We start from the raw sequence: 134,322 nt of genomic DNA, 5'->3' as shown, positions 1-134,322 counted from the left end.
TTCCATGTCTCCGTTGCGGATAGTGATGAAGAGGATATGTGGATAGAGTCCACTGATTTGAGCCGAACTAGGGACTCTGCTGCAAACTCACGCTCCGACAAGAGTAAGAATTTCAAACAATTGCTCCTGTCCTTTCTCCAGTGAGGTTTTTATCCTCTGGATCTCTTCATCCAGAGACTGCTCTGTGGTCATATCTAGATTGGGGTCCTGTGGCCTTATCTCAGCAGGATCTTCGGGTTCTGGAGCTTGACAACGAGCATACGTCTTTGGGTCAAACTTCGACGAGTCTAGCACATTGATCTCTAGACTGTTGTCATTCATGATATGCTCGCTTTCCTCATTGTTTGGTTGAGGTGTATTCCCATCAGATGGGATTCTGGATAGCAGATCCGCACAGGTATTTTCTGTACCTGCAATGTACTGTACTTGTTATATTCTGCTATTCCCAGGGCCCATAGTTGTACCTTTTCATTTTGCATTGGAGACTCCAACAGGTACCTTAATGGTTTGTGATCGGTTTTAATCACAAATTCCGCATTATGCAAGTAATGGTCCAGTTTCTGTAGGCCGAAGTGTATTGCATATGCCTCCTTCTCTATGGTTGCCCAGCGTGTCTGGGTGTCACTCAGCTTGTGTGACAGAAAAAGAATAGGTTTCTCAGTCCCGTCATCACTGCAGCTGTCACTTGCATCCTTATACAGGATGTAGGGTCTGTTTGGATCTGGATACGTCAGCAGCGGTATCACCGTCAGGCTCTGTTTCAGGAACTCGAAAGCTCGTTTGCATTCCTCTGTCAAGGAAAATCTGGCATATTTCTTTGTTAACCGGATGATAGGTTCGGCAATCTTCGAGAAATTGGGAATGAACGACGATAATAATTGCACATACCAATGAAGCTTCTGACCTCTTTGACAGTTGTCAGGGCTCCCATTGACCGTATGGCTTCTACTTTCTGTTCCTCAGGCTTGATCCCATCTTGGTTGATCACGAATCTCAAGTAGTTTGTCTCCGATTGAGCAAAGCTGCACTTGGAGAGTTTGAGTTTGAGGGAATGCTTTCTTATACGTTCAAAAACGGCTTGGATATGAGATATATGGTCATCTAGCGTTTTCGAGAAGATCAAGATATCATCTAGGTATGCTATAGCGAAAGCTTCCAGGTCCTGTAATACTTCATTCATGAGTTCCATGAAGATTGATGGAGCATTGCAGAGACCAAACGGCATGACCGAGAATTCAAACAGGCCTCGGTGGCATGCGAACGCTGTTTTTTCCTTATCCTTCTCGTCCATCAAAATCTTCCAGTACCCAGACTCCAAATCCAGGGTGGTGAAGTACTTAGAATCCCCCAATTGTGTCAATATGTCATCAATCAGCGGGAGAGGCGTAAGGGTTGGCCTTGTGATTTTGTTGAGAGACCGGAAGTCAGCACAGAAGCGTTTGCTTCCATCTTTCGTGTCAACTACAACAATTGGGAAACTCCATGGGGACCTTGATCTATTAATGATCTTAGCATCAAGCATTTCATTGATTGCTCTGTCAACCGCCTTTCTCTTGTTGAGTGGCGTCTGGTATGGCCTTAACTTGATAGGTGGGTGTTCACCTGTATCAATCTTCATCTGGACCATATTAGTATGGCCTAGGTCCAAGTCACTTGTGGCAAAAAGGTCTCTATGCCTATCCACTAAATCTCGTATCCTCCCTTTATGCTCAAGGAGAGTGTCAACATCCTGTGATGTGTCATCAAGAGGTGATGTGGGCGAGTTTCCTAGTTGGTCGGCGAGCGTCACAAGGTTTGCCTAAGGCACATTGTCTAACCTCCCCACTACACACCCTCTCCTTAACCAAAACGTTTTTTTGGTAGAGTTTACTATCATGATGGGTATGTTCCCATTCCTGTTTATTTTTGCCAATTAGTTATCATTAGTCCCGGTTCACTAGAGAAGTAGCCAGTATCTATTGCTGACACTTGGTAAAGAGTAGTGTCCTTGCTTAATATTTGCCCTGCACAGACTCCTCCGTAGGGGTTTTAATATGGTGTCCCCTGCCAGGAGAACAATAGAGGCAATGTGCAGGTCTTCTTCTAACGGTACATAAGTTTTTCCTACCCTCAGGCTATCAAGGTCATAATATAGCCTGACGCATTCTGTTTTAGCCAATCCCTGCCTAAAATAATATTCCTATTCATGTTTCCTAACACACAAAATTGATGAGATAAGGTTACTCCTCTCATCTGAAATGTCAGGTTTACAACACCATCCACTTCCAAATTATTCCCATTTACAGATTGTAGCGAAACCTTCATCCTACCTAATTCATGGAGCCCTTTTAATTCCCGAAAAAACCTTCTGTGAATAATAGATACTTCCGCTCCCGAATCAATTAAGCACCTATACTGTTGTTTCCCTATCCTAAGTGTACACGAGCTCGGGCTACCAGCTAAATTAATGCTATATATTGTCTCTTCCTCCTCCTTCCCATTGGTTTGGTCATGAGAAGGAGTGTTCAGTTTAAACCTTGGTTCCCTGTTCCCCTACGTGCCCCATAGCTGCCCCATTACTCCTAGCTCTACTCGGGCAATCCTATTTATAATGTCCTGGCTGGTTACATACCCAGCACAGTAATGCCTGTGGGTTGTTGGAAGGCCCACCTCGATCCTTCATGATTGCATGGCCTGTCATTCAATCTGTGTCTGTCGGCTGTCCTACAATCCCTTGCCCTGTGGTCCACTCTCTTGACCTTAGGCCGGAAATGGTCGACCTCCATGGGCTCTTCCCCACGTTGGTCATCCATCAACCGTCTACTTTTTCCTATTCTAAGATCAAATCTAGCTCTTAGATTTTGTTCGTGCGTCGCGCACGTTATGGCTGTCGCTAGGTTGGGTGGGCTTTCTCTCATGACTTTCATTTTCAAATATTCATGGGCTGACCCATCTATAAAGAATCCTACTAATTGGCGCTCTATTGTTGCACCATTTCCGTCCCTTCCTAACCCAGCATAGGCTTCTTCGGGCAGGTCGGGCACACTTTCACGGTACTTTTGTTTAACCGCCCTCAACAACATGAATGCATGTTGTGGGTCCATAATCTCTGCGAACCTCTTAGTGAGTTCGTGTTTTAATTCATGCCACGTTGCCTGGCCCTGATCTTGCAGATACCTGTGTGTGAAGTCACTTACCGCCCCTGAACTCGACTGGTAGGCTACCAGCTTTACTCTTTCTCTATCTGCATTTATGAGTAGTGCATACTTTTCAATGCTTTTAATCCACTCTTTAAATTTTGTGCGCTCCCCCTCAAATGTTTTTATAACCTGCGCTATTCCCTGCGCACCTAAGGTAGTTGACAGATTAGTTAATTGTCCTGAAATCTGTCCCGCTATTCCTGACAAAAATTCACCTAGTTCCTGGCTAGCCATTACGAGATTTGAAATAAGGAGAAGTCTGAGCTACTCACCCACAAAGATCTGGACGTTAGTCTCCACTCGCCTCAGGCTGTTCCTGTTTGAGAGGGATCCGGGTCACGGCACCAAAGAAGAACCCACACCCGTGCTATATGTAGCACAACAGACGAATCGTTCAGGGTTACAGCGGTTTCTTTAATAACAGTTAAAAATACTTTATATTCACTTGGTTTCTACAAAACGTTTTACCCGGGCGTTATTCCAAATTTTTAATAAAGTAAACACCCTCTCACCATCGGTTTTTCAAGTCAATAAACCGAAATAAATTCTCGGCCACATTAAATACTCTTTAATTATTTTGTCAATCGAATGTCAAATGGAGACAAATCCCTATACCCATTCAAATGAAAGTACAGAGTTGCAAGTCGGTGTGGGGCCGAGTTCTGATTGAACAAGGGGCGGTCGGGTAGCCTAGTGGTTAAAGCGTTCGCTCGTCAAGCCAAGACCCGGGTTCGATTCCCGACATGGGCACAATGTGTGAAGCCCATTTCTGGTCTCCCCCGCCGTGGTATTGCTGAAATATTGCTAAAAGCGGCGTAAAACCACACTGACTCACTGGCTTTGATTGAACAAACATTTAGCACTTACACATGTATTGACATGGTTGAGACTCGTTCATGGAAGCGTTTTGTTGGTTGCCGTTCTTTGGAGCTTGCTTGAGACTGTTCTTTTTACTGCCGTTCCGGATCCGTGGATTTTCCTTGAGACTCTTCTGTTGGTTGCTGGTGTCTCCTGAGGATAGTGTGACAGTGTTCTGTTGGAATTTGATATTTTCCGAAGCTTCCGTGTCTCTTGCGTTCTGTTGAATCGTGTTGTTTCGAAAAGTCTGGCTGCTCTGTCGGTACTTGCTGTTTGTTGGAAATGGTGAAACTTGAAAGTTTTGTTGTTGTTTGTTTGTCTGTACTTCTTCTGTGTTGCTATGTTGCTGCAGCTGTTTGATGCGCTCTTCGACGGGGCCACTATAAATACACCGCCTGTGTCCTTTTCTCGTAATCACGACGGTATTATCCTTAGAGCAAAAATGCTCGCGAACCTGTGAAACAATAAGCATACACGCTGATTTTCTCATAACGAAACTGAAGGAAAATTGTGCCACTGCACGGCACTGTAGCTTACCTGGATAGTGTAAACTGCCAACATCCACTTGCATTGTTATTAAAATCTTTTCTGCATTAATACTGAGGATCGGTATCAACACATATTCAAGTAAGTAAATGTCCACATTATTTTTTAAATAAGCAAGATTTAACATACTTTTTCAGGACATTGTTACAGTGAAAAACAGTTCAATTTACTTTACACTTCTTATATATAGTCTTATATACCTTCTTACCTTCTAAGTTTCTAAAGCAATTCAAGTTTCCCATTTGTTTTACAAAACACCCTCTAAAATCCTAGTTTATGATTTTAACTGTCATCATAAGAGAAACATAACGTGCGAACTTCTCTGTCAGGTAATTTCGGACCAGGAGATGTTTTCTGGGTAAAGATTGTGATAAAATTGAAGAGCATAACAGTACAATTTTAACAGAAATGACAGAGCAGCCGCCAGAAATCGATTTTTTTCAATGAAGGTGCCGTAGTGGCCATGTTATTAAATATCAGCTTCCAATCTCTTGAAGCCTGATACCGCCGTTATATAGCTGGAATATTGCTGAGTGCGGCGTTAAACAAACAAACAGACAAATCTCTTGAACACATTCATTGTCTTCATTAGTTTGGAAAAAGCATGTGAAGTTTCAGCTTCATTGGTCAAGTCGTTTCTGAAAGATGATGTTTATAGTGCGAGGACAATTTTGTGAAAATTTAGGAGCACAGTCAGAGTGCCAATTCAAATAAAGGTCAAAACTTTATGTATCACGAAAACGGCACAGAAACGGTCTAGAATCGACTACACACATACTACTACACTACACTACAACACATCAAGGCTGATGACGCCATAAATGCGTTTTAATGGGTACAATGTGTGAAACACAATAACTCACCAGCCAAGTTTCAAACGATGACCAGCGTTCCCTCGTCACGCCGAAGACCCGGGTTCGAATCCCCACATGGGTACAATGCGTGAAGCCCATTTCTGGTGTCCCCCACCGTGATTTTGCTGGAATATTGCTAAAAGAGGCGTAAAACCATACTCACTAACTCACTCAAACGATGACCAACAGCATCCAAGTATTGGATGTGTGCTTTTAATCCCTGGGCCAAACGTTCTTTATAAGCGGCATAAGCGATTAAGCGACTCGTTTTCAACTCCTGGGTTTGGCTTTTGTTTGATCTTGGGTTGAATTTTGTATAGCCATCTGTCGATCTTACTTGCGTCCCATTGGGCTTGCCGTTTTTGGGCTATCGAGGCTTTGCTTTTGCTTTTTATCTCTTGTTTACTAAAGGGAACAGGCTTAGAGCTAGCTTCGCCAGTGTGTCTGCTTTTTCATTTCCATGAATATCTACATGAGAGGGGTCATTTCCATGAATATCTATGTGAGAGGGGATCCAACACAGCTTCACCTGTTGCCCTAGGTTAGATAGTTTTGTATATACAGAATATTGTTGACTGTGTTTGGCCTGGAGTTTCAGTTTCTGCCGCTGATGACTTGAAGTGCACTTAGCGAGTCTCATAGGACGGCTGCCTTTGCTTCCGGAAGTTCCAGTATGAGTTCCCGATCTAATATCCCAGATGGCTTTAGTGACGAATTTTTCCGAGCTAGGGCTTCATCGCGAGTGTTTTTGTCTTGCCATATCTTTTTAACCAAATGGTTTGATGTTCGTCCCCAGAACGATAATATTGCCTGCTCTCTTCTTAGTTTCAATGAGAGTTCTCTGAGGCACAACAGACGAATCGTTCAGGGTTACAGTGGTTTCTTTAATAACAGTTAAAAATACTTTATATTCACTTGGTTTCTACAAAACGTTTTAACGGGCGAACGTGGCAGAGATTGTGAGAGAAGGCTGTGGTGATTGTTCAGGCACGACCAGATGCGACAAGAGTTTGTCCTAGTATGTTGTTCTGCTGGGAGCTAAGTTGACTGGCTGTTGTGAGTTGTGGTGGCTGTTAGAGACCTTGGGATGCTCTCCGGGTCTGCTCTGTCGATCAGGTCTTGGTTGGTGTTGCTTGTTCTGTGCCTTTCTGCCTCTCTGCCGACTTCACTGACGGACCGGCTTATATGTGGATTGCCCGGCTGGCTCTTCCATCACGGTCATCAATTAGCTGGCGGCAACTCTCAGTCAGTAACTGTCCAATCGTGACCATTAGGTCACCTGGACAGGAAACTCTCCAAAATAGCGCTAGCCCTCTCCCGTTTCATCTTGTAATGCTTCTACTGAGGTGCCTGTTGCTGCGCCTGAGGCAAGCATTAGGGCTTTGTATTGTATTCTGTCAAGGCGGCTCGAGACAGTATTTGATGCTGAGTGAAAGGCCTCACAACCATAGTCTATTTCTGATCTGATAAGTGAATTTAGAGGTCCAGCTGAGTGTCCCTATATATACAATTGGTTGAAACTGGTTAATTTAAATACTTTAGGTACATTCATGCTTCAACCTTTACTCGGTTTTAAACCAATTCTTTATTTCCCGGAACGGTGTTAAAATATAAAAACCTTCTTGTTCACCAATTAAGGTTTCTTTAGAAATATAATATGTTTAAACAAACCAATCTTAAGTAAATTAACATAATCTTTTACTCAATTTCAATCAATCTTTCCAAATGTTAATCCAGCTTATCTTTACTTCCTTCATCTTTTACTCTCATGGATTAATTAGTCTTTGGGACTGTTCCATTATAAGTACAGTAAACTACGTTTATAACGAACACGCTTATAACGAACTGACGGATATTACGAACTGATTTTTGGTCCCGTCCATTTGCTGTGTATATTGGTTGTATATATGCGTATAACGAACTAAGGTTATAACGAACTTTAATAAGTGGTCCCTTTTAGTTCGTTATAACCGTAGTTTACTGAAGGTGAAATCCCTTTGTTGTTTTAACCAAGTGTAGGGGTACTGGGCTGTAGGTGTTTTGGCGTGTAGGCGTTTTGGGAGAAAACCTCCCAGTGTGGCCACTGACCTGCCTACGCCTCACTGAACACACTGGGTATTTGATGAAGGCACAGTGTCCACACTTGGGACAACTTATCGCAGTTAATTAAGTAACTGAGTAAGGAGGGATTAGCAACTAATTCTGTACTGACCAGAGATGTTTTTCAAGCATTTTTAAGTATTGCGGTTTGTAGAACCTACTCTGACCTGTGAGCGGGGCGGTCGGGTAGCTTAGTGGCTAAAGCGTTCGCTCGTCACGCCGAAGACCCGGGTTCGATTCCTGACATTGGTACAATATGTGAAGCCCATTTCTGGTGTCCCCCGTCGTGATATTGCGGAATATTGCTAAAAGCGGCGTAAAACCATATTCACTCACTCATTTGACCTTGACCGCGAGGCCTATGGGACCAATCAGAACATAGTTCCCCGTACAGCCAGTCTAACAAACGTGTATATGTAACTCTTGGTTTACTTCAGGAACTCGTATTTGCAAGGCATGTTTATTTTGCTGGGCAGATTAGTGCCCCTCAGTTTTGTCAGGATCCGCAGACCAATGACCGGAATCCTAGGTTTCCCCTGATTATGATCAATGTTATGTTAGAGACATTAACTAACGAGGTAAACGTCGGTGACCTGCGTCACTTCGGGCTCTCCTCCCACATTGAGCAGCACTAACCCAGTCTCGACATTACTGAAATACTCATATAGTTCGTTTATCCCAATTCACTCGCTCCCTCATTTACCATGACGACTGTGAAAACAGCTATGGTTTGGGGCACGAAGAACCAAGTCGTCTAAGACGCCGCTGTGCAGAGATGCGTCCCTTGGGCGCGCCTTAAACCTATGATCGTGGGATCGAGTCCCGGTTCGACCCGATTATGTTTCTAAGATTGTCAGCACCATACCTGTGCTCGTGGGTTTCACCAAAGTGGTAAATGCCTGAAACCTGCATCATTTCGGGCTTTCCTCCCATATTAAGCTGTCACGCCGTGATATAACTGGAATACTGTTTAAAGCAGCCTTAAACCCAACTCACTCACTCAAACAGCTAAATCAGGGGTAACTTGTACAAACCTGAATCTTCTCCTTTCCCCCGTTACAAAGCTTCTTGTCTCTATATAAAGTACATTTGCAGTGTGAGAGTTGTACGTGCACACACCAGCAATTCCCGACCTTATAACACTGGTTCAAGCACATCTTGTTGCCGAAGGGCTGATAGATCCTATGCATTGATGAAGCTTGGCATAAACCCCAGCAACACAAACATATCGCAAGCCACCGACTTCTCAACACAGACGTGTCCATGATGGGCTGCCTACGCTCTATGCCTAAACTGTCTGCTTGATGTCTGTGCTTCATCGTTCCGGATAATACATTTTTGCTCATATGAATATTTCAAAAGTTATTTTATCGAAAACAACCCACCATAATAGAAAAAAGATATTATCAATATTTTTAAAAATATTACTAATTGTTATGATAAGTGGAGATACAAATGATCTTTTAGAAAGACATTTTATTGACATTATCGTTTTAACGGATAATAGGCTAGGGTCTTTAAGTGGCATAAAGATCACTTTGTCATTAGAGTAAACTGCTCGTCTTCGCGGTTGAGTGGTATCAGCTGGTTGATGGGCAGCTTTACCGACATACGTTGCAGAGCTTCGTAAAGCAAAAGGTTATCAAATTGGCGCCTACTCAATCCTCAGCAGAGAACACAAAAGGAACAGTTTAGATTGTAGCTAAGGTTGCCGCAAACTTGTTTAACACTATCTAAAATATTCAGGGGCGCAGGGGTAGCCTAGTGGTTAAGGCGTTCGCTCGTGACGCCGAAGGTCTGGGTTCGATTGGACACATGGGTACAATGTGTGAAGCCCATTTCTGGTCCCCCGGCGTGATATTGCTGTAGTATTGCAAAAGCGGCGTAAAACCATACTCACTCACTAAAAGATGTAAGGTGATAAATACGGAATACTGTGTATATAATATTGTAAGGGACATTGTCGCGATCTCGACCTTTGAAAACAAGCAAACTGTGAAAACTGTGCAAAAAGTGCTTGATCTAAAACTTTGCGTTCTCATACGTCGATTTTGTGTTTTTTGTGGTTTGATTTGACAAATCGAGTTTCCTAGCTTTCGCATTCTCGCATTCTCACACTGTTCGCATATCATAGGTCAGCCTGGTTCCCTTGGAATGCTGCGCGGGCAGTGTAGCGGCAGCGCAGCATACCCAGGGAACCAGGCTGATTATATACTCAACAACAAAAGTTCCTGTGACACCAATATTTTAGTGTATTTTTCAAACAAGTAAAGTTTGGATTCCAGTATTGTGGTACATGTATGGAATCAAGTCACAAAAACGCAACTGCTACAGAAAAGCATGCATTCCATGCAAAAGTTGACATTTATGCAAGCCCCATGCATTTCGCTACCCAAAAATGGGTATAAAAACATGTGCGTTAACGGGAATCCATATGCATTGTTTAGCATCGTGCTGACAACAACAACTGAGAAAAACAACAAAATTACGCAATTATTCAACATTACGAAATGCCACGCCTGTCTGTAAATAGGCGTCTGCGAGCCATTGGTATGCTTGAAGCAGGATCGAGTCAACGTGATGTTGCAAGACAATTTAACGTCCACAGAAACACCATTTGGTGTTTATGGCAACGTTGGCAACAGACGAATGCAGTCAGAGAGCATCCTCGGAGTGGCAGGCCACGCGTAACCAATAATCGACAAGACAACTGGATTCAAACAACACACCTACGAAATCAATTCCAGCCAGCAACAGTGACTGCAAGAAGCATCCCTCGCCTTCGACGAATATCTTCACTAACCGTACGTCGTCGCCTCAGATGTGCAGGGATTGTCGCCAGAAGACCCGCCAGACGTCCCATTTTGACAGGAAGCACCGTCTACGCTGGACGGCCATGCAGTGGGGACAAGTTCTATTCAATGACGAGTCTCGTTTTCACCTCAGCCACAGCGATGGACGGATTCGAGTGTACCGACGTCGAGGTGAACGTTACGTCAATCATTGTGTCATGGAAGAAGATCGGTTCGGGGGCGGCAGCGTTATGGTATGGGGTGGGATTACAGCAAGACAGAGGACCCGTTTGATAGTGGCAGAGGGAAATCTCAATGGACAGCGCTACCGCGACGAGATCATCGGCCCTGTTGTTCTACCGTTTTTGCGTCGTCATGGCCCAGGCATTACCTTTCAACATGACAACGCCTGGCCTAATAATGCTCGAATTGTTCACGATTCTCTTCAACAAAACAACGTGAATGTCATCCCCTGGCCGGCCCGCTCCCCTGATCTCTCACCAATCGAGCACATGTGGGATGAGATGGATCGGCGCCTTCGACGTCAACTACGTGTTCCACAGACACTCCAGGAACTTCGAAACATGCTCCAGCAGATATGGACAGATATCCCACAGGACTTTGTGCGACGCCTAGTCCATTCCATGAGACGAAGATATGTTGCTTGCATCGCAACCAGAGGTGGACACACACGCTATTAATTTGTAAATTGACATTTTGGCATGTTCATGTTTTTTTTATGAAATCACGCATTTTCCGAAGTCAGTATGGCAAATTAAATCATTTGAACACTTACAGGAATCTTTTATCTGTTGCAAACCGAAATTGTTTCAGATTTGGTAAAAAAACATAACTTTGCACCACAATCAAGTGAGAACTGGCTATTAAAAAGTAAGTACTTGTGATATTTTCTATTCTATCTCTTTCAAATGAACAACAGGAAGCACATGTCTATGCTGAGTTTAAATGTACGACGTCCGCGGGAGGTTCATTTGTATGTCAGTAAATTAAATGGTCAGTTTCATCCGAGTACTTTTTTGTGTCGCAATCCAAACATGCGATGTACAGTCTAGATCTGTTGAAGCGCGTTTGTAGAAAATTCAAGAAGCGCACTTAAAATCTACCTACCTGGGAGAGTGTATGTTTGAATGACACAGGTACGACTCACACAACAGGACTTCTCAGTCTTAATCCCGAAACGTAAAGTATTTCGTACAATTTTGCAGGACTATGCTAAATGCGTGTATTCTTGATCGTCACGATCAATATATCAAGGAATAATGCTTATTTTAAATGAACTGTAACTCCCATACTTTAACATAGACTTACGTCAGTCGAAGCGCTAAGATGGCTTTATGAAACGGGCCCCTGGTTAAGTTGACAGACCTTCGGAAAAAAATCCGAGGTTACCATGCTATCGGAAAAAGGAAGGCCAGGCATTTCTAAACAGCGACCCGCACCTTTTCCGAAGTTTTCCGAGTGCTTGGTCGTCTCATAACGAACACATCACCTAGTTTTGTGTGCGAAGTCGGTGTTTATCTCAGCTTTGCGGTCTCATGGTGTACAAAGTCGACAAAAAACATTCACTTTTCTACCTTTTGACATTTGTGTTATGCTAGTACTCACAAGACTACATAGATGTACAACATATATATCAAAGTACGTGACAGTTATGGAGGAATGATAGCCACAGTGCTGAAATATCTTTGTGCAGATGGAGTCTAAAGGGTCTAAAGTGTCATTGTAAATGGTTCTTAATGTTATATGCACAGAAGCTAAACGGACACTGTTATCGTTCTTTCAATTCAACTTTCTGATGAAGATGATTTCAAAACGGGAGGAGTGTATGTAGATCTATATGTGATGACGCTATACACTTGAAAGGTTGATTTAACCAAAAATATAACGGTATATGGTTGAAAACAGTCACCGACACACTGCAAACTTAAGCTCCAAGACAACTATGTTACCCATATCAAATTCATTACCATTAACCATTTCTTGTTTGTTTTATTTTTAGCGGCCATCAAACGTGGGGTTATAGTTTCTTTTACCCGGCAGTTTATATACATTCCAACCACAATAACCGCATATACGTGAACATTAAGGCGTTGAAAATAGTGCATCACTTCGAATTTATTCAGGGTTAAATAATGAAGAATTTCATATATTGGGGGACATAATTAAAGTGATAAGGAACTCTCCACACTTAACCTTACAAACGCCATACCGAAAACCAAATTTTAACTAAATATAAACTTTCAGCGACCTCTGTCTAACGAATACTAAACAAACAAGGGAGGTAACCTGCTTGTTACATGTCTCGATTCATTCACCCACAACACGTTGCGAGGGTGTCGTATTATGTTCACAAACTCTATACATGACGACAAGCTTTTAAATGGGACATTGTGACTCGCTTACCCTCCTGTCGAGCTCTCATTTGGTATCACAAAGGCTTGGATTAAGTACCTACGTGCCTTATTCGAACCGTATACCTCTTGGCTCTCGGCAATAAATTGCTGTTGCGTGCCCCGGTACAATCACACGCTGGTAGAGTCAACATGGTGGTGATATGTATATAGTCACGGTCAAGTCATTGACTTGTTCAAATTAAAGGTACATGTTGGAGGAAATAATTTATTTGATTTCGTATCAATGCGTATTTGATTAGGCGCGTCGGTGAAGGTGTTGCTAAGGGCTGTCGTGTGTTTGAACGGAGTGTTTATACGGTTTATGACTCGTTACCGAAGTTAGTATGGTAAGGAGTTGATTACTGATGTACGTATGGATTATACTCGTTCCGTGTGAAAATGTCGACAGCAAGTTTGGAAACAGCACCAGAAGAGGTATCTTGGCACCCTCATCCTCAATTTCACCCTCACTGTTAGTTACCTGAGTTAGTCTTATCACCGAGCACACACTGGTATACATATATACTTATAGCTTATACACTATTAATTCTGGTAGTCAAGGTACGGAAAACTGTACCGTTGCAAAACGCGCCTCTGTGGTCTAGTGGGGGCGGTCGGGTAGCCTAGTGGTTAAAGCGTTCGCTCGTCACGCCGAACACCCGGGTTCGATTCCCGACATGGGTACAATGTGTGAAGCCCATTTCTGGTGTCCCCTGCCGTGATATTGCTGGAATATTGCTAAAAGCGGCGTAAAACCATACTTACTCACTGTGATCTAGTGGATATGGCGTCTGCCGGGAGAGCGGAAGGTGATCCTTTTTTTGGTTCGATCACCGGCCGCGTCATACCAAAAGACGTTAAACTATGGTACTTATTGTCTGGTGCTCGGCATTAAGGGGCTAAAACAAGGACTGGTCGGCTCGCAGACAGTATACTGGGTCTGGGTGGGGTGTCCATGCATGGTGTCTCAGTGGGCTAGTATTATAAAACCGGCATATGCATTAGTCCGGACTAGTTCAAGCAACCACACGTTTACTGTTATGCACGTCGCAATGTAAGTGCAATAGTCTTGCACGTGACGTTAAACCCTATTTCACTTCACCTCACCTCATCTTACTATTTCGAACTAATTTATGGTCGAACTTAGGTTTGCTGACATGTACACTACACAAGGACAATGAAGCTATTTACACGCTCATCTCGATGCAACTGTTTCGAACTGAACCATCACTCTGATTTATTCATGAAGTGAGTGACTAGGTGTAGGTGAGTGATTGAATGTTTTGTGTCAAAATATACACTAAAACTGTATACAGCTATATCACATTATGTAGTCTGTCAATTATCGACTCTGGCCGAATAAAGTGGTAGAGTGAGTGAGTGAGTGAGTGAGTGAGTGAGTGGGAATCGAACCCGGGCCTTTGGCGTAACCAATAAAATATCCCACCGCCCACTGGATGCTGTGAAGCCGGGTCAGTGAGATCCGACATTGTGACACCCGATAGCCATTACAGATGAAAGAGACGTATAAAAGAGATTGGAGGAGTCGAGAAGCTTTGACTCCATTTCATAATCCGGTACACTGTCACTCAAACCTCTACAACTGCATGCATAGTTAAATGTAGATACCACTCTCTTCCATATTTCCGTAAGTCATTTGTTCTGTTGAGTGAGTCGTTATGCAGAGCGAGGAAAGCATCAACACCGAATTTTGAGAGTTTGGTTTATAACCGTATATCTGTCACATCACGGTGTGTCAGTATAGTGTGGCAGGAAACCCCAAAGGAATTCAGGTCTTAGACGTTTACCACACTGGGAAAGATTCGTCATGAAAAAGTACATATGATAGAGTGAGTGAGTTGGGTTTAACGCCGCTTTTAACAGTATTCCAGTTATATCACGGCGTGTCAGCTTAATGTGGGAGGAAAGCCCGAAGTGATGCAGGTTTACCACTTTGGTGAAACCCACGAGCACGTGTATGGTGCTGACAAACCTGGAAACCGGAATTCGAACCCACAATCATAGGTTTCTGGCGCGCCGGAGGGACGCAACTCCGCACAGCGAATCGCGGCGCCTTTGACGACTTGGCCACCCGTGCCCCCTCACATATGATAGAGTGAAACATAAATCGTAAAGGGCGTAAAGAGAAAACAACGGCGAACATTACATGAATGGGTCGAAGAAGATCAGTGAGGACATCGGGTGTTCCCAAAAAGGTTCACCATGTACTCCCCCCTCCCCCCAGCTGCACCAGCCTGTCACACAATTTGCATAAAAACGTGGTGTTTGTTGACTGACGCTGCTCAGCAGTAGTCCGACCCTGCGACGGTGGCCTGCAAACATTCACGTGATGGACCAGAACATCTATAGCGCATTTACTGGTTTTGTTGAAATTAATAACGATATGTTAATTTGGAATTACGTCCGCTGTGTACAAGTGCTGATACTTTGCTGCATATAAGTACAGAAAAACGTGTTTAAACGTGTCACGGCCCAATATATATATAATTATATATATACGTCAAAACAGCGTGACGGTATATATGTAATCATGGAAATCACTGATCTATCTATTCGTTTTGCAACAAATGGGGGAGCGGGGGGTAGTTTTAATGTCTCGGCCCAAACATTTCTTTTGTCGACAAGCTTAGTTGATAAATGCTACTGAGCTTATGGTGAGACTGGGCATAAACATAGACCCAGTTCAAGTAAACGCCAGAGTATAACCAGTCTCGATTATCAGCCGAAACAGAATCCGTTGGGCGTAAGTTCGCCTCCGTGGTCTATGGGATTGACCATCTGCCAGAACAATTGTCCGGATTAACTAATGTTTCCGGATTAATGAAACATCAAAACTGAGGACTGTGCCTTTCCAAAACAGGGTTTCCGGTTGAGTGAGTGAGTGAGTTGGGTTTAACGCCGCTTTTAACAGTATTCCAGTCATATCACGGCGGGTCAGCTAAATGTGGGAGGAAAGCCCGAAGTGATGACAAACCTGGAAACATAATCGGGGCGAACCGGGATTCGAACCCACAATCATAGGTTTCTGGCGTGCCTCGCACCTCTGCACAGCGAATCGCGGCGCCTTAGACGACTGGGCCACCCGTGCCCTCGTTTCCGGTTGAAGTGGGCCCGGAATAATAATAAGGTTTAACTGTATTTGAGAAAATATTTGTCGTGAAATTCACCGGTCATGTTATGCAACATTCGTAGTCATCAGTTTCTAACTGTGTTTTTTTGCCCGCTAGTATATTCAGAAACAATGTGCCAGTTGAATTGTGCACTTGTATGCATCTTTTCCTGAGCTTTGAGTAGTTTCTTTGGTGAAATTGCCTCTTCCTCCTTTTCGGCTGTTGATGTTAAATTGTTTCTTATATGAAACAGAATACGAAAAGCCTGTTTGTTGTCGGCATCATGGAAATCCAAACAACTCCACGTTTATAAATAAAAGAGTTTCGATGTACCTTTGTCATAGTGGAAGTCTTTGATTTGTTACTTGGTGATATCAATAATACATTATGCATGATTGCTATTATTCTTTCTGATTAGCAAATACTAAGTTATTCCATGTCATATATTCTGGTCTCCAAACAAATAATCATGTAGAAGGTATGTATAATAATGTATAAAGAAGGTAAATGCCCTGGCTGAGATTTATAGTTCATTGTAAAAAAAGGTATGATGTTCAACGTCTCCAAAGTTTAGTTTCCACGCTGTGCCAGACTTTTCGCCCTAATTGTAATCCTTGTAATGTTAGCACAGTACCGGTGCTCATAGGTTGCTCCGACGTGGCACAAATCTACGACCTAGACAGTTTCTTTTCTTCCAATGTATGTTGAGGGCACGGGTGGCCCAGTCGTCTAAGGCGCCACGTTCGCTGTGCGTCCCTCAGAAACCTATGATTGTGGGCTCGAATCCCGGTTCGCTCCGATTATGTTTCTAGGTTTATCAGCACCATACCCGTCCTCGTGGGTTTCAACGAAGTGGTAAACGTCTGAGACCTGCATCACTTCGGGCTTTCCTCCCACATTAACCTGACACGCCGAGATATAATTGGAATACTGCGTTAAACCCAACTCCCTCACTCCAATTTATGTTGGCAGCGAAATACTGGTAAACGCGTAAGACCCTATATTAACTCACTGACTACCTCGAGTTTGTGTGCTACTTGGAACACAACCTTGTCTACAGCTATATCGTGGTTATATACACCTATATCTGCGTTATATACAGCTGTATCTGCGTTATATACAGCTATATCTGCGTTATATACACCTATATCTGCGTTATATACAGCTGTATCTGCGTTATATACAGCTATATCTGCGTTATATACAGCAGTATCTGCGTTATATACAACTATATCTGTGTTATATACAGCTATATCTGCGTTATATACAGCTATATCTGCGTTATATACACTGTCAGCTCTATCTGCGTTATATACAGCTGTATCTGATTTCTATACAGCTATATCTACGTTATATACAGCTGTATCTGATTTCTATACAGCTATATCTGCGTTATATACAGCTATACCTGCGTTATATACAGCTATATCTGCGTTATATACAGCTATATTCTGTGTTCTATACAGCTATATCTGCGTTATATACAGCAAAATCTGTGTTCTATACAGCTATATCTGCGTTATATACAGCAAAATCTGTGTTCTATACAGCTATATCTGTGTTCTATACAGCTATATCTGCGTTATATACAGCTATATCTGCGTTATATACAGCTATATCTGCGTTATATACAGCTATATCTGCGTTATATACAGCTGTATCTGCGTTCTATACAGCTATATCTGCGTTCTATACAGCTATACCTGCGTTCTGTACAGCAATATCTGCGTTATATACAGCTGTATCTGCGTTCTATACAGCAATATCTGCGTTCTATACAGCACTAACCGCGTTATATACAGCTAAAACTGCGTTATATACAGCTATATCTGCGTTATATACAGCTATATCTGCGTTATATACAGCTATATCTGCGTTATATACAGCTATATCTGCGATATATACTGCTATATTTGCGTTATATACAGCTATATCTGCACACAGGTCTATGTGGTCCTCATGTATCTACACATCCCATGACATATCCACACTCAGGTCTATGTGGTCCTCATTTATCTACACATCCCTCGTCATATCCACACTCAGGTCTATGTGGTCCTCATTTATTTACACATCCCTCGACATATCCATACACAGGTCTATGTGGTCCTCATTTATCTACACATCCCTCGTCATATCCACACTCAGGTCTATGTGGTCCTCATTTATCTACACATCCCTCGTCATATCCACACTCAGGTCTATGTGGTCCTCAGTTATCTACACATCGCTCGTCATATCCACACTCAGGTCTATGTGGTCCTCATTTATCTACACATCCCTCGACATATCCACACCCAGGTCTATGTGGTCCTTATTTATCTACACATCCCTGAACACATCCACACTCAGGTCTATGTGGTCCTCATCTATCTACAAATCCCTGAACACATCCACACTCAGGTCTATGTGGTCCTCATCTATCTACACATCCCTCGTCATTTCCAACACCCGGGTCTCTGTGGTCCTCATTTATCTACACATCCCTCGTCATTTCCAACACCCGGGTCTCTGTGGTCCTCATTTATCTACACATCCCTCGTCATTTCCAACACCCGGGTCTCTGTGGTCCTCATTTATCTACACATCCCTCGTCATTTCCAACACCCGGGTCTTTTTGGTCTTCATTTATCTACACATCCCTCGTCATTTCCAACACCCGGGTCTTTGTGGGCTTCATTTATCTACACATCCCTCGTCATTTCCAACACCCGGGTCTTTGTGGTCTTCATTTATCTACACATCCCTCGTCATTTCCAACACCCGGGTCTTTTTGGTCTTCATTTATCTACACATCCCTCGTCACCTCCAACACCCGGGTCTTTGTGGTCTTCATTTATCTACACATCCCTCGTCATTTCCAACACCCGGGTCTTTGTGGTCTTCATTTATCTACACATCCCTCGTCACTTCCAACACCCGGGTCTTTGTGGTCCTCATTTATCTACACATCCCTCGTCATTTCCAACACCCGGGTCTTTGTGGTCCTCATTTATCTACACATCCCTCGTCATTTCCAACACCCGGGTCTTTGTGGTCTTCATTTATCTACACATCCCTCGACATATCCACACCCAGGTCTGTGTGGTCCTCATATATCTACACATCCCTCGTCATTTCCAACACCCGGGTCTTTGTGGTCTTCATTTATCTACACATCCCTCGTCATTTCCAACACCCGGGTCTCTGTGGTCCTCATTTATCTACACATCCCTCGTCATTTCCAACACCCGGGTCTCTGTGGTCCTCATTTATCTACACATCCCTCGTCATTTCCAACACCCGGGTCTTTTTGGTCTTCATTTATCTACACATCCCTCGTCATTTCCAACACCCGGGTCTTTGTGGTCTTCATTTATCTACACATCCCTCGTCACTTCCAACACCCGGGTCTTTGTGGTCCTCATTTATCTACACATCCCTCGTCATTTCCAACACCCGGGTCTTTGTGGTCCTTATTTATCTACACATCCCTCGTCATTTCCAACACCCGGGTCTTTGTGGTCTTCATTTATCTACACATCCCTCGACATATCCACACCCAGGTCTATGTGGTCCTCATATATCTACACATCCCTGGTCATTTCCAACACCCGGATCTTTGTGGTCTTCATTTATCTACACATCCCTCGACATATCCACACCCGGGTCTATGTGGTCTTCATTTATCTACATCCCCCTTGTCATTTCCAACATCCGGGTCTTTGTGGTCTTCATTTATCTACACATCCCTCGTCATTTCCAACACCCGGGTCTTTGTGGTCTTCATTTATCTACACATCCCTCGACATATCCACACCCAGGTCTATGTGGTCCTCATTTATCTACACATCCCTCGTCATTTCCAACACCCGGGTCTTTGTGGTCTTCATTTATCTACACATCCCTCGTCATTTCCAACACCCGGGTCTTTGTGGTCTTCATTTATCTACACATCCCTCGACATATCCACACCCAGGTCTATGTGGTCCTTATTTATCTACACATCCCTCGTCATTTCCAACACCCGGGTCTTTGTGGTCTTCATTTATCTACACATCCCTCGACATATCCACACCCAGGTCTATGTGGTCCTCATTTATCTACACATCCCTCGGCATTTCTATTTCTCATGCACGGGTTCATTTGTTTATCTTAATTCTTCATAGCCTTGGCGTTCTCGACACTCGAAAAGTTAAGCACACCCCTATTTCTGAACAATGACAAATGGCAAAAATCATGGCATGGGATGACTGACCACAGGAGCTGGGCGATATCAATGTCATCGGATAGAACAAACATTTGGCGTTTCTTTTGCCCGTTAGTTTATGTTTAACTTGGGTTGATATGTTCTATGTCACGGGGTGAGGATGTGGTGAGGGTGGGGGTGAGGATGTGGTGAGGATGGGGGTGGGGACGGGTGAGGATGGGGTGAGGACGGGATGAGGATGTGGTGAGGATGGGGAGAGGGCGGGGTGAGGACGGGGTGAAGATGTGGTGAGGATGGGGAGAGGGCGGGGTGAGGACGGGGTGAAGATGTGGTGAGGATGGGGGTGGGGACGGGTGAGGATGGGGTGAGGACGGGGTGAGGATGTGGTGAGGATGGGGAGAGGGCGGGGTGAGGACGGGGTGAGGATGGGGTGAGGACGGGGTGATGATGGGGTGAAAATGGGTGTGAGGATGTGGTGAGGACTGGGTGAGGGTGGAAATGAGGATGGGGTGGTATTAATTTTGTTTCATTTATTTGCAGTCCCCGGATACGTTCTCAAGAAGCATATGCGATATCGATTTATATTTATATCATACACGTTATACTTGAGCACTTAATAATTTATGATTTTTTATAGGACACTTTCCAATTTATAACTGCTCAAACGCGCTGAGACATGATGGATGTGTCAAAGATTTGCTTGGAGAGCAAGTATTTTTTATCATTTTTGAAAGTTTGATTTCTTTTCTGATTCTCTGGTGTATTCTAAATTAATTTAGGTTACAAGTCCATGTAGAACCCAATTTTATAGATATGATAACTGAATTTATTATCTTAGCAAAAAATATCATTAATAACTGCTGAACAGGAACTTCAGACAGCCGTAATTCCGGAAATTACTTGAACCCGGCGTGTTTTGAATCCATTACCGTCAATTATCCAGGCAACAGAATATAGTTCAAACAAATCATAATCTATAATAATAATTAATAAATCAAAACATACACATATTGATTTGCATCTATAACCACCATAGTTATTTCGAGTCCGAGCGTTGGTGTGAGAGAAAAGCTAAATCTATCTGAGTCTACAGAACATGCAAGTCTCGCGTGACAACCTTGACGAGATTACATCTTTTTGTGTTCTGTCCAATTAAAACTACAAAGTTCTTCTGCATTATTTATTGCCCTAGAATCAACAAATAGGTACTGGGGTCGGGTCTCTCTCTCACCTCGCGTATTATTTATTCACTTTTATTAAGTAGCTTGACACAGTCAATCTGCCTCCGCCACGGCTGCAAGAAGAAAATCAGTATTGATCTATTTTGAGACATTTTAAAACGCTTCAATTACTATTATTAACACCGAAGTTGTTGCTAGTTATTTTTGCACAAAACATGCCTCATTTAATCGACTATCAAACACGCGATTTGAAAATGTGCTTTGGTCATTAAAAATCCCCATTTGCTTTCAAGAAACCAGTTTGTATCAAATAGGAACCTCACAGTCTTCTATATCTTATCAAATGCAGTTTTCTCTCGCAATAACATTTATCAGTGTAAACTAGTATTCTTTTAGCAATTATGAGACCTGTCTAGATAAAAAAAAACCAACCCGATTATCTTGTGTCTAATGTGTGTGTGTACATAAGATGTGGCTGTTAAAAACCAATAAGCGGTCTGTCGATGTAAGTATTTAACAGTTATGCCCCTTGGATAGATCACGTGACCTTCCTCCATTTGTTTAGCCTGGAAACCGCTCGGCATGTGATAGGGGGAAAATTCAGCTGAGTGCTATAGGCGGAGACACAGGCATGACTCTGATAATGATATCTCACGGATCTTAGCGGAGGATTTTTACCATCATGAGTCGAGCAGATTTTCGGAGTAGGCCGAATTCTCGACCACCTTCGGCCTCAGATCAGGTTTGTTCAAGCATAAAGTCTTTAACAATACAAAAGTTACTGTCGAAAACAAAGTTGACAGGTGGTGAGAAATCACTGCAGTCATACTCAGTGTCAATCAGATTTGTTAGCCGGTCCTTTCAATAGAATATGTTTGTCTCTAACTACATGTATGCAATTCGAGTATATTATGTTATAGAACAAATTTGTACTGATTAGTAACTTAATCCCTATAGATTATTCATAAGGGAGGTTATTTTTTTTTTTTAAATCGTGAATGTTGTTTAACGTTTCTGTTTCATATTGTCCAAATATAGCCCTATATTTCAACTCAAGACATAAGTTACTTACTGTGAAACATTTAACAAAACCCCCAAAAATAAATCCTAAATAGATCTATCTATTTTAGTTTGAAGATCAAGCAGTATTTTTATTTTTTAAGATGTGTTTGAGGTGAAAATTCGTTAGTAAAATCCACCCGAGTAAATGGATAAAAATATTATTTATGCTATCTATAGGTATCAAGTAGATGCTTCTGAGTTACAAATCCAAATACTGTTATATGAATATTCAAACTTTTAAAACAATAAGGAAACCAAAAACATTTATTGCTAATTTGCATATGGTTTCCTTTCAGCTAACCAAGACCAGTGATATGTGAATGCAGATGAAAATTTTCATTGTGTTTTAAAATACGAAAATAATTATCTCTTAATTCAGCAATGAGCCATGCTGATACATTTACATTTATGTCTTTTGGCGGACTAGAGGGCTATTGACATTGTCTGTTGCAGATTATTGTCATAATATCACAGCAGGAGACAGGAATTGCCTTCACAAATAACACCACTAAAAAGAAATTGACCCTGAGTCTCTACTGTGATTGCATATATATATATAGGCCTATACATATAATTCCTGAATGAAAAGCTGATAAACCATACTTCAGGTACAGCTAATGATCTTGTAAACCGGGACCATTTATTGAAATTTACATTATGCATTGCAATTCAAACAGTAGCATTATCAACTCCTTTATTGATGTGAGTTGTAAGGCCTTCAGCAACCAGTCAAATCAATTTCATTTACAGTGATGCAGACACAAGTCAGTTACATTTCAAGAACTCTGTGCCAACAGCACCATATTCAAAGCTTTTTTGTCTGCCACAGTCCATTAAGTATTGATCAGATATTGAGCTAGTGATAGGATTTGATTAATCAATTGATTTTTGATCAGACTTGAGGGATTTAGGGCGAGGGACCTCTGCACCAACTCTGGCCTTTTGTCTTTTACAATTGTTGCTATCAGCAACTATCGGGAGCGTCACAAGCTGATTGACATCTTACAAATGGCACTTTCTCTGATAAGCTGTAAATCAATATTGATTGATCAAGATAAGACACTTTTCTTAATAGGTGATATTCATTGGCTAAGATTTCTTTGTGAGACTTTACTCTGTAATATGAAAGAGATATTGCAGTCACCCTTAAGTCTTCTCAGGTTGTGGGCAGCCATTAGAGGAATAATGGCCAATATTTCGCTACATTACCTCTTATGGTTGGTCATAAACGATATGTCATAATTCCTTTGTTCTGCTCTCCAGTGTATGAGAGAATATATTTGGTAATGGTGGCATGTACTTAACAAATAACAGTACACAGACATTTAGAATTTTAGAAGGGTTGAAATGCATTCTTTAATATTTAAATAAAAAATAGTAATTAAAAAACAAACCAAAACACTGACGTAGACAGACAAGAAGGATCAGACTGCTTATACGGGGTGATCATTACACAATGTATGTGGTTTGCAAGGTGATTCTCAACAGTATAATGACTGTCCATATTTATGACTGATTTGATCTTACAGCATATGTTGTATCCACCGTCATAATCTCCCTGGGCACTTAGAACATGACAATGGGGATAGTGCTCATTAAAACCATACAAAGCAAGTTAAGTTTGTTTTAAAAAATAGGGCGGCAGTAAACAGACAAAATGTGAATTGTCATGTAAATATTCTGATGTACAGGAGTGCTTACAGTGTTAAAATTGGCACTCGTCCTGTAGTCCTGGCTTAACTGCCCAATAGTTAAGGTATAATAAGGACAAGTAGAAATTTGTTATGGTTTTGCTATTTGTTGTTATAAGGACTAATGGACTAAAAATGTTAGTTTCTACTGCTAGCCTATGATAATTTCTCACAGTTTGGTCTAAAAGTTGGTCAGAAGGCATTTATTAGAGCAGGGCACATTTGGTATATAAAATGTTGACATATTAAATCTAAAATTAAATCAATGAGAAGAGCACCCAGTCAAACAATATTCTGAACCCCTAAATGGTGATACACTGTGGAATACAAGTGAGGATAAAACTGTAACCAGGAAAGTCTGCTAGCCCAGATAAGGATATTAATATTGAAGTAAACGCCTATAAAGTAAGAATTCTACAACCCATGAGGATACTCAAAAGTAGAAACAAACATTTTTAATTCACTAGTCCTTATAATGATAACATATAGCAAAACCCAGAAAAGTGTCAATTTCAGCTAGTCCTTATGATACCTTAACTATTGGACAACTTTGCGAGGACTACAGGACTATTGCCAATTTCTAACGCTCATACTTTTCATACAAGACCCACTTTAATGGGCCGGTGAAACATTCTGTTTTTGAAATCTTGAACAATATAAATTTAATTTTCCACATCAACTGCACATAATAAATGATTCTTACATATAAATAAATAATTTGTTTTGGCCTAATGAAACTTATCTATTATGGAACAATAGGACTAAGACTTCCAACTGTTAAATCACAAATACATGTAACAGCATATATACTCATTGAAAGTTTTGTCATTCATACAATGTACCTTCAAGCCTCTTGCAGATTTCTAATTAATAATTAATTTGTTTTGGCCTAATGAAGTCTTATCTATTTTGGAATAACAGGACCAACACCTCCTACTGTTACATCACAAATAACATATATGTCATAGAAAGTCTTTCCATTCATACCTCACAACCTCTTACACATTCAGCATATCAGATTGGTAAATGACGATTGCCTGCCATAAAATGCCGTGAGTTCAAGGGTGGGTCGTAATTGTTTGTGAACGGCATGACGTTTGTATGATAGGTACATAATGATAGAGTTTTGTATGCAGAACATTCTTGCCTTTGACAGTTGTAAGACGGGCAGCACTAAACACTTCTGATAAGTTTGTTTGAACGGTAGTTTGTCATTGAAGTGAACATAGCAACAGCCAATATTGTGAGTTTTGAACAGTGAAACCGTCTTCGATAACAATGTTGATTTAGTAATCATATTTAAGCCTGTGTACGCACAAATAATATGTGCACTCTGTATTTTACATGGAGTGCTTCCTAGTGCTCTGCCACTTTGGTCTATACCAGGCAAAACCATGCAAAACTGTGGTCACTTTCATTTCTTACCTTGGTATACCATGATACACCATGGTCATTGAAGATTTTACCATGGTAGACCATGGTCATCTTAGACAAAACCAAGGTAGACCATGGTCATCCAAGACATTGCCATGGTAGACTATGGTCATCTTATGGTCATGGTTATTTAAAACTGTGATAAAAAATGAAAATTGACCTCCTATTTCATAACTTTGCATTTCATGTATGAATAAGAAATAACGGAAACATCAAATGAAAAGTAATACTATTGTATCAATAGCACTGGTAAGAAGCATTATGAGCTGAGTTTGTGTTGTTAGTTTGTCTTTCATTGTGTTTCTTGAGTGGAAAATATCCACTTTTATTACCCGGTTCATGGTTCAAGATATGTGAGCTCAAATAACGTATAACATGTATAAGGAGCAGACGTGTATAATGATTTCCTCAGTCGATAGATTGTTGATGTCATACAGCCAGTATTGTTTATGTGATTTGTAATGACATCACAATGATAATGATGTCACAGACTATAATTGTTGACATCATGTTAACACTGTTAATGTCTCAAAACAATTATATTCAATAATGAAATCTCTACTTCTGTCCGACACCTTGTTCTTACGAAAGTGGTGAACCTCTGAGACCTGCGTCACTTTGGGCTTTCCTCCCACATCAAGCTGACACGCCATGATGTAACTGAAATACTGTTCAAAGTAGCTTTAGACCAAACTTGCTCCTACACACACAACTTGTGATGAACTTGGATAAAAAGGTGTTATTACAATGGTATATGTATGTGTCATAATTGTGTATACAATTTAGGAATTGTTTTCACAATCACTTGGGTAACGCCGAGACTTGGACATCAAATCAGTTTGCTACTCATGTGATGTAACCTCAATAAAAGTTAGATAATGAACAGTACATCTTATCTGTTGATTTAATGACATGCACTATTGCTTATGCTACTGTCATGTCAATGATTCTGGATAGTTTGAGCCACGTGGAGGATTCCAGGTCAGAACAGGTCCCCAGTACCGCAAGCTTGACATTAGAGCCGACTAACATGAACATTGGATACCTAGGCTATATACAGTGAAATATATTGTGATAATGGCCTGTGTTGTGATAGATATTGCCATATACTGTCATCAACACACTGCCATGTTTTCCTTTTGAACATCCCTTCATATTTTAAGATCGAAATAGTGCCCTAATTGTGTCTGCCTTTCACCTATTATTGGGAACGATCTCGTAGTCTCGGCTGCCATTTGTGACCATGAACTCCAAAGTAACGCTTGATCAAGGGGAAAGACGCGGTAACAGACTAATGTGTGAACTGGAAATATTCTTCTTCTGAAATTAACTGTAGCAGGAAGATTATATTTTTTGCATTATTGATAAAACCTAAATAAATACACTTATGTATGCATTCTCAACATACCGACACATTTAGATTGTCGCGAAATATGTATTTCTGAAGTTCTGTGTCATGGTGAATAGGTAATACAAGGCTTACAAGGCTATGTGATAGGCTGATGGTGTGAAACGTTTTGTTTGTTTGTTTGTTGTTTAAAGCCGCTCTCGGCAATATTCCAGCTATATGACAGCGGTCTGTAAATAATTGAGTCTGGACCAGACAATCCAGTGATTGACATCAGGAGCATCGATCCACGCAAGTGGGATACGATGACATGCATAAACCAAGTCAGCGAGCCTGACCTGGTCACCCGATCCTGTTTGCTTTTACGGCAAGCATAGGTTGCTGAAGACCTATTCTTCCCTGGATCTTTACAGGTCCGGTGGGACATATGATCATGCTTGGTTTGCTTGGTCCAGATTAGCCTGTTTACAGGCCACTGTGATACAGTTGTAATACTGCTGACTTCGGCATTAATCAACATTCACTCACTTACTCATATACACCTAAGTTTATGTGTACACTTTAATCCTATACTTCTTTATAAACTCTGACAGATAAACTTTGAGTACTTGTGAGAGTAAATGCAAATAATGGTTTTTAGAGATCGGAATCCATCAAGCTGATGACTGCAGTATAAGCTGTCTGTCGTAAGGCTCTTGGAGTTAAGATATAGGGAGACAAAAGTATGGAATATACTGACATGTAATTGGCACAGAACTAGGTCAATTCAAGGGCTGAATGAAGTGTTTCTTCCTTTCAATATGTCAGGTTATTTGGAAGCCAAATGTATCCAATTGATTGTTAAAATGAAAAAAAAATCTGCTAGTTTTAATACTGATCCAAAAAACATAAATGCAAACAAACAAGAAAAATTATTTCCTTTTGGATTCTTTAAACACAGCAAGATAAGTCTAGTTACATTTACATTGGCGATTTGAATTTTTGTTCTCTCACGTTGCCACGACAAATGCTTCACTTGAAGCTCAGCGATTCTTCCAACCAACTATAAAATGAACTCCAAACGTCTGCATTATAAGAAATACAGTAATGGGCACAAAGCAGTAACGAACTTAGTCTTTGATTTTTTCTTTTAGAAAGGTTATATATTTATTATTTTTTTATATTATGCTGTCAGGTTTTTGAGGGATAAAACCAAGTAATTACATAGGTCTGGTCTTTAGGTTTTTGTAAGGAAATTTGAAAAAAAAAGCTACTTGAAAGTATTGGTTTCAAACTTAGAGCAACTGCAAGGTCATTGTTTTATTTTCATCTGTAGGTTTGAAGACAAATTTTTTCGTGGCAAACTTTCTTGCACGGTATCCAGTTTTCAACAAAACCGGGTAATTGTTGTTTGTAAACAGAGACTTGTAAATGATGTTATCACAGATAACTTTTGCTCTCTGGTCAACTGTTGTCTCCCAGTGTTGAAATGCAGGAACAGGTTCTTACCTGTTAACGAAGTTAACCTGTATATTGGAATGTGACACTGATTTCCCTGTAATCAGATCGCAGGTGTGAATGGAAAGGTGTTACAGGTGTGATTTGGTTTTCTGACTAGAACTGGTTTTAGGTATCAGTGTTCTGACAAAACCAATCATAATAATTTTACCTGCATTTCAATGTTATTTGTTTCCTTAATTGTTGTAGGTGTTGTTTTTTTTATTTGCCCCTGTTTACAGAAGTCATACTCATAATGATGAAATCTTTTTGCAAAATGGACGTTAATTTTGATAATTTGCAGTTTAACATGGATGCCCCACTGAGACACGTCATGGGTCTAAGCCAAACAGTCCTTGATTTAAACATGAAATCCTTACATGTATAATAAGACCGGTGAAGATCTGGGGTAGAATAGGTCTTCAACAACCCATTCTTGCTGTAAAAGGCGACTATGCTTGTCATGAGAGGCGACTAATGGGATTGGGTGGTCAAGTTTGCTGACTTGGTTGATGCATGTAGTCATATCCCAATTGTGTGGATTGATGCTCATGATGTCAATCAATGGATTGTCTGGTCCAGACTCAATTATTTACAGACTGTCATATAGCTGGAATATTGCTGAGTGCGGCATCAAACAAACAAACAAACAAACAGGGGTAGAAACTAACTGTTTTAGTCCACTTGTCCTTATAATGATAACATATAGCAAACCCCTTAGAAATGGCAAATTTCTACTAGTCCTTATGATACCTTTACCATTGGGCAGTTTGGCAACGGACTATCGGACAAGTGCCAGTTTCTAACACTGACAAACAAACAAACAAACAAACAGGCAAACATGTATTATAATAAACAAAACATTCACTTTGTGAAGCTCACTAATGTGGGATGATGGTGCTATGCCCTTAGTCAAATCCTTGCATGTATATGGTCTCTGTATACAGTAGTAATACCAAGCGCCAGGCAGGGGAACAACAAGAACCATCTTTTAATGTCTTTTTGTATGATGTAGCTGAGGATCAAACCACAAAACTTTCCCACTCTCGCAAGATGCTCTATCCACTACACTAATGAGAACAATAATAAAGAAATCAATCAACCATCAAATGCATCAATGCATGATTAGACAATTTATGTGAATAAACAAACATACACTTGAATAAATAGATAAATACAAATAGAGTATTATTTGATTTTGTGACCTTTATGTCATTTTTTCAAAAAGTGGAATCATTTGTGGAATTTGAGTTTAACAATGGACATTTTTGTACATTAATGCAGAAAAAATCAACAAAGAACCAACAACTTTTTTAGTTTTCAGCCAAATCGTCTGATTTGTACCAAAAAATAATGTAATCCCCTTTCTTGGAATTATATATGTGGATCATGCATGGAGGAATGTTTCAAGTTTAGATCAGCCCTGTGTGACTATAGCCATTATCCAGTGGACGTAAGTTCATCCCGGGTGTTATCATTCCAAATACAATATTACAGCTTATATCCATTGAAGTAAAAATAAGAGGATCTCAGGCTGCCAAAGCTTGTGTTACACCTGTTGTTGTACACAGAAGGTTGGGGTAGCAAACCGTTACTGGTGGATAGGTCGTTGCACTTGGCTCATCACACACAATGATCAAACATACCAAACCTCATATAGAGCACCACAGGTGTTCCAGCCGAGGAGGCTTGTCATCCAGCTTAACATTAATGTTCCAAGCCTGCTATGTTTCAAATGAATTGCTGAGTGATCTTTTTATAGGGGCAATGTGATATTGTTGGTTTATGATGCTGTCTATACTTGACAAACGCATAAACCTTGGTATTTCCTAACCAGTGGGACCTGTTCCTCTGTCTGAGGCAAGACCACTGACTGTATTTTTCATTCCTCTTTTGTCACACTTTGTCTGTCTATTCTTCCTTCTATTCATATTATTTGTCTCTCATTTTTGTCTTTGGGTCACGCTGTCTGTCAATTGTCAGTCTTTTCTGCTTATTGCCTTTCAACATATTTTCGATCGTGGTGTTTTTGTCTTTCTATAATTCTGCTGTCTGTCCTTCAATGTGTTTCTTACTGCTGTTTACATTGGTTGAGTGAGTTAGTGAGTTGGGTTTAACGCCGCTTTTAACAGTATTCCAGTTATATCACGACGTGTCAGCTTAATGTGGGAGGAAAGCCCGAAGTGATGCTGGTCTCAGACGTTTACCACTTTGGTGAAACCCACGAGCACGGATATGGTGCTGACAAACCTAGAAACATAATCGGGGTGAACCGGGATTCGAACCCACAATCATAGGTTTCTGGCGTGCCCAAGGGACGTAACTCTGTACAGCGAATCGCGGTGCCTTAGACGACTGGACCACCCGTGCCCCCTTACAGTGGTTGAAATTAAACATGAAAGTGAAGGGGTCCTGTCATAACCCCAGGCTGTAACCAGATCAAAATACTTTCGAAGAAGGACCCCAGGACACCGTTTAATTTCAAACACGGGTTTATCTTTCAGTTTGTTTGTCTTTCTGTTTGCTTTTCAATGTGTTTATCTTGCTGATGTTTGTCTGTGATCAAGAATTGATTGTTTACCTGCCGCTGTCGTATTGCAGAAGTACTGCCATGCGGTGTTAGGCAAACAAACAGACACTTACTTTTTTATACAAATTGTGTGAGTGCTTATCCATTTCACATACACCTAGTGTCATCACAGATTTTCAGTGATCCATTCATATAATTCAACAACTATTTTGCATTTTACACCCAAAGGAATTTTTTTTATATCAGATAATTGATTATACTCTGGTGGTTAAGCGCTTGCTGGTCACAAGGAAGACCTGGGTTTGATTCCCCACATATGTAAAATTTGTGAAACACGTTTCTGGTGTCCCCGACCGTGATATTGCTGGAATATTGCAGAAAGCGGCGAAAAAAACGTACTCACTCACTCATCCGAGCGTGGACATTTTATATTTACAGTGTGTTTATGTTGCTAATGTTAGTTTTTCAATGTGTTTTCTTTCGATTGTTTATCTTTCAGTTTGTTAGTACTTCTACTGTGGACCCGTGAAATTCCAGGGTGGAATAGGTCTTCAGCAACCTCTCGGCTTGCTGTTAAAGGCGACTATGCTTGTCGTAAGAGGCGACTAATGGGATCAGGTGGTGCGATGTTAACAAACAAACACACAAACTTTCTACTGTGTATATTTCAGTTTATTCACCGGCTACTCTTTGTCTTTCTATTGTTTGTCTTACAATCATCTCTGTCCTTCTAGTGTTCTGCGTTTCATGGCTTTATAAATACACCATTGTACACTCTGCTTGTCAATATGTTGTCTTCTTGAAAAATATATTTTAAACATTCTTATATTCAGCCTAAAAGAAGGTATTTGATATGTTCACATCTTGTCTCATCAAAAATAAAATATCCTCAACTGAAATATTCCATCTGAAAATCTGTGATTCATGTTAAGCAAAAACTTTGTCATATTTAAAAAAGATGGATATATGTGTATTATTTATCAACATGAATACATGATCGACAGATCATGAGACTCATTTGTTGTCAAGGAAGCGCAAGTTGTCAAAGTTGTCACCCTTTACCCATGTCAGGATCCAATAGTTATTAGTTAATCCCAGATTATCTCTGATTATGATCTTTGGTCTGTCAGCACCTTACTAGCCTTGCTCCATGGCTGTACTGCATGATAAGTCAATGTATGTATAGTAATTCTATCATAACGATCAGCAAGTCTAGATAACCAGGATGCCAATCTTTGTTTATAGGGACAACTTGTAATGATGATTTATAGAATCTGTAAATTATGATTTTAACTAATAATCATTTCCTGAGAGACTTGTGCAAGTCTAGCACCACACCTGCCCATATGTGTTTAACTGTAGTGTTGCACATCTTCCACCTGTTTCACTATGAGCTTTACTCCAAGATAAAACTGAAATATTTTTCAAAACAACATTAAACCCTCACTCACTTTTAAGCTAAAGGAACATTGTTTAGTCTTATCAGGTACAGCTGATAGGACATTATCAAAATTTCTAATAATGTCATCCATGTCTTTGTTATACCTTAATCTTTATGAAAACAAATCAGATGACAAGCGGTCCAAAGTTATTCCTTGCATATAAACAATAGGCTCATATATTGATCCTTGTCCTTAGAAAAAGTCCCTGCACTTTAAGGAGATAATGACTCCGGCTAAGACAAATAGCTTGAAGAACTGTACAAAGACAACCAGAGAATATTGACAGGACTTGTTAACGCTCAAACATACTAAACCTGCGTAGATATCTACCTGTTGATTGCATGCACTACCTGGCGTCTTTGTCTCCAGCTCAGGCCACGGACAATACGAGCACTCACTTGGAATGTTAGTCTGAAGGAGATTTGACAGTCTGTGTCGGAATGCCTGACATGTTGTAATTCTACAGTAATGCTACACTGCTGTTGGTTGTAATAATTATGTTAAAAATAATTTGAAGAAGTTGAAGAAGTTGAAGTAAAATTAACTACATTAGAAAATGTTTGGAAGTCGTACTTGATCTTGACATCTTGATACTTAATACACTGTTACAAGAACCTGATGGTATTATATGTTAAAATACTGTTTTGTTGATAACATTTTGTTTGTTTTTATTGAATTTTTTTTCTAAATCTATTGTTCATGAATATTATTTCATTCATATCTGAAAGCTTCGATCCAACTGTCTTTATGTCGGAAATGAAATGCTGAAGTAAGCACATATATCACTGACCATTGTAATCACAATTGTGAATCAGATGATTTCTTTTCCAAAATCCATTTTTAAGGTCAGAATAAAACCTATGGCGATAATGTCATTGATATTTATATGTCAGTACTTAATTTCAACAGCTGGTTTAAGTCTTTTTAAAATTGCAATAACCATCATTATTGTTGATAAACAATAATTGCACAGGCCTTGTATATTTAAATATGTGTGCTTTTCAAAGGTCTTACAATTTGATAATGTTAATGTTATGTGTACTTTAATAATTTTCTATCTAATTGGGGCAGAGGTGACACAGGTGGCCCAGTCGTCTAAGGCGCCGCAGTTCATAAGTAATATTGAAACATTTGTGTACAGGGACGTAACTAGGGGTATTAAAATGTCAGCAAACATGTTGCTTACTTTTTTTTCATAAACACTTATAACACGTATCTAACACAGACCAAACACAAACACACCCTCACGTTAAACACAATCAGGCCCTTACACAATATCTCAAAAAAGAGACATCACATATATTCCACCACGTGCTGGACATGACACATTGTCAGTGTAGAACAGTTGAATCAATATGATCAAACTCAGATAACCTCCAACACCTGTAAATTGACCAAAGATCATGTCACAATAACAAATGAAAGAAGAACACACAATCAGTACTTTCTTTAAATATATATATTTTTTTAAATGATTCTAAGTGTAAGCACATGCATTTTGTGCTATATAGTAGCTACACCTCTGGTGTTGACTTTTTTTGAGAAATAAATGACGAGAAGAAGATGTTTATCATACCATAAAACACTGCAGGGAGAAAGTACCATAAGGGGTGCAGCCCTGATTGCTGTATTCTCCCGTCAGTGTTTTATTGTATGATAAACGACTTGTGGCGTTTATTTTTTATATGAGATATCAACATTATGTGCAGTTTTTTAAGGATTTTATAAAAAAAGTACAAGCTTTAAAAATATCCGTATGTAAATAATGATGACTTCCTGAATACAATCCGACCTTGCAAAATCGGACAAGTCCATTTTATGAATAGGGGCATTACGTTTGGTATTTCCCTGATATTCTCATGGTTTTCACGTTGATTATCTGTACAGTTTCTCCCAATACTGATTGCCATATCTCTCCCACCTTTAAATGTGATCATTCGGCCACTGCGTTGATGTTGCCCAGTTACATCTATGGGGAACAACTCTATAGACACTTCCCTAAAAAAATAACGTCTTCCAATTTACGCTGTTATCAAGTTGCGAGAGCATGTTCGAGTCGCCAGAAATGACGTCATGATAGAACAATGTTTTATCGTGAAATAAACCACACTTCGATCTTCATTGGATGTACAGGGTGAACCGTTCTGACAATTTAATACAGAATGTCCAAATAAATCTGTTTGAAAGCACATGAGTGTTTAGACTTGAAAAGGCATTAACGAGACTCAGTGTTTATGGGCCATGTTATCATGGCTATAGTAATTCATTGAGAGTATCTAGGTTCAGATTACTGAATTCTCTTTACCATATTAAAACAATCGGTTTAAGTTCTTTGCACCCATTATCGATAGTGGCTCATGTGACCCAAATGTTTGTCTTTGCTCTCAGAATGTCAACGAGCCATCAAGTTCCTTGAATCAATGCATTTAGAAAAATAAAACCTCATAGAAGTACATTGTGCTCTTGATGTATAGGAAACCTCTGACAGTAGAAGAGTTGTAATGTTTCTGGCCTCTGATAGGGCAGCATATACAAGTCAGATTGAAGCTTTCCGTGGGCACAATTCATTTAAAGCCTTCAACCGGAGAGCTTTCTGTCTTTTGATTCAATACCAAGTATAAACACATTGTTGTTCTACGCTGCCATGGCAACGGACAATAAACAATGAGAAACAAATCAATTCTTGAAAAAAACAGTGGAGTAAACTCGTTGCATTCAAGAACAAAAATGGTTTCAACACAGAATTGATATCAATGTAAGCTTGAGGAGATTGGATTGGTGCTGGTGTTAAGATATAGAACATGCAGAAAGGAAAGTGGAATTGAGTGTCTTGGTAACATCGGTACAGAAGCCTTTTAGGGCCATTTGTTTTTTTATTTTAAGCTTGTAATTTCAAGATAATAAGGTGAAATTCCAAGATACTAAGTTGAAATCTCAAAAAACATACTCAGTTGAAATTTCAAGATAATGATCTTAAAATTTTAAGATAATGATTTAAATTTCAACTTAATATCTTGAAATTTCAAGTTATAATCTTACAATTTCAAGTTATAATCTTACAATTTCAAATTAATATCTTGAAATTTCAAGATCCTTAAAAAAAATATCTTGAAATTTTAACTTAGTATCTTGGCTTTCCGTAGTACAAGAAAAAAATAAAAATACGACTGGCCCTAAAAGTCTTCCGTACATCTGTATTACTTTCAAAATATTTTTTCAAGTTATTAGTATTACAATTGCCTTGCTATGTGGGATTATTTCACTTGTCGGAACACCCCTCTTTCCTTTATATCGGAAGTAATTGGCTGGTGAAGAAAGGTGATGGGATGAGATTTTATCAGCGGAAGTCATGAGGCGTGTTTATATGTTACATATAATTCATGACTTTCTCGCGTTCCCATTAAGGAATTAAATATTTATCCTTGTGCTATTTGTCTGCATAGCATGGCTTCCTGAGAGGTAACACAATCCTCGGGCTTGTGGTGGTCAGTCACGCAAGATGGACACTTGTAATCTGTTGGTCATGCAACATCGGTCAAGTGGGTGATTGTAACCCTTTTGTAGTCAGTAACGTGGTATCACGTGGAACATGCTAAACTTGTACAGGTTTAGGAACTGAACCACTGTAGTTTTAGATTTTAATATTGAATGATCTGAGATTGTTTATGGATCCCTGTTATAACGGACAATAGATAAGATATATACCATATTCGATGCAATAAGCGCCCCGCTCTAATAAGAGCCCACAGCTATATTTGCTAATATATTGGCATGTAAACAATCCCAATTAGCACCCCTTGCAATTGATCAATGTTCACAAGACTTATTTATTGGCTACAATACGCACTCGTGTGTTATATGCACCCTTAATTATGGGCAATTAAGTTCTGGAAAAATATTTCTGTCGTACATAAACATTTCAGGCTGTCAGCATAAACCACAAAATTCATCTTTCAACTCTGTTTTTTTCACCAAAATAATATTCTAACAAGAGCCCCCTATTTCTAATTTTGAGAGCGACCTGGGCACTTATTACGTTAAATACGGTAATATATATAAGCCCTTCATGGTTTATTCTCCCTGCAGTGTTTTTTGGTACGATAAACAACAGCCACTCATTTATTTCTTATATGAGTGTCAACATTATGTATAGCCTCTTTAGGGATGTTAGCAAAAAAGTACACGCTTTAAAACATTTACTCTTATTTTTAAAGTGACTGAGCTTAATTTTAACGTCACATCGTCATTAATTCAGCCATATAGCGACCATATTTTTAAAATAATGATGACTCCCTGAATACAATGTGACCACAGCAAAGTCGGACAAGTCCATTTTATGAACAGAGGGGCTAAGATTGGTATTTTGAGGATATTCTCACAATCCTCATGACGATTATCTGTACCTTATTACATCTGTACCTGTTTGTGAAGAACCGCCCTATACTCTGCCCTTGTGAAGATTTGGACTTGTATGCTATGAGACCAAAGGTTGAAGGCTGTACAGAACATTCAACGAGTAAAATCCTGTATGCCATACTTTAAATGTTTTAGATTAAAAAATATCACAAGTTCACAAGTGACAAAGACTTATTTGTAGAGAAATATATTATGACATCAAATTTTGGACTGCCATGACACTTTCAATTTGGTATCTCAAACATTTGGTAACATCATGATAGCAATACAGTCTGGCTAACCAAGTTGTATGTCTTTTTACAAGATGGACAAAGCCAATCAGAAAGCTAGATTCTCTAAGGAGTAACAATAAACACATTTCCATGTGATGAAAACCATATTGAATTTTAGCTATGTTGTTTACCCAGTATGATTTTTAGAGGAAGTGTGGTATCTCCTCTTTACTTGTTCAAGACATTAATAACACAAATAGCCCTTAATGGGTCCTGTCCTTCAGTGTGTTCATGTTGTGTTATATGGTGCCAGGTGCTTCTTGATAACACTTGTATTCACCAGGTATTGGTCCTGTTGTCCTTTTATGAGCAATACAACTGCAGCATGCTGCTACCTCCATTGTGCTACAGTCACCAGTGTTATTCTAAGATCCTGTTTGTAGTCTTTTTGAAATATTGCATTTTGTTTGAATAAGTCATTTCTGTAGGTGTTTGTGAAGGATTACTCGTGTTTTTTTGAATGCCCTACACAGAAACTTAAATTGTCTGACAATTTGTCACATTGTCTTTCTTCAAATAATGTCATATTTTATATTTATTTAAAGTTGTTTTTTTCTTTGTTATTTAATGCTGCACACAGCAATATTTCAGTTATATGACAATGGCTTGTAAATAATCAAGCCTGGACCAGACAAATCAGTGATTGATATTATGAACAACATTGCATGCAGTCAGTGTATGATGACACACAATCAGCCATTTTACCGAGCCTGACCACCTTATCCATTGTGTCACCTAGTATGACAAGCATAGGTTACTGGGGACCATTTCTAACCTGGAAACCAATCAGCCATGTTACCGAGCCTGACCACCTTATCCATTGTGTCACCTGGTATGACAAGCATAGGTTACTGGGGTCCATTTCTAACCTGGAAACCAATCAGCCATGTTACCAAGCCTGACCACCTTATCCATTGTGTCACCTGGTATGACAAGCATAGGTTACTGGGGACCATTTCTAACCTGGAAACCAATCAGCCATGTTACCAAGCCTGACCACCTTATCCATTGTGTCACCTAGTATGACAAGCATAGGTTCCTCGGGACCATTTCTAACCTGGAAACCAATCAGCCATGTTACCAAGCCTGACCACCTTATCCATTGTGTCACCTAGTATGACAAGCATAGGTTCCTCGGGACCATTTCTAACCTGGAAACCAATCAGCCATGTTACCAAGCCTGACCACCTTATCCATTGTGTCACCTAGTATGACAAGCATAGGTTCCTCGGGACCATTTCTAACCTGGAAACCAATCAGCCATGTTACCAAGCCTGACCACCTTATCCATTGTGTCACCTAGTATGACTAGCATAGGTTACTGGGGACCATTTCTAACCTGGAAACCAATCAGCCATGTTACCAAGCCTGACCACCTTATCCATTGTGTCACCTAGTATGACAAGCATAGGTTACTGGGGACCATTTCTAACCTGGAAACCAATCAGCCAAATCACTGAGCCTGACCACCGAATCCATTTTGTCACTGCATGGTCTAGTGGATAGAGCATCTGTCTGGAAGGTCGGGTCTTCTATCCCTGGCCGCATCAAACCAAAAGACTTTAAAGATGGTACTTGTTGTTAACCTGCCTGGTGCTTGGCATTACAGGGCTAAAACAAGAACTGGTCGGCTCAGAGTCAGTATACTGTGTCTGAGTGGGGTATTCATGTTAAACTGCAGTATGGTATCTCAGTGGTTTGGCACTATAAGATCTTAGATCAGCATACGAGTATGTCTGGACTAGTACAAGCAGCCACACACACACATGTGCATGCACATCACTATATAAGTGCGGGGCGGTCGGGTAGCCTAGTGGTTAAAGCGTTAGCTCGTCACGCCGAAGACCCGGGTTTGATTCCCGACATGGGTACAATGTGTGAAGCCCATTTCTGGTGTCCCCTGCCGTGATATTGCTGGAATATTGCTAAAAGCGGCGTAAAACCTCACTCACTCACTCACTATATAAGTGCAATAATCTATTACACGACGACGTTAAACCCCATTTTACCTCACCCATGTTGTCATCTCGTATGAGGAAGAATAGGCTGCTGGGGACCAATTCTAACCTGGAAACCACTCCGCCAAGTCACTGAGACTGACCACCGGATCCAATTTGTGACCTTACTAAGTATGACAAGCATAGGCAGCTGGGTACCAATTCTAACTTGGAAACCCCAGGGGGTCTGAATTCTGATGGTCATAAAAGTATTTAACAACTAACAACAGACCACTGCACATTAAATTGCACATTAAATTGTGTGTAATTTTGAGATCTATTGTCGCTATATATGTTGGTTGTCACAGACTTTTTTTGAGGAGCACTGTTTATGTAGGTGTTTATATATTTTCAGTCTTCAATTATTGAGGTTTTTTTTGTAATTCTGAACAATTCCATAGACACAGTAATTTTAACCAGCTAAAGGTTTTTTATTTACTTTCAATTTCGTTATCTTTTCCTATTCTACTATTAAGGCTGTGGAAACGTACATGTTTTTGAATGAGGTTGTTGGGTTGTGATAGATTTTAGCAGTATTCCAGCACCATGACAGCAGGGTAGTGGGCTTCACACACTGTAGTCATGTGGGAATCAAACCTCATCTCCCCGTGGCAAGGGAGTTAACTCACTACAAAAGTCCAGTTTCCACACTTACCAAACAAAGCTGGAATCTGTAGCACCACCTGAGACTGTTACGATTGTGTTCCTTCTATGTCATTCCTATTGACCAATCAGATTCCATCTCTCATATCACTTGCATTTGCTTCAAACAAAATGGCAGCTCCCTGTGAGTCAAGACGATCTGATCAATAATCAAGCTCTATATTAGGTCTTTGAAAGGCTCTATATTGTAATAAAACGAGTATTACCTCGCGAAATGCTTCAGTTCGATTTGAACACCTCAGGTAAAAACATGAAAAGATTTGGAAAATATCTGTCAACACTCAGTTGACGGTACACATGCTTTTCAAAATCCTGCAGTCGAACAAAATCTGCACATTGAAATCCATGTTGTACATGAACTGGATGTCAAGCTCGTTATGTGATTTTGGTTGGACTATGCATAGACTTGTTAGTCCAGCCAAAATGTAACTCTGGAATTCAAACCTGGTTTGGCAAGGGTGGAAACTGGACTTTTATAGTCAATTAATTCCCTTGCCTCGGGAAGATGTCAAACCTGGGCCCTCAGGGGTACGAGCGAATGCTTTAACCACTAGGCTCCCTCACCGCTCTTAGGAATGGAAACATATCAGACATACAGGCTGTGTCCTCAACCCTTTTCTTCAATTTCCCTAAGCAGGTGTACTTTAAGTTGAATAAGGAATTTTTCAATTTAATAATGTAGTTCATTTAACATTGAAGCAATTGGCCTTGCTTGTGCAATTTAAGAGTCCTGTTGTCCATTTGATGTAGGGGTGAAGATGCGGGGTAGAATAGGTCTTCAGCAACCCATGCTTGCTGTAAAAGGTGACTATGGTTGTCGTGAGAAGAGACTAACGTGATCGAATGGTCAGACTCGCTGAATTGGTTGATGCATGTCATCGTATCGTAATTGTGTGGATCGATGCTCAGGATGTCAATCACTGGATTGTCTGGCCTAGACTCGATTATTCACAGACGGCCATCATATCACTGGGATATTGCAGAGTGCCCTGTTAAACAACAAACAAACAAACAAACTAAACTAAGAAAGGAATCTTGTCTGCTCCATTTCAACCACAACATATAATAGAAACAGTTCACACTGCTTGTTTCCCTATGTACATAGTTACCTAGACATGGCTTACACGTAGGTGGTTACATAACTATTGCATAGCGGGCTGAATGCAAGATATTACTTTCTTTATTACCAGCCATGCCTGTGTTTCCCCTAAGAGAGATCGTATGACACCTTATGTCAAACAGGCAAGTCATAAACGTGTAGAACCCTATGAGTCTGTTGTGTGCGTGCAAGCTTGAACCCAGATAAGATCCTTGTTCCTTCTATCGATGACTTTATAAAAAACAAATCAACAAATATATTCTTGACATTTTCAACTCTTATCCAGGAATAAATTGCCTTCAGTATTTCTTATATCTCCTTGCATGAAATTCATGCCCGCCAAGTTTAATTGGATTTTTGGAGAGATCCTTTTATTGCAGTAACCCCTGAGGTATTTAAAGAAGTGATTATATTTACTGTGTTCAATGTATTAAAGTTTGACAGTCTGTAGGCTTATAAATATAAATAAGTGAGCATTTTTGTAGAATAATTTAAAAAATTGTAAATTAATGCAAACTTTATCTATGTGTGTAAACCTGTCACGGAGCAATGCAATGGTTCTGAAATTATTAAACTTTAAATATTTGCAACCTGTGTTTAACTTGAGTTTTTGTTTGTCATTTTCACTAAATAAGTAAATAGTGGAATATCAGTCATGATATATATGCAAATTTGTCCTGAAGTGATGTAAGTGAGGTAAACTAAAGTCCATGATAGTGGCATTACTTTTTAACTGTCCCGAATGTCTGGTTATGTCAAAAGCTTTTGACTATTAGAGGGAGATTGTGCTCAAGCAAATAGGTAGTCCTAGTAGACTTGATCAAGCATGCTTGTTAAACACAATCTCATCAAAATCAGATCTTTTACCGATAGAATACATCTCTACGTCACTGATCTGAGGACACATCCCTCAGGGATGTCGAGTTGGGGAACTTTTGTATCAACCAATCAGCGTCAAATTCTCGGTATGAGTGAGCGAAGCATTCAAACAGGCATGTCTGATCTCTGTATCTTGAAAACAGATTTAATCAGGGAGTTCCAAACAAAGAAAAAAAAAGCTGTGCTATGATGTTGGTGTGCATCTTTTATAATCCTGTCGTTTCTGAGCATCATGGCAGCCCAAAAGGGTGTACCATCAAGGGTGATTTTGTTTCCTGTGGCAAAGAAATTCTGAATCAAATTGTAAAGACATGAAGGTGAAGGAGTGCATCCTTCGTTTAGATTGAACAATCAAAGATCATTTCGGTTAACCTGACATGACCAATTGAGTTGACCTCAGATCTTCTTGCAGTGGTGGCAGTCGGGTAGCCTAGTGGTTAAAGCATTTGCTCGTCACGCCGAAGACCCGGGTTCGATTCCCGACATGGGTACAATGTGTGAAGCCCATTTCTGGTGTCCCCCGCCGTGATATTGCTGGAATATTGCTAAAAGCGGCGTAAGACCATACTCACTCACTCTTCTTGCAGTGAGCATTGGAGTAAAAGATTGGATTTTAATATTTTTTGTCTGCTATCCCATATTTTACTGTTAGCCAGTTTAGTAGTTGATTATTACCCCAAAGACAGACAATTTTTCAGTTTCACACATGACCCTTATTGTAACATCTTGACAAAGACCTACAATGGATGTGGACTTTGAAGGAGAGTCCCCCTTTAAATGTCCAGTGTGCCTAAGGAGGTTGGAAGAAATTCATTCATCCAAGTTCATATAGGATTTATGGAGAGATCGTGTTTAAGCACTAACAACTGGATGTATTGACAATGTGCATTGTTATGCTTACCATATTCGTTGTATTAGTGGTCCACAGTACTGGTGAATCTTGGATGGGTAGGCACTTGTACAATGCGTGTAGGCACTTATGCAATATGATGTGCCTATGATCTTTCGTTTGAATCTGGGTTTGCCCCAATTATGTTTCAATATTTGTTAGCACTATATCCATGCTTGTGGGTTTCACCAAAGCGGTAAACATCTGAGACCTGCATCACTTCTGAAAGAAAGTGGTGACCAGTTGGTGGTGAACTGTAACCAGTTGGTGGTGAACTGTAACCAGGTGGTGGTGAACTGTAACAGGTGGTGGGGAACTGTAACAAGGTGGTGTGAACTGTAACCAGGTGGTGTGAACTGTTACCAGGTGGTGGTGAACTGTAACAGGTGGTGGGGAACTGTAACCAGGTGGTGTGAACTGTTACCAGGTGGTGGTGAACTGTAACAGGTGGTGGTGAACTGTAACCAGGTGGTGGTGAACTGTAACCAGGTGGTGTGAACTGTAACCAGGTGGTGGGGAACTGTTACCAGGTGGTGGTGAACTGTTACCAGGTGGTGGTGAACTGTAACCAGGTGGTGGTGAACTGTAACCAGGTGGTGGTGAACTGTTACCAGGTGGTGGTGAACTGTAACAGGTGCTGGTGAACTGTAACCAGGTGGTGGTGAACTGTAACAGGTGGTGGGGAACTGTAACCAGGTGGTGTGAACAGTTACCAGGTGGTGTGAACTGTTACCAGGTGGTGGGGAACTGTAACCAGGTGGTGTGAACTGTTACCAGGTGGTGGTGAACTGTAACCAGGTTGTGGGGAACTGTAACCAGGTGGTGGTGAACTGTAACCAGGTGGTGGTGAACTGTAACAGGTGGTGGGGAACTGTAACCAGGTGGTGGTGAACTGTTACCAGGTGGTGGTGAACTGTAACAGGTGGTGGAGAACTGTAACCAGGTGGTGTAAACTGTTACCAGGTGGTGGTGAACTGTAACAGGTGGTGGTGAACTGTAACAGGTGGTGGGGAACTGTAATCAGGTGGTGGGGAACTGTAACAGGTGGTGGAGAACTGTAACCAGGTGGTGGTGAACTGTAACTAGGTGGTGGTGAACATAAACACAGTAGATGATACACTCCGGTATTAAAGAGCCATATGACTTGAACTGTTATTGTACTAACAAGTAGTTGGGGCCTTCTTTTGCTGAATACGGTAGTTAAGTACCTTGGGCTTTTGTGACAACACAAGCAGCATGTTAATAATTCTGGTCGACTTTATATTTAGGTTTTATGACAGTAGTTTGTTGACTTTCACAATTTAAAATGATATTTCTTCTGCCAGGTCCTTTCTGAATGTAAATTGGAATTCTGTATTCATTTGTTATGAGATCTCAAGGAACATATTTATTGAAATCATGGCAGTTATTGATTTGGCAGTATGTTTATGTTAGTTGTATATGTAGCAGGGTGTGGAGTCATCGTTACCTTACTCAATTTGCAAGCAGGGTTAACCTCTTTGGTCAAGGTATCCGACTCTGGATCAGAAGGTCCATGGTTCCCATCATGGGACTAGGAAATTTTATGGCTCCTGCACTGGCGCCAAGTGTGGGGATCAGCATGTTCATGTAGTTCATATGGGCAGAATACGTCTTGGTACCCGGGACTCGCCTTCTGTTGACAGGGGAGGATGTAGCAGGGCAGGGAAATTTATGTTCACAACACATTTTAAATTACACCCAGTTGTTGGGCCACTGTTCAGATCTATGAATTAGTTTACTAATTTCACTCACTATAGGTAACGAGATACATGACACTGTACGTATAAACTTAAGGTATTTAAGAATTGACCTTCACTTTGTGTGAGTTCATTGGAGTAATATGTATGTCGGAGCTTGCCACCTTTAAGAATAAAGGTTCTAAATGATCAGAAAGAACGCATATGTATGTTTTCGTGCTAGGGAATTTCCAAGGGTTTCCCCAGGAATGTTGAAGTAGTCCGTCAGTGTTTACATCATTTCAAGAACATGATCTCGTGAAAAACCTATGAATGTCAAATTGTGTCGTTCATACACTTATGAACGTCAATTTCGCTGTCATGTGACCGACCGTCAAATGGAAAAGAAGTATATCGTGTAAACTTCAAATGAAAAAATTATATGTATGTGAACATTGTGTAAAAGGCTGAGTCAGTGACAGTAAGGTAATAACATGAGCCAGGGCCCTGTTCCACAAAGCGATCTTAGTGCTACGACTACCGTAAGCCTATGTTAAAGTATGGGAGTTACGATCATCTAACCGCTCAGATCGCTTTGCGGAACAAGGCCCTGGTCTTCAGAGCATTCTTATCATGAATGCCTCTGAATGACAAAGTCAACAAATCAAACCTTCCATGTTTATTTCATTAACTAATTGTATCTGATTTATCCCCAAAAGCATTGCAAAGAAGAAAATAACCCTCTTGTTATGGAAAATTGTTGCAGTTTAATTTATACAATACAAATTTCATTTACTGAATCAATCCAGCCCTACTTCAGACGTCCCAGGATGTCATTGGGCATGCTGAGTGATTGAATAAGTGATGGGACTACACTTCATGGACAGCTCTACATGCTAACGTGAGGTTGTAGAAAACAACAGAACCATTAAAGCTGCAAGTTTGGATTTCTATAGTATCGGTACCGATTTCATTTGTGTTTGCATAGGGCGCACAGGTAGCCTTGTTGCCTGAGGTAACTTAATTCACAGTGCAGAGTTGCATCCCTTGGGCAAACCTGAAACCTAATGATCATTGGTTAGAATTCCAGATTCCTGATTGTGTTTCTCGGTTTGCAACCTGTGCTTGTGAATTTCCAAGATCTGCATCACTTCGGTCTTTTTTTACTTCGGTCTTTTTTTACAAATCAAGCTGACATACTGTAATATAGTTTGAAATACTGTTCCAAATGACGTTATACCAAATATCACTCACTCATTTGCATATAATGAGAAATATTTTGTCTACACAATCAAATGTTATAGATATCATCGGAAATGCTTTGTCATATTTATTTCAATCAAAAATCACCCTCATTTATGTGAGAATGCTACAGTGTCACAGTTACCTGTGGTTTTGTTTACCTGTGTCTCCATTGTCCAGTGGATAGATCGTCTGCCCAGAGTGCGGAAAGGTTGGTGGTCAATCACCAGCTGTGTCATCAGGGTTGGTACTTAACACTAGCCTACTAGCCTGGGGCTAGTACAAATCTGTCTGAGCAAGTACAAATTTCCCCATTTCCCTATAGTTTTGACTTTACAAGGGCATTTATCTTGACCCAAGCTAGTAAAGCTTTTGAGTTAGATTTGGTATATTTTCCAGAAAAACAAATATCCAACATGTCCAAAATAAATGTTGAAATTTATGAAATTCCTTTAAAGATAATGCTGTGTTGGATGCATGTAACTGATGAGTGTGTTAGTGTGTAAGTTTGTGTTTAACACCCCAATCCAGGTATTTATCTAGAATACCAAACTAAGTGTGCCAAAGGCAGGTAACATGGGGATAAAAGTAGTTATTTTGTTCAAAACTGGGATTTTTTTGTGAAGTTTAGGGTTATCTTAACATTGCATTCAATTCAAGAATGTAAAACTAAACATTAAGACTTCATCCTCTTTATTGGTCCTGCTGTCAGTGAAATGCAAGTCACCTCTACAAAGTCATAACATTAGGCATACCGTATTCAACGTAATAAGCGCCCCGCTCTAATAAGCGCCCACGGCTTTATTTGCTAATATATTGGTTAGTGAACAATCCCAGTTAGCACCCTTTCCGATTGATCAATGTATAATACACCCCTATTTCTAATTTTGAGAGCGCCCTGGCGCGAATACGGTTACTATATAAAGTGATTTGGGAATGTTTTAGAACCATTTGATAATTTTTCTGACATATGCTGAAAACTTGAGGCCAAATGTTTGCATCTGAACAAGTCCAGAATATTCCTGTGATCATATGTTGCCTCAATCATTACCAAGTGTCTGGACATATATCGATACATTGTCACAGCTCAAAGGATATATACTTTAACCAATATGCAAATAACCTAGGGCAAGTGTTAAGCATGTTTGAAGTTCAATCCTAATCCTTGATCAAAGCAATCTGCAGTTTGACTTTAACATGTTTAAAGTTCAGTGATCTGGTCCCAACAACAAGAGAGCTACAGCACTCTGTGAATTCCATATAGCAACATGGAGTCTTGAATAGTCTCCACTATAATATTTGTGTTCAGTTTGTACACCGGTAAATCATAGTAGATACGGATCTAATGAAGCAAGGCGTTGTTCAAGACGTGTGTATGCAGCATTGTTACCTGACTGGCAAATCACTGAGACGAGAAAACAGGTCATTTTTAGGCCTGGAAGGACACATTGAAGGGTTTCTTTGTGGTGATCTGATTTGTATTGAGATTGGATAACAACAAATGCCTTGAGGATTGGACAAGTGTACATACATGTATCATGATTGTAAAAGATAAATCTCTTTTCTTACCTTGGTTTAGCTGTTTATTGTTGTAAATGTTTTTTTGTATCAAACATGGCAAGGATGCGTGGTTAATAATACTTTGTTGCCTTGATAATCTTTTTTATTGCAGTTAAATCCTTGATTTTGATCAAATTAATTATTTTGTGTTTGAAATAACTTTTAGGATAGATTAATCAAGCTATTTTTGGCTTAACTTCTGTTCTTTAGGTTCAAATTGGTCAGGATCGATAGTTAGATCTTACTTTGGGGTTTTCTGTGATGGTTTCTCATTGGCTTAGCTTTTTGTACATTTCATTAGTTCAAAGAATCAATTCATGAAGACAGAAGTTGCACATTGTTGCAGCTAGTTCTTTGTTATGAATAATTTCTTGCTTTTAGATTGGTTCCTTGTGTAATTGCATGTCAAAGACTTTGAAAAAGGTTTAAGTGAGCAATGTTAGTCACATACATTTTCCTATTTCTCTTCTTTCCATTCTGTCATTTTATGTATTAATTCTAAATAAGCATACATGTAAATCTATGGGAGAGGGAGTTTTAAATTGTGATAAGTTGTGCCCAATCCTTTTCATGAGAATAACATATAATTAAACTTAACTTAAGGTTTAGACATTTAAATACAACAATTGAAAAAAGGTGTTCCATAAACATCAGTATTTTACCTCAACATAAAGAGATATTCACTTACAGTAACAATGCTTGATGTTGGTTTCCATTTATTTTGCACATCCTAGGTCAAATGCTGTTTTGACATGTGCTTTACTTGGGAACTTTAAGCAATAAGCTACATTAGACCTCTCTGTTTCATCCATGTTTGTAAATGCTGGCCAGAATAGGTCCAGAGCACCCACACAGAGCATCCACACAGAGCATTTACACAGAGCATTTACACAGAGCATTTACACAGAGCACCCACACAGCATTCACACAGAGCATTTACACAGAGCATTCACATAGAACATTTACACAGAGCATTCACATAGAACATTTACACAGAGCATTCACTCAGAGCATTCACACAGCATTCACACAGAGCATTTACACAGAGCATTCACACAGAGCACTCACAGCATTTACACAGAGCATTCACACAGAGCTTGCCAATAAGAGCTAATCAAGATAAGGATTTAGTGATTCGTGTGACATTTCTGTTATCAAATCCTTGATAGCATGAATTGTTGCTCATGCTGTCAACCAATAGTGTTCCAGGTTCAGTTTTTTACAGGCTGCTATAACTGGAAGAGTGCTGCCTGTTGTGTAAGACAACGTTCACTCACTCACTCGTGGGATTAGCATATGCAGTTTGCCAATGTTAGGACATTTACAATGTTGCCGTCTCTTCCATATTTCACATGCATCTACTTTCTGCAAGAGGACTGGTCAATGTTGAAAACTGTTTTTCATCACTCACAGCTATTAGTGACATAATTTTCAAATTTGTTCAGAATGGGCCCTGAAGTGCCTCAAGTATGTTATAAGAGTTAGTGACCCGTGAAGATCCGGACTCGATTATTTACAGACCTCCGTCATATTTACATTTAGTACTAACTACTAAATGACTTTATCGCGCGTATCCAAACCATTGGCTACCTACGCCCGTAACGTAATCACCCCTTGTAACTGAATCACCCCCGTTGGAAATTGCTGAGTGCGGCGTTTAACAACAAACCAACCAACCAACCAATAAGAGTTAGTTAAGGTGGATATATGGTAGTCAGGACCTGTGACTTGGTTGATTGTGTGTCATCATCTTTGGACATTTGATCATGATATCAACCACTGGTCTCTGGCCATAACCCGATTATTTAGAGACTGTCGTGTTAACCTGCAATATTTCTGACTGCAGCATTAAGCAACATTCACTGACTAACACCACCTCTCTGAAATAGACCGCCTCCGTGGGAGCCCAGAGAGTGGAAGGTCCGGGGTTCGATCCCCAGCCGCGTCATACCAAAAGACGTTAAAAGATGGTACTTGTTGTTACCCTGTCTGGCGCTCCGCATTAAAGGGCTAACACAAGGACTGGTCGGCTCGGAGTCAGTATACTGTGTCTGAGTGGGGTATTCATGTTAAACTGCGGCATGGTATCTCAGTGAGCTAGCACTATAAATCGGCATCAGTCCGGACTAGTACAAGCAGCCACACACACACGTGCATGCACGTCACTATATAAGTGCAATAATCTTGGACGCGACGTTAAACCCCATTTCACCTCACCTTTCTGAAATAAGCTTGTTCATATACACAGTTAATCATGTTTTTGACAAGGCAGTAACTACGCTATCATGTCACTGGATTTTCGGGTCCATCACTTGATTGTCTGGTTTGTTTATTGGTCGTCATAACATGGCAAGTGTTCTGCTGTGTGGCGTCAGGCAACAGACACTTACTTTTTAATTGTGTGAGTGGTGGGTGCTTACTCCTTTTAAGAACACATGGTGTCTTCAACGATTTTCAATCATCCTTTCAAATGATTTTCACCACTATTTTGCCTTTTACGCCCAATGGAATCTGTTTTGTCGGATAATCGTGACTAGTTATTCTCTGGCGTAGATGTTAAATATTTATTGGACTTCATTAATTATCACCCACTTATTACTGCTTTGGCATGAGATTTACCAATCAGCAACTCATTGTTTCAACAGGAATGATTTATTCCTAACATGTTAAGTGACTCTTGAGTATAAATGAACAAGCTACTAAGAACACAGTGAGATATTTCCGATATCTAATACACTGTAATACCCACTCCCTAGTTCAACCAATACAGGAAGCCTTAGATGTTTAATGTGGTCGTCCCCGGTTACCAGTGCTATGATCGACAATCGCGTCCAAATGTTTGCCAGTCTTTCTTTATGAAAGGTACTTCAATGTCCCCGGTGTTGGTGGGGCTGAAACTTGTACAAAAGCAAAGACAAATGTTGTGTACTAAAGGATTGGAAGACATCATGCTCTATTATATTTATGGTGTTAATGGAATAATGGTACAAATAAGTTAGGTCTTTTAGACAGGCTGGATTAAGATTGCTATTTATTTGTTGTCAGTGTATCTGGTCTTCTAGAAAAGATATAGGTTAGCGGGTTACTTTGAGTTCTTGCTATTGGACTATAAATTGTTGGACTACACAATTTTTAAAAAGTCGGTTGTAAACTGCTTATTCTGCAGTTCAAATTCTTCAATTTTGACAGTAAACAAATAAACCTGAAAAAGATATTGTGTGTTCTTATAGTAAACTATGTTTATAACGTGTTCTTATAGTAAACTATGTTTATAACGAACACGCTTATAACGAACTGACTGATATAACGAACTTATTTTTTAGTCCCAGCCATTTGTTGTATATATTATATGCTGTATATATGCGTATAACGAACTACGGTTATTGTGAACTAAAATTAGTGGTCCCTTTGAGTTCATTATTACCGTAGTTTACTGTAATGACACATAAGAAAACAACCTTAGACCAGGAACTTCTATCAACCTTTAGGCTTGGGCTCGCACACATTTGCTAAGTCCGATATTTTAATTGGTTGTCAATGAGATATAAGGAATCCTGAATGAAATCCAAATATTTTGATTGGTTGTCAATGAGATATGAGGAATTGTGATATTAAGTCCAATATTTTGATTGGTTGTCAATGAGATATGAGGAATTGTGATCTTAAGTCCAATATTTTGATTGGCTGTCAAAGACATATAAGGAGTTGTGATATTAAGTCCTCTATTTTGGTTGTAAATAAGATACAGTTAACTACGATTTTAATGAACTCAAAGGGACCACTAACTTTAGTTCGTTATAACCGTAATTTGTTATTAGCATATATATACAACATATATACGGCAAATGGACGGGACAAAATGAAACAGTTCGTCATATCCGTCAGCTCATTATAAGCGTGTTCCTTATAAATGTACTTTACTGTATAAACAATTTTGAAATTTGAATATCCTAATATCTTGATTGTTTGTCAGTGAGATAAAAGGTATATTGAAATAAAATCCAAATATTTTGATAAGTTGTCAGGCGACTATGCTTGTTGTAAGGGGCGAGTAACGGTACCGGGTGGTCAGGCTCGCAGACATGGTTGATGCACGTCAATTGAGTGGATCGATGCTCATGATGTCAATCACTGGATTGTCTGGTCCAGACTCGATTATTTACGGACTGCCGTCATATAGCTGGAATATTGCTGGGTGCGGCATTAAACAACTAACAAACAATGTGATATGAGGTATATTGAAATCAAATGCAAATGATTTTGATTGGATATCAATGAGATACATGTATAATTAATTTTGGAATGTTCTTGTTCCAGGCCAGCAATTTGAAACACATACATTTCGGGCATTGCAGACTTGAACACTTAAGGACTGCTTTATTTCTTGCACAGTTTTCAATAATTGTTTGATATTTTAATTGGATTAAACAAATTGGCAAATGTATTGTACCAGGGTTCTTTAATGAAGTAATAATGTCCGTTCTTTGCCAGTGAAATAACTGCACACATTAAAAAATAATGATCATGTGCCTTCATCAAGAATCCAAGGAACCCTGTAAAAAAAGAAAGTTTGGTTGGCTAATCATAAACAAATGGAGTTCACACATATGTCTCACTTGAGAAGATAGAAAGATCAATATTACTTTTTACTGTAGAAATGTGACCATAAAACATCTGTTATTGATTGAAATCAATATGAAGTCAACTGATGCAAAACATAAATATTACTCAAAGTAGCAAAAAGTATATTTTGTTCTTCATCAAAGAATGTGTTCAATATCTTCAGCTTTCCTAATCAACATTTCGATCAATATGGGACTTTGCTGGTCTGATTGACAAGAAATCATCAATTACAATATTAACAAGTTATTGATTGTGGGACGAGATTGTCATGTCGTCAAGGTACGGTGAGATTTGTTTATGAAGGATACCGTATCTCCAAGAGACGACGGACTGATATTGTACATGTTCTTTGGGTTTAAACTTGGCCTTGTTTGTTGACTTTCAGTCAACATAACTTTCCATCATGTAGAAACATGTCAACTTTTCAACTTTGCACTTGAGGACCTGTTATAGATTATTGAACAGAACGGGGAAGAAGATATAGTTATCTGGATTCTGAGAAAGTCTATGCAGAGGAACATTTGTTTTTTTATAACCATGCCAATATCATTATTTTGTTGGAGACATTTTAATGATGTTCAGCTACATTTTTCCATGTCAGCATATAATTACCAAATTTGAGAATTAGTCATCAAGACATTTTTGACAAACAGTCAATATCCTTGAACAGAGCCGATATGAATATGAACAGAAGCGACAAAACACTTTCTACAATCACAAAAAATATTTTCTAAAAGACGAGCCCGTTGTACGATTCTTATAATATCATAAGCATATATTTATGACGGATCACTACAACAGGATTCTTGGTGAAGTGTGCTTAATGTGAAGAATATGGCAATAATACTTTCTCAAGCTAGATTAGTACTTGATAATGAATCTGCTACTACAGACTAATGATTGATGAGGTGATAGTATCAATAAATACTTATAGTGAAGGTTTATTTTTGAAGTGTGACATTCAATGAATGCTTTTTGAAACAAGTAAACATAAATGATTGATGAAATCGACTGTTAGAATAAGTGATTGACTTAATTTTCCATTATTATTTCATTGACCATAAATGCATGGTTAGTATGTTGATACCAAAACAAACTCTATGATGTTCAACCCCACTCAGCAACACTGAGAATGAGAATATGTAGACCCACTCACCTGCCATCCATCCAGTAGACACAGGGGCGGTCGGGTAGCCTAGTGGTTAAAGCGTTCGCTCGTCACGCCGAAGACCCGGGTTCGATTCCCGACATGGGTACAATGTGTGAAGCCCATTTCTGGTGTCCCCCGCCGTGATATTGCTGGAATATTGCTAAAAGCTGCGTAAAACCATACTCACTCACTCACTCACTCCTGGATGTTTGGGGGCGGTCGGGTAGCCTAGTGGTTAAAGCGTTCGCTCGTCACGCCGAAGACCCGGGTTCGATTCCCGACATGGGTACAATGTGTGAAGCCCATTTCTGGTGTCCCCCGCCGTGATATTGCTGGAATATTGCTAAAAGCGGCTTAAAACCATACTCACTCACTCACTCCAGTAGACACAGAGCACAATGTCAGAAGCAGCAATCCTCTCCACCCAAGGACGAAGCAGGGTTCATGTTTAAGAGCTCTGTGGAAGTAAACGATGTCTGACATTGTAGGTCACTCGTGAAGATCCGTGGTAGAGTAGGTCTTCAGCAACCAATACTTGCCGTTAGAGGTGACTATACTTGTCGTAAGAGGCGACTAACGAGATCGGGTGGTCAGGCTCACTGACTTGATTGATGCATGTCATCGTATCCCAATTGAGTGGATCGATCCTCATGATGTCAATCATGGGATTGTCTGGTCCAGACTCGATTATTTACAGACCGCCGTCATATAGCTGGAATATTGCTGAGTGAGGCGTTAAAAGACAAACAAGCAAACAAAACATCCAAGGACGTTCACCTATTGACTTTTATCTTAGCTTACAACGGATTCTGATTGGCTGAGACCCATTCTATTATTTTAATGTATCCCGCTAACATGTAAGGTTCATTTCTTATGTTCCCCGCTCGAATTTCCTACCTCTTGTCATTACATTTGCAACATACAAACCTCAAATATTTTCCGAATGAAATAGATCTGGGGAAATAACTCTAAGTTTGTTTCTGTCGTCTGTTATTTCACCAAAGTGGATGAATGCCTAACTGTGGTATTGAAAACTTACTGATTCGGACCATAGCATGCATGCATGCATAAGACATACCTGGAATATAATTAGGTCTATAAGATAAATTTGTTGTACACCGGTCTTCTGGTGACCTGGGCTGCTGAACTCACTACAGTCAAGTCCCGTTAATCTGACATGTTTTTTTGCATATGTTAATGTCAAATTATTTAGTATTATTCAGATAGACAAAATTAAGTAGAATCGACGTTCGTGATCGAAAATCGGACAACTACGCGCTAGATAAGTTACAAACACATAATAAAAAAATGAAAAATGAAATATTTATGTTGTTGTGTTACATTGTTTGCGGAATATGTTTTCTAATAATGCAACCTCTAAAGCTTGTGGGCAGATGACCACGGAGTACGCTGATCACTGTGTCGGATTAACAAGACTGATTAATGAGTGATTTCGGTAATTTGTTGCAAATTACTAGTGTCGGAGTTGGAGTGCGAGCCTGTCGGATTAATTGGTCTAAATAGCACTGATTTCATCGGTTCCCATAATTAGTGTTGCATAAAGCCGATTGTCGGATTAACGAGTGTTGGATAAATGAGACTTGACTGTATGTCAGTTTTTGTTCTGAACATAACCTTACATGGAGGGTACATCAACCCACATCACCAAGGGGACCGGTGGATGACTTATATAATCCACAAGAGACGGGAGGAAACATTGGTCTTCCACAGATGTCAGAGGCTTGAGACTTTCAGCCATAGATTCTGTTGTCCTAAGGCTTCAGTTTTGTTCTTTGCAGACGGTTCGTGCCTCCCAGTAACCCCTACACAACTTCCTCCAATCTTACACTGTGTCTTGTTTTAGAAACTATGTTAAGTATAAAACTAATGTAACTTATCACTTGAAAATGAAGTATTTCAACTTAACAGCATCTATTGAATGAATTCTCGATTAATGTACATGTTGGTTGGACATAATGATGGGTTGGTTGTAGTTATTATCAGAAAATGTAAGATAGCTACACGATAAATAGCAAAGAACAATGAAGAAGGAAGCATGGTTTATTTCACAATAAAACACTGTTCCATCATGATGTCATAATTGGAGATTAGAATACGTGCTCGCAACTTGATGACGTCATATATTGGACGATGTTATTTTTGAGAGGGAAGTGTCCAGTGAGTTGTTCCCCATAGATGTAGCTGTGCTTCGTAGATAAACGCAGTGGCCGTACGATTGCATCCAAAAGTGGGGGACATTTGACAATCGGTATTAGGACTCCTAATACCGTCATAGGAGAAAAGGTACAGACCATCGTCGTGAGGATATCTTGGAAATACCAAACTTAACCCAAATGTTCATAAAATAGACTTGTCTGACATTTAGAGGTCAGAATCTATTCAGGGAGTCATCATTATTAAAATTTGGGTAAATATTTTTAAAGCTTGTACATTTTATCAACATCCTTAGAGAGGCTGTACATAATTTTGATATCTCATATAAGAAATAAACGACTCGTGGTCGTTGTTTATCGTACAATAAAACACTGCAGGGAGAATAAACCACTTAGGGCGGCGCCCCCTATGGTTTATTCTCCCTGCAGGGTTTTATTGTACAATAAACAACTCCCACTCATCCTTTATTTCTTAAGTATGTGTAGTAGGTAGCATGAATGGGCTGATCAGTGAAAGTACCAATGTTATTCTGTTTGACCTAAGCCAACTGGTTACAGTGCCCTGAAGACTCTCTGTGTTGTCACACGACTTCAATATCTCCCGCGCAGGCGTCACAGTAGTGTTATTGAAAGTTTTCCATTACGATTGTACTCTTAACAGTTTATGTATCAATGGCTATTATCAACTTCTCTGTTGTCATAACTACGGCATCCCTCCCTGGCACTCAGCTGTAGTACAAGAAAAGAAGATAAAAATATATCTCGTACTGCTCCTTACGAAATCAGCGTTGTTAACTAAATCATGATTCCTCCCCAGCATAAACTTTTCATGTAACTGTATTTTCACGACTTGTTAAAATATTAACTATATGAACCTGGGTGGCCAGAGTCTATGTAAATTTGAAGTATGGGACAGTCAATAAAATTTTGATTGATTCTCTTTTGCACACATAAGCGATTAATACTGCCGCATGGCAACCATGATGCCGGAGGATGCTCCGAGCACGATGTACCACATAGATTCACCTATCTTCTAAAGGTTGTATTGATTAACAAGTGTCTTAAATGTTTTGTCAGGCGTAACAATTCACACAGGAATCATTGAGGCGTTGACATTAGACAGTATTGCCTGCAATCTTATTGGTTAGCTAGATGAGTCTTGTTGATTGATGGATGTCGTCATGGAGATGAGAGGATGTTTGTATTTCATGAAGATGCGTCGGCATCTGACATTAAATTGAGGAGTGAAGTTAGGAACCAGTTTGTAGTTTGTTGGGTAGACTGAAAGGGGGAGTACTACTTGGATACATGGTTTAATGGTGGAAAATGTCGGAGTTTAGCCGAACTGCTGATGCTCCTGATGTCTTGGTTCTGTCGCGAAGTGACACGCTCTATAAGGTAAATTGTCCTCAACTGTCATTTTGAAATTGTTTGCTTTTGATGACCGATGTCATTCTGACAGATGTATTTACATGATTTGTATTTATCTTACAAGTCAAGGAGGCAACCTTGTCAAATTCTTTTTAAAGATCTAGATAACTAATAATTATTACAGATAATGAACGATAGAGCCAGATTACTTTTTATTGACTGTTACAGATGATACTTTGAACTTCTCCTTGATAACTATGATCAGTATTTATTTGAGTTCATACTATGATGATTATGTGACCCTATACTACACCCAAAATGTTTAGAACATCTGATGCTTTTATATTAAGTTAGTTAATCTGTCATGGCATGATTCTTTCATATTGCTATAGTTGATCTTTCATCATGTTCATGGCATGACATATTAGCTATAGTAAAATGAAAGTATTAGGTGGTCCTTAACTTTTTACCTCTGTGGCATATAATGCGGGGGATATAGTCGATGCCCCATCAGTCTGTCCATCAGTTATCATTTCGTTTCCGGAGAGTGATTCGAAAACAGATCCTGAAGTGGTTCCTTAAATATTTATTAAATACTTAAATACTCTCTAAAGCTAACAGGTACTCTTTCTTAAAACTATGCACACACAAAGACCAGGTTCAACTGGTGCCTTTAGAGAAAAAAATTCTTTCTGTTTCCATGGCAACAAGTTTGATTTTGACTCTGTTCATAGTGGTGTGACTACCTGACATAGAAATACCGAATCCCATGGTATTGTTTTGATTGCTCAATGACTACTCTTGTGTTCGAATTTTAAGGGGTTGGGGGGATTTGTCATCTTCTTATTTTTATTGTATTGATTAGTCCTGGATGTCTCAATTATGTCAATAGAGCACTGAATTGAGACCCCCAATTTCATGACAGAGTTTTGCAATTTAAATAGTGATATAGAAAAATATATTTTCAGTGTGTACTTGTCTCTTATTGTATTTATATTCCTAAATAGGGATATCATCATATTACTGTTTGACCCTGCCAAACTGTCAAGTACAACAATTTTACCCCAATTTTGTTGCAATCCTATAGTACATTATAACACATAATACAGTGCAGGTAATCTCTTTTCCCTAGTGTGATGCCTTGACAAACAAAGTGACTAACGTAATCACAAGATGCCAGTATCACCCGGCGCTGGACATGATGGAGTACCATGTCCAAGAATGTAAATGGTAACAAATGGAACAGGGGGTGGTTGGTTATGAATGAGATCGGGTGTCGGAAATAAATAATCAATCCAAAATCCCCCTTCAAAGAACAAAAATTGGCTTGAAAGCCCTTGTTTGAAACTCCTAACCTTGAATCAATAGAAAGGTGAAGAGTGTCTTGATGGAAGGGGTTGCAAATATTGTACCACATAATGGCGGTGATTGGCTTGTGTGTATAAAGTTGAGCCATAACAGAAGATTGCGGGAGAAATGATTTGTTTGGCTGCTCATTAACACCTTAATTCCTTAGATGTGCTATACAAGACTGCTAGGGCTGGGACGAGTCCGAATTTACTACCGGGGTACCCACCCTCCCATTACCCGATGCTACCTGGGTACCCACTGTAGCTCTCAAAAGATAGGTACAAAATGTCCGATTGGGATTTTTTTACCATAGCCCTGGAAAAACGCATTTAGATACATGTATTAAACAATCTGGCCATGCATACACTGAAGTTGACTTAAGTTATATCTTTATTCAACCATGTGAAAAGTCAGAAGGAATGGCTGCACAGTCAGAAAGAAATGCGAACATTAGTGACTTGTAGTGTAACCATAGGGTTCTAGATAATTTTTGCATTAAACAATATATCACATGACTTACCACGGGTCTGGGTAGCCCTGTGGGTACCCGGGTCCTACTCAGTACCCACCCGACCCAAGTACCCGAGTTGAGTTACCCGTTCCAGCCTTAAAACACTACTTACTTCCAGGTTGTGTTCTTAGCACAATCACAAGTTGCAAAGAGTAAGTGTGGTAAGAATGTTTGATTGTTACAGATGCAATTATTCCAATCTCATTTATGTCAGATCTTAGTTCTTGCTACCGCTAAACAAAGATCTCACGTCATAATGACCTTTCATGAATTTTTACCGACCAAAGAAATCTTAACAAGAAGTCGACATTAGCCAATCAGAAAGCAGTTTCCTGCATCATGTGCATGGCACTAGTTTCAAACTGGCAACTATCATTTGAAAAATATATTGACAAAGTTCTTGATTCAAAATTTAAAAACTGAACTAAAGAACAATCTGGATTGTCTAATAGATGACCGAAATTGTCCATGGACAATGCAAAGTTTCTTTCATTCAAATATTTATCCCACTGAAGCGAGTGATAGACGATGACTTTGAGAGAATCAGTCGTACAGGCCGTAATTGTCATTTAACTGAACTAAAGGATAATCTAGAATGTCTAATAGATGGCCGAGATTGTCCATGGACAATGCAAAGTTTCTTTCGTTCAAATGTTTATCCAACTGAAGCGAGTAACAGGCCGTAACTGTCATTTGGAATACACCGTGTTAGCCTTTTCAAAGTTGCGTGATTAGAAACCACATTCCGACTGTCACTTTCCCGATCTGTTTGCTTGGATGAAAGGTCATAATGAAATGACCTGTATTGGGATATCCTCAGATCTTTGTTTAGCGGTCGTGAGAACTAAAATCTAATTTTCATGAGATTGCAACCAATTGAAATGAATTGTGGACTACTTGGTGTGTTGTTTACACTACAGTCAGCAATATCCCAGCTATATCATGGAGGTTCATGGCAGCCAGTAAATAAGTCTGGACCAGACAAACCAGTGGTTGATCTAATGAGCATGGTCATCCTTCTGGTTACCATGGTAACACCTAATAATTATGGACCATTTGGTTTGTTTAGTGTGCAGTATCAGACAACAAACTGTTTTTGTGCAAATGTTATGAGTGGTGGGTGCTACCTGAAACAAGAACATGCTAACCCTTTTCACGAACACCTTGTGTCATCACTGATTTTCAGTGATATAGTCATGTAATTTTAACCACTATTTTGCCATTTCCGCCCAAGGGCATCTGTTTCAGCGGATAATCGATCACCTGCGTTATTCTCTGACTTTGGCGTTTTATATTTCCGCTGTTAGTATCATGGATATGTACAATCTGTGACCTTAGCCACTTTTCAAAAGTGGGATTGTAGTAAAATGTCTTTAGTTCAAGCAACATCAGTTATGGTAGTCTATATGCGAAGACTAAAATCTACTAAAAATGATGATAAAAAATAAGTTTGGACAAGTAGACTTCAACGTTTTTGGCACAGACTGTGCAGGTTTTTTTACCTTGACTTACAAAAGTCGGGGTCCAGGGGTCCCCCAATAATTAATTTTAGGGGTCCTTGCAGGCAATATGAGGGTCCTGTAAAGTAATGAAATGGTGTAGTGTAGTGTACATTTTGATAATTACTTTGGAGCATGGAATGAATCATGTGGACTGTGGTCATGATTGATGGATGAAATAACAGACACCTAAACTGCTCTTGATGCACTGTAGGTACAACAAATATTATTGTGCGTCCCTTGGGACTCATTATATATTTCTTTCAGCGTCCATTCTTTACATGTATGTGTTGCGTAAAACCCTGCTGTATAAACGATGATTCTTTAACCCTCCTAATTGCTATGACAAGGCTGGGTCAGGTATGAGGACCAGATCCGGCCGTATCCCCATAGGACAGTTGACAATGAGATAGAGATGATGGAGAAGAAGAAGCTGTAATTGTATGTACGACAGATCAATATGGCTATGACAACAAGACTACAACAGGGTGATGGCCTATGTCATGAGTGGAGATATACTGTGGTGATACTTAATCAATCAATGCTGATGACAACATATTCTCACCATTGTCATTCCGTCCTGAAGGTTCCTTCATCATGCTGACAAATGCACCTTTATGGTCAAAATTCATGGGTTCTAAGCCCTGACATCATCAATAAATTAGTGAAATTGGCGGTCGGATTAATCTCCGGGTTGAGTTGAGATAATCGATATGAATATGTTAGAATGGATGGTGTTATTGATGTGTCATCTGTAATGATAGGAGGTGTTGATGTGTCTATAGAAACCATTGTAATATGTTACCGCAGTTGGAATTAAATTTCGATTTAATCTAATGCTGCAAAAATTCATGGACAATCCACAGGCGCCGAGCAGACTTATGAATATATATTTTTAGTTTTAATCAGTTTGATAACTTGAGATGTGTTTGTAATGATAAAATATTTGAAATGTGAATCAATAATCGCGTACTGTATCTGTGCATGGCGACGTGGATTTTGTTTGACTGTAACAGTCATCTGTCAGATTGAGATTACAGCACATTGCCTCGTCAGAATGTTCAGAAAAAAGGAATCAGAGGTACTATTCTGTAATATTTGAGGAGCAATGGTTGGGCCGAGTGATTAAAGTGTTTGCTCATCACCCTGCGGAACCAATTTCGAAGGTCCTCTTTATACAGTATGTTAAGCCCATTGTTGGTGTTCCCAAACCTATAATTTCGGTACCCCTGAGGAGATTCCATGTTATAATAGGTCCCCAGCAACCTTATAATGCTTTTGTACGAGGCAACTAAAAGGATAGGGTGGCCAGGATTTGTGACTTGGTTGATTGAACCCTGATGTTGGCAAATGATGTTGTGAATATCAATCACGGGATCCAGACATGTTTACTTACAGGCAGCTATCATTTAGCTTAAATATTGCTGACTGCTTTGTTAAACTAAAAGTACAAAAAAAAATTCTGTAATGTCTAAATGTCTGAATCTCTTACTTCATAGTATTAAAACACAAGGAATACCTTATTAAAACAAAAGTTGCTTGTAATTTGTTAAAACACTACCTCATTAACAGGATTGTTATTCCAAAACAAATTTAAATACACTCATCAAAGATAAATGTGGGTCATTATGTCATCCTTGAAATCTTTTCTTGATATTTCTTGTGTAATTATCCAAGAATTGTGCTGCTATGTGCAACTTATACTGATATATATATATAATACAAGCATCTTCCTACTGGTGCTGACATTTCAGATCCTAGCGCACAGATGCATCTCACACTATGTGTATCCTGTATAACATCTCTACATGCACAGTTTTAATATTGGATAATGAAAGTAACCATTACTGTAACCATGGTAATTATTGTCATCAGGAGGTACTTATCCGTTCACATTTTCACTTCTGTATATATTTTATTTAGATAACAAGCAAATAACATCTGAACATATTTAAACATAATTGTGAGTCTGTGATTTTATTATTTCTCATTTTCATATTCAAGTGTTTGACAGATATGTCAGGTGTTGAAGGTTGAGTTATTTTGTTACTTTCTGTTGCAGCTCGTTGATCTCCATGTGTACGTGGTTCCAGCTGACATATGGCGCGACCGCTTCAACAACTTGCTCAATCAGTCCGTCACAGAAACTATTTCTATAGGAATTATCAGGTATGGACATTGCAATATCTAAGATGGAGGCCGGATGGCTTCAGATTAGGTTTATTAAATGAGTTACATGAGGCAGCCATGTTCTTGTCTAGAGGCCATCTTGATCATGACGTCATCATGACATCATCACTCTTTTAGTGACGTCATCAGTTCATGAGTACTATGATGACTGTTGATACTACATCTCCCTTTCGAAAGTCTTGAAGGAGATTAAATCCTTTAATTACTGTAAAAGAGTTCAGCACTTTAACGTTAGAGTCTCTAATAGTGAAAGCTGAACTTAGACCTTAAAAGCTGCATTATAAAGATAACAGCACAATATTCTAACCAAAGCTAACTTGAATGAATACTGAGTGTAAGTAGAAATTAACATTATCTCTGCAATCAGCATTTAAAGTCAAATCAAATTTCTAAACACATTTTCACACAAAGTGAATCTTCATAGAGTCACAGATCCAGTCTTTTTGGTTTCACTGACATCCTGCCAGATCTTGTCGTTGCAGTGTTAACTGGGTTGTTGACTTGAGCACTGGTGTTGGCTGTTTCGCTGAATGGGTTTTCACATTTCCTCGAACAGTCTAACTTGACTGGCGTTCCACTATCTGCTGATGTTGGGATGAGATGCTTGCGATTTCTACGCACAACTCTTCCCTCCGTTTCCACGTGAACGGGGGGCTTCATCCTTGCTCTGAACTAAACCTTGTTTAGTTCCGTCAGCATCTTTCACGAACACATGATCACCTGGTTTGAGCGGTTGAAGATCTCGAGCTCGGTGTCTCACATCAAAAAGTTCTTTCTGTTTGACTCGCCGATGTTCGTCTTCCTCCCTGAATTTGTCAAAGTTAAGCTGCTTGGGCTTGAGCTGATTTGGGTGAGTAGGAACATTTGAACGGAGTTGTCTACCCATAAGGAGTTCTGCAGGACTGTGTCCACCAACAAGAGGTGTAGATCTGTAAGCAAGAAGACCTAGATAAACATCAGGTGACTTCTGGAGTAGATTTTTCACTGTGCGAACTGCACGCTCGGCCTCACCATTACTTTGTGGATAATGAGGACTACTTGTAAGATGAATGAATTCATACTCCAGGGAGAACGTTTTGAAGTTCTGGGATGAATACTGTGGACCATTGTCAGATACCACAAATTCTGGGATTCCATGACGCGCAAAGATTGATTTCAGTTGATTGATGACGCTTGCCGATGTTGTACTTGATAACTTGGCGACTTCGATGTATCTTGAAAAATAGTCAACAACAAGGACATATTGGTTGTTTCGAAAGTCAAATAAGTCTGTACCGACTTTCATCCATGGACGATCTGGAAGTTCCGAAGGAATAAGTGGTTCAGTTGAATTTGACCTTTCTTTGGCACACACTTTGCAGTTTTGTACTTTTCTCTCTAGCTGTACTGCAAGTCCAGGCCACCATACAGAATATCTCGCCAATGCTCTGCATTTAGTTATCCCCTGATGTCCTTCATGTAGGCGATCTAACACACTGGATCTCATTTCTTCAGGTATGACAATTCTCTGTCCATACATTAACAGTCCATCTATAGCTGTGAGATCACCTCGGTGAGTCCAATATTGTCTCGCCTGAGTCGGAAGTTTGTGCAATGAAGGCCATCCATCTGTGCAGTATTGAATAAGCAAGTGACAATCGTCATCTTGTAGTTGTTGTCGCTTTATCTCAAGTATCTTTTGTTGAGACGCTGGCAGGCCCGACATCACAGAATCTGCATAGAGGTTAACGTCATGTAGAAGTTGAGTTTCACTCTTGTTTCCTTCAGACTTGAGTGGAGTTCTTGAAAGCGCATCTGCAGAGTACATGTATTTCCCTGGAACATGTACAATGTGAAATTGATATGCCATCAAACGCATACGTAGACGTTGAATTCTGGGTGGAAGTTCTTCAAGATTCTTGGAGCTTAACAGCGGAATCAAAGGTTTGTGATCCGTCTGAATTGTGAACTGCAGTCCAATCAGAAAGTCTCTGAATCTCTCACAACCCCACGTAATACCAAGCGCTTCCTTCTCAATTTGAGCGTATCTCTGCTCTGTCACTGTTAGTGATCTAGATGCATATGCAACAGGTCTGAGTGAATTATCCATTTGCTTCTGCAGTAACACTGCTCCAAGCCCGAAAGATGAAGCATCTGTTGAAACTACAGTTGTTGCACTTGGGTTGTAGTGGGTCAACACTGGTGATGTACAGAGTTTCTGCTTTATTCGATCAAAGGAAGTTTGTTGAGGTTCATTCCAAACCCATATGTTGTCTTTCACTAAAAGATCTCTGAGTGGTTTAGTATCATCTGCAAGATTTGGAAGAAACTTTGCTAACTGGTTCACCATTCCTAAGAAACGTCGAACTTCCGTAACAGATGAAGGTTCCGCCATATCTTGTATAGCGTTGATTTTCGCTGGATCAGCTCGAACACCATGACTGTCAATGATGTGACCTAGGAATCTCACAGAGTTAGTTGAGAAGACGCATTTGTCATTGAGAGTGACTCCAGCTTCCTGTAGTCTCTGTAAGGTTGCTTCTAATCTTGTGTCGTGTTCTGCCTGTGTTGAACCGTAGATCAGTATGTCATCCATCTGACATAAAGTTCCTTCTAATCCTTCCAATATCTGACTCATCCTCTTCTGGAAATGTTCAGGTGCAGATGAAATCCCAAACGGAAGACGATTGAATCTAAACCTTCCAAACGGTGTTATGAAAGTGGTAAGAAGTGACGATTTCTTTGTTAGTTCGATTTGATGAAACCCAGAGTTGGCGTCCAATTTGGTGAAGTATTGAGCACCGCTCAGTTGGCTGATTGTTTGGTCTACAACTGGCATTGAATGATTTTCGCGACGAACTGATTCATTCAATTTGGTCAGATCAACACAAATTCTAACGGATCCTGAGGCTTTAGGTACAACAACAATACCTGCACACCAGTCCGTAGGTTCGTCAACACGTGAGATTACACCGCTTCTCTCCATGTTCTCGAGTTCTTTCTTCACCTTGGTGAGTAAAGGAAGTGGAACTCTTCTTGGAGTATTCAGAGAAAAAGGCTTCGCTCCCTCCTTAAGCTTAATGTTGTAGGCACCATCCATCTTCCCAAGCCCAATGAACAACTTGGGAAACTTGGTTCTCCAATATTCATTTGGTGATACTCTGTCTTCAATGTTGTGTACCCGCTGAATGAGATTCAAGTCTTTAATTGCAGGTTTACCTATGAGAGGGGAAGCTAGACCTCTTACAACGTACACATCTTGTTTTGATGAACAATCTGTTGATTTCAGGGTTGCTGTGAATTTACCAAGCAATTTCAAAACTGATTTCCCAGCTCCATATAAGATCCTGTTAGATTTCTTGAGGGGTGGAGAATTCATCTCTTTGTAGACAGATTCTGGAATAACAGTTACATCGGCTCCAGTGTCTATTTTGAAAACAACACCTCGCTTGTCGACTAGCAAGTCAATATACCAGGGGTCATCACTGAAACTACTGTGAGGTGAGACATCCTCTACAGATCCAAGAAATGCATAATCACAGTCATTTTCCTCTGTCAGCCCTCCAACATTACTCACTGCATACCGCTTCTTACTTGTTTGTGAGGTATTTGCAGGCTGGTTTCGGCACATAACATCCCAATGTCCCTTTTTCTGACATTTTCTGCAGGTTGAAGATACAGCTGGACAATCTACCTTCCTGTGTTGAGATTTGCCACATCTGTGACATGGTTGAGACTTGTGGTGGTTCTTCCACTTCTTATTCTTGTGATGTTTGAAGTTACCTCCCTTTATCGCCTCAACATTTGCCGTAGCATTTTCCATTTCAGACGCAGTATATGGACCACTGGTTGTTGCCTTTTCACAGTTTCAGACTGTCTGGCCATCTTGATAGCTTTTTCAAGGGTTAATTCACCATCCAGCTGTAGTCGTTCAGATAGACCAGTGTCCCTTATTCCAACCACTATCCTGTCACGAATAAGATTATCCTGAAGTGTTCCATATGCACAATGTTCAGCCAGACCATAGAGCGCAGTGATGAAGCTATCTACAGTTTCACCTGGTTCTTGTAGTCTCTTGTTAAACTTGGCTCGTTCGAAGATAACATTTCTTCTAACAGTGAAAAAGTTCTCAAAGTGAGTTTTCACAACGTCAAAATCAGCCACTTGTTGTTCATTAAGTCTAAATGTAGCTAATATGTCTTCTGCCTCTTCCCCCATAGAATAAACAAGCGTGGAAACTTGCAAATTACCATCTTTAGTGTTCAGTCTTGATGCTAATCTAAAGCGAGCAAATCTCTTTATCCATTTTGGCCACTCATCAGGCTGCTTGAAATTGAAACGATCAGGTGGAGACACTTGGAATGTAGCCATGCTTTTTCTGATGAAAATATCCACTGGGATAAATGAACAGCTTCTGTAATCCTCAGTAATTGTGATTGCAAACTAGGATGTGCTTATGACTTCAGTTTATCAGTCAAAATGTTCACTCAAACTAGCATGTGAGTTTAAACATTAGCACTATCACTGGCTATTCACTTCAATTATTTTGGCAAAATGCCAAATTCTAGTCCATCAAAATTGCATTAAATAGCTCACTCAGTCTCTGTAGATTCATATCCGACTTCTGACACCATGCAATATCTAAGATGGAGGCCGGATGGCTTCAGATTAGGTTTATTAAATGAGTTACATGAGGCAGCCATGTTCTTGTCTAGAGGCCATCTTGATCATGACGTCATCATGACATCATCACTCTTTTAGTGACGTCATCAGTTCATGAGTACTATGATGACTGTTGATACTACAGACATATGTTATAGCTTGACCCGATTCTTGATTATTCCATTGGATGCTGGGGGAGATGAGGTCCCCAGTACTCCATATTGGGTATTTTTTTTTCATTTTTGTGTTTGCATGTGTAACAACAAGTACCATCTTTAAACGTCTGTTCGTATGACACGGCTGGGGACAGAACCACTGACCTTCTTGATTTGATAATTACAGCTGTATATGACAAAAAGTACCATGTGTAAAATTATTTGTCTATTAATGTGAAATGATTATGTTATTTGAATCTTAAATATTTATCCTGATAATCGGACATAGTTAGATATCAGCAGTAAATACTGACAACATAAATTAGGTTTGGTGTGGCCTTCCATTCCTTTGTTTACTTTCAAAGGGAAATATATGTAATGATCAAATTTAAAGCAATTTATTGTTATTTTATTGTTTTATTTATTTATTTAAACCTAATTTTTACACTTAACCCTCACCTATAATATATATAAATGTATCTTGTGTACATTATGTAGTACTTAATATCACGTATAATCCCATCGTTCTGACTATCAACACCGGACAATGCTGATCATGTTTGTTAACTAACTGACCACCTAGATATTTTTTGTCTAAATATTATGTATACACCTTGATTATCTTTGTTACTAGATTTCTATATAGGGAGAGGTATTAATATAACCACTGTCTTGTTTACTGATCCTAATTTTCGGTTAAAATGAAAATATGTACAAAGAATGAATTAAAACATGAATGAGTGAACAGAAAAAACCACCCACCCATAAACAAATGCTAAAGAAGATCTTATGCTTTATGTGACATGTGTTTGGAAAGCAACCGTACAAACACATTTGAACCACAGGAAGTGGTTGCTGTCTCTCTCCCATAATGATTCAATCACAGGCATGTAAACCTGTTGATTACCTCTGTCTCTCTGTGTCCACTCAGGTAATGGTTGCTGTCTCTCTCCCATAATGATTCAATCACAGGCATGTAAACCTGTTGATTACCTCTGTCTCTCTGTGTCCACTCAGGTAATGGTTGCTGTCTCTCTCCCATAATGATTCAATCACAGGCATGTAAACCTGTTGATTACCTCTGTCTCTCTGTGTCCACTCAGGTAATGGTTGCTGTCTCTCTCCCATAATGATTCAATCACAGGCATGTAAACCTGTTGATTACCTCTGTCTCTCTGTGTCCACTCAGGTAATGGGATAATCATGGTAAGCCAGAGCCCTTTGTTTTGATTATCTTGAAATTCTCGCCACAATCAGCCTGAAATGATTGAGTGCCGGAAATCAATGTCCAGTCACTGGAACATGCATTCACTGAATCTATTGCAACAAACAACTGTCTTGGGAGAGATAAAATCTATGTGTCACGCTTGTCAAACAGGGTTTGTTTATGAAATCATGTGTGAAATGTACATGTTATTGATCATGTTGATAAATATGGACATATTGACATCAACTCAAGACGTTTGCACAGACTTTGTTTGATTTTTTGGTCATTGATGTCAACAAATTCTAAGTATAAAATCCTTTGAGGGTACGTTGTGCAAAATCGGGTCCCAAATCTTGCTGCTTGTCCTGATAGGGAAAATGTTAACTGGATGTCAACAATGCAGGGTTAGAACTAAACTCAAAAGCTTTCCTAGCCTGGGTAAAGATAAATTGCCCTTGTAATGTTAAAACAATGGAGAAATGGGGAAATTTGTACTAGCCCACAGAAATTTGTACTAGCCCCAGGCTAGTGGGCTAGTGTTAATTTCTATAACCCTGCAATGACTGCAGTCAGAGGCTGTGATAACGGTATGTGAAGCACAACTTTTTGATGTGGCTAAATTAGTATGGTTTAACACCTGATGGCCTTGATCTTAGTGGTAAGGGGTGGTCGGGTAGCCTAGTGGTTAAAACATTCGCTCGTCATGTCGAAAACCCAGGTTCGATTCCCGACATGGGTACAATGTGTGAAGCCCATTTCTGGTGTCCCCCGCCGAGATATTGCTGGAATATTGCTAAAAGTATGGTATGGTAAAGTAGTATGCCTTGGACTAGTCATCCAGGACAAGCACTACCCAGCAGCCACATAGTGGTACAAGGGAGCAGGGAAACTGAGGATCAATTTTAGCTGGTTTTAGTACTGTTGGTGGATCTAAAAGGGTAATTTGGATGAAACCTATATATATGAATGTTGTGATTGTGGTCAGGTCTAACAGCCTTCGAAATTAGGTCTTTTTCAAGACTAGTCTAAACTTTATTTCACCAGTCCTCTGAGTTTGTAGCTAGTCCTGCTCGGATGAGATGAAAATATTTACTATGTTTACATTTTCTGTTACTGTTATTCGGTTTTAATTTGTAGCAACATTGAAGCATTGAGAACCTGTACAGAACTATAGCCCTCAAATGAAACTAGTCACTGGGGATTATCATCTAACAGGATCATCTTATTATAAGGGTTTCATTGCAGCACATTCCACTTACGTGCATCTGTATCTTGTAGGGTACAGCCCGATGTCCGGCTGGCCGACCTCCGAGATGACATCGTTCAACAGTTGGAGGACCTCACACCTCGAGAGTATGTGTTTCTGCGCAGTGTGGGGAGAAGTCTCACAAGGGTAAGCTGATTTCAGTTAAGGATTTCATCTAAGGTGTACCAGAAAATTATCATTGTAGGTTCAAACCCCAGATTCGATGTGATTATGGTTCTAAGTTTGTCAGCACCACATCTGTGCTTGTGGGTTTCACCAAAGTAGTATATATAAGACCTGGATCACTTCAGTTTTTCCCTCACTTCAAGCAGAAAATGTATAGACAATCTCACCCGAGGGTCTTTTGATATCAAATATATCAACATGAGTTGATAAAAGTGGCAAAACTCTGAGGCTTGCCGATGATGAGTTTTTCCACTTTTAGTAAACGAGTGTTGATATATTTGATATCAAAAGACATGAGGGTGAGATTTTATTTATCATCCAACATCATTCTTCCAGCTTTTTCAGTTTGCAGACAGTAATAAGCTGTGTCTTAAGTGTAAAAAGTACAGCTAACAGTTTCAGTAGCAGAGCCATTAGTGATGTCATTTGTCACGTCATGGTAACCAATGATGTCACAATGGTCTGCAAAGCATTGTGATGCAATTTCATTGAAGCAATATCTACACTGTAGATATCGCTCCATCTCACCCAAGCAATATCTCCTGTGGGAGCCAGTTTTGGATGATAAACTGATATACTTTTCAGAGCAGCATTAGACTGACACACTTTCATATGATGGATTTGATGATAAACAGATGTGGATGGGAGGATGTGTAGTATGATTTAAAGATATAATACTCATTAAGTACTAAACACCAAAATAGAATACTGTATTCTCCATACTAAGTACCACACTACAATTAGCACCCTCTGACCACCGTGTATGCCATGATTTAGGATGTAATCTTTAGAAGCACCTCGTACTGAGCTCAGAAATGTACATGGTGTACAGTGGACATTTTCACTGGTATTTGCTGCAGATTTGGGTGGAATATCGGCCTCGGAGCAGGTCTAGATAAATCCGTCTCTACCACTTGAACTCTGACAACAAATCTGATTTGGTGTGTATGGTAATTCTTTCATGGCACTTGTTACAGTGAATACAGTATTGAGTTAAAATTACAGAATCCATCTGTTCGGTCCCCTAAAAAGAAAAAGATTCTCGTGGTCATGCAGGTCGTTTTAACTCTTTTAACTCTGTCTACCAGAGGTGTTTGCTGCTATGACTCTGGGGGGATAGATGAAGCCTACATTTATCAAGGAAGATATCAGCATGTCATACACCATTTCAAAGGTCTAATCCTACTGTTCATAAATATGATAGTTATTTTTATAATATTATTTAAATAATTCATTCACAACTTAATTATTTTTGTTTTAGTTAAAATGTAAGTTAACACTTTCATAATGTCCATATTAAGCACAGAGGAAGTAAAAAATGTGGCGATTTTCGGAAATTGAAAGATTTCACAATATCCACTTACCTATTTCTTTATTTTTTTCATTGTTAAGTATTCGGAAAATTATTATAAAAATCATTTTTAAGTGTTGAAAGAGTTAAACCTACTAGGTCAATGCTTTTTGCCCCTTGTTCCAAATTCAGAGATCTTAAATAGTACACTTTTCTTTGGTGCCTTCAGTCTTCAAGACACCATGGTTCATTTTGTCCAAAACTATTACAGTTTGGTTGCTTCCAAGTTCATGGAATGTACTTTTAACACATTCCTTGTTGGAATTAAATACTCCCTCTTTTATAAGTGTCTCTGTTTGGTGTCTTTCATTCACTGGTGTTGAAAACAAGACCCATGTACACAATAATGTTGTTTGAAAAAAGGCCCCCCCTCCAACATAACCCTAAAAAACAAACCTAGTCACCTTGCAATATTTTGGATCTGGAATTGATTTTTGTGTGGCCTTAGTTCTAGTCTGAGTTATGTCTGCTATAGAGTGTGTGAACATTTAGTATCTTTGTGTTGTGCCAGCCATTGTGTGTTGATATGTTGTATTGACAAGGGAGTGTTGCAACAGTGTTCTGTGTTGTCCTCTTGTTGTATACTTTGTCTGAACATGATACTATTGATAGGTGAAACAACTGGGCCTAACAGACTAATAGCATAAATACATTAATCATCACAGATTTCTGTAACCACTGACATAGAAATTTAATAGGCATCCATTTACACACTGGTTTTGCATTGTGCAAGAAGAATAAAAGACATTTTTATATAAGCTACATATGAAGACAAGGTAAAGCTGGAACTATTCATTATGCATGGTGCTGTTAAAGCCGCTGAACTGATCTATACACAATAAACTGGTTAAGGGACTGTGTCCCAGATTTCCATTGTTAGGGACAACCTAGCTGAACTTCTGGGATGGGGATCTGGCATTGTTTTGGAAAAATAATTTGTTCCAGAAAAAAATGGGGAAATACCCCACCCAACCCACCCAAAAACAAATTTGTTTGTTGTTTAACACCGCACTCAGCAATATGACGGCGGACCAGACAATCCAGTGATTGATATCATGAGCATCGATCCACGCAATTGGGATCAATGACATGCATCAATCAAGTCAGCGAGCCTGACCACCCGATCCTGTTAGTCACCTTTTACAACAAGCATAGTCACCTTTTATGGCAAGCATGGATCGCTGAAGACCTATTCTACCCCGGAATCTTCACGGGTCCACAAATGCAGGATGTCCTGAAAGTAACAATGTGTTTAGGTCCTCCATTCCCCAAAATATTAATATTTTGAAGAAGTGCTTCAAATAGATCCTGTCTGTACCATGAATCCCAGGCCTCCTTGGTTATTTACCAGTAGTCTGCCAGGTTAGGATATTTACCGGTAGTCTGCTGGCTCTGTACCTGATACCTGTGATGGAGGGTTTCACCAAAGTGGAAGCTGTCAATGACCTGCATCAGTGGCATTGAACCCTGAATCACTGCAGAACTACATCAACAAAGCTGATCAATAATTTTGTTTATGATATGAAGTTTCATAGTCAGTCTGTACCCATGTTGTCTTGAATAGATTCTGACAATTGATATCAAAAGTGGATACATAATATGGCTAAAATGTGTTCATTCAACCCTGACAACTTCAAAGAAATGTATTGAATAAAGATTATTGGTATATACAGTTTTAGAAAAAAAATGATGAAAGGATGAAATCCTAATGTTGAAAAAATAAAATCAAGCCATCCTTAGGTTAAAACTGAAGAAGAAAATTAACTGTAAATAAGCATACATGTAAATCTATGGGAGATGGCGTTCTAAGTTGTGATAACTTGTACCCAATCCTTTTCATGAGAATAACATATGTTTAAACTAACTAAGAAGAAAATCTCACAGACCCAAGGACCTACATTTAGGAATATTAAAAAAAATGGATACCTTTCATACATGAGTGCCGAATATTTTCTTAAAAATTATTTTGTCCCTATAGTAGGCCTTGCAGCTCTTTTGATACAACGATTAAGAGATGCTATTATGTCTGTTCCCTTTCATATATATATATTTAAGCCTTTGAGCTACACAAGGGTGTACTCCTACCACTGCAAGGAATGACTATTAACTTGTGTAATGTATGCAGGGGCATTCCTACATTACATCCCCCGGTCATTAAGAACGTGTTGAATAAATTATTCTCTACACTTAGAGAAAGTAGGCATGAATTTTGTTATTACCATGAAGGTCAAGAACTGAGAGCTTCTGAACCAGGTTTGACTATATTATGTGAAGGTTTGAATGTCTGCTTTGTCAGGAGGCAGGTGCTGTACACTGTAGTACACTGTAGTACACTGTAGTACACTATAGAGCTTCATTATGAAAGGGATATTCAAGAACAATAACTCTGTACATTGTTAGATTTGTTTGTTTGTCTGTTGTTTAACGCCGCACTCAGCAATATTCCAGCTACATGACGGCAGTCTGTAAATAATCGAGTCTGGACAAGACAATCCAGTGATTGACATCATGAGTATCGATCCACGCAATTGGGATACGAAGACATGCATCAACCAAGTCAGCGAGCCTGACCAACCGATCCTGTTAGTCGCCTCTTACGACAAGCATAGTGGCCTTTTATGGCAAGCATGGGTTGCTGTCAGCTTGCCTATGTGTTTGCAGATTAAAGTAACCTTTTTGTAGTAGATACAATAACTAACGGTTATAACAAACGCAAAGGGACAACTGACTTTAGTTTGTTATAACCGTATATTTTGTTACAAGCATATATGCAGCATATAAACAGCAAATGGACAGGATGAAAAAACAGTTTGTTATATCCGCCAGTTCGTTATAAGCTTGTTCGTTATAAACATAGTTTACTGTACATGATTTCGTAATGTGCAAAATGAGATTTTATCAGGCAGAAACATACAAATGTTATATTTATTATGTTTTTGGATTTAAACTTTGGCATCTTGGACCCTTAAGGATAGTGTCCTAAAATAATGATGCATAAAAGACTGTTTTGTTAAATATTTTCAATGTGCTCATTTGAAACAAAAAATTTATTTAAAGATGATGATGAGAGAATTATATATCCTTATATGGCTTTTCAAACATCCTAAGGGGCGGTCGGGTAGCCTAGTGGTTAAAGCGTTCGCTCGTCACGCCGAAGACCCGGGTTCGATTCCAGACATGGGTACGATGTGTGAAGCCCATTTCTGGTGTCCCCCACTGTGATATTGCTGGAATATTGCTAAAAGCAGCGTAAAACCATACTCGCTCACTCACTCACTCACTCACTCACTCACTCACTCACTCACTCACTGCTGTGGCTACATCATTAATGTTAATTCACATTTTCTGTACGAAACTAACAACAAAACAACACATAAGGAAGAGAATATATAGATGTCAACTTCGTTATTATGAGGAACTTAAGGGTTCGGAGTATATGTTTACTCCTTCATCATGTGAATGTATGCCATGAGGCAGAGAGCATATATCTGTACATGAAAGGAGAACAATATTAATAAGATAACAAAAGGTGGAAAATAACAAAGGGTACAAGCTAACAAAGGAAGCCAACAGATGATTGGCGCTGATAGGTGAGATAGCAATAGACAATGGAAGCCAACACTTATGTTATCATAGCAGTACACAAAATCACATCCTTGTATAGATTTTACTCCTTCACAACAAAGGAGAAATAACTCTTTTAACCCCTAATTAGCTAACATAAAATTTGAATTCCCAATCCATATGAATTCAAACTCATGAAAGTGGTGTGAGTTTTATGAATCCAATAAAAATTAAAATCCTGTATAAATTATATGCAAAACACAATCAACTTTATGATCCAAAAAGAAATGAGGTACTGGACTACTAGGTAATGCGATATAAGCGTAGTCATGAAATATAACCTTTGAACCAAGTTGGAAGTAATCTGTTGCAGGTGTTTCTGCATTGTGAATTAAGTGTGATCATATTTGTATACTTCTTTGTCAAAGCTTATCTGGCCATGTGACCCTCTTGGAATCCTTGAGGACTGTAATCACTCTATATTTGTCATGTGTACATTTATTATAGATGTGGTCAACTCAGTGAGATAAGATAACTCAAAGTCAGTATTCACAGTGGCAGTTGGGTAGCCAAGTAGTTATAGTGTTTGCTTGTCGCACTGAGGCCGAGGTTCGAATCCCCATCTCGGTACAGTGGGTGAAGACCTTTTCTAGTTTTCCCTCCCTTTGTATTGGTGGAGTATTGCTTAAAAGCACCATAAAACCCTTCTCACTCACTAGTAATGTTTGGGTAAAGTTACACAGATATTTATGTCTGTCATTTATGAATGGTTTAAATATCTTTACTATCTTTCAAACCATGTTAACAGTCTTTGACTTCAGTCTATAGTTTGAAGCCCACGTCTAATAAAACTTAAAAATGCCTCCAGGCCAGGTGACAGTCCACAGTACTAAAGTCTTATGATAATTTCATGATAGTTGGCTCTTGTTTTTGGCACAGAAATCTAATACATTAAATATGGCACTAAAGCATATCAATGTAGAGTTGGAGTTGTTATTGATAAATGATAAATATTCTTCCTCTGGATTTGTAGATCTGAACACATCAGGACTTTTTTTAATGATTGGTTAATGGTTCTCTGCCAACTTCAAATTTTAAAGCGGAATTTTTTTTATTGTGCTGCTTGTCAAGTATAAATGATGAAGTAGCTTGTGTCACTTGGAAAGGTAAACTTCTAGGGAATCGGCAGTGATATTTATTTATTCTAGTTTTTGACAACGTTCAATTTCATTCACTCACTCACCTTAACAGGAGAATCAAGTTACTAAGGATAAGAAATTAGCACTTGCCTGCTTGGCTGAAGTAGACTGTCCCAGTGTTTGAAATTAAGCATGAAAAGTCTGGGGGGTGAGTGTCATTCATAACTCTAATGTTAAAAGTACAAAATGTAGGTGTCCCCAGAATCGAATACTACAGGAGCAACCCCCTGAACCCCACATCATTTCAAACCCTGCAACCTCAGGTCAAACATCCTTCACACACAGAACAATAATAAAATATGACACGTAATTTGATGATGGTTGCATGTTATTTGGTATGAATAGCTGCTGTGAATATCCGGGTTAGAATAGCTCTTCAGCAACAACCCATACTTGCCGTAAAAGGCCACTATGCTTGAGGCGACTAGCGGGATCGGAGGGTCAGGCTCGCTGACTTGGTTGATGCATGTCATCATATCCCAGTTGCGTGGATCGATGCTCATGATATCAATCACTGGATTGTCTGGTCCAGACACGATTATTGACAGACTGCCGTCATGTAGTTGGAATATTGCTGAGTGCGGCGTTAAGCAACAACAAAAAAAAAAAGATAGAAGAATAGTTGTTTGGTTTAACACTGGCTGTTAAAACTGTTACATCTTCCCTGGAGTGTAACGAAAATATGTTTTTGCCTTGAGCTTGCTCTAAGATTTTTAATAAATGGACCAATAGTCACCTTCGGGACTGTTTCCTTAATGAACTGATGGAAGCCACTTGATGTATGTTCATATATTATTCAAGTTAAGTTCTTTGTGTCACGGTAATTAGTTCATTGAAATTCAGTTGACATGATTCTATTACAGGAAAGCTGTGCTAAGTGAACTCAGATTATCATCCAGGTTTTTGGGTACATTAGAATCAATAGGTAAAGGATAACTTGCTTTTTGAAAAACAAAGATTGTATCAACCAATTTCCAAAAACCATGACTTTGTGATACCGATATGTATCTTCATAGGCCTTTAGCATGTATATGTGTAAATTGAAGCATACATGTTAGGTTTTTCATAATTTTATGTTGTTTTTTTAACGCCGCACTCAGCAATATTCCATATATTTGGACAGGATCAGTAAATATTCAAGTTTGGAATGGACAATCCAGTGATTGACATCATGAGCACCCATCTGTGATAAGTTGACATACATCACCCAAGTCAATAAGCCCCGATCCTGTTAATTGCCGCTTACTGACAATCATGGTTAGACCAATTCTAACCCGGATCTGTGTGAAATGAAAGAGGGCATAATGGCATGCATGTTTCTAGTTTATCATTGTCTTTAGGATTCTTGGAAGTAAGAAGACGGCTGTAAATCTACTTTCTTTAAAATAACCACAGTAACATATTTATCATGACTCACTGACTCTAAAGTGTACTGCTCAATGTTCCTAAGGATATTTTGCTTGTCCAGATGGAGACTGCCCATGACTGGTTGCCTGGAGATTAGGGTTGGGACGGGTAACTCGGGTACTCGGGTCAGGTGGGTACTGAGTAGGACACGGGTACCCACAGGACTACCCGGACCCGTGGTTAGTCACGTGATATATTGTTTAATGACAAAAAGTATCTAAAATTCTATGTTTAAACTACAAGTCACTAATGTTCGCAGTTGTCTACTACTACTACTACTACTACTACTACTTCCTGACTACTACGCCCATTCCTTCTGACTTTCATATGTTTGAAAAAAACAAACAACTTCAGTGTATACACCAGATCGTTTCATACATGTATCTAAACACATTTTACCAGAGCTAAGGTCAAACTTTTCCCAATCGGACAGTTTGTACCTACCTCTTGAGACCTACAGCGGGTACCCTGGTAGGGTCAGGTAATAGGGGGGTTGGTACCCGGGTCGTAAATTTGGACTCGTCCCAGCCATACTGGAGATGTTCCAGGATTAATATTTATGAATATTAAGCTTCATTGTCAGTACAGTAACCATGTCTACACATAACCGTAAGTGGTCATCTTCTGAGTTTGTTACAGTATGATGTCTCAATCTCATTATAATCAGATGATAGTGCTGGCTACCGCTACACATAGATATGGGGACAGTCCATTATAAGTCTCGTCAGAACAAACTTTCATTCAACCAATCGAAGCGTTGCGTATGAGATCGCAAAAGTGTAACTCTGGATATGTTTTCTAGTCATGCACCCCAAAAAGGTTAATACAAGGCATTCTGACCGACAGTAACGGGCTGTATCATGTCAAAATCATCACGTGTCTCTCGCTTCAATGGGATAAACAATGAAGGAGACTTTGCACAGCCCGTGGGAAGTACTGCCATACAATCTTGGCCATCTATAAGACATTCCAGAATTTTGTTTTCTTCTGTTTTTAAATTTAAGTCGAGAACCTTGTCAAAATACTTTTCAAAGCGTAGTTTGGAATGAAATTTGCCAGTTTGAAACTAGTGCCATATAGGTAAGATAAAAGCTGCTTTCTGATTGGCTACTGCTGACTTCCTGTTAGTCATTTCATTGGTCGGTTAAAGTGCTTACTATATATGTATAATCATTATGCAGATTAATTCTGATCCATGTTTTCAACCACACCGGGAAACATGATATTTCCCCCCCCCCTGGATGTAAAAGCCATGATGGTTGGCAGTTGATGGTTGGCAGTTGTTGACAAGCATGTGGTGTGCAATGTCTGTATTTGTAATTGTATGGTGGTGGTGGTGGTGTTTGAGCGGAATAAAACTTGAACAAAAGTTCACGAAAAGGTGCTGCAATCGTGACCTGTAATGGGATGTCCTCAGATCTTAATTTAGCGGTAGTGAGCACTAAGATCTGATTTCAATAAGAATGGAACTGTTTCTGCTTTCAAACTTCAGTAATTTGTCTTTCAGTTTATCATCTCTCAAGGAAACTAACGTCTATGAAGCTGATTGATTGATTGTTTAATGCCACACTCATATTCCAGCTGAACATTTGTATGAATAATCCATGTGATTTTGTTGTTAAAATGTGATTAAAGAATTTTTATCCTGTTTAAAAGATAGTCGACATGCCATCAATTAGGGAGAATGTTTGGATGATGTTAATCATTTCAGTGTTTTCCTTATTTTCTTTACGAAAAGGAGATGTTTTTTAATATCTTCTTGAAAAATAATGTAAAAAATCAAAGCCAACTATTGATTGATCTTTATCAATTTTCCAATTCAGTTATTGATTTCCCTTGTAAATAATAGCTCAGTTTGAGGCGAAGGAGATATTCCATCGAATCAGATGTTGATGCCTTTCGTCTTCGGAAATGTTTTTGTCAGGATAATAGTTTGTTCTACTCACCCATGGCGCCAGTTATTTATGAATGATTTATGACGTGAAATACGGCAACTGTCATTGTCGGATGTGTATTATGTGTATTCCCCGGGGTGGTGAACATCCAGGGACTTGTCTGTCTGCTCTCATTCACGACAGATCAATAAAAGAAAAATGAGTGGAATAAGAGAAAACATTGTGTTTATGAAGCAGAACGTATATCAGTTAGTTTAATGTTGCTTCACAACATTTGAGTTGGCAGACATATACTTTGAAATTATGATAAAAAAGGTCCCTTTCACATTGGATGTAACTTCTAGATACATGTACCTGCAAAATATACGTAACATAAACCCTAATTATGATCAATAAAGAAACATGTTCCAAACCAATCAGCCAGCACTGTGAATTGATTTCCAATGAGCCCAACAGGAAACTTTAATGGAAAACAACTTCTTTTTTGTTTGTAACAATGTTTTAGGGCTACTTCTTGTCCATTCATCAGGTGAAGGCCCTGAAATGTTGTTGCAATCGATAATGAAGTTATTAACCATATTGTTTTCATTTCTTCAGCTTCTTCAAGGAGACATGGGTGGCTCAGTCATCTAAGGCGCCACAATCACTGTTTGCTCTGATAATGTTTCTAGGTTTGTCGGCACCATGTCAGCTTGTGGATTTCACCAAAGTGGTAAATGTCTGAGACCTGCATCACTTTGGGCTTACCTCCAACATCAAGCTGACACGCCGTGATCGGGAAAACTGTTCAAAGCAGCGTTAAATCCAACTCACTCATGTATTTTTTTCCAACTTCTAAACGCCTATCAAAGACTTGATTTCATGTCATGTTTGCTTACTTCTGAAGAGTGAATGTTGTTTGTTTTCTTGCAATATCATTTCACATGTATTCAAATAATGATTACAAAAAATGGGATTCACGGTTCACACTCATGTTCATCTGCTGCTCTCTCCATTACAGGAGAAAGATCAAAACCTCATAAACAATCACACAAGGAATTCCTCTTTGCTTCGGGTTCAGTGATCATTGCATTTGTCTTGTAGCTCAGTCTATTAGTGATATGAGAAGGCCCTTGTTCTGTAACTCCTGTACAAGCTTTGATTGTGAATCGTTAGACCCCCTCAAAGCTGATGACACCGACTGTGCTTGTCCTGGCCTCTAGGTTTCCATGCAAGGCAGTTATGTCAATTATTCTGCTGTATTGGTGGAGGGGCTATCTATGTTCAGTCAGCGCTAATGTCGATACAGGAAGGGGTAGGGGAAGAGGACATGGCTAAACTCAGACAAACTGATTGAGTCTCATAATGGATCATTTGATGATATATTCCGCTTCTGAAGATCTGTTACTTTTGGGCTGTTTGAGTGTCGCAATACTTTGCAATACTTTGTTCATGATATGAAACATATCGCAATACTTTATTCATGATATACATATTGCAATACTTTGTTCATGATATACATATCGCAACACTTTGTTCATGATATGATACATATCTCAATACTTTGTTCATGATATGATATATATCATAATACTTAATTTGTGACAATTTTGCTTGAATTTTTTTATTTAATTGGGCAACACTATTAAATAGTCTTGAAACTTCTGAATATCTCGTCTCAAATTTGAAAAGAAATTTCTCATTTTCAATCAATACATTATTTCAGATATAACCAGTTAGAAAAAGGCTAAAACAGAATTTAAGTCTTATAACTATGTACATTGTAAAATGTAGATATAGCATAAATTGATAATTTTTTTAAAATGTAGGTAAGCCATTGCCGTTCTAAATGTTCCATGTGTGAAAGGATATGGGATTAAAATATGAATTGATACAGGTATCGTGTGAAAATGTTATTGATGAATCCCTATAGTGTAACTGTAGTATTTTACACATTTGCCAACATTTATTCAAACACCAATAAATCCACAACTAAGGTACTTGTCAAAACTTTTACTTCTTAAAAAATCAATTAATTTCCAATGTATTTAAAGTGATTCTGTGTCTCCTCCACTCATCTGTATTGCTAGGTGACTAAGTTACATGATATCCTTGCCTATTGTAGATATTTACCTTTACTCCTGCACTGACGGAATTCTCAAGTGATAGGGGATAGAAGAAATCCTACAGTCATATATATAGCCACTACTGGCTGTTGTGCAGAGGGACATTACACCCAGGTGTAGGTTTCACTGGGAACATGTTTGGACAATGCCACTCAATATGAAAGGAACTGAAAAAGATATGGTCTTGTGTTTTATGTTAAGATCTTTAGTATCTTGAGTTCCTGAAGAAACAGTTGAACAAGATTATTTTTTTTTTCATAATGCGTTTTTAGTGGGCAGACCTATGATCCTTGGTCCTTAGACATTTCTAGATGGTGTATTTAGTGTCTTGTGGGACTGTAGACATGGTCTGTGTAATTAGGGCAATCTAGCCTATCTCACAGTCGCTGAACCGATTTTCCCTTCCTCCCAGCTCCATGCTATAGCCCTATATGAAGCAAGTCTAGATTTTCCACAGGTTCTGAAACTCCCATCTCAGTGGGGTTCCTTTTTAGTTTAAATGCTTGTTTCAAAAGTATAAATTTTCAGAGACTAAGTGTGAGTCCAAGGGCAATCATTAACCTAGACTAACATCTGGCCTCTGAAAGGAAAATGTTTGATAGAAATACACAGTTGTTAACTTATCTGAATAAAATATAATAAGTAGGAGCCCAGATACTCATTTTCAGTAATCTATTCTTGCCAACTATCACAGACTTGCATTGGATCTGTTGGATATATTTGTTTCAGGGTCTGTATGACATGACAAACAGCATACAAACAATTTGGTTCAGTAAGAATACTACGCAACATTTGATAACGATACTGAAACTGGGGATTGGTCTTAGGGCTGTGCCATATTTTGCCGACCCCCAACCCCCCATTTTTTCATGGCCACACCCAAATAGATGTAACATTTTTTCATGACCCCACCTTCCCTATAATAAATAAACAGTCCCTAAATAATTTTCAAATTTATAATTTATTTATTTGAAAAAAATAGAACTGTGTGATTTTTTCATGGTTGTAATAGTTCAGTTGTGATAAATTTTGGTGCTGCCCATCTTTCGCTGTGTCATGTTATAACTTATATTATTAATGACCAGTCCCTAACAATACAACATTTGTTGATAAAGATAAAACAATGAGATAATGACTGTATTCAAAATAAAAATTCTTCGCCACCCTAATCCCAATAATAACATATCTAATATTTTCTACAAGCCCAATATGGAAAAGCAGTAACAAAGGTCCTGTTCATGTTTCTATGTCTGTTCCTGTTGTCATGCGTGCAGCGAGTGAGTGAATGTGTATTAGGAAGATAGCACTCCTCTCAGGCTGAGGGCTGTGACTATCCCTGTGTGATATATGGGACACTTAGTGTTGGGAACAGTGAGGGTGATTTAGTGGGGAGAGCAGGAGTGCCGTGATTTACTCCAGATACTAAAACTAAGGGGTATATACTCTGCACTTACTATCTAGATAGGGCTTTAAACTATCCATTACACTTGATAACATCAAGGAGATTGTAGGGGACAGAGGAATTCTCAGCTTGGAGTTGTGGAGGGAGGATATTCAGCATTAGTTACAATAGGCAATCAGGTCTTTATTTGGTGATAATTTTTTATTGATGTTATGCCTGCAAGTATGTTTTTTTAATGATATATGTTTGGAACTTTATGAGTTGGTGTTTATGGTTATATTGAGGGATAGTTTGGGGTTTAGATGGAGTTTGTTGGGGGTTGCCAGACAATGAATTCAGGTGTACTTGTGTTGAGGGTAGGGGGGAAGTCTTGTGAAGGGTATGGGTGGAGGTGGTGTGAGAGATGGGGGTGGGGTAGGGGTGTAGGTGGTTTGAGGGATACGGGTGGGGTATGGGTGGAGGTGGTGTGAGGGATAGGGGTAGGGTGTGGGTGGAGGTGGTGTGAGGGATAGGGGTAGGGTATGTGTGGAAGTGGTGTGAGGGATATGGGTGGAGGTGGTGTGAGGGATAGGGGTAGGGTATGTGTGGAGGTGGTGTGAGAGATAGGGGTGGAGTGTGTGTGGAGGTGGTGTGAGGGATAGGGGTAGGGTATGGGTGGAGGTGGTGTGAGAGATAGGGATGGAGTGTGTGTGGAGGCGGTGTGAGGGATAGGGGTAGGGTATGGGTGGAGGTGGTGTGAGGGATAGGGGTGGGGTATGGGTGGAGGTGGTGTGAGGGATAGGGGTAGGGTATGGGTGGAGGTGGTGTGAGGGATAGGGGTAGGGTATGGGTGGAGGTGGTGTGAGGGATAGGGGTAGGGTATGGGTGGAGGTGGTGTGAGGGATAGGGGTAGGGTGTGGGTGGAGGTGGTGTGAGGGATAGGGGTGGAGTGTGTGTGGAGGTGGTGTGAGGGATATGGGTGGAGGTGGTGTGAGGGATAGGGGTAGGGTATGGGTGGAGGTGGTGTGAGAGATAGGGGTGGGGTATGGGTGGAGGTGATGTGAGGGATAGGGGTGGAGTGTGTGTGGAGGCGGTGTGAGGGATAGGGGTAGGGTATGGGTGGAGGTGGTGTGAGAGATAGGGATGGAGTGTGTGTGGAGGCGGTGTGAGGGATAGGGGTAGGGTTTGGGTGGAGGTGGTGTGAGGGATAGGGGTGGGGTATTGGTGGAGGTGATGTGAGGGATAGGGGTGGGCTAAAAGAAGGACTGGTTGACTTGGAGTCAGTATACTGTATCTGAGTGGTGTTTACCTGTTAACCTGCGGCATGGTATCTCTATAAAAACAAAATTAGACCTGACTAGTACAAGCAGCCACACACACATGCATGCGCGTCACTATATAAGTGCAATAATCTTGAACGCGACATTAAACCCCATTTCACCTCACCTCCCCAATGGATCAAGCATTTATCTGGAACCCAGACTATCAGTATCAGCCATGTCCTCCCCAATCAGGATCTACAGGATAGGACTTCAGATTCAGTTATCCCCTGTTTATCCTTTGTCTGTTTGATAATATTATGTAGCTTTTATAGATGATCTCCAACTAAGTCAGAAAAACAAAGCCATAATAACAAATGTAATGATTTAAAAAACACATATTTATTAATGACATACATATGCAATTTTTGTACCTGGAGCTCCCTCATTAGGGGTACCTCACGTACAGTGCTGACATGAATTCTGACTTATCTCACACGATAGCTTTGACACAGCTTGGTTCTTATCCCAGGTAAATAGCCTCACAAATCACTGTTGATCCCTCGTACATATACACCTCACACATTCTTCCGCGGTTAGGAATCTAGAGATATCTACACATGGCAAACCATTCTTTGCTATCACACTACCCTAAATTATCCAGGTTATATAGATATTATATTGGTAAATTGATTTTAAGAGCCGTGTGGATATGAAATCTTGCTGATTAATGGTGAAGTTACCCATTGAGGACATGATATGTACATTACACTTGTCAAACGTCATTGATCTATGACAGTTGTGTATTTCAAATGTGTTACACTGAAAGTGACGACACTTGAGTATAGGTGGAACTGCCTGTCTTTCAAGTATGAAGCTTTAGATATAAGGGTCCTATTTCACTGAAATCAGTGGCTGTTGTGTTGTGAACTAATGCAATACACGTTATGTTGTTTAGCTGTCCATTGAGTAAACATGTCCTTGTTTGCTTGTTTCATCTGACACACTGAATTATTAACCTGTCATTGAAACAATTATGCTCTTTATTATTTGGCATTAATGATTTACAGTCAGTATTGCTCAAGTTTGCTCAAGTGGCTGTATTTTTGTATCATCTAATAAATAAAGAAACTATTGAAATCTACTTACCAGTAAATTTCCATGCATGTTTTAGCTTGTTCTTTTTATGGCACCTGGTGATGTCACTCGTTTTGGGTGATCCTTTCATATGATTTAGTCACTAATTTGCCTTTTGTGCGTAGTGGTGTTCGTTTGGGGGGTTGGTCAAAGCTTATTGTTCTCAGGTGTTAACTTTTTTAGTTTAAGTGTCCTCACAATATATTTGATACAAAACTCCTCAAAAACAGACATACATAATAAAACAAAACTGCTGAAAAAAGGAGAGAAAAAGTGAAATGTTAGTAGTCGCTTGTCTCCTAATTCTTTTACAAAAATATGTAGACGCATATATTTTTTTTATTCGGGACATAAAAAGACCAAAAAAAGATAATATTTTATGAAACTATTCACAATGAGCTGTCATTCTGAAGTTTCACTAAGACTTTTTCTTGGTGATTTTTTTGGTCAAAGTCATGATTTTAATGTTTACGTTGTTCAAATGGATAGTCTGGGAAATACTAATGACTTGGTAGTTCGCAATGACAGCAGGGACAGGGATCCCCATAGGTGAAAATAATGTTGTTTACTTCTGCATGGACACACAGGCCGCAGGTTTGAGTCAAGGAATTTCCATAATAATGACCTGTGGTTTGTCAGTACCGTCTCCTTGCTTGTGGGTTTCACCAAAGTGGTAAACAATAATGCCGACCAAAGTTACATTGGCTGTTCTCCAACTTACCATACATGATAGATAGAACGAAAATGGTGTTCAAAGCAGCATTAAATTAACACAAATCACTCACTCACGACAACAGCTGATAGTGTGAAGCCAATGTAAAACTCTGTCTTGTCTGGTAAGCTCAGCTAATAATAGTCTCTATAATAACATCTACTGGTACTGAAAATGATCCTAAGAGCCATTTCCGGGGTCGTTGACTCAAACGTTTTTGGCGCAGAATGCAGTATGTGGATGTTGTATCTATTACAGTACCAGTTATGATGACTTATGTAAATAAGGGGTGGTCGGGTAGCCTAGTGGTTAAAGCGTTCCCTTGTCAAGCCGAAGACCCCAGTTCAATTCCCGACATGGGTACAATGTGTGAAGCCCATTTGTGGTGTCCCCCTCCATGATATTGCTGGAATATTGCTAAAAGCGGCGTAAAACCATACTCACTCACTCAATTATGTAAATAAAGGTTTCAATTCTGTTGTCTCTGTGTAATGTTTTTTTCTGTAACAGTTTAATTCAAGAATTGTTTTTAAATATTTAACTGTATGTTTTCTTTATTTCAGTTAAAAACAAAGCAAGAATACACAATGAAAGTCAAACATTTTCTACCTCCTGTGGTAAGTTTTTTATCTCCTCTGATTCTCCTCACATAAAGACAGCACTGTTTGTTTTTGTTTTTCAGTTATCAAGGGTTGACACAATTTTTTTCCACAAAATTACAAGAAATTACCTGATTATCTTTGTGAAATTTTATGCTTGGAGTAGTTGTGTTAAAATAGACAAAATCTTCAAAATGAGCAAATTTGGAAATTGAAATGCTTTGTAATTAAGTTCAAAAGGGGTCAGTAATGTAAGCTTTAAATTGGGCAAAGATTTTGTCAGGAATAAAGCCACAAAAAATAACCTCACTGTAATTGTTGAACCTTTTCAAAAGCATGGCACCGTGTTTGGAAAGATAATCGGTGGAGAACTCATGTAGGAGGTTTTTGTCATGGAATAGCCGCCACTAAGTGCCATTTACCATGCAATGTAGAAGAACTACACATCAACAATATGAAACATGAATCCTATGGTCTGTATAATTGACAAAGAGTCCTGGAAAGGTTGAATAGAACTGGCACAAACCTGAGGAGTCGTTGTCAGTAATTGCTGTTGGCGCCGGTCAATGTACAACATATCGATTTTCCTATTACGGGATTGTGTTGAAAAACACTTGATCAGCAAGTGGCTCTGAATCCACTGTTTGCTAAGCCTAACAACTCACATTGATTTGCAATAAATAAAAGGCCACATCCAGTCACTGTTGTTTTTGTGATAGCCCCGTTTGTTTCCTAATGTTTCTGTGTATGTTTGTAATTAGTTCACATTCATTTACAGGTGAATGCTTTAAGAAGGAGCAAATTATTACTGAGATTTATTGTTGTATTATGGGTATGGGTGATTAAGTAAGTGTTATGATGCATTTATTGGTGCCGCAGTGCCATATGTGCTTGTGTGGACATGGTTAATGTGTCATGTGTTATTTACAGCCACTCCGTGAACTTGGATCGGAAATATATTCCTTTGTCATTAGTAATGTTAATTTGGGCTTAAACGCCAGTTTGTCCTTGAATAATGGGTGGCCCTGTGGTTTCAGGTGCCATAATTTACTGTGCAGAGTTGCATCCCTTAATTATGTCTGGATCCAGTGTCTTATGTTTGGAGAGCGAAAGGTCTGGGTTTGATCCCTGGCCACATCATACCAAAAGACGTTAGAAGATGGTACTTATTGTTACCCTGCCTGGCGCTCAGCATTAAGGGGCTAAAACAAGGACTGGTCGGTATCCATGCTGAACTGCGGCATGGTATCTCAGTGGGCTTGCACTATAAATCGGCATCAGTCTGGATTAGTACACACACACGCACATGCATTCATGTCGATATGTAAGTGCAATAATCTTTGATGTAATGTTGAACCCCATTTCACCGCACCTTGTTATTTAAGTATTGCGTTTCATGATGTAACTGACAAGGGAACCCAACTCACTCACTCACTCCCATCTACAGGCCTATGCTCCTGAGTTGTTTTTGTTGGAAGCAACGGGAGACATTTCATTAGCCAGTGAAGGGGATTCCCGGTCTCAGTCCTCATTCCGACAGCTCGGCGACAGCCCCAAGGGAAACAACCGGGGCTATAACTACCGGGATGATTACCGGGATCCCGGATCCAGAAGTTACCGTGATGACAAATACAACCAGAACAGTGAGTGCGGGAAATGTTTTGAGTTTCTTGTTTTGAAACATGGTAAATGTTTTGGTTTTCCATGTCATTTGAATTTCATTGTTTAATTGTGTTTCATTGTCATTTACATTGGATCTCTCATTGGTAGACAATGTACCCTTTCATTCATATGCAAATAATCAATATTTCCTTCCAAATAAATACTCGAACATTAGATGTGGTATTTGATGTATGATAACAACATGTGATTTATTTACATAATGTTTTGATTCATCACCTATCTTCTTTCAGCATGATAGGAAGATACTATCTCTGAAAACAATTGACAATTTTTTATGATTTTTTAACTTATCCCGCATTATTCCTTAATGCTTGTTCTTGTCAGAGAGAAAGAGCTTGTGAGAGGTCTTGCTGAAAAAGAAAAATCTTAGATATTTTTTATATTTGTATGCTTATCCTGCATTACTTCGTCTAAAGTGGCCCACCCGTTGCAGAGCTGCCTCATGTCTTCAGATGTTACGATCTAGCAGTAATGTGGTGATACCTGATGTCATTACTTCTGTTGTCACGTGGGAGCTGTGTGATAGGGTTAGTCACACAACCAGTTGGGACAACTTCTTCTTCAGCAAGACCTCACACAGCTCTTTCTCTCTATTCTCAAGAACAGCAGTAGATGCATTAAGGAGTAATGCAGGATAAGTATACAAATATAAAAAAAATATCTAGGATTTTACTAGTTTTTATTATGTGATTGTGTACAAATATGTATTTTCATTGAACAGATCGAAGAGTGTTTATTGTTGAGTTCTTTACAGATATTTAGTTTTATCAAAGCAAAAAATAATGAATCAAGTTTGGGATCGGATGGTAAATTGTACTATTTCTTCTTGATTTGAAGATGGGACAAATCGCTTGCCACAAAAATATCGACACGGGGGTAAGCCTGGTTATAATCTGGTTTTCACTCCAAATATATGCTGAGCTTTTTTTTATTAATCAAAATGGCTGAGTGATTGATGTGATATATATACTCAACTTAACATCCTTTTTCAGGTTTGAAATGTTTGGTGTTGAAGGTTTTTGAATTAATTCTAACAAAAGATCTTGAACAGAGAAATGATGAATCGGAGGTTTTGACATCTTTCCATTACATCAGGCAATGTGTGCTGGTTACAAGTTACAAATAAATGCAAGGAAGTTGAAGAAATGAAGAGAAATGGGTACAGATAATTTGTATGTGTGAAGTGTCTTCCATCAATACTAAAGGGAGATAACTCATTACTTTCATACCATTGTTAACAACTAATTGAATAAAAAAACTCAGTCATGATTCATAATACACATAAATTTGAAAATTATATTTCTTTGTCCAAAGGTTCACTTAACTGTATCACTTTATTGGAAGAGGAAATGAAATGGTCTATTCATGAGATAAGATTTAATGTTTATGATGACAAAAGCTGGATTTATATTTATTAAGGGATTTTTTTTATTTAATGACAATAGTTGGACACAATTCAAATGACAGTATGTTTCCAACAGATGCTAATTTTGAGAATCTTTTTCTTATGGAAATGCTTCTGATAGTATGCAAATGTATCCATACACCAACAGATTTAACTTATCAAAGCTTTATAATTACAATCCTAAATAGGTTGTTTTGTGTTGATCAGCTGGTAAACATTTTCCTTCTTTAATTTGAAGAACTGCCAGCACAGGGTTGAAAGAATGATTAAAATGTGAGATGGTATGGTACAGATTCATATGCTTTCATCATAAAATACCTCATCATGAATAGTTGCTGAGGTAATACAGTATTAATGAAGTTAAACAATTATGTAATTACAACATGCTTTTACTTCAAGTTTCATTTTGTATTGTCTTATTTATTCCCAAAGCATGGAAGTTGGTGTGACCAAGCTTTAGTGATGCTGGAATCTGGTTAGGGGAGCATCTCAAAAGCATTCACTTTCATTTTGAAACTTTTCCCCAATATTGATTATGTCTTTTCCAGATTAATTTTTAAAAACATTAATTTTTAGCTGGCAACATTTTGTGAATCAAAGAATAAGCATGTTCCTCTTTCATCCCAAAGTTGGATAAATGTGTGGTCAAGATATCTGAGCCACTGCAGTTGGTAGTTATGAACCATTTCAATATTTGTACACATGAAATGTATTTATGTTACAGTGATTTGTAGAGTATATGCTGTTCAATCAGTGAGATTCCTTTGCCTTGTTTGTGAATGAAATGGACCATTGTTGAAATGTGTCGGAAACTCTTTATAAACCCAATGTATTTGCTCACAATTTATACCATAATATACAAGAAGTAGTTATGTTGAAACACTTGTTACAATTTATAACATAATAAACCAGAAGTAGTTTTGCTGAAAGCCTTGTGACAATTTATTACATAATATACCAGAAGTAGTTTTGCTGAAAGCCTTGTGACAATTTATTACATAATATACCAGAAGTAGTTTTGCAGAAAGCCTTGTGACAATTTATAATATAATACACCAGAAGTAGTTTTGCTGAAAGACTGGTGACAATTCATAATATAATACACCAGAAGTAGTTTTGCTGAAAGACTGGTGACAATTTATAATATAATACACCAGAAGTAGTTTTGCTGAAAGTCTTGTGACAATTTATGATGTAATACACCAGAAGTAGTTTTGCTGAAAGACTTGTGACAATTTATTACATAATGTACCAGAAGTAGTTTTGCTGAAAGTCTTGTGACAATTTATAATATAATACACCAGAAGTAGTTTTGCTGAAAGACATGTGACAATTTATAATATAATACACCAGAAGTAGTTTTGCAGAAAGACTTGTGACAATTTATAATATAATACACCAGAAGTAGTTTTGCTGTAAGACTGGTGACAATTTATTACATAATATACCAGAAGTAGTTTTGCTGTAAAACTTGTGGCAATTTATAATATAATACACCAAAAATAGTTTTGCTGTAAGACTGGTGACAATTTATAATATAATATACCAGAAGTAGTTTTGCTGAAAGCCTTGCGACAATTTATTACATAATATACCAGAAGTAGTTTTGCTGTAAAACTTGTAGCAATCTTAGTCTACATTTCAAAGACTTATGTCAGAGCAGATACAGATGGTAGGAACACTATTTTTTCTTTTCAATATTGCATGTTTACACATGTAGATTATTGCTCCGTAAATCAATTAGTGCTTTCTTAGAAAGGAACTTAGTTTGGCATTTTTCTTCTGCTTTATGATGACAACAGGTCGGTCAGATATGAAAATAACAACAGTATTTGTTATTTGGTATAAAATGGAGTTGGTAAAGATTTAGTTCACATAGTTTGTTTGTAGATGTTAAGATGACATTACAGTATCCAATTTATATATGTCGTTTCCAATCAGTCTGCAAGATTACTTTCTGATATGTGGGGAAATTGTTTTAATTTACAAGATACATCAGGTGGATTCTATTTTATGACCATGTGGAATATGTTTTTTTTTTCTCTTTTCACACACTGAAGATGGTACAGATCGTTCACCAAAAAAATATAAACGTGGGGGTAAGATAGCTTACATTCTGATTATATGAAGTAAACTTATAATTAAATTGATTTATTAAAACCCTAGACACACCAGTGTGAAGCATTCAAAATGGTTATGTAATGTCTCTTTGAAGGCAAAGGTCCAAAAAAATTAAGCAAGATTATAAGAGAAATCATTTTCAAAAGGCAGCTTTTACATTACAAAGCAAATGTATTGATATACCTAAATGGAGAAATTAAAACAAAATTGACAAAATTGATTATATTGCTCCATTAAGTTACTGAAGGAAGATATTTTTTACACACTTTGAAAATGAAGTTCAGGTGTGTGCAGTTGTTATTAAACTAGTTAAGTTTATGTGAATGTCATTTTTAGTCTTTTTTAAAGTATTGTGTTAATTGCAGTTCCCATGTCAAAGTCTATTGTAAGAGAAGAGACTGATGGTAGGGACAATCTTTTTCTTTTTTCTTTTGTATGTATAGAATCTGTTCAGTTTCCCAAAGTTTGCTTCTTTAGAATGAATTAAACTCAGCTTTTTCTTCTGCATAACATTATGATATATATACAAGTGACAAAAGTAATATGGAATCTTACAATTGGTAGTTATGTGAGATGTGTTTTTTGGTCTTAAAATGATACCATTGAATACAGTTAGTCTCATGACCTTTAACTTTGCATCTGTGTTTAAGTATGCAGTTAAAAAACTTTTCATTTGCAAAATTTTATTATCATCTCGAAGCTGTGGAATTGGGTAAAAAATGTACCTTTTTTTCTATCACAAAATGAAGATGAAACTGATCGGTCACAAGACAAAAATCAGCATCGCGGTAAGATTGAAAGTATGTGTCTAGTTTTGTGAATTTTTAAACATCTTTATCAGGTCATAAAGACTTATCCACACTGGAAAACAAATGTTACCTGAAGCTTAAGAAATGCATCTTTAAGAGCATATTCATAGCAGAAATATGAATGATAATGTGTTGGAGATAGCAAATCTGTAATAGCAACCTTTACACAGCAAATGCATGGACAGATTGATAATAAAAGAATTAAACTGAAATGACAAAATTGATGATAATGCTCCCCCAAAAAGCATTGCCTTACTTAAGGGGGAGATAATTGTTATCACTTCTATGTCAGGGGAAAGTTAAACGAATTACAAGCTTGTTAAGCGATGTTTCCAACAGTAAGCCTTGTGCTACTACCACCACTGTCAAATTGTCAGTTGTCACTTTCCAAATTTGTACATGAACAGAATCTTTGGTCTTTGTCGGGCATATTATATTGTACTGGATTATCCTCCACTTACAGTTTTGTAACACCCAGTTGTCTCGTTGAAAGTGTTGTGTTGATTTCAGTCTTATTATCAAGCCCTAGTGAAAAGGAAGAAACAGATGGTATGGGCAATTTTTATTTCATAGGTTTACGAGAATTTTTTTTTTACAAAACACTTTTTTGATTTATTAGTAAGGAATTAAGAAAATTGTTTAATATGATTTCAAACATAAGAGATATACGAATAACAAAAGTTACAGTAATGTGTTAAAAAATGTATAATTTAAAGGATCTGTCTTGTTCAGGTTCAAAAAGTTAATACTGGTAACTAATCAGATAATAATCTTTGGTGGTTTTGATCTTAGAATGACTGTTATATATTGCATTAGACAAATCTATAAAAACATGTCATTTTAAAGATATATTCACCATTTTTATGTTCATCAGAGCTGTGAAATTATACAAATAATTTATACTTCATTTTCTTTCCATCACAAATTGAAGATGAGAGAGATAAAACACCGGACAAACTTCAGCATAGTGGTAAGATTGACTAAATGTAACATATTCAAAATATATATCGGTAGTAACATTAATTTATCAGCTCAGTGCAAATGGCAAGTTTGAATCATATTTTTCTTCATGCACAGATTACACCATTCTATCAGATGTACTGAAAGCCAGTGTAACTTAGAAATGGATGTAAATAGCATTACAAAGGATCTTTTGATTGTAATGAAAATGAACTAAATTATTTTATCGAACAAACATAAACTGGCAAAACAATTCCTTGTACTGATGACAATATCAAGCACAGAAACTAAAGCCTCATTTGCTCACTGTAGAATTTATTGACACATCCTATATAATAGGTACGAAACTTTGTCATGTTTTCAGAAAGTGTTATGTTACTTTCAGTCTTCATATCAAGCTCTCATGAAAAAGGAGACACAGATGGTATGACAGATGCTTTTTCATTCATATGTTTGCACACATATGAATAGTTATTTACTGAGACATGCTTTCATAGATAACTTAGCAACTTTATTTTTTAGCTTTTCAATTCTAAAAAGGAGAAAGTCAATTTGACTGAAGTAAAATGTAACATTCAATTGTCTAAGATATGTAGTGTTTAGTTAAATGTGATGACAAATTCAGGAGTTCATGTTTAACATTTGTATCAGGGTAAAATTAAAATCACGTCATGACCAAATCAACAATTGACATAAGGGCAATCAAAGTAGTAACAAGTGTGAAACAGTTCAAAGAATTGTATTACATTTTCCTTCCACTGATAAACAGCTGCTACAATATCAATGTTTCTTCTTAATTTGAAGATGAATCAGATCGACCATCGCCGAAATATCAGCGTGGGGGTAAGACATGTATTCAAACTTCACTTTCAGTTTGTTACTGATCGATATGCTTGGCAGGTCATTATGCAAAAGTTGACGCTAATTTATTTCCTCAAGAATAAATTATATGTTTTAGAAAATCAATATTTAACAAGCTTAAGTGTACATTAGTAAAAAATACCTGAAGCACCTCTCTTGCATATTACATACCTGGATACACATTGTTAGGCACATGTGAAAGGAAATGAACTACATAATAAAATGGACAAATGAAGTTGTCCCATGATTCTTAAGTCAATGCCACTTTGAAGTGGATGAACATAGAATTGCTCAAAAAAGGATCTTTTGAGTACAAGGAACATAAGAAGAGATAATTTCTATTTCAAGACAATCTTTTATCTAATCAAACAATCATTCAACTGGCACAAACATGATCCCGTGGGTACGATATGTTGTCATGGTTTCAGAATGTTATGTTATTTTCAGTCTTTGTATCAAGCTCTCGTGTAAAAGGAGACACAGATGGTATGACAGATGCTTTTTCATTCATATGTTTGCACACATATGAATAGTTATTTACTGAGACATGCTTTCATAGATAACTTAGCAACTTTATTTTTTAGCTTTTCAATTCTAAAAAGGAGAAAGTCAATTTGACTAAAGTAAAATGTAACATTTAATTGTCAAAGATATGTAGTGTTTAGTTAAGTGTGATGACAAATTCAGGAGTTCATGTTTAACATTTGTATCAGGGTAAACTTAAAATCACATCATGATCAAATCAACAATTGATATAAGAACAATCGAAGTAGTAACGTGTGGAACAGTTCAAAGAATTGTATTACATTTTCCTTCCACTGATAAACAGCTGCTACAATATCAATGTTTCTTCTCAATTTGAAGATGAATCAGATCAACCATCGCCAAAATATCAGCGTGGGGGTAAGACATGTATTCAAACTTCACTTTCAGTTTGTTACTGATCGATATGCTTGGCAGGTCATTATGCAAAAATTGACACTAATTTATTTCCTCAAGATTAAATCATTTTTTTCGAAAATCAATATTGAACAAGTGTTAGTGTACATTAGTCAAAACTGCATGAAGCACCTCCCTTGCACATTACATACCTGTATACTCATTGTTAAATACAAGTGAAAGGAAATGAACTACAAAATGGAATGGACAAATGAAGTTGTCCCATGATTCTAATGGGAGATAACTCTTCAGTACTTCTTCAGTCATTGATTGGTGCATATACAATGTACACACCTTCTAGTTGTCACAGAGTGTTCTTAATCCACTTATAAGTACTTGCACTATGACAACTGTTTGTGATTGAGAAAAACATCTTAGGTGAATTTTCTTTACGAAGCATCTTTGATAGACTCTTCTTGGAAACAAAACTATTGTATTATTTTCAGTCTACATGTCCAGTTCTAATGTGAAGGAAGGAACAGATGGTATGACAGATATTTTATATGTTCATATGTTTAGACAGATATGAATAGTTGCTTTGATAGTTAGGAAATTTGTTAAACTATTTATTTTTGCTGATGAATTGAAAGAAAAATATGAATAAATGATTGTAGTATATAGATGGCAGATTTATATGGGAATAAGGTATTTAGTTTGTGATGAAAACTAGTTTATTTCACAACTGTATTGGAGTAAATGTAGAATCACATCTTGAATAAAAAAAGAACTGAAAGGAGAATAATTTAAGTGGTCTTAAGTCTTCAACTATTTAAAGGATTGTTTTTACCTGTTCATTACAAGTAAACTTGATAAATAGATGGAAGAATATCAATTTTTCTTTTCAATTTGAAGATGAAACTGATCAACCACCATCAAAATATCAACGTGGGGGTAAGATATGTTCAAACTTAACATTCAGCTTGTAAAACTGATTAATGCGCTGGGCATCAATTTGATATAGTTGATAATACTAAAGGTAGGTTGTAGGTATTAACTTTCAACATCGAAGATATCAAAACCACTTGAGAGTAAATATATAAAAAGAATGTGTGAAGCACCTGCTGTGAATATCATAGATATGCTTGTATAAAGTAACTAAAGGGAAATAATTCTTTAAAGCTTCTTTAGATATTTGATCGTGACAGCAGAGTGCCCTTTATCCATGAATAACATGCAGGACTACAGTTATTTTATTTTTTAAATAATTTAGCAGGTGAGGTAACAATTATTGAGGAAGCGTTTTGATTGACACTTTTTATGAAAAAAGGTTATATTAATTTCAGTATACATATCAAGTTCTAATGTAAAGAAAGGAACAGATGGTATGACATATATTTTATGATTTCATGTTTGCACTCTTATGATTAATTGCTTTGATAGATAGGAAACATAGCAACCTATTTTTGTTTTACTTATGAAATCAGAGAAACAGACAAACAAATCACACAAGTAAACTGAACAACTTGTCTGTTCAATTTATCTGTCAAATATTTTTTTAATTGATTGTGATTTCATGCTTCATATTTCTATCACCTCAATTAAATTATGAACTGAAAGAACAATCAAAGTTATTTGAATGAAACTCTTTATGAATTCTTTTTCATATTCATAACTGTCAATACAAAATTGATAAATGGCTGCTACATTATCAAAATTTCTTCTTCATCTGAAGATGAAACAGGTCGAGCATCACCAAAATATCTGCGTGGGGGTAAGACTTCGCTTATGTTACTGATCAAAGTGCTTTGCAGGCCAATGTGATATAGTTGATTAAATACACGCCTTATATTTCAAGATTAAATTATTTTTCTTCAAGATCAATGCTGTCCAACAATCATGAGAGTAAATAAATAAATAGCACCTCTTTTGAATATAATACATGTTCTTGTGTGCAGTATGCAGTAACCAAAAGGAGATAATTGTATAAACCTTCTTCAGCTATTTGATCATGATCACTGAGTGCCCTTAATCCAAGCATAACATGCACTTCTACAGCTATTTGATTTGGTAAATAATTTTGTATCTAAGGTAACATTTTTCTAAGACGCTTTGTCATAAAAAGTTTTGAGAGATAAGGTTATATTAATTTCAGTGTACGTATCCAGTTCTAATGCAAAGAAAGGAACGGATGGTATGAGAGACATCTTAAAATTTTTATGATTTCATGTTTGCACTCTTAGGATCAATTGCTTTGATAGATAGGAAACAAAGCAACCTATTTTTGTTTTACTTATGAAATCAGAGAAACAGACAAACAAATCACACAAGTAAACTCAGCAACTTATCTGTACAATTTATCTTTGTAATATTAGTTTAGTTGAGTGTGATTTCATGCTTCATATTTGTAATTAAATTATGAACTGAAAGAACAATTAAAGTTATAATCAACTTTTTTGAATGAAACTCTTTATGAATTCTTTTTCATATTCATAACTGTCAATACAAAATTGGTAAATAGCTGCTACATTATCAAAATTTCTTCTTAATCTGAAGATGAAAGAGGTCGAGCATCACCAAAATATCGGCGTGGGGGTAAGGCTTCGCTTATGTTACTGATCAAAGTGCTTTGCAGGTCAATGGGATATAGTTCATAAAGTACACCCCTAATTTCTTAAGATTTTCTTATTTTTGTTTAAAACCCGAGCTATACAATAAGCTTAAGAATAAATTAATAAGAAAAATGTGTAACATATACATGTACATGAAGGCATAATGTTGTTAAAGAAAGATAACAAAGAGAGATAACAAAGAGAGTATGAAGAGAGTACTATGATAGCTATTTGATTGGTGCACACATCAGTTTGACTCTATAAATTAATTGTAGAGGAAGCATTTTCAGAAGAGATATTGTATTAATTTCAGTCTACTTGTCGAGTTCTAATGTAAAGGAAGACACAGATGGTATGAAAAATGTCTCTTTTTTCATTCATTTGATGCAGCTCATGAATAATAGCTAATGCCAAATATGTGCTTTTATAGCTGGAAGATTTTGCAATTTCATTTTTTCACAGGCATAAATAGATATATGTAGTTATATATGTAACAAATATATGGATACCTTTAGAGCTTCATTTTGGTTTGAATCCCCTGTTGCCCATTCTTATATCTGTTATATTTAGTTTCATCATATAGGAAGCGGACATGCTGTGATGTTACTGAAATACTGTTCAAAGCTGCATTATATCCACCTCACTCACTCAAGTTTCATGACTTTAATTTTTGAGCTTGTTCTGAAGTTTTTACGCTTTTTGTCACAGAATCTCTAACATATAAATTATCATACACTTATTGTTGAAACAAAAATTATCAGTGCTTGATTGTTTTTTTCAATCTAGATAGTATTATCAATAAAGACAAGGACATTTTTCTGATAAATTTTGTCTCTTCACTATTCATTTGACTGGCTGGGGTATTGAATTCTTTTTTTTTTCCAACTAGAAGACACATCACAACAAAAATATCAACGTGGGGGTAAGCTATCTATTCCGGATATGCAAAATATTTCAACTCAGTGTTACACTTTACAGATGAATGAGAGATATGAAACTATATATAACAAGCATTTCTCTAATATTTTATTTTGTTCAAGATCAATTAATGTAGAAACTTCCAAAGCGAGCAAAGTTTAACCTAAAGCACATATCTTTTTCATCTATTTAAATGAATCAAATGATCAAATGATGATAACGAGGATTCTCCCATTTGATTACCGGTACCCTTTTCAGAAAGTGTTGTGTTAATTTCAGTTCACTTATCAAGCTCTAATGCAAAAGAAGAAAAAGGTGGTATGGCAGACATTTTGTTCTCCATTTTCTTTACACATTCTTTTTTTGAAAAGTGAGAAGTACCAAAATTCATTATATTTGCACTTGAAAATTTAGGCAGAAATAGCTTCACACAAATCACTGTATGTATAGAGACTTAATTCGTAAAAATTATTTGATTACTGTTTATTATTTCCGAACATATAAAGCTACCGGTATTTGTGTGTAGTGATATTAGAATTTTCCTCAGGAAGAAAGTATTTTTTTTATCAGATATAACTGTGTGTCATCTGACTATGACATATACAAACTTTCATATCCCATATGTTCATGCTAAAATTAGGAACAAAAATATCAGGTAAATTTTATTATTTTTCTTTCATTTTGAAGACGAGAGAGATCGATCACCACAAAAATATCAACCTGGGGGTAAGATTAGTTCCAGTCTGTCATCACTGAGAATACACACAGCTTCTTTAATTATCTAACATGGCTTACAGTCTGTGATGTGTGATCTTGACATTACTAAAACAATAAACATATATTATAAAAGACAACAAATAAAATATGAACAACTGAACACAGATGATACTGATTGCTACTCTCAAGTGTATACTCCGTTGGGAGATGAAAATGAATTAAGAATGCACTCTGACCCATTATGACTAAGGTCATATACCAGGGACGTTGATCTTGCTTCTAGGACAAGTCCTGTACTGTAAAATTGATGCTATTTGAAAAAAGGTATTTTGAAGTCAATTTGAATGTTAGTGTTTTGTTTGTAGTTGTCTTGAAGGGTGACTTAAAGTCATGTTTTCAGAGACTCTTGTCTTAATTTCAGTCTTATCAAGTGCTCTTGTTAAAGAAGGAACCTATGGTATGGGAGATATGTTATATTAATTCATGTGTTTCTGCACACATGAATAGCTGCTTTTAAGATTCAATAACATAGATAGAGACCTAACAAATACTGTCATTGATTTCTGTTTATATCTATAAAAGAAAGGGTGTAAATGCAATTTGGTTTTGGAAGAAGTAAAATGCAACATATTTTCCAAATTCATCATAGTTTTATAACTATTGCTCAGATGTTTCTTTGGTGAAATTGTTTCCTCAAAATAGAAGTTTGTGTAATGTATACGTAAGATTAGATCTTACTTAGTTTAAAAAGTTTCTAAATTCTGTCGGATGTGAATACTTTTTCTTGTCAATTTTAAGATGTAACAGATGAACCATCCAAACAAAATGAACGTGGGGGTAAGATTTTTGTTACTGAACTTTCTCTTAAGTAGAATAACAACATAACCTTTCTAGTGAGCTGTTTTCAGATGTTATGTGGAGTTATACAAGCAAACATACTGAAGAAAGCTACTGTATTTTTGAGTCAGAATGTAGAAAATAATATCATATACAGTTATGATGGATGAAACGCTTTGGGTTTCTAGTTATATCCCCAAGAAAGAAACCTGAAAAGAGTATACTTCATTCTTCTTGAAGTTCACATTAGGTTGTTTGATTGCTCTGAGTATATTGTAATGTTCAAGATTGGTTCGTAACCTGCTTGGGGCGGTCGGGTAGCCTAGTGGTTAAAGCGTTCGTTCGTCACACCGAAGACCCGGGTTTGATTTCCGACATGGGTACAATGTGTGGAACCCATTTCTGGTGTCCCCAGCCGTGATATTGCTGGAATATTGCTAAAAGCGGCGTAAAATCAAACTCACTCACTCACTCGTAACTTGCTTGAACCAAATGTTTATGTGTTGATCAAGCACTGTGCTCATGCTGTGGAACGTTTACATTTCCTAAATCTATGAAACCACTTGGAAGTCACACCTGCATGCATGGTCTTATAACTTAGCATGTAAAAATTGTAAGACTTACCTCGACTTTATGATGAGTGAACATACTGTTACTAATATTATCTATGAGAGCATTGAACTTTGTTTTTGTTTATTGAGAACCAACAAGTATTTTATGTATTGTTTGTTATTGATTTAAAGACAGAACTGATCGTTCATCAAAAAAGCATGGGGGTAAGATAAATTGATCATGTCATATTTTTTTCCTTATTTTGTATTCATTTTGTTAAGTACATTTTGTTAATAAATGTTTGTTTATGATCAATATGAATGTTAAGTGATGATTATTATCTTATGTTAATGGAAATAGGTTGTTTTTATACTTGGACCACATCTTCAAGTTATTCTTAAAATACATTTAATAGCTTTTTCTTCTTCATGCAGGTCACACATTTATTTTTCCTTGATTTTCTTGATCAAAACAAGGGCTATTAGCTAAAATTATCACACAAAAATGTAGATCATTCACAGCTTTAAATGTAAAAATGATCTTGACAGATGTCCCAGTTTGTTTTTCAAACACTGACTACCTGGATTGGTACATTCTTAGAACTTAATTGAACATGAAGATACTATTTATATTTTAATTTGGACTGATTCATGAATCAAGGAAGAAAAAAGTATGGCCTCTTAACTAAAATTCATAGAATTTAGTTCTAGTGCTAGTTAGATGTATATAAAAAAGTAAACTAAACTAAACTCAAACAGGATGGTGAAAGTTACATGCTTAGTCAGATTGTTTTTATCAATCAGTATGCTAATCAGTATATTACGTCACATTTTACATTATTTACATAGAAACAAAGTAATATTTTCTGCAAACATTAAAGGAATATATGATTCACTGAGGTACTGACATTCTGTCCTCACATGCTCAGATAGCAAACTTTGGAGGACATGGTTAATGCAACCTGGAAACTGTACCTCTACATTTTCCAATTGATGATCACACTTCTTAAAAGTGAGGTTTAAATGTATTTATGTTTGTTTTAGACACTTACTGAATATTTATATTTGGACTAAGTATGGAACATATGTTTTGGGTTTATGATTGTACGTTCATTTTGAAGATGAAACGGATGATTCATCAAAAAGGAATCGCCGGGGTAAGATGAGTTTAAATTGAACTTTATTTTTCATGAAATGATTATTTTACTAATATTGTGTTTTTTTTTGTTTTTGATAACATTACATGCAAATTATTTGCAGAGAATGTGTAGTTGTTTTTTTAAAACATATATTTAATGAAGCAATGTGCCACAATACAAGAGGAAAACATGAACACGATCTTAAGAGTTTGAAGGCAGTTTTTTAATCTTTTATTTTATACTTCTTCAAATTAAGGCAGTAAACAAGAGTAAAATCTAAAGAGAGCAAAACTGTAGCAAAAATCTGTTATTTGTAACTGAAATGTGAATACAATTAATTGACTTCTAACATCTTGTCATATGTTATAACAACAAAATGTCCTTTATATTAACCAGAATATCAAATTTGTAAAGTAGATTTTGTAAATTTGTGAAACAAATAATTTCAAGTTTCTTGGCACTTTCAAATTGGATCTTCAAATGCTCGTAAAGGCAGGGGTCAGATCATTTTTGATGAAATACTAATACTGATAATTAAATAAAAATGTTCAAACCAATCATTCCACAGAAGTAATGCATCAACAAAACAAAATACATTTTAATTTGATGGCCTGATGATTATCCGAAATACCATCAAGGTACTTAGATTTGATTTTGCAAATACTCTATGGCTATGTTGTTGATATTAAGGTGAAACTGATGACTCATTAAATGACCACTTCCACAGAGGTAAGAACAGTTAAAATCTGTGTGAGTCACTGGCTTTCAGTTGCTTGGTTTACAGATGTTTTCTTCCTGTTAAGTCTGTTGACAAATTCAATAAGAAGATAACCTTAAATATGAAAATCAAAATGTGAAGGAACTTATCCAATTACCATTTTTTCTCAGACTATATTTAAATAGTATCTTTCTGACCATACTTTTCACTCTGTTTTGTTATACTTTTGAAATATATATTTCTTTATTTTGACAATTTAATATATCTTTAATTCAAGTAATACAAAAGAAAACAAAGTAGAATGATTAATTTTGTGTTTTGGTTTGCCTAATAAATAGTTTCTTCATTGTTAACACTTCTAATTAATCAAGCATCAAATATGTAACTACTGCCTTGAAATATCTTAACAGTTTCAAGACAAATTGAAAGAATAAAGAACAACTGAGGTGAAAAATTCTCATTCATAAACAAAACTTTAAATATCCTGCTGATTCAGAAACAAAGAACAACTCTGATGAAAACTCCCTATTCAGAAACTCATCCCAAAGAACAGTCATAGGGTTATTTGTTACCGTATTAGACATAATAAGCACCCAGGGCGCTCTCAAAATTAGAAATAGGGGGCTCTTATTAGAATATTATTTTGATGAAAAACAACAGAGTTGAAAGATCGTAAATTTCGTGGTTTATGCTGATAGCCTGAAATGTTTATATACGACAGATATATTTATCCAGAATTTAATTTCCCATACTTAAGGATGCATACAACACACGTATTATACACAAATAAGTAAGTCTTGTGTACATTGAACAATCAGAAGTGGTGCTAATTGGAATTGTTCACTAGCCAATATATTAGCAAATATCGCCGTGGGCGCTTATTAGAGCGGGACGCTTATTTCGTTGAATACGGTATTTGATGAAATATATATACAAAGCATATTCATTTGCTAACTCAATGAAGCTATATGCTATTCCTTCTTATAAACATGAGCAAGGCAGTGTTTCTTCTCATCAACAGACATCTTATGCTACAAACAAAAACACATGTATCAATACATATATCCATTTGATCATCTGAATTAACAAAATTCTCAAGCAGGAGATGATTAATTTTATTCAAAGAGCTACATGTTGAATTTTAGCCCTTTGTTTCAAGCTTAGGGGATGTTATGGACATCTTTGTCAGTTTAGATTCTGCTTTCTAATTTGAGTTTGCAGTACACTTAAAGCCAACGTTCAAGCAGTTGTACATCAACTTATGTCAGTCTCTCACACTGTCACTGCTTTTATTTATACAGATGTTTAGTAAGTCAGTAATCTCATCAACATAAACAGGATGACAGGTAGCCGAGTGGTTAAAGTGTTGGCTCGTCATGCTGAAGGCCAGGTTTCTATTTATTCCTCTCATAGATACAATTCGTGCAGCCCATTTCTGGTGCACCCTGCCATGATATTGCTTGAACATTGCTACAAGTGGTGTAAACCATACTCACTTCCTCATCAACAAGAACATTATACATGTATCAACTGAGGTCATATCGACTACCCACAAATGGTTAGTTTCACTGAGGCTCCCTGGGTTTACAGTGGAAATATTCACTTTCTAAAAGCAAATATTATGGAAGGACCAAAAGCTAAATACATGTGTAATTACTGAGAACATCCATTTCTTCTCACTTTGAAGATAAAAAGGATCGGCCAACTAAAAAATATCAACGTTGGGGTGAGCTAACATAGTTTGATATATTTTTGTTTGGATTTTTTGCTTGTAAACTAATTTTTATTTGCAGAAAGTACTTTGTGTTATAATATAAACAAATAGTTGTTAAATTGTTGTTTTATCATGAAAAGAGAATTGTAAGAATATTGAGAACATTGGTATGCATTCAATATTTTTTTATCCAAAAAGTTGTAAAAGTTGTCAGTCAATTTATGAACAATTTTATATAAGGTTTGCCACTAATGGAAATACAACAAATTGATTCTTACTACAGTAAGAAATCAATTTTACACAATGATTATTTAAGATCTATTGAAAATAATTTAAGTTGTTAATATCTTGTTAATTTCAAGATGACCAAGATGGTTCACCACATGCTCACAAGCCTGGGGGTAAGAGTATTGTACATAACTCATAAATATCAGATAACAATTAAACATGTCATCATTTTTCCTTGAAGATGACATATCTTCTCTATTCTTTGCAAATAGTTATAAAAAATATGTGCTGCATAAAATCATACTGATACTATTAGAGCCAAATTTCATTAATCTTCACTGGGGAATGTAGAATCCAAATAATATTTATAACAGTTAAAGCTGTAAGATTGTATCTGACTTTGCCTTTTCTCCATCGGGTAGCCTAGTGGTTAAAGCGTTCTCTCGTCACGCTGAAGACCCGGGTTCGATTCCTGACACTGGTACAATGTGTGAAACCTATTTCTGGTGTCCCCTGCCGTGATATTGCTTGAGTGCTAGAAGCGGCATAAAACCATACTCACTCACTCTCCATGGAAAGGGAAGAAATAATATGACAGACTCCTTGTGGGAAATGTTTTAAGTATCCTGATATGAGACAAATTGAAAGAATTTGTTTTTCTCCATTTTAAGATGAGACTTACCGACCATCTAATAGACATCAGCGTGGGGGTAAGAATAGTCTGTACCTGATATAGTGTATCCAAATTCCTGTATTAGTTCAACAAATCAAGACATGTAAACTCTTTCTTTTTAATCTTAAGCTGTTTCTGTCCCACTAGTCACAAAGAATAGCCTTTATCATTTGTTCAACCAACAGTGTATACAATCTATCAAATAAAATGATAAATAAGTGTATTTTTAGGAATACCATATGGAAGACCTTATTGAAAATATTTAATGACAATTTAATGTGAATATGTAGCTTTGATTTGTTGCCAGCTTTGTCATGTATGAGACATTCTCTCAAGGATTTAGCAAACTTTACCTTGCAACAAAATCTGACATGTAAATTTTTATTTAATTTGAAAGATGGGACAGATCGATCACCTGATAGACAACAACATGGGGGTAAGATAAGTTATGAGATAATCACCTTTTTCCAATCATATATTTACTTGCTGATTGCCACTATAAATAACATATGGTTAATATATTTTGAAAGAGACATCTAAGGTTCTTTTAAGATAATCAAGCCAAGAATAAACACAAAAAGCAAAAATATTTTGGACTTGTTCAACTTCATGACGAATCAGATATAAATATCTTTCTATTTAATAAGGATATAGATTTTCTGTGGTTTTGTACAGATACTCTTACTAGATTATAAACCATACTTTCTCTGGTATTCAAGATGGAACTGATCGAACATCACAGTCAGATAAACATGGTGGTAAGGTATTTCATTTTTGCTGCTACAGTTACCTGGCTTGACTTTTAACATTTTCCTTTTCAGTACTAATGACTTTTTCTGTCTGTTTGATTGACGAAATATAACAGGTTGAACATGCTTTAATGCTGTGATCAATAACTTTGAGGTCAAGACTTGTCTGCTCATGAAATGAGCTCTTCTCTTCTGTGCTGCATATCTTTCTGCAGTTATTGGTAATGTTGGTCTCAACATTCCAGTTGGAGTGTACAGTGCAAAATAACCTAAACATTCAAACTATGCTTTGAGGATATACTACTCAAACTTTGCTAGAGATGTTGTTCTATACCAGGCCAATAGGTAGATTGGGTGTTTCATCTAAGCTGTGAACTAAATGTACTAATAGAGATGAGCAAACATTATAGAATATACAGTGCAGTTGGGGTAGCCAAGCGGGTAAGGTTTTACTTGTCATACTAAAGGCCTGGGTTTGAGTCTCCATATGTGTGAAGCCTTTACCAGTGTTCCTAGCGATGGTATTGCTGGAAGACAATGCTCACTCATTAAATGTGACACGTGTTTATGGAGCTCTTGAAGTTGATGTTCCATTTTCTTTGTCCTCTGTTCCTTGTCTTGTTCAAGAGATGTTAGTGTAAAGACCATTGTGGCATTCAACATATTGAACATTTTAATACATCAATATTCTGCAGTGCAGTAAAAATATTTATTGGTAAGATGAAAGAGGTGAATGGTGAGATTTCAAATCAAAAGCTTTCTTTATACATATTACTTTCAAATCCGTCATTGTACCAGAAAGGGTCATATTTATTATATACCTGATTAGAATTTCAATAAGTGGTTTGGTGCTGACAAAAGTGGGCCCATTTTGTTTATGACAATCTCTGGTATTGTAATCATTCATACAATATCCTTAGCAAAAGTTGAGTTGTATTCCAGTTCATTATTCTGTGCCTATACTCCTTGGTAAGCTAGTAGATTAAAGTCAGGTATAGAAACTAGTTTATCAGAATCTATTACATCATTGCCATAATCCTCTATTTTGGCTGTCATCACACTATAAAGGTCTTCCAGATTTTCAACAGAAGTCCTCTTCACTCAACTGACCTTAATTAGTTGTGTGGATAACAGTTTGTCTTCTCTAATCTATTGTAAATGAATAGTACTCAAATCTGTGTCTGTTGTCAGACATTTTACTTGGAATTTGGAATTCATAAGTAGTATATATATATATATATATATATATATATATATATATATATATATATATAAGCCAATACCAATGAACTATAAAGTTCCTTGTACTGAAGAAAAGTAAAATGCAACCAAACAATCAAGAAGATTTATTTTCATCCCTGAATACAGTCATCAGAATCCATCATGAACTGTACCGGTAATTTGTATTTTTGATTTGAAGATGGAACAGATCGATCATCACGTAAATATCCACGTGGGGGTAAGATAATCTTCTGAATCTAGCCTTTGATATATAGCCTTATCTTTACATATCTTATGCTGATGTAATGAAGCAGAAATTGTTCTACTTCCAAAAATACATGTATCTTAACCTATCTTTACACTGTCATCAATACCTTTGTTCATATTTAAAATGTATGGTCTTTTTGAAGAACATGATATGTTAAGAAATAACATATTTCTCCTTTGAGTGGGTTTGCTTTCTTTTACTGTGGCATGAATTAATGTGTGGGTCCCTTCCTTGTAAGTTGTATATGGAGACACCCTGTCTTTAACTTAATTGTATATACACATTCTTTGGTCATACCAAAGGTGGTTGGGTAGCCTTGTGGTTAAAGCATTCACTTGTCACTGTGGAGGTCTGGGTTTGGTTCCAACACAGGTACAATGTGTCAAGCCCCTTTCTGCTGTTCCATGATGTATATTGCTGCTGAAAGTGGCAACAACAAAAAACTCACTCATTTATTACATGTTTAGAAACCTGTGTTCATGCTTTAAATATGCCATCTGACACCAGCATAGTTGTCCTTGTTACTGGCATAGGGCAACATATATGTTCTTTCTTTGATAATGGAATGAAGCCAAATATGCTCTTTGAATAAAGCAAGATATGCTTTACTTGAATTATGGCATATACATATTCTCTTTCTTCGGTCATTGCAAACAGTAGCAGACTCATTTCTCTGATTAACGGATATTTATAATACCTCTGCATATATGTTCTTTCTGTCATTGTGTTAGATAAGGCAATGGATTCTCTTTGACAACATATGCGCTCTCTTTGACTGCAATATAAGTCAACATGTGCTTCATCTTTGATCATGGCATACGTCTACACATGTACTCCTCTTCTTGATTACGACATGGGTTATCATGTGCTCTTTCTCTATGTTTGACATAGGGCAACATATAGTCTTTGATTGATTATGGATCAGGCAATATGCTTTATATTTGTGAAGTATTTCATTACTGGGCCATTGTTTCCATGTTACTTACCGTACACAACTACATAAAAAAGGTATATGCACTTTTTCACTCTTGCTAAGTTGTTCTTTTTGAATACCGGTACCAGCTTCTCCACAAAATAACTTTAAACAGAAAGGAAGAACATTCCTTACCCTTTTGGTTTATCAGCTGGACAAATTGATATATTGTAGAATTGCATAAGTTACGGTGTCGATGAAACATGGCAACCCTTCCTTTCTCTTTTGGTATATTAAGTTACTTTATATATACTTTATAATGAAAAGGTTGTCTCTAAACACAATAGCAAATATATGCTCACAAGTTAAATTATCTGTATCTTACGCAAATCAATGTTGTGTACAAAATGACCGGTTTTCTCTGAACATGGTGCACACATTTTGTGCAAATTTCACAGTAAGATGAATGCATATCTAAGGTTGGCCAGCCTTTAATGAGCCTTTGTATACATTTTTATTTGGAGATGCCATTGTCACACGTTTGTGGCCCAGTATTAAAATAATGCAGATTTGTTTATGATTACATATGCATCTTTTTCAATGATTATTCGGAAATATGTTTAACTACTTTTGCAAGTAATCTTTCTTTGTTAGAATGTCATCTTTATTGTTGAATAATTTTGTTATTCATTGAAAATGGGAAATTTAATCTTATGTATTTAATCATTAGGTTCATATTTTATCCAAACATACCAAAATAGGGATTTAAGATTTCTTCATGTTTTTTTTTCAATTTGAAGATGGGAAAGATCGGTCTTCACATGCACGTCAACATGGGGGTAAGATCAGCAGATAACTCCTCATGTATATAAATCTCAACTAAAATATCTTTGAGTGTAATAACAAATACTTTACAACATATCAACATTTTACTTTGTTTACAATCAATTTACAATTATTTGAATGGTACTTGAAAGGATGTTTAATAAAAATTATTTTCTTTTGCAAACAAACATTTTGTGGTTTAACCTTTTGATAGAAATATGTTTTTTGACAATATATGTAGTATTTAAGGTACATAGTTGTATACAAGTTGATATTTGAAAGAGTTTTATACAACTTTGCATTTGTTTACACTTTGAGACATTTGATGTGTGTTGCTATGTGGAGGGAGAAATGCAACATGGTCAAAGTTTACAAATTGAATCCTCTTGAGGTTGTTGATATATATCTAAATATGGCTGTTTTCTTAATGCCCCGAGAAAACATAGGTGATTCAGTCTAAGGGAGACAGCTCTTCCTGAACTGTGGGTTAGTATTTGCGACAAACTTCATAGAGACTTTGTTGCTTCAGTAAGAATAGCACAGTCAATCTTCTCATCAAATCATAGCCCAAAGTCCTTGAAGATATCTGTCAGAATTCTTGCTCATTAAATGAAAGGCCCAATCCTTGTCTTTCTTTCTTCTCTTGACCTAAATAGTGTAGAATAGAATCTTGTTTCTCATCACTTCAGAGTAACACTATTCTTAGAATATCCGTTAACAGCCAGACGGCCTGGTAGTTATCAAATGTAGATTTCATTGTCCATGTCAGTCATTAGTGTTGAGTTAGTGCATTTTACATTAATCAAAGTAAGATGAAATGACAGGAATTTCAGCAGCCTTGTCATTGTGTTACAGTATGGAGATTTTATGAGCGCTTCTAGCGAATCACAATATTGCACATGTTGAATGGCTTCAAAAAATGCATCTTTTTGAAATATAAGCTTTTGGTGAGCATTTGGGTGAATGAAAGAATGCAAGAACTGCTTGTTTATATCTTAAGGCATTCATAACAAGTGAATCCCATGTGTAAATTACCATGCATACTATAGTGCTTCTCTGAGAAGCTATGCCTGGCTTGCCAAAGGCATACAATGCTTGCAGTAAGGAATCCAAGCTTCACCTCGGATAAAGCTAGTCAGTCTGCTTGGCTATTGGAAGGAATAAACAGATCACTAGTATAATAACCAGCATTGTTTAGCATTCATGAGAGATTCAATGTAAATGTATAATGAATGAATTATTATTTTTCATAATATGATGTGTACTCCATATGTTGTGGCAATGTCAGCTATGCATACTTTCACATATGAGAGCCAACATAGTCCTTCACCTTTAGCATTCATATATCACCACAGCTATCTAGAATAGTCCATGTAACATACCCACCTGGATTAAAAGGATTTCCACAAACCAGAACGCGTCTGAACCCCTTGGGGATCCTGGTTAGAATAGGTCCTCAGCATCCTATGCTAGTGGTAAGAAGTTTAATGGATTGGATGGATGGCCAGCAACTTGTTTGATAGCATGGCATCGTACCCCAGTGGCATGGATTGTTGCTCATAATATCAAACACTGTATTGTCTGGTCCAGACTCGATTAGTTACAGGCTGCCCTCATATAGCTGAAATATTGCTGAGTGCAGCGTTAAACCACAAAGTGTTTATAATTGGGTAGATAGGGAAAATGTAAATGTATGCTTTCTCTATTTGTAATGGAGCAGTTATGAAGGAAGTTATTGTCAGGACATGATACATTATTATATTTTCATCCCTGACCACTTCACTACCAAACATCTCACATCAATCCTTAAGTATCTAGAAATGAAGAAAATCAGTCGGTGTGCTGAAATACACCATATACCAAACATTCTACCAAACATCACCTCCATCAATGGTTACACAGATGCCTTGAACAATTAAAAAAATATATAAATATAAATCAAAATGCCTTTCACATCACAATATTAATAAATTGGATGAAGATCTAATAATTGATATATTAGCCTGAAGCTGAAATCACGCTTGATGTCCATAAGACATGTTAGAGAGGTTTGTGGAAATTTTTTTACTCTCCAGAATGTAGAAGGTATAGGCCAACACTTCACCAGTAGATGTATAGGAATACCATGTACTAAGCTAATTAAGCCACATATATGACAGAATGCAAACATAGGTTGATTGATATATTTTCATTTCCTTAATGCATGCTGCAATATTTGAAGTACGAGTTCGAGCAATGTTTTCGATGCTTTTTGGAACGTAACAATCATCAGGATTGTATATTTTGCAATTGACATGCAATATATGAAATGTATTTTATTTACAGAATTTGTTTTCAGTTACTTGTTGTGTTGTGCATGCAAAATGCATACTAATCCCATATAGCTGGCCTTGTTGATCCACTTGTCAGTATCGCTTATACTAACAACCGCCCCTACCGCTTTTCTTTGCGTCTCATGCTTTTGGAGGTCAGCTTGCATGATCAGTAGAATCTTACATCACTTTGTTATCGTGGACTATACTCAGACTGTGGAACAGGTCAATCGACATGTTAGATTAAGTCATGAACTTTGGTACAACTTGCATGGAATCTATAGTTGATGAGCATAGAAGGGTATTGCAACAGTTGGTTGATTTGTCGTTTCAGAAGAATATTGGCTCAGGTGCCATTCTGGTTTTCACTGGAACCATTCTATGATAAACTTCACCAAGTCAGATTTAATTTGCAAAAATTGTTTCAACCAATTTGTTTGAAAGTTTGTGGAGTAAACTATTTTAAGATAAATTTTAATTGCATTTGGAGCAAAATGACATCAAAAGTAGTTTCATTCCTAATACTATCACATGACACAGGACACACCTTGGCTGCAGTTGCGACCATGATGTATTGTTGAAACGTCATTTTTTGGATTTCTTAGACTACTTAGTGCATACCTGGTACCTAAATCATTTTAGCACACATTAAGCTATTTTCAAAATTTAAATTTAAAGGAATTCACTAATATTCCGTGAATTACAATTCGATCGTTGCCCAAAGCATTGCATGTGTAGCAGATGAAGTAGAGTGGCAAGCGCTATGTGTTGATTAAAGTAACAGTAAAATATTACATATGATTGATTTGGGGGTATTTTTTCAAATATTTACATTATCTGGTCATTTTGACCAGAAACCTATAAACATGACCATCAAAATAGATACAGTAGTAAATCGAGATGTGCCATTGACCGGTTCTCGCTGTCGGGTATAACAAGATAAGCAATGTGATGTAAGAGTAGCCTGCCTGTACTATTTCCACAATACACATTCAGTCTGTACTGCATTGTGCAGCATGTGCAGTTGAGGGGTATTGCAATCACACTGCAGGTGCCCTTCAGTGATGTTCAAGGTGTACATTCTGGTGCACTGTATCGTATATCAGCTGCAAGGTGCCTGCAAGTGCAATGCATGTCCCAGTAGGTGTACTGCATGTTATGCAGATTGTGCGTGTATTGTGTGTACATTAAGCTAAATGTAATCACAGGTGTATCACTCGTGAGGCAATACTGATTCACACAACTCTGTATTAATGGGATGAAGAAATGAAATTATACTATATTTCTTTATCAAAACAGTAAAAATATTATAATTTATATTCAGCATTTTAACCATTTTTTTCATGTTTCTTGGTTGAAAACTGTAAAAGCAAAAGAAAATTTGTGTTGGCTTTCTTTACAAGAAGATATTGGTAAAAATTTGAAGCTTCTATCTTTGCATATGAAAAAAGTACATCAGAAAAAACAAAAACACTTATTTCATGACAGATATAACTATATAAGTTAGAAAATTAGAAAATTAGAGTTTAATAATTATTTATCTTTTTGGTATCTGGTATAACTTAACATTTAAGGATAAACCATATCAAGCAGACTTGTGTGAGAGTAGTCTCCCCTTTCCTGCCACGCGGGCGTTACACCACGTAGAGCTTGTAGCCTTGATTTTCACAGTCCAGGAAACAAGCCTATCTTTTTTTCCTCCTGTCTTATACAGGTGCGGCCGATCTCCAGACAGAAAAATCTAGTCGCACGCAGCGCGGCAGTGATAGGGTGTCCCCTTCTAGGCGATATACCCCAATCCCCAAACTTGACCCCTCCAGCCCCACTGGTAGTCGGGACCCCTCTCCTGAACGCACAGAGAGAGATCAACAGTATAGGTCCAATTCTCGATCTCCTGATCGGAATTATGGTAAATACGGCGATAGGAAACGTGAGAACAGTTATGATAAGAAAAATAGTGATAGGTATGAGGATCCCAACAGAAGGAATAATGAACGTGATGATCCTCACGATCAGCGCGATAATCGCTACAATTATGATAACCGCTATGAAAATCGCGAGGATCACTACAATGATCCTGATTCAGGCCTTGACTCAAGAAGAGCTAGAGATAGGTTTGACCATGATCGTGAATCCTCCGACCATCGGCGTAACCATGGGGAGACATATCGCAGAGTCTCTCCTGACCACGAGAGTTCAGTGAATAGTTACCCAGTTCTTCCGCCAATAAATGACACCCCTCCTCGTTCAGCAGAACGTGGCCCTGGTAAGCAGGGCGAGAATAAAGACCGCTCCTCAGACCCCCGCTCAGCAACTTACACCACCAATACCAATACCGACTCGGGCATTGCAGACTCAGGTGTTAGTCCAGAGGACCAATACAACAGAGGCCGGGACAACTATGAGGACGAGATGGCAAGGTGAGGCTCAAGTTTGTCCCCTGGGGGGTTCTGGTGATTAATGCCTGTCTGTACCACCATGCTTAAACATGGACCAGATACGGATTCAGGGTCTGAATAGGTCCCCAAGCCTTAGCTTTTTTTGAGAGGTGACAAAATGGATCAGGTTGTCAGGCTCATGACAAGGCTGACTGTGTGTCATTGTACGCTGATGACGATAGGTATTTCTTGTAATAGGAATCCACAGACCATAAAATATATTACTACTGTATGTGGCTGAGGCTTATATGGAGGGAAGACTGGATCTCTCAGTCAGAACCTGATTTGTTTGTTTATAGTTTAACGCCGCACTCAGCAATATTCCAGTTCTATGATGGCATTCTGTAAGAAATCGAGTCTAGACCAGACAATCCAGTAATTGACGTCATGAACATTGATCCACACAATTGGGTTACGATGACATGCCCAAACCAAGTCAGTGAGCCTGACCACCCGATCCCGTTAGATGCCTCTTACGACAAGCATAGTCGCCTTTTACGGCAAGCATGGGTTGCTGAAGACCGATACTAACCTGGATCTTCACGGGTCGTCAGAACCTGAGTGCAGTAGTGTGTGATTGTATTAATGTCTGCCCTCAAAACTGAGGTGTATAAGTCTTGTTTCTCACCTCACACCTTTGAGAAGAATTTGAATAACCTTCAATCACATACCATACAATCCGGAGGGCTTTGAAATAGTCTACCGGTCAAAATGTTGCACTGAGAACTTACAGGGAATTAATACGAAGGGAAGTAACTCATGGGCATTGTTAAATTTACATGGTTGCAGCGAATAGATTGATGCTTATAAGTTTCTCACTTGGGGCTTAACGTCACTGGTCCAGTTTTTTTTACAGTATATCAAGAACTGGTTTCTCTCGTTGAGACTGAATCAGTATTTAGCGATTAAGGCTTTGGCAACCTTTAATAAGAAATATATGTGATTTTGTGAATTCAAGAACTACCTTTTAACAATATTTTATCCTCTTGGCTAGGAACAGTATGCATTGTTTCGCATTAGAATGCCTTATGCATGTTATGATACATGTGTAAGATATTGCAGCTACAACATAAAGATAACTCCTCACTCTCTATGTAATGGGCTGCTTTTTTAATCTGATCGTATTTGTCCCATGAAATTCGAGGAAGCGCCGGGATCTCGGAAACAGGCTCGCCAACGACAAGTTTGATATTGATGATGATGACACCTTCCGGTTTGAAGACATGGAAGACAGGGACCAGATCGACCGTGACCGATGGGAGCGTGATCGTGAATACCGACGACGCTGGATTGAGGAAGAAAGGAGAAGACGAGAAGAAGAAGAAGCAAGGAAGAAGAGGCAAGAAGCTGGAGAGGAAGATTATGATGATGATGACGACAGGAAGAAGATGAAGAGATCTGAATCTGAAGAGGTGAGAACAGAATTATTGACTGTTTTAAGTCATTTACATTTCCTTTTGATAAATTCTGTTTCGGAGGAAATATTTTCCTCTTGAAAATAAGTAATTGAAGTAGGTTTGATGTTGTTTATATGTGACAGATGTGTTTCTTGAGAATGTTGGTTAACTTATCCTTAGTTGCACCTTTTCCGGATGATATGGTTGAAATGAGAGTTCAGAGAATGATCGACAATTATATAGCACTGCAGCATCTATTGTTTTCTCTTGTGTATTTTTCTATATCTTTGACACCTAATTTCAACATTATAGGAGCTGGCCAGGTACCCTTCACCCCCAGAACTGAGAATGGGCTCTCCTAGGGATACTGAGTCGGCCAGGCAGAGAACAAGGCAAGAAAGTAAGTCAACAGTTTTTGTTTGATGTTTGGATAATCAATATTTTGTTGAAGAATTTGTCCGCTGTGCCTAAGACCCATGCAGGTTCGATTCTCTTCATAAGAACAATGTATGAAGCTCATAGTTGCCGTCCACTGATGTAATGTGGGGAAAATTGCTCAATGCAGCATGAAACCTGTCTTCCATGTAAGTTGTAATACTCTGTGCTGAAAGATTGTTCGATGTTCCAGGAGACCGCCTGATGCAGGAGCTCGAGAATGCCCGGGAAGGCAGGAAGCACACCGAGAAGGAGAGGGAAGAGCTAGTCAAGAAAGCCAAGATGCTGCAGAATAAGACACAGAACAGGAGGAACCATGGTAGGCGGCGGCCATATTTGTCTCACAGCAGGTCTTGATCACATGACAAATGTAATGTTCATTGCCCAAAAAAATGCCAGACATTTGAAAATCTTTGCTCTTTTCTTTTAAGCAGGGAAACTGAAATTTCATATTTTCTACAAACCAGTCGGACTATTTCCATATTGAAAGAACTGGATGACCAATATATTTGATAAAACTCTTGATATAATGACGTTTGTTTCCATCCCATCAAGAGTAAGTCTATGAATAAAAAAAATAAAATGTATAATGTAAATCAGTGGTCATCCTCCAAATCCCAGTTCACTTCAGACTCTTCACAGTATTCCAGAGTTTACACACTTCACACTAAATATTTAGGATATTATGTACCTTGCTGATAAGACAGACAACCAATGATGGCAGCTGGGACGAGTCCAAATTTATTACCCGGGTACCCTACCCACTATTGCCCAACCCTACCCGGGTACCTGTTGTAGGTCTCGAGAGATAGGTTAAAAATGTCCGTTTAACTGTACTCCTGTCAAAATGTATTTAGATACACGTATCAACTGATCTGTTCATGCATACACTGAGGCTGATGGAAGTTTATCTTTATGAAACATATGAAGTCAGAAGAAATGTGTGCATAGTCAGAAAGAAATGTGAACATTTGTCCCTTATAGTGTAGCCCTAAAGTTCCAGATATATTTTCCCATTAAACAATATAATCACATGACTAACCACGGGTCCGGGTAGTACTGTGGGTACCCGGGTCCTACTCAGTACCCACCTAACCCGAGTACCCGAGTTACCTGTCCCAGCCCCGTCCTATAGTGTCATCTGGATCAAAGCATTATGGTGCATATAAAGGGACATAACTCTTGGGAGCTTGTTTATATTGGCTGGGTATCATGACATTTGTAAAATATATGAGTGTAAATTAAAACAACAGATTCCATTTGCTGTAAAAGGCATTATAATGATGAAAATAATATGAATGAATTACTGAAAATCACTGATGGCACTAATTATTGGTGAAAAGCACCCGCCCTTCACACAGTTCTCATAAAAAATCTCATTAAAGGCCAGGGAGAGAGTAAGAATGTGTGTAAACTCCGTTTAAGGTCAACGCATTGTGTATCACATGGACAAGCAACTGTCATTTTAAGTCAATTCCTCTGAATATCAACAATACAATTTCTAGAATGACTTAACCAGGCCCTTGACGGTAATATCTTCATTGAAAATATCAACATGCTATCTATATCAATATGTTATTTCTACAGTCTTTCAAGTAATACTTTAAGCCTTTTATGGTCACCATAGTTGTAATCCTGTTCCTTATCTTTAAACAGCTCGGGATATATGGAAGAAAAGATACTTCGAAGAGAAGAAAAAGACTGCTCCATTAGAGGAACAGACGAACCGTCTGAAGCATGAACTGGACAGCATCCACAGGAAACTCATGTCCGCGCTGGAGGGACCAAAGGAGAAGAATATCCGATTGGGAGAACCGAAACCGTCTCTCAAGGTCAGTTATTCTCTGCTGTGACATTGATAGTGATAATGACTTTCATGATAGGTCAGTTATTCTCTGCTGTGACATTGATAGTGATAATGACTTTCATGATAGGTTAGTTATTCTCTGCTGTGACATTGAAAGTGATAATGACTTTCGTGATAGGTCAGTTATTCTCTGCTGTGACATTGATAGTGATAATGACTTTCATGATAAAGGGATTTATGTAGGAATCAAAACCGAGTGCCCTTGGCAAGAAAATTGGGACAAAATTGTGATATTGTTCAAAATTTGAATATTTTAAAGTTCTTATTTTCAGTTATTCTGAAGAATTGGGAAATATCAAAATTCAAATTGGGAATTTTTACTATTATTTGCTGCAGATTTGGGGCTGAATATCAGTCTCTGAGCAGGTCTAGATAAATCTGTGTAATTCTGATCTAATTTCTTCCGTCATTTAGTATTTTGGTATAAGATGATTACTTGAAGAAATATTGATATTTTTCCAAATGTGGTATATTTACTGTCTTGTATGAAAGTTACGTCCCGGAAAAGCCAGTGAAATAGATCATTGTAGTAGGTGCAAGGTCATTGACACTTGTTACTGACACATGCAGGGGGACGCGGGTGGCCCTGTTGTCTGAGACGATGCAGTTCGTTGTGAAGAGTTGTCTACCTTAAGTGCCAGGAACCTGTGAAAGTGGGTTAAATCCTGGTTCCCCTGAATATGTTTCTAGGTTTGTCACCACCACATTCGTGCTCGTGGGTTTCACCAAAGTGGTAAACATTTCAGACCTGCATCACTTCAGGCTTTCCTTCCACATTAAGCTGATTTGCTGTGATATAACTGAAATACTGTTAAAACAGTGTTGAACCCAACTCACTCAGATACTGAGACAGATAGACATTTAGCGGCTACCTTGGTTAAGGTGATAAGAAAACGTGGTAGGATAAGGGCTAACGATATCCAAAATGTTTGTTCTTTTCTGAAGACCAAATTGGGATTTGCTTTTCTCTTTGAAATAGGTTTCGAATGTACTACAGATGGTGTACATTTCATGATTTGCAATGTGTTAAATTAATGCACATTAGCAGCTACTTACACTTTTCAGAGATGGAAACGAACATCGGTGGTATGTATTCACTCAAACATAATCCTATACATGGGAATTGCTTTCCCTAGACAGTTCATTTCCATAGACAGTTAGTATGTAGTTGATGTCAAAGATTTACACATTACCAGAATATGGTAGAACATGGCGACAACAAACATGGATAGAGAGAACGAATATGGATAGAGAGAACAAACGGATATATCAAACAGTTACAAATTCGATTTATATCCTTTTTATTATTATATAAAGTATACAATTAACAAACTCTACAGTGAATTAATGTATACAGCGAACTGATAAGTATTTTTCTGAGAGAAAACATATACACGTGTATCCCGAACGAGGTATATAAAGAACTGATTTCTCCTGTCCTGTTTGTTCCATCCATGTTCTACTGTATAGGCAAAGGTGGACCGCACTGGTTATACATGTAACTTGACCTCTTTCAATTTGTTTGCAGAAACCAACACGAGCTCACCATGTCCGAGGGTAATTAATTCGTGTCATGCATGTTGTCAATAACCTGTCACTCATGTGTTTGTTTCATGCACTTCAGAATAACTACATAATCCAGTGCACTAAACTGCAGCATGAAATTGAAGACCTTCGACGCAGAGTGGAAAATGCCAAAATGAAACTGACTGCTGAGATGAAGGTAAGGAAATTAACATAGCAATTAATGTAGAAACACACCATTACTAATATCAATGCACACAAATTCAGTACATCTCTAGGATTAGAAGCTTAAGCTTTTAACGTCATTGTTGTATGTCGTCCTGTCAGTTGTCTATAACAAATTGTGGTCACTAATGATTCTTCCGATTTCTTCCGAGTTTTATCAATTTAATGTTATAGAGGACATTATAAAGAGATTTAACTAAATATTTCCATAGTTGGTTCAAATCACATAGATTTGTGATGTTGGTCAATAAGTAAATTGTGCTTCCATGCATCATGTTCAATATATGGGTAATACAGTGTTAGCACTAGTCCTGTAGCCCTTGCAAAAGTGTCCAATAGTAAAGGTATCATAAAGATTAGTAGAAATTTGCCCTTTTTAAAGGTTTTGCTATATGTTATCATTATAAGGACGAGTGGACTAAAGCTGTTAGTTTCTATACCCGGTAATATAGCATATGGTTATGGGTTAGGTCAGGGTCTATTCAAGATAGTTGGTTGGTTGGTTGATTTGTTGTTTAGCGCCGCACTCAGCAATATTCCAGCTATATGACGGCGGTCTGTAAATAATCGAGTCTGGACCAGACAATCCAGTGATTAATATCATGAGCATCGATCCACGCAATTGGGATCGATGACATGCATCAACCAAGTCAACGAGCCTGACCACCCGATCCCGTTAGTCGCCTTTTACTACAAGCATAGTAGCCTTTTACGGCAAGCATGGGTTGCTGAAGACCTATTCTACCCCGGAATCTTCACGGGTACTATTCAAGATAGTCTCAGTACCTTTGCACAATGTGTTGTATTACTAACCCTGGCTATTAGATCCAGACACCTTTCCTGTAGATTCTAACACATTTTGTAATCCTTAAAAGTAAATCCTTAAGTAGAAATTAAAAAAGTGAGAAGTGCAGTGAGATTAATGGATAGAAAAGACATTATAGTTAGTTAAGTTTTAATTCTGTTTCTGTTTACTTAATCCTTTGTTTTCTTTCTTTGCCTAGGTAAACATATTAATTAGCATGCCAAGATTTCCTGCAAAAGCAACGCCTACAGTTACGCCATATTAGGTAGAAATAGGAGGTACTACCGCTAATATTTATTCTGTTTGAGCATAGTGGCTAATCATAGGTGAGGGATGCCTGATTCATTGGATCAGAATCTCCGAATTATGAAATAATTTTTTTTCATATTTTGATACATACCGGTATGTTTATTTTGAAATATCTTGAAATTTTCTATTCTAAAATTTATTTTAAACATCCTTTGGGCATATTTTCGTAAATGTTTCTATTTTATGTGTTTTATATGAGCTAGCATTAGTTTCTGATCCTCTGATGGGTTATATACATGAAAGCTAGAGCTCGAGGGACAATATAATGCTACCTCGTTGTTGCTAGTTGGTTGTTAGTGCATTAGCGGCATAAATAGGAAAAAGCTTCATTTTGTATCAGTTAATGCTCTGTTTTATATCTATGCATTTTTTTCTTCATTTCCTTTTTGAGAAAATAATATTAACGTATATACATATCAATTTTTTATCCATATTATATATTTTTTCTTAATGGAAAAAAGTCAGTACTCAAGTCGATTGCCTTATGCTGATAGTATAAGAAGGAGTTTTGTTCATCTCAGAGTTAGTAATTAAATCATTGGATTTTGAGAAATGATATGTATCAGTATGCAGTTCTTTATGTAAAAAATCATTAACACTAAAATCATTTACTAATGTACATTTCAGAAACTAGATAATAAACTCAAACTTACAATAGTGTGTTGATCATTACTAGGCTAGTGTATTTCACCCTAATGTATTGACAATAAGGCCTAGATAATAATTCCTAATATTGTAGCTTTCAGAACCGATACTATTTACAAAGCTTTTCTTGTTTTTTGTTGCTTATTGTGTTTATTTACTAAGGTAGTAGTAGCGTGTCAAAAGCCAAATAATCGCAAGTTCTATTGCAGTCAGATTAAGAATTTATACAAGGACCTGGATTTGACCAAATAATTTATTGTCATTTTAAAGAAAAATAAGTGAATGTAATTGATCAGTTTGTTTATTATATATAAATATTGCATATGTAAAGATCAACATATTAATATCTAACTATTGTGCATGTCACTCACATATGTATATAATCAGCTGTTACAATAATCTCCTACATATATATATATATATTGGATGTATTTGATGTAAGAACTAACTGCATGTCTTCCCACTTCAGCAGCATAAGAAGGCGTGTCCTTACGCTATGATGTTTGACTTTGTACAGACAATCGTACCTGCGTGTGTGCCTCCTCCCGCCCACCGCCAGATCATGTGACTGTCTGCCTCACTCCCACTTGTCTCGTAGCTCTACCTCTGTCGCCTGTAACACACCACGGCAATCTGCTGCAAACCACCCCATCTGTCTCATGTAACCTAAATTATGACGAAACCAAGTATTTATTTATTTATTTATTTATTTATTTATTTATTTATTAAAGGACATGTGTCACTTAATCCCTAAATTCTTATCAAATGATTTGATTTTATATCAAATATGAATTTTGTCTTCAGATCCCTCTTTTTCAAACTGTTTAGGTAAGGGGAGATAATTCATGATTTACTGGCATCAGCTACTGAGAGATACTAAGGGTAATGGGTCAGCTGCTCTCGTTTGGTGATGGCACTTACCTCTTTCTTTAGTTTTACAGAAACATTGCTTCAATGTTTACCTTTGGCTGTACCTATGAATGGATTTCTGAATCTGTGTGGTTTTTATATAAAATTCATGTATCTTAAGGCTGTAACCTTGTTTACTTTTACCTGACTTTTGAGGTTCAAGCAGAATTATTACAACCATTTATCAGCTGGATGTCAAACTTGAAAATACTTATGCTTTCGTAAAAGATTATATGCACTGGAATGGGTAACTAATATACTTCACCCACCACCAACAAATTATATGCACCTTTCGTCACACTAATTTCCCAATATAACCTGTTCGAGGTTAAATGGATGTCTATTTTTTCTAAAATGTGTACTCTTTTTAGAAAGATTATAAGCATGTTGATATGAACATTTTCTCATGATTGTCTGGGTGTTTTGAACAACTTGTGCTTTTTAAAATGTCAAATTGATAAAAGCCCTCCCATAAATGAGCACCATGGGGTTTGTTTTTCAAAATTTATTTCATTTGGTTGTTGAAACAATCTCCATGATGACATCCTGACCAGACCATTTGCCGTTTTGCAGCTTCGAACCCAGGCCGATGCAGAGTTACGAGCAGTGAGAACTGAGGCGTTGCAAAGTAAGATCAAACATAGGGGCCATGCCTTCAGCCAAATATATTAATTTACAGCTTCGCAACCAAGCTGAAGCCGAACTACGGGCCTTGCGAGCAGAACTTTCACAGAAGAAAATCAACTTGACCTTGACCCGGAACCAACACCTTGCGGCCTTGAACCCTTCAGGAGAAGTGCCGATGACCCCACACGCAGCTCTCGCACCACAGTCTTAGGCATAATTGTACCATCATGTAGTAATTTATTAACTGTTATTTATTGATATCACTCTCCAGCACAGTATTCTGTATCTATTCCAGACTGATCAGTTTGATTTGAAGTATTTGACTGCATAAAGTAGATATATATTTGATATGAAAAATCATGTTCTATTGGTGTGAAAAGATAATTGAGTATGGTCATATATGATAAATTGTAGATTACAAGATATCTATTTTTAAATGTACCATTCATGGAGGTTTATAGTGGTGATATGTCTTGTAAGATATGTAGTATTGAGGAAGCATTATATTTCAAAAAGTATTTATATTGAGTATTGCATGATTAGAAGAACTGTCAATGTCATTAGTATGTCTAGTGTTAGTGGCAGATTATGTGGTATATTGCATCGTTGATTTCATCATGTCCATAGCAGCACAGAAATGTCATTTATGATGCTTTTTGAAAAGTATGGTTTAAGCTGCACTTCATCTCCAACTCTCTTGTGCCTTATACTAGAGCATGTGCTTCTATACACTGTATAATACCTTGTGCATTCATACATTTTGTGGAACATCTTAAAAAAAATACAACCTGTAAATGGTACTTTTTGTGTACAAATTGTATAGATTTTTTGTTGTGGATGTATATTTTGTAAATACTTTTGAAATATTCTGTAACAGCGAAACCAAACTTTCATATGAGTGACATTAAAATCCCAACAGATTACCACCTTATAACAAGCTGTTTTTAATATTTTGAATTATTTTCTTGAATTTGTATAAATATATATTGATATGAAAAGGGTTTGAAAATACTGATTACCCCAATTATTTGAAGAGCATGCTAGTCATGATAATAGTAACTATAACTATATATTTTGATAATGGACTAAACTGCTGAGTCAACCAAATAAGTAAAATGCTTTACTTTCATATTCGATAATCAATAATATATTAGTTTGATAATGGCATGTGAAATCTAATGTATGTCACACTTGTTTATTTACTGACTGTAATGTCTCTGCATGGTCGTGTATTTCATGGTTGTATTATGATTATTATGATAATTGTCAGGTTTCATAATACATTCTAAATAGGACCTTTGGGCTTTGAAAAGTAGGTCCATGTCCTTGTTACATCTTGTATTTTTGGATCTGTCTGTATGTGCCTGTAGTCACTCCTTACTGTCCTGTAAATATATACAACATGTTATTATTTACATAAGTGCTGAAGTGCCAGTTTTATATATTTACAGTGTTTATTATGAACAAACTAAGTTGAACTTAAGTAAAGTTTTAAGATTGTCTTTATTTACCACATTGTAAATCAGCTTTCATATGTATATTTCTAGTTGTGCATGTTGCAGTTATGTCTACTAATTATTTGTTTTATCATACTCCAATAACGTTATAGTAAATGTTGCTTAGGTAAATAATTAAGAGAGAGAGGTGCTTATTAATTGTTTAATTATTTTTTTTTATGATTGTGGTGTTTGTTTATCAATTGTCAACCACATTGCTCTAATAACCACATCTGTACCTTGTATTGTAACTCTTTGTACACTCTCACACCTGTCTGTTGATTTATTGAAAGCATAATTCACTATGCAGGGTTGAGTCCCTTTTCTGTACCAGGATGTGCTGATCATTGGCAATCCCACATTTACCCTGTTAATCCCTGGGTTGTCAGAAGCATTCCCATGCTTGTGGGTTTTATCAAAGTTGTAAACGTCCATCAACATCTTCACTTTTGGATTTGTCCTATGTCAGGATGTAACTGTGATACTGTATATAGTGCTATAAAAGCCGTTTCACTCATTAACTCTGAGAGGTCAGATACAGGGAATTATTTTGATTATGTCTGACTTAAGGAATTCAGTTGTGATACCCAAACTTAGCGCTTACATGTCAATGATCTATACTGAGTCATTGGCGACAAACTATATCGGGTGGTCACGCTGGCTGACTCGGTTGATGCATGTCATCGATCCCAATTGCGTGGTTCGATGCTCATGATATCAATGACTGGATTGTCTGGTCCAGACTCGATTATTTACAAACTGCCGTCATATAGCTGGAATATTGCTGAGTGCGGCGTTAAACAACAAACAACCAAATCTACTGAGTCTTATCACTGTTAATACATGATTTTATTACTGGACTTAACTGGCAAAAGGTGATACCAAACACTAAGGTTTGGAGGTTAAGATTTTAGATCTGACAGAATTCCTGTTCTCAAAATAATTGACATTTAATAATAGAAACTGATTTATTTCTTAGAAGGGAGGTCGGGTAGTCCAGTGGTTAAAGCGTCACGCCGAAGACCCGGTTTCGATTCCCGACTTGGGTACAATGTGTGAATCCCATTTCTGGTGTCCCCCGCCGTGATATTGCTGGAGTTTTGCTTAAAGCGGCATAAAACCATACTCACTCACTCACTCTTTCTTAGATTACAGTTTCAAAATTTCAGGAATTTCACAAAGCTGTGAATCAGCATTTTGGATAAGTAACATTTTTCTAATATGCTATTTTCAACAATGAATTATGTTGTCCATTACACATTACTTTTCTTCCAAAGTATTCCTGTTACAGAAGTCATGGATCATATTTGATTGTGATATCACTTGTTGATTAGTCTGAAGTCATAACTTCTCATTGTTATTGTATATTTATCATGACTTTTCAAAACTAAATTTCTGTATGATCAAGATTTACACCCATTTTCTTTGTTAAAACTATATTTTGATTTTATTTTAGTCACTTCACCTACCACAGACTTTGTGTTATGGAATAGTTTGAAGAAGGCACTTACAAGTAATGTCATCACGTGCCTTCATATACAAACTGAATATGTTGTTATGCAGATTTTAACATTGTACAGAATTTTGCAGAGCTTGAAATGTTTATAGCAGGTACTCTTAGTAACTGTTTATATTATTCCATCCACTGTGACTTCATCAAAAGCATCATTGTGATATCTATAGTTATATGTTTGTCGATTTCTACACTTTTTAACAAGTACCAGTCAAACGTTATTTGTTGAGTATTCACCGTTGTTTTACATTGTGTTCTAAACATGTCTGATGATCAACTAATTTGTACTGCTGATTGTCAATGTCAAAATTTTGTTTCATAGTACCATGGAATCCCTACTATAAACGTGAATATAAATATATAGTGTATATGCCTTTATTGAGGAATAAAGGAATTAATTAATTATGTAGGGAATTTTTGTGTTAAGTTAGTTTGACACGAGGGAGATGGTTCTATGGATGGTTGGGTAGCCTAGTGGTTAAAGCGTTCGCTTGTGATGCCGAAGACAAAGGTTCGATTCCTAACATGGGTACATTGTGTGAAGCCCATTTCTGGTGTCCCTCGCCGTGATATTGCATGAATATTGCTAAAAACGGCGTAAAACCAAACTCACTCACTCGCTACACGTTCTTTATTTCAACAGAGACCATATCTCTGATTTCAATGAATGTGATGTTTTGGTGTTAACCAACATTGTTATCAAGCAAGCGATCATCAGGAGAAGATGGAACAATCTCCCTTGTTCATCATACCAACTTAAAGAAGTTAGTTTGACACTCTTCCCACAAATAATATTTCGTTATTAAGATATTTGGAAAGAGCCATTACTTGTTCATGTTATGAATTTCTTCAACATCTTTTATTGTAGTGTAACTTGATCATTTGTACCAGTGTATGTAGTCTATGTTGATATTCCCACCCACCTGCCAGTGAGGGTGACCTCACTGTAACGTTTTTGTATCTTAGCAGCAGATCCTATTAAACAATGATCACTCTTTACATTCACATGTCTGTTTTGTTTTTGAAATCCAGTATTGATTTTTGCCATTGCAGTATCATTTTTTGTTTTAAGGCCAAGGATAAAAAAGGAATGCTAACAAATTTAAATACATAAAGGTTAATTACGAAGACAGGAAATATCTGTTTGAATTCAGGATATTATTTTGTTCGTCCTTCCGTCCGTCCTTCCGTCCGAGCTTTTGTACGGCCCATAACTTTTTTAACCATGCACCCTAGCTTCACCAAACTTGCTACACACATTTACCACAATGATAACTTGTGCCTTTTGCTAGTTTGAAGATTCTGAACTTTTTAATTTTTTGCCGTTTCCATGGAAACATTAAGAAACTTAAACTTTTAGGGTGGGTGTTTTGTACGGCCTATATCCTTTTAACTATGCACCCTAGCTTCACCAAACTTTCTACACACATTAACCACAATGAGTACTTGTGCCTTTTGCTAGTTTGAAGATTCTGAATTTTTTTATTTTTGCCGTTTCCATGGAATCATGGTGAAACATAAATTTTGGGTAGAGTTTTTGTACGAGCCATGTTTACTATATTATGTATCCTAGCTTCAGGAAATTTGCTTCATTAACCACTATGATTGTTTTTTTTTATCTTTTATAAGATTCTGAAAGTTTTCTCTTTTGCTGTTTTCATGGAAACATGATGGAATTTTGAAATTTTGATGACTGATTTTGTATAGCTAATATATTTTCCAAAATTGTTTCCACACATGTAGATCATCATAAGTATTCTTAGTTTTTAAAACATTGAAGTTAAAACTGTTAGAAATATGTAATATTTCATTAATTAACAAACTTTTTACTATTTGTTGTTGACCAGCGGGGATAACGGGGGTATGTGAGTTTTGCTCATTTCTTTCTTGTTGAAAAGGTCTTTAATGTAAATTTAAACAAATCATCTGACAAACGGGTTTGTAATAATCTTGTTTTATAAAGTGTCCTAGTGGGCATCTAGGTGAGATTACTGGGTGTTCGGCATTATATGATAAAACAGAAAGAAGTGTTTTCAGTCATATCACATCGCCATTGGGGGTAGGTTTGCACAGTCGTCTAAGGCTCCGCAATTCGATATGAAGAGTTGCATCCCCTAAGGTACCAGGATCCTACGGTTGGAATCCCAGATTATGTTTCATAGTTTGTCTCATACCTTCCGGAGTCTATATAGGATATCTTCGTTATTTTCCCCGAACAACGTGATTGGCCATGGTATGTCTGAAGTACTGTTCAAAGTGGCTCTCAAAACATGTCAGTGTGTTTCAGTGTGAACAAGAACATGTCCCCAGCTTCTCACGTTTGTGGGAGGAGCCGACGAGAATGAGTGAAAGGGACGAGAATGAGTGAAAGGTGTTCGCACAATGTGACAGGCATGCCATCACACCCAATGGAGTGGAACGTGTTCATCGTTTCAGTTACTGGTGTGCGTATTCCAGAATCGAACCGCGAAGACCCGGATAGAATAGGTCTTCAGTAACCCATGCTTGCCGTAGAAGGCGACTATGCTTGTCGTAAAAGGCGACTAACGGGATCGGGTGGTCAGGCTCGCTGACTTGGTTGATGCATGTAATCGTATCCCAATTGCGTGGATCGATGCTCATGACGTCAATCACTGGATTGTCTGGTTCAGACTGGATTATTTACAGACCGCCGTCATATAGCTGGAATATTGCTGAGTGCGGCGTTAAACAACAAACAAACAAACAAAACAATAATCCAGAATCGATAAGATACAGCTCGACATTATATACCTGAAACATTGCTCATGTTAAACATAAAACGTCAAGGCAAAAAAAAGCTAACTGATTATCCACCGAAACACATTCCTTTGAGTGTAGAAGGCAAATATCGGTGAAAGTTGTATGAATGGATCACTGGAAATCAGTGCTGACATCCGTTCACGAAAAGAAAGAAAGAAAGAAAATTCACCCACCCACTCAGCGTTAGACAGGGCCAACACAGAAACACTCTGCGCCTATGCTTGTTGAACACACATCTCTAACCCACCTTCAACCCCCCTGCGTGATGGTAAACCTTATATACCCATGATGTCAGCCAGTAGACACGATGCCCTTTCCAGCTCCGTATTGCCTTCCAATTCGTCTCTAGTCCCACTCGCCCAGCACATACATATAGCCATGTCAGTGATGCAACTTCTCTCTTCTCCGTTGCAACTAAAATTGATAGGTTTGGTCACTTCGACATGGCATTTCTGGCAAATGTCAGTATTTCCGTTGTTGAAATGTAAACAAACATGGATAAACAACTCTTTATTCGTTTATCATTACATTCTCACCTTTACCTTCAACTCTCAAACAAACGTAAGCAATGCCAAGAAGCTCAATTAGATAAATCTATTCCATGTGCGAATCTTAATCATCTGTTACTAATATCGTCGTAGTAAGTGGACCTCTTCATCAATGGACGGTGACCGTTATAGAATGAACTTAGAATGTTCTCGGAGGGGTAAATAAAAGCGCAAACCATTATATTGAAACTCGGGAGGTATTTATGACCACTTGGAAGGATTCTTATATCCAACAGTATTACTGTTTTGTGAGAAACACATGTCCGCTCGTAAATCAAGGATGGGACACACATATTGTCCTTGTGCTCTTGTGAATACTGAAGGCGTAGAAACAAGCAAGTACATGTAGTAAACGTATAGTTCACGACCTAGTTGTGTGTGCTTTATATACATGTCATGGTGGACCCTTATGCCAAGCGGAAAGTAGACCTAGCATCGTTAAGCTACAAATATCCCTCAATAAAAACACTCTCTCTTGGAAAAGTTTCAAGGAATGCAAATGGCCTACAAAAAGCTTTTAAAAAGCAAACAGGGAACTTGTTTCTTCAGGAATGTGGGACTTGTCGTTTTCCGCGTTTGATGAAAGAAAGTTACCTTTACTTTTCTTGCGTGAATGCGAGGACTATACCGGGCAATTAAGTAACTGTAGAGATACAAATACTCCAAGTCGGATCAAATGTTTTAGTTTGAATTAGCTGAAATAATGGGTCTGTAACGGTTTACCAATTTTAGCAGCTTGCTGGAATTTGAATTTAGAAATCTAGAAAATAGATTGGCATACCTTAAATTTTAATAGATGTAAAATCTCTGTTTTAGTTTTATTGAAGTTAGGAATGAATACAAATAATTAGTTTGGATACATGTGGTTAAACCTGTGAAGACCAAGGGTAGAAGAGGTCTTCAGCAACCCATAATTGCCATAAAAGGATACAATGCATGTCATCGATCCCAAGTGCGTGGATCGATGTTTATGATATCAATCACTGGATTTTCTGGTCCAGACTCGATTATTTACAGACCGCCGTCATATAGGTGGAATATTGCTGAGTGCGGCGTTAAACAACAAACAAACAAACATGTGGTTAAATAAAGATATGTAACAGTTATATTGTTTTCTTGTCCATTGAACAGCAAGGTTCTCACACAAGTATAATGTAGATTTAACTTAAATGTATTTACATATACAAGTGCATTATGATAATGATAAACAATAAGGGAAAATCATTTTCCAAAATCATAAGAAATGTCTGATGAAAGCTTTGCATGTCTCCAGCTAAAAGACAAACGTGTTTATGAACCACTATCAAACAGTGATGACACCAAGTGTGAAGAAAAAGGGTGAACGTATCCTGCTCCACCGGTGACAAACACATGCAAAGGCATGAACAAACACGAGCGAATGAATGATGGTCATTGCCGCAGTTATATTACAGATATACAAAGGCGGTCTATGAACCACCGGATATTAACCAGACACAATGGTGACTGATAACATGAGCAACGATCCACGTTACGGGGCGACCCTAATCACCTAAATCCTCATTTCAGTCGTCTCTTGGCACAAGCATGATGTGGTGGAGGCCACTCTGATCTGGAAACTCAACAGGCTTATACAATTAAACTAATGTTTATGTCACCCCTGTAGCGAGCGGCGTAAATTCATATCCAGGAAATTCGTCTTACTACAAAAGACTTAATGCCTTTGTTGGTTGGTTGGTTTGTTGTTTAACGCCGCACTCAGCAATATTCAAGCTATATGACGGCGGTCTGTAAATAAACGAGTCTGGACCAGACAATCCAGTGATTAATGTCATAAGCATCGATCCACGCAATTGGGATCGATGGCACGCATCAACCACCCGATCCCGCTAGTCGCCGCTTACGCCAAGCATAATGCCTTTGTAACAAGTCTAATATGAAATTTTGACTGGTTTGGACTTGTTAACTCAGGAAAGACAATAGTCTGTCACCCGGTCTCTGGAGAATAGGGCGGTCGGGTAGCCTAGTGGTTAAAGCGTTCGCTCGTCACGCCGAAGACCCTGCAGCTGGTTCGATTCCCGACATGGGTACAATGTGTGAAGCCCATTTCTGGTGTCCCCCGCCGTGTTATAGCTGGAATATTGCTAAAAGCGGCGTAAAACCATACTCACTCACTCACTCTGGAGAATATATTGAAAAAGGAATTCAGCTCGAGCCTAGAATAATTTGGCAAGCCTTGGATCAGCTCCTGCAATTGAGCATTATTCCATTTGGATTGTTTTCAAAAATATATTTTTTAACTTTATACTTTTTTTTCTGGTACTAAATGTTAGTCTAGGAAGACAATATCTGACGGTTGTTACAATAACAGTGTTAACGTCTAACGGCAATCCCACAAGTTATATACACATACGGAGAAACATTCACATTCACGAGAGACATAGTCATTGACATGTTGGGTCAGTCACACGCTTAATCATAACGGATTTCGATGTGTGGATGACGTGCCCGAAGAGGAAAATCGTCCAGTAACGGACGGAATCCAATATAGCCAAGTCGGTCACTGTGTCAGTTGCACATGACCTGTGAAGTTCACACCGTTAATCATTAATCACTTCTACAAATATCCCACGTCGAAAGTACAGCAAACGTTTGTTTCAAGGCCTATCCTATAATTATATGCAGGGTCCTACCTATTTCTGTTTATATCGTAGTTATTAATGCCGTACAATCTGTCAAGGATGCGCCGTTCGTTCACGCTTTGATGATTCTAGACAGCCTCGAACAAACTCGGAGTTAACTCGACCGGTGCAAACACCTCTCCCTGTAGTACACCATAGTTCATTCTTTAGTACAGGTAAAATTATATGCGGAGTCTGCCGAATCTGTTCTAATTATTGAATGAGTGAGTTAATGTTGTTTTAAATCGCAATCAGCAGAATCCAAGCCTTTAAAAAATCGAGTGTTGCAATGACAAGCAATGGTATGCTGAGTTCCAATTCTACCCACAGGATTTAGAAACAAATGAAATTAATTATTCATGCTGATACTGTTATTGCGTCAGATATAGCTGTATAGCTTTAGTGCATTAAACGTCGACCATTTTTAAATTAGTTTTTCCGTGCACAAGCCGTTTCATGTATTATAGAATAACTTTATGGTAACTATTTAATTCCCATTGTCCGATACAACTAAATAACAATTATTTCGTATGAATAATGATGTGTATTTGACAAATACTTGTGACTAGCATTAAATTAAACAATAGAAGTGCAACAATCGAATTACATACTTTTTGAATTGTTTGATAGGCATTACATAGAAGTTGACGGATGACAAAGTAGACACAATTGATGGATAACAATTTCTTTAATACTGTAAAGGCGACGTTTCGGTATAGATCCTTATACAGTAGTCAAGCAAGACTGAATGAGGAACATTGTACAGAATATATATAGTAGGTGGATGATTAACAGCAGAGGATTAGCGGTAACAACAATTGCTCCTGAAGCATCGACTCTGGTCGTGGCAGAGATTTGAGTATGGTTTTACGCCGCTTTTAGCAATATTCCAGCAATATCTCGATGGAAGACACCAGAAATGGGCTTCAACCCGGGTTTTCGGTGTGACGAGCGAACACTTTAACCACAAGGCTATCCTACTGCCCCTTTAACGCTTGAAAACTCACTGACATCTTATGCTACTAATGGCACACAAGTTAGAGTTGGTTATCAGTATTGCTCGATACATACACTTGACGTTATCAAGTTTACATGAGATGTAAAGTCCCTTGTGTGACAGTACAATAAACACAAACCACATAACTTGCTAAAATTAAGTAGGATAGAGAGAATTAGCTACAACGAAATCCAGTGGTAATCCCCAGGCTTTGTATCCTGAACATTTTCATATGTGTTTGTGGTTACGAACAAAACATTTATCTGGAATGTACCCTGAAGCGCGTATTATCCGAAGTATTCATGTTCAGAATTATTCGTTTTCTGATCGTGTTTTGTATGTAGCAAAATCACAAGCCTTCTCGAGATAGGTTGTGTAAACATATATATTTTTTCAAAGAGCCGTAAGTGATGTTTGTAAGCCTACGCGCCTGCAGCATTTAGAAACATCTGTTTCTATGCTGTCTGTGTATGTGATGTGACTAGCTGTTCCCCTGGTGGTCTAGCTGTTTCCACAACAATATGCGTTTCATTTTGAGATGCAGACATTGTCTGAAGTGGAGCTGGTACGCCGATGTACATATTCATGACTGCTCCTCTGTGTACAGAAGCACGCGGACAACACGATCACCACTAAACTAGTACACTTGAAACAAGAGTACGGACTTTGACGTAAAGATTTAATGCGCACGTGCTCGTTGGCTCACTTCCTATATTGAATCATCTGCCGCCCTTCACCTGACTTCCCACCCCCTGAACACTGACACACACACACACACACACACTCAAAATGGAAATGTGTATACGTCCACCCTCCCCACCACGCCTCATAACCATCATTCACTGCCTATGACAGTCGTAAAGCACGTCAGTCACACGATGTGACGAATGATAAGTCGGTGTTAAGTAAATAATCTGGGTCATCCAAGATAAAATCTCCCGAAAGCCACTTCCCCAGCTATTTCAGAACTTGGTATATCTATCGCAAGGGGAAATCCAGTTGAGGGGAAGTTTCTTGCCATCTATGAATGACTAAGTCTAGGGCTCTCTCATTTAAGCTTCACTGTGTGGGTCAGTCGAGCCTACCGAGCCTACCTGTGCCGCGTTGTAGTCGCTCATGTGTAGAGCTGAATACAGCCAACCCATAATCCGAACAATAATGGGCCACCTATACCGAGCCTGCTAACAGGATTTCGTTCAGTTAAAACACAGCGAGGCCCGGTCGTGAGAACAGTCGCAGTGTTATCAGTCGCTACCGTTGGTTGTCTCAATCGCTGCTCGCTGATCAGCATGAGGTCGTCTGCTCATTGTTGGACGTTTATCATATCACTAACAGCTTGCGCATTCATCGACGCCAAGCGAGACTCGTCCTCTCCCTGTCCGGGGAAACAGTCCGTGTGGGATAAATGGTACGATGGATGCAACTGGTGTGTTTGCACGGACACGGGACCTGTCTGCACGGACAAGGCGTGTTCAAGAACTTCATTGGAACGGTGTGAAACCTTCGGGGAAAAGTGGAGAGATGGGTGCTACAGATGTCAGTGCTCTGAGACTGGTATTGCATGCACCGCTGACCATCGATGCGTCCATGCCATGAGATACCACCCTGTGAGATGCCCAGAAAAACGTGGTTGTGTGTGTGGAATTGACGGTGTCTCGTCATGTGTTTCTGAGAACATTCAGATAGACTATCAAGCGAGGAGGAAGCATCATGGAAGAAAGTTCGTTCCAAATAATCAGATGTTTTCTAAAGGCAGGTACGTCACTCTACCTCGGGAAATGTCTTGTTCCGAAAATCCCCGATGGTATTCGGGAAGTAGTCGCTGCTTCTGCTTGCAGCAGGGTGAGGAAACTTGTGGACAGCCACGCCACATAGCACACAGAGTTGACGGCTTCCGGTTTAAGACAGCGTCGTGCGACACCGCAATGGTATGGAACTACAACTGCAAAACATGCAAGTGTCATATGAGGGGTTTCGGGTTCTGTGTACGGGTCCCCAATTGCAGGAGAGATTCCACGTCACTTATTGACAGCCATTTGTCCTCGGGAGTTGCATGTGTGGCAGGTCGGAGATGGAACGAGGGCTGTAAATACTGCCACTGCACGCCAGAAGGAAAACAGATCTGTGAGGATTACGATTGCAATTTATCAAGAACAATGGCCGAAACAAACGTCAAAGTCAAG

General features: G+C 38.0%; 1 protein-coding gene across 31 annotated transcripts; it reads left to right on the top strand.

Moving 5' to 3' along the window:
* Nucleotides 1-13,104: 13,104 nt before the first annotated feature.
* On the top strand, nucleotides 13,105-126,152 carry LOC124141058 (zinc finger CCCH domain-containing protein 13-like). 31 transcript variants are annotated; one of them, XM_048400197.1, is made up of 45 exons: nucleotides 56,075-56,286; nucleotides 61,682-61,788; nucleotides 69,091-69,205; nucleotides 85,818-85,871; nucleotides 87,301-87,496; nucleotides 88,374-88,412; nucleotides 91,002-91,040; nucleotides 91,428-91,466; nucleotides 91,812-91,862; nucleotides 92,382-92,420; nucleotides 92,803-92,841; nucleotides 93,217-93,255; nucleotides 93,636-93,674; nucleotides 94,140-94,178; nucleotides 94,557-94,595; nucleotides 95,078-95,116; nucleotides 95,484-95,522; nucleotides 95,915-95,953; nucleotides 96,304-96,342; nucleotides 96,724-96,762; nucleotides 97,125-97,163; nucleotides 97,494-97,532; nucleotides 98,070-98,102; nucleotides 98,378-98,416; nucleotides 98,786-98,824; nucleotides 99,237-99,272; nucleotides 99,614-99,652; nucleotides 100,396-100,428; nucleotides 101,325-101,360; nucleotides 103,748-103,786; nucleotides 104,137-104,175; nucleotides 104,674-104,712; nucleotides 105,073-105,111; nucleotides 105,395-105,433; nucleotides 106,845-106,883; nucleotides 108,627-108,665; nucleotides 112,678-113,383; nucleotides 114,546-114,813; nucleotides 115,111-115,198; nucleotides 115,427-115,552; nucleotides 116,890-117,065; nucleotides 118,166-118,186; nucleotides 118,725-118,823; nucleotides 119,854-119,932; nucleotides 122,197-122,333. In XM_048400197.1, exons 1-44 carry the CDS (start codon nucleotides 56,215-56,217, stop codon nucleotides 119,917-119,919), a joined length of 3,297 nt encoding a protein of 1,098 aa, XP_048256154.1. In that variant the 5' UTR covers nucleotides 56,075-56,214; the 3' UTR covers nucleotides 119,920-119,932; nucleotides 122,197-122,333. The 31 variants fall into 31 exon arrangements, with proteins under 31 accessions (XP_048256141.1, XP_048256137.1, XP_048256154.1 ...); XM_048400196.1 differs by lacking the exon at nucleotides 122,197-122,333 and adding an exon at nucleotides 122,091-122,178; XM_048400184.1 differs by lacking the exons at nucleotides 56,075-56,286; nucleotides 119,854-119,932 and adding an exon at nucleotides 13,105-13,178 and having other exon boundaries at nucleotides 122,197-126,152.
* The last annotated feature ends 8,170 nt before the right edge of the window (nucleotides 126,153-134,322 follow it).

This window comes from Haliotis rufescens, unplaced genomic scaffold (assembly GCF_023055435.1).
Source record: "Haliotis rufescens isolate VD_foot unplaced genomic scaffold, xgHalRufe1.0.p SCAF_2, whole genome shotgun sequence".
In the NCBI taxonomy this organism is placed as follows: domain Eukaryota; kingdom Metazoa; phylum Mollusca; class Gastropoda; order Lepetellida; family Haliotidae; genus Haliotis; species Haliotis rufescens.
Note: the sequence above shows the minus strand (reverse complement) of the source record. Positions and strands in the feature narration are given on the sequence as shown.

Bases quoted from the DNA above. Each gene is read 5' to 3' on its own strand.
- LOC124141058 (XM_048400176.1), top strand. From the start codon at position 56,215: ATGTCGGAGTTTAGCCGAACTGCTGATGCTCCTGATGTCTTGGTTCTG. The intron at 94,596-95,077 runs GTAAGACATGTA...TATTATTTTCAG, and splicing joins GCCAAAATATCAGCGTGGGG to TCTACATGTCCAGTTCTAAT. The intron at 102,072-104,136 runs GTAAGAACAGTT...GTTAATTTCAAG, and splicing joins AAATGACCACTTCCACAGAG to ATGACCAAGATGGTTCACCA.